The sequence below is a fragment of the Euleptes europaea genome, chromosome 5 (assembly GCF_029931775.1).
Source record: "Euleptes europaea isolate rEulEur1 chromosome 5, rEulEur1.hap1, whole genome shotgun sequence".
NCBI classification, from domain to species: domain Eukaryota; kingdom Metazoa; phylum Chordata; class Lepidosauria; order Squamata; family Sphaerodactylidae; genus Euleptes; species Euleptes europaea.
The window spans coordinates 92,439,856-92,581,529 of record NC_079316.1 but is presented as its reverse complement, the minus strand read 5'-3'; the positions used below and the strand labels follow the sequence as shown (position 1 = coordinate 92,581,529).

The 141,674-nt window shown below is 42.8% G+C and overlaps 3 protein-coding genes and 2 non-coding genes across 5 annotated transcripts; 2 read left to right on the top strand and 3 right to left on the bottom strand.

Moving 5' to 3' along the window:
- Positions 1-17,884: 17,884 nt before the first annotated feature.
- Positions 17,885-65,814, top strand: LOC130477382 (hexokinase-1). The gene is made up of 18 exons (XM_056849318.1): positions 17,885-17,996; positions 32,015-32,177; positions 34,185-34,333; positions 37,375-37,494; positions 38,085-38,180; positions 40,351-40,450; positions 40,545-40,728; positions 42,267-42,422; positions 49,017-49,250; positions 50,066-50,370; positions 53,557-53,705; positions 53,828-53,947; positions 54,680-54,775; positions 57,128-57,227; positions 59,633-59,816; positions 60,623-60,778; positions 64,136-64,369; positions 65,371-65,814. Exons 1-18 carry the CDS (start codon positions 17,934-17,936, stop codon positions 65,513-65,515), a joined length of 2,754 nt encoding a protein of 917 aa, XP_056705296.1. The 5' UTR covers positions 17,885-17,933; the 3' UTR covers positions 65,516-65,814.
- Positions 65,815-72,161: 6,347 nt separating this feature from the next.
- On the bottom strand, positions 72,162-93,829 carry TACR2 (tachykinin receptor 2). Its single transcript, XM_056850514.1, has 6 exons — positions 93,435-93,829; positions 82,071-82,256; positions 76,786-76,942; positions 74,013-74,209; positions 72,269-72,407; positions 72,162-72,167 (listed from the first exon to the last, which is right to left on the bottom strand). Exons 1-6 carry the CDS (start codon positions 93,827-93,829, stop codon positions 72,162-72,164), a joined length of 1,080 nt encoding a protein of 359 aa, XP_056706492.1.
- An 8,209-nt stretch (positions 93,830-102,038) lies between these two features.
- On the bottom strand, positions 102,039-102,110 carry TRNAN-GUU (transfer RNA asparagine (anticodon GUU)). Its single transcript has one exon. It is a non-coding gene; the product is annotated as a tRNA-Asn (tRNA).
- Positions 102,111-102,168: 58 nt separating this feature from the next.
- TRNAN-GUU (transfer RNA asparagine (anticodon GUU)) lies at positions 102,169-102,240 on the bottom strand. The gene has a single exon. It is a non-coding gene; the product is annotated as a tRNA-Asn (tRNA).
- A 1,178-nt stretch (positions 102,241-103,418) lies between these two features.
- TSPAN15 (tetraspanin 15) lies at positions 103,419-138,082 on the top strand. Its single transcript, XM_056850079.1, has 8 exons — positions 103,419-103,516; positions 118,312-118,497; positions 120,393-120,467; positions 123,192-123,287; positions 129,221-129,337; positions 134,985-135,032; positions 136,968-137,084; positions 137,823-138,082. The coding sequence occupies exons 1-8, from the start codon at positions 103,421-103,423 to the stop codon at positions 137,973-137,975; spliced, it is 888 nt and encodes a 295-aa protein (XP_056706057.1). The 5' UTR covers positions 103,419-103,420; the 3' UTR covers positions 137,976-138,082.
- The last annotated feature ends 3,592 nt before the right edge of the window (positions 138,083-141,674 follow it).

Here is a 141,674-nt window from a genome sequence, read left to right as displayed (position 1 = left end):
TAACACTGAAGGACAGTGTCTCTCAGTGTCAAAGTGTGTTGGAAGAGTAATATATATAGTCAGAAGGGGGTTGGGTTTGAGCTGAGTCAATATCAAAACCTTTATTGGCATAAAATAAATATATACATATTTAGGTAAAAAGAAGGTTTTAAGACTAAAGTGGGACTCTTACTTAAAATCATAAACATGGATTAGAGTAATTTAAAATAAGTCCCAGGAAGCTGGCAACCCCTGCAGTAACCTGAGAATGACTATCGCTTAAGAGAAATCTGACTAGCTCCTTGTCAGAGCCGCCGGGGCTGTCTTTCAAGAGGGGTTCGATGGTCTGTTCGCGAAAGGGTGAGCCATGATCACAGTGTAGCAAAACATGGGCCACTGTTTCGGCTTGGCCATGAGCACAAGAACATAGCCTTTTCGCTTGGGGGATCTTAGCATATCTGCCCCTGGTCCAGGCCGTGGGAAGGATATTTAAGCGGGCCTGCATAAAAAGGCATCTGAGGGAGGGGGTAATGTGAGAATCAAAGGTAATGTGCTAATCTTTGCAGGACAAAGACTCAGCTCAAACCCAACCCCCTTCTGACTATATATATTACTCTTCCAACACACTTTGACACTGAGAGACACTGTCCTTCAGTGTTACTCCTCTGAAGATGCCTGCCACAGCTGCTGGCGAAACGTCAGGAAAGAAAATACCAAGACCACGGTCACACAGCCTGGATAACCTACAAGAATCTATGGATAGAGTTCCATTTCTGCTGAATCCTAAAACGTCAGGAAAGAAAATACCAAGACCACAGTCACACAGCCCAGATAACCTGCAAGAACTGATGAACTCTGACCGTGAAAGCCTTCGACAATATCTATCCATAGAATTTCTGCTGAATCCTATCGCTTCCAAGTAACGAGTTAGCTCAGGAAGTGATGTCATACCATAGGTAAGATGCCCCCCCCCCAGTCTCCCGCTGGCTGCCAGCTGGCAACTCTAGACATAGATCAAAAGACCAGCAACTACTTACAAACAACCAGGCCTATTGCACACTGCTAACTCCAGCCAACAAGGTGGAACGTCTAGGGCAGAGTAAGGAAACAAAGTATGCCTTAAGGGTACATTGATACTATCAGAACTGTACCATACACAACAGCAGCCAAAGGTTGCACACATTACACACATAATCCAGTGATAGTCACTTGTGGCTTAGGAGCCATATGTTGCTCTTTGACATGCTGCTTATGGTTCTGAGCACTGTTCTGCAATGTGGCACCAGCCCCCTCTTCCAGCAAGGCTTCTGGCTGGTAGGTGGTTCCAACCTTGAAACACTGGAGGACTGATAAATTGCAAGCCTCTCATACCTGTGAGCCTCATGCCAGGGTGGGAGTAAATGGACTATCCTCTCCAATACTCCCCCACATCCTCCTTACACTCATTGCAGCACCCAAGCAGCTCTCCGGAGGAGGACAGGCTGACCTCGCCAGGGAGAGAATCAAACCACAATCGTGGCAGCCACCCAGATGGCTTAAAGTCCCATAGGACTTAAAGCTGGCCCCAGTGGGGTGGTGGTGACTGGGCTCCTCTTTCTCCACAGCCAGCTTGCTCTCCTCTGGGCACCTTGGCCGTCTCATTCTCTTGCCTGAGATGCTGTGTTTCACGCTGAGAGGAAAAATCTTCCCCTCACACCAAACACACATGGGTTGGCTAAGGCTCCACAATGGTGAGGAAAGGTCATCATATGTGCTTAGAGGTACTCTGGTAATTTGAAAGGTTATAGTTATATATTTAACATTAATAGTGTATCTTGCATTATTATGTGTGTGTTTGGGCTGGCGCACACAATAGTTATGTGACTCTTTTGCTAATGGTATATGTGAATGTGGCTCTCTGCAAGAGTGAGTAACACTCATACAGACAAATAGTTTTCTGTAGTCATAAATATATAGTGCAGATGGCAGCAAAGAAAACAGACATATGCCACCCCCATGCCAAGAGAATTTGAGGAACAAGTACTATCCATTCTTTATTTCAGGTAAGAGAAGCAGTATGATTGGTAACTTTATACACACAAAGTTGACCAAACTGTTTATATAGGCTTGGCTCCAGAAGTATTTTCCACTGTCAGAAGGAAACTTTCTTTTTCCTGCTGTGTGTGTGTGTGTTAAGTGCCGTCAAGTCGCTTCCGACTCATGGCGACCCTATGAATAAAAGTCCTCCAGAATGTCCTATCTTTGACAGCCTTGCTCAGATCTTGCAAACTGAAGGCTGTGGCTTCCTTTAGTGAGTCAATCCATCTCTTGTTGGGTCTTCCTCTTTTTCTGCTGCCCTCAACTTTTCCTAGCATGACTGTCTTTTCCAGTGACTCTTGTCGTCTCATGACGTGACCAAAATACGATAGCCGCAGTTTAGTCATTTTAGCTTCTAGGGTCAGTTCAGGCTTGTTTTGATCTATAACCCATTTATTTGTTTTTTTGGCAGTCCAGGGTATCCGTAACACTCTCCTCCAACACCACATTTCAAAGGAATCTATTTTCTTCCTATCAGCTTTCTTCACTGTCCAGCTTTCACACCCATACATAGTAATAGGGAATACGATGGCATGAATTAATCTAGTCTTGGTGGCCAGTGACACATCCTTACACTTCAAAATATTTTCTGGCTCCTTCATGGCTGCCCTTCCCAGTCTCAATCTCCTTCTGATTTCTTGGCTGCAGTCTCCCTTTTGGTTGATGGTGGAGCCAAGGAATAGAAAGTCTTGAACAATTTCAATTTCCTCATTGTCAACCTTAAAGTTGTGTTTTGTTTTCTTCCCCGTAATGCTACTCCTGGGGGACAGGGGATCACCAGAAACAGGATGAGAGGGGAAGGAAGTCAGTGAAAATTGCCCCTCTTCCATTTAAGGAAATCTTTGGAAATCCAAGCTAATATAATAATGTTTAACGTGAATAGATAGGTGTTTGTTAGAGTACCACAAATCTGTATTCTTTGCTCCTTCTTATTTGCAGACTTTTGGAATGATAATGTAATGTGGCAAGAGAGTCCGGATATGGCCAGAGAAGAGGAACCTGGCGGTTCTTACTATGAGTCTTCTACATCTGAAGTAGGTGACTAGTCCAGATAAACAAAAGCCAGAAACAAACAAAAAACACTAACATATGGTGCAGATGGAATCTCAAATGATGCCATTTGAAGCTGGAGGCCATTGCATGTTAGAATAACAGGAAGTTGGCTCAGTTTGCCTTAGGTCCTTTCTGCCGCAAGCATGATTTAAATATTGTGTGAGAATCCAAAAGGTGCCTTTTAAATATATTCTTCATCCACATCTAACTGTGGATGAGGAAGGCAGATAATGGGATAGATCTGTGGCTGTTTAACACTTAAAAAAAAGTTAGCTGTGCACTCCTGTGCAAAATATTACTGTGATGGCTGAGGGAAGGCATACCTGCAGAGCCATGTGGCTCTCCATTTTTTTAGTCTGGGAGCATTTTTAAAAATGGAAACAATGTTTGAAAGTACAAAAGAAGACATTTTGTGCATTCCACACATCAGCCACAATGTCTGTGTTAAGTGCCGTCAACTCATGGCGACCCTATGAATGAAAGTCCTCCAAAATGTCCTATCTTTGACAGCCTCGCTCAGATCTTGCAAAGTGAAGGCTGTGGCTTCCTTTATAGAGTCAATCCATCTCTTGTTGCATCTTCCTCTTTTCCTGCTGCCCTCAACTTTTCCTAGCATGATTGTCTTTTCCAGGGACTCTTGTCTTCTCATAATGTGACCAAAATATGATAGCCTCAGTTTAGTCATTTTAGCTTCTAGGGACAGTTCAGGCTTGATTTGATCTATAACCCACTGATTTGTTTTTTTGGGCAGTCCACGGTATCTGTAACACTCTCCTCCAACACCACATTTCAGAGGAATCTACTTTCTTTCTATCAGCTTTCTTCAATGTCCAGCTTTCACACCCATACATAGTAATAGGGAATACTAGCACTGCATAAGTTATCTGGAAGTATTGCACTTTCCTAGGTTGAAATATCCTTAAAACAAAAGTACTACCCTGCAGGGAATGTGCGTGGTTACCCTTCTCTCTGAAATGGTGGTTTTCTAAAAGCAGGGTATAAGTCTCCTACTCATGTGCTTTAATGCAGGCAGATATTGGCCTGTAAATGTTCTGAAGCAGAAGAACAATTTAGTGAAATCAAAGGAACTCGTTTCCAAGTTGGTGTGTTTAGCCATCGCTACAAGCAGCCTGAATTTAGAAGCCACTAGGATGGGACCACACAGGTAGGGGGAGTATCGATACATGAACACATGAAGCTGCCTCCATCAGAGTCAGTATTGTCTACTCAGACCGGCAGTGGCTCTCCAGGGTCTCAGGCAGGGGTCTTTCACATCACCTACTTGCCTAGTCCCTTTAACTGGAGATGCTAGAGATTGAACCTGGGACCTGCTGCATGCCGAGCAGATTCTCTACCACTGAGCCATGCCCCCTCCCCATGTTTTCAGAGCAAGAACTCTGACAATTTGGGAATATTCACTGTCAATGCCAACTTAATTTGGAGAACTTACTTAAATTTAAGTATTATTTTAACTCCATTAATGCATCCTAATGCAGTGATCTTCTGAACACTAGAGGGTACTATTGCATAATCACATGTGTTGAACTCTTCATATCTGTTGGTCTAAAAACTACCAGACTCTCACAAATGATTTGTTTAAATCTCCTTGCATTTATTTATTTAATGCATCCTTAATTGACATTTATGGAGGACCCCTCCATACACATACAGGCTCAAATATGATTTGCTTCTGCTTTCTGTACCACATTAATAACACGCAGAAGTTACTCATTCCAGGCAGGGCAGAATCATATGTGAAAATGTCTTTACTGGTTGTAAAGAACAGTCTGGTCTCCTGTATGCAGCTAGATGAGGTGACAAATTTTTGAGATTGTAGGATGGTACAAACCACTTCAAATGACAGATGGGGAGAGTCACTTTTTACATGCTCCCCTCTGTAAAAACAACAACAACAATAAAAAACAATTCCCTGCAAGTAAATAAATCAGCACATCAGGGAGAAGGGTTCTAGCCTAACCCTCAGCATATTGACAGGGAATTATTAATGTAGGACAACTATGAAAAATGTAATTCCTTACCTGTAGTCAGAAGTAGTACAGCCCATTCCACCATCTCAGCTGTCTGCCACCTCATTTCTACCTCATTTTACTGCATTCATCAATCAGTCAGGCTAATAAAGGTCAGGCCAAAAACTTTCATTAGTATCAGTTTTGTTGGTGAAGGAGTATTTATGCATAAAGTTATATAATACAAACTCTTTAGGCAGAATTCTTCTCTCAGAACAAGATTAATCTCAGTGCAATACGTTCTGGCCAGAATAGTAAGGCAACAAATTCAAAATGCTGACCACATTGTGCGCCATACCAGATTCAAATGCTTGTAAAGAACAATGACACTTTGATATGCCAACTATTTTTAGGTTTGGAACTTTTTATAAACCCCAAATCACTAAATTTATACAGATATCTCTTACATAGCCTTGTTCTCTATATATCCTGACAGTCAGCTAACTTTTCATTTTGACTGACAGAAGGCTGGTATTATATACATCACAAAAGGGCCTGAAGTGATGTGCGGTCCCCCTCCCATCCATGAACATGTTTTCATTCAGAACAGACACAACACTAATCCAGGTCCTATTAAAGAGTCAAATGTGGCACCAACTCAGGTCAGGTCAGGAAAACAACCTGAGACCTGACAGGGAAGGCTTAACCTTCCCACCCCCCATGTCATAGTTCCAATCCCACCTGAGGAAACAACCTAGGTCAATGTCCATGAATTCTGGGAGCTTTTAGGGGGTGGAGCCTAGGAGGGGGAAGCATCCTGATGCTGTGACATCACTTCTAGGTGATTACCTAGAAATGATGTCAACCCCCTATAGAGGAACCCAGGAGCCAAAGTGCCTGTGTTGCTCCTTTGGGGCAGGTAGTGAGGACACTCTTTAAGAGAAACCCTCCCAGTAGAACGCGTCCAGAGGAGGGCAACAAAGATGGTGAGAGGTCTGGAGAACAAGTCCTATGAGGAAAGGTTGAAGGAGCTGGGTATGTTTAGCCTGAAGAGGAGAAGACTGAGAGGGGATATGAGAACCATCTTCAAGTACTTGAAGGGCTGTCATATAGAGGATGGTGCCGAGTTGTTTTCTGTTGCCCCAGAAGGTCGGACCAGAACCAGTGTCATGGCCCCCCCGGCGACGGAATTGGAGCCTTCAGATGAAGAGTTGGAGCAGCTGGTCGCTCCTCCGGAGAATGCAGCAGACAAGCCTTCTGAACCGGCTGCTGGATTAAAGGGGCCGTCAGATGCTTCGACGCCTAGTCAGGTCGAGGAATTCCAGTTCCCCTCGGAGGCCTGAGTGTCAGAGACAGATGGAGATTTAGAACAAGAAACCTCCCCCGTGGGTCTCTGGAGGCAGAAACAACGAACTCTGCTAAGCGAGAGAAGACGTTCAGCACGGTTGCAGAGATGAAGACAGATTGTAGCTGCTGAAGACGACAGTGAGTGATGTCAGGACCAACCTCACTCTAATAGCTGGCCAGATTTAAGATGCGGCAAAGAGCAGTTTCAATGTGGAAGCAATTTACTGAATTCCGGCGTCAGCCAAGCTCCACTCCGGTTCCTATCTTGCCTAACTATGACCTTGGACTGATTAACGATGACGACGACCACCTTGCCTGTGACCCCAACCTCGGGCTGATTACTGACTCTTGCTGCCTATCCTGTGATAAGTAAAGACCCTGGCCTGATTTCTGGACTGTTTCCTGGACTTTGCATTACTCCTGCTGACCCTACTGTTTCAGTGCAGCCACCTGGCTGCAGAAGCCTTGGCATCTGTTCCCTCCTTTGCTTCCTGCCACGCCCATTCTCAACTCCCTCTGCACCGTGCTGCAGTAGCAGCCCTGCCAGCCTGCCCAGCCAGTACAACCAACAGGTTAAAATTAAATCAGAAGAGTTTCCATCTAGACATTAGGAAGAATTTTCTAACAGTTAGAGCAGTTCCTCAGTGGAACAGGCTTCGTCGGGAAGTGAGAAGTGCTCCTTCCCTGGAGGTTTTTAAGCAGAGGCTAGATGGCCATCTGTTAGCAATGTTGATTCTATGAACTTAGGCAGTTCATGAAAGGGAGGGCATCTTGGCCATGGTGTAGGGGTCACTGGGGGTGTATTCCCACCGATGTATTAAGAGTTTGAAAACGTTATAAAAAATACTGTTCGCACTTTCTTTGGCCCCTTTAGCTGTGAAGATGTCTTCCAGCCATTTATAAGCCATGGTATCCAAAACCCCTTTTAAAGCGACGCTTTTTACAACATTTTCAAACTCTTAATACATCGCTGGGAATACAAAGTGCGGTAACCCCCTTCCTCTCAAGGCATTTTGGGAACTGTAGTATTCTAAAGTCTTCAGCTCCCTCAAAAAGCTACACTTTCCATGGTTTCTTGGGAGAAGCCCCTGCTTGAAAAAAGCAAAAACAAAACCCAGTTCATTTCTGTACAGACACGTCCTTATAACTCCCCAAAGGCAAGTTTCTGAGGTCAATAGTAATAAAGTGGTTAGAGCCGAAAACCTACCGCTACCTTTCAGATATCATGATAAATTGGTGAACTCTTGTTTTGGGAGATTGTTGAATATATAGAGCCAAAACGCATGGTCGCTTTATCCTCCTTTAATCGCTGTTTCATCCAGGATTCAGCCAGGATCGAACGCATGCGTTTTGCCTAATGTGCGTTCGATCCTGGCTAAAACGGATTAAAGGAGGATAAAGTGTCCGCGCGTTTTCTCCCATATAGACACCTGCTTTAATGACAAGAATGGAAGACTGGAACCATTTGGGTGGAGATCCCCCCCCCCACTGGTCTTGTTCCTTTGAGTTGTGAATGAAATGTTGCTTCAGACTCAGGCAGCAGAGAGAGTTCTGGCATTGTGATATCTCAGGTCTCCAATTTTCCGGCGGCGTTAAGGCCTGAGAGTTTAATTTCTCTCTTAGCTTAACAGTGCATAACACGTCCTAGCTGGAAAACTGCAAAGCTTCTGTGTTTTTAAAAGCCTTCCTTGTTTCTTTTTAGACCATCTCAAGGTTACATAGGACGTTTCCATTGGTTTCCCATTAATGATCTATTTCACGTCCCTCTTACTGTAAAAGCCCCAGGAACACCAGCTGACAGGACTCCCTCCGTCTCCACTGGTTTCATGTTTCTCACGAGAACTGCTTGTCCTTCACAAACATACACTCTTGGAGTGTTATACCACAAAAATAGTTTTGCCACTGAGTGCTGTTTCAAGCTGGGTGGTGTGTGACCTTTCCGTGCTGTTGAGAGAATTCCCTCAGGGAATTCATTGCTGATAAAATTGCTACCCAAGGAACAGCCACCCAGGACTGCCACATATGTTTTCCCCATTTTTGTAAGTTCTTCATTTACAGACATACACTAACAACTGGGAAAAAAAATTGCTACGGTGATTCATAACAGAAAATGGAGTAGTCATATATATATATATATATATATATATATATATATATATATATATATATATATATATATATATATATATATATATATATATATATATATATATATATATATAAATAAATCCCACCATTCATCAAAGTACCTGAGGGTGGTATATATGCATCCTCATTTTATCTTCACAACAGCTCTGTGAAGTAGATCAGGCTGAGAGACAGTAATGGGGCCCATGATCACCCAATCAGCTTTCGATTGGCCATGCTCCTATGGCTTTTATCAGAAACTACAAAATAAGAAGTTGATACACATCAACTGGCCCTGACCTGGATGGCCCAGGCTAGCCTGATCTCGTCAGATTTCAGAAGCTAAGCAGGGTCAGCCCTGGTTAGTATTTGGATGGGAGACCACCAAGGAATACCAGGGTTGCTGTGCAGAGGAAGGCACTCGCAAACCACCTCTGTTAGTCTCTTGCCATGAAAACCCCAAAAGGGGTCGCCATAAGTCGGCTGCGACTAGACGGCACTTGACACACACACACACACATCAACTGAAATACTGGATACAAGGATTGAAATAATCTTACAAATTACAAATATTAGAAGACTCTATTTCAGATGCACTGAATTGGACATCATTTAGTTTTGTCTTTAATATAATTTTGAACTTCCAGATTTTATGATGTGTGGAAAGAATGAAGCTGGAATGGACATGTTCTGATTTTTGTACCACAAGGTCAAGCTGGCTGTTTGAAATTAAACAGTGTTTCTTATTGTTGAGACTTAAGAATCAAAGAACACAGTCAAGGTTTGGTGTCAGACAGCGAGTCTCTGGTTAAAATGGAAGATTATGTTTATTTATTACAGCACTTATACTCTGCTTTTGCTTGTGGTTGAATGATATAGCTGCCACATCTTAAAGGGAACTGTATGGTATGGTTTTACAATGAACGGCATTTCTAATTATTTGTATTTGTAATTGTATTATGTTAATCCTGTTGGGTATTAGATAGCGAGCTTTGTTACATGTCAGACAGTTAAGGGTTAATATTGTAACTGACCAAGTCGTCAGTATGGTGGCCATTGCAGCCGTGCGTATACAAAAATTTGCATGTTTAACTGCTTTCGATATCCTTTGTTAGAAGCGAAAGCAGTTCCCCACTTCTTCTCTGAACGCCAGCCTGGAAGGATGAGAGGCTTTCTTGCTCTCAAGAATGCCTACTCATGAGAAAGCTTAGCGCCTGCCAGAGGATTCTGGCAAGTCTAGGAAACCTAGAATGTAGACAGAATTTCTTATTTTGCTCCCAGTGAATTTACCCTCTACCCTGAGTTAGAGTAAAGATTGTTTATTACAAAGACAAACGTCTTGTGTCTTTTGTGCGTGTGTGTGATCAAGCTTTATTCTCAATAGACCAAGAGGAACGATCCAATCCCTCTGAATGATAGCAGTAAGTTAAGTTCTCAAGTTCCTTCACTGGAACCCTTAACAAATCCACTTTGGAAACTTTAGTTCAGCTAGCTGATTTGCACTGCTCCGTCATCTCACAGTCAAATGCTGCAAACAAGGACTGCAGCAGGTATTAACCAAGGACATTAAAAAGGAGATTTTTGTTTCAAGATAGAACTTTTTCTCCCTTACCCATAGCACTAAAACACAGGGGCACCCGATGAAGCCAATGGGCAATAAATTCAGGACAGACTCAACGAGTACTTAAATTGTGGAATTCACTATTGGTGGATATAGCGACGGCTGTGAGCATCGATGGCTTTGAGAGGGAATTAGATTCATGTAGGTTTGGTCCATGAATGGCTAAAGCCACAGTGACAAAATGGACCTCCACATTCAGAGGCAGGTAACCTCTGAATGCCACTGATGGGAAGCAATATCAGGAACCGGCTTTGCAGCCTCCTACTGAGGCGAAGGATTGCCCACTGCTTCTGCTGTGGTTGGCAGAAGATCCCCCCTGTGCCTAACATGCTTAAAAAATATAATAGTGCAATCCTAAACAGAGTTACACCCTGCTAAGCCCATTGATTTAGGTCTGAATGGTAAATTGTGTATAAAGTGTCTGTACTAGAGGGCTAATTGTAGGGATCCCCCTTCTGCCTGTCTCAGCATTCAGCTAGTTTTTTGGCTGTCTCTAAATACAGCCTGTCATTGTTCTGTACTCAGTTTCAAGAGGAGTCAGGCATGCATGACTCAAGGCAGTTTTATCCTTGGACAAAGGAAATGACTCTCTCAATCTGCCTGGTCATCCTTTCCCAGAGAGGGCTTTTTCATTTACCACTATACTTAAATTGTAGATTTTCCTATAGCGTTTCCCCTCTCTCATTCTTGATAGTATTTTTTAAACAGATGCTATAGGACTGATGAGATCCTGTTATTTAACCTTTCATTTAACTGTGGCTGGAAGCCTTACCTTTTGATAGAATTTCTGCAGCAGCACCTCTTCTTGCTTCTCTTTACATTTTGTTTGAATTTTCTTCTGGTTGTCCAACAGTTTCCTTCTTCTTTTGTGTAGTACAAATTTCTGACTTCTGAGACTGCAAACTATTATTGAGTCATTATTGGTACACTATGCCTTGAGTGTGTTAATAAATTTGCTGATGTGCAAAAAAAAGAAGAAGAGTTTTTTCCTTGCTATGGAATACACTGAAAAGATAGACCCTGCTGCGTCTCTTCCCCCCTGCCCCAATTACCCTCTGCAACCTGGACATCTTTTGTGTCTTGGGTATAGCAATTTATTTTCCCCAAGATGGAGTAAGAATGAATTATGTTAAAACATACCAACAGATTATCATTCTTTCCTGTGCAATTATATGACATTAACCTATTCTCATTATAGAAAATGGATTTCCCTTGCCATGGGATTGAAAGGGCTAAAAACTTTAGGTCTCATCCTAGTTCAGTAGTAGAAAAGAAGTGAGTGGTTAACTGGGAAGAATCTGGTAAACTCCAGAGACTTCCATGAAGGAGAACTGAATAGGAATGCCTACCTCCAGGTAGAGTCTGGAATTACAACTGATCTCTGGACTACAGAGATCCATTCCTCTGGAGAAAATGACCTTTGGATGGTGAACTCTAAGGCATTATATCTGACTGAGATTCCTGCCCTCCACAAATTTCCCAGTGTGGAGCTGGCAACCCTAGCAACAGGAGGAGTTCAGTATTTCCCATAGAACAGCTCCAGACACCACCAGAACTAATCGAACCAACTTCTCAAAGTAGCTGGTCGGTCATTTACATATGGGTACTTGGACTCATGTTCACCCCCTGCCTGACTCGGTTGTTCCTTGGAGTTCTCCATGAGTTTTCCATCCATTCGAAATAACTTCACTGCCACCCCTTGCAATGTCCAAGTCTTCCCATTCTTCTGTTAACCTGACTCTTCCCTCTCCCCTGAGCTCTTCCCTCTCCCCTGAGCTCAGCTGAAATCACTATGCAGAAGGCAAAGTGCGGGCCACAGGAAGATTGCTTTCTTTCACAGCCAATTACAAAGCAGCGTGTAAAGAGGCAGGGATTCAAATACTTCCTACTTCCTGGGAGCTCTTTCTAAGTAGAAGAAAGACTTTTTAAAATGAGGCTTGGATTGCTTTCAGATTGCTTCGTTTTTCTTAAAATGCCTTTTTATGTGGCAATTGGGAATCTTCTCTCACAGTGAGCACTGCGAAGTAATGCAATTACAATGCAGCATTTAAAGGGCTGGGACTTGATTTGAGTTTGGAGACTGCTGGTGCATAGATTCCCAATTGGAAAGTGTGTGTCCAGCTAGCAACGAACCTTAGGTAAAACTCCTATGCATAAATGACCGGTAAAGAACAGCTCTTACCCCTGAAAAGTGTGTTCCTTGTCTGAGATGTAGGGTCAGGTGGCTCTGCCGACAGCATTTATTTCATGGTGCTTATCAGTCTGCTCAGCAAGGCCCAACTCCATACTACCTACCTATCTGTACCATGCGGAACACTATGCTAGTCAAAGTTGCTTTTCTCCTGCAAGGCTGTACCTGTCCAGCACTTAAACTGACCATCTGCAGCAGTTTGCATGTGGGAAAGACTCTGGGATCTTAATGAGTCACAATAGTCCATTCAACTCACTTTGCCTTGTAATGCCAGCTTGGTTATCAGTGTGACTAAGAGGAAGTTGGCTTGCAGCAAGAGAGAACAAGAATGTAGGTAGGATGTGTAATTTTCCATTCCTTCCTTAGTGATACCAGAATATGTTGCAAATGTTTAATGCATGGGTAATTCAACTAATGCAAAGGGAAGCCCTGGTGTTGATCCCAGAATTTGCATTATGCTCAGCAAGATACTGAAAGCAAGATATCACTGTCACTCTCCAAGCTATATTTAAGCCTGCAATGTATTACCATATTTAGTAAGACCTCTGAGCTCAAAATTGGGAGTCCTTTGTCAGCCACTTAACTGCTTGTGTGTCACTGTGCACATGGCATGGAGACCTGGTAGTCTAAGTAGTGTTCTCAAACAGTTTGATCTTGGGTCTCCTTTCTAAACATATTCTGCTTGGGGGAGAGGCGAGAGGACACTGCTTCTCTCACCTTTAGAATTACAGTGACTTTTCATTAATAAAAATGAAAATGTAAGGCACGTTAGCTCACCATTTCTTTGGATAAACTAAAATCCCATTCTGATAATCCTAGTTTGTTTTTTAATTTGCAAATGTATCCTAGGGCATCTTTCTGCTTCATCAGGGCCAAATTTCAGCTCGTGGAGGAGGCCATAGTCACAACATACCAAGCCCCTTCATTACTGTGCCTGCTACACACAGGGGCACAGTGTAAACTGGTCCAAAACAATTAAAAATGCAAATGTTCAATGTTTACAGTTTGCAACTTTGCAGGCAGCTTTGTTCAAAAACAGGGAAAACCCCACTCAGCCACCTAGGTCTTATCCTGTACTGCACTATCATTATTAATTCTTATTTATTATTGTGGAGGGGTTGCTTTGGCTGTGTTTATACACAGTGCTTTTTTTTTCTTTCAAAGATTTTGAGGCCCTTGAAAATGTGCAGCCCTAACTGCAAGCCTAGACTGTCTATTGTATTCAGTCCTGAATTTAAGCTGCTGGAGGACCTGAATTTTCTCCCTGAAGCAGCTCCTTGTCCAGTGATGGCAGAGGCACGCAGGCTTGCTAGCTCTGAGTTTATCTCTGAACGGGGTCTTCAGTGTTGCTCTGGGGTTTAGGCTCAAAGGACAGGAAAATACATTGCAACAGAAATAGAAGCAGGCAACAGTTTGGGATCAGCAGGACCTCTTGTTCTTACCCTGTTGCTGCCTAGCTGGCAGGGCTGCGATGCTTCTTAACAAGCAGTGGAGAGAAATTGCTGCTGTTCAACTATTTAGAAGAAGAAGAGTTAGTTTTTATATGCCGACTTTCTCTACCACTTAAGGGAGAATCAAACTGGCTTACAATCACCCCTTCCCCTCCCCACAACAGACACCCTGTGTGGTAGGTGGACTGAGAGAGTCTGACCAGCCCAAGGTCACCCAGCTGGATTCATGTGTAGGAGAGGGGAAACCAACCCGGTTCACCAGATTAGCCTCTGCTGCTCATGTGGAGGAGTGGGGAATCAAACCTAGTTCTCCAGATCAGAGTCCACCGCTCCAAACCACCGCTCTTAACCACTACACCATGCTGGCTATTTAGGGTGGATGCGGGCAGGCACATGTAAATATATTCTGATGCCTCAGTGTCATTTCTGGAGTGACCCTGGAAGTGATGTTATCACACTGGGGTTAGGAGTTTTGGGAGAGTCCTAGAGCATCACACTAGCACAATGACGTCACTTCCAGGACTGCACCAGAAGTGAAATTGTGGCATCAGAATGCAACATATCCCCCGTTTTTCTCAAACATGGGCCATCTTATGAACTCATTATTACAGAGCTTCCAACATCCCAATGATCTATTTCACAGATGTGGAGATTCTCATGTGCAGTTGTATGCAACCTATATGCAAGGAGTGGCAGAATGGAGAACTAATCCAACCCCATTGTCATTAGTTGAGAATAAAGCTGCTTTAGTCAAATAAAGAAGAAACACAGCAGCTGGTCTTCTGGAGTCTCCCACTATGGGTGGAAGTGGGAGATATTCCAGCAAATCAGAGCTGCCAGCCCCCCTGGTGGGAACAGGGGACTTCCTGCCCCCAGCTGCCATTGCCCACAGTCAGTGGGAGAAACATCACTTCCACAGAAAACCCGGAAGAGACATCAGTCAGCTCTAGGTTTCACCATAGAGCTTCTGGCAATTCCTAAAAAGTTGTGACATCACTTCCAGGGAAGTGATGCCACACAATTGCCTGACACTGCTTCCTATGTTTCCACCCCCACCCCAGGACTATCTCCAGTTGCTGGCTGGCAACCCTATTACCAGGGTCTGTTTTAGATTGTCAGCACTGGAGGAGGGGGGCTCTGAAGCCTTCCTGCCTGCCTGCCATGGTCCTGATCCAAATTGGGCCCTCATGTACCTAGAAACTGAGTTCCCAGCTAAGAACATCTCTGATTGCATGGGCCTGGGGAAAACGTAACATGTAGTTGGGCATCTTTTGGGGGGAGGTATTTTCCCATAAAGTATGCTGGAGTACTTAAATCTGTTAACCTTTTCCTAGTATAGGAGAGCCTGTATAATGGCCTGATTGAATGCTCTGCCGTCACCTGAGTTGAAGGGCAGATTTAGAAAAGCTCCATTTTCCAGTAGGATCTGCCCTTGTGTGTCTGGCAGCATAGGTACAATAAGTCATGTTTTTTCATTGTCTGTTATTTGAGGTTGATAGAGAAACTGGCTGAGTCATTTGATAATGGAAAGACGGCACTCACCCTTCCTGAATTTTTTAAAAATAACAAACAATATAGCGCCTACTTTAAAGGATAAGGGTAATATATTAAATATTTTGGCTCTTGTGCTTTAGTGTAGACCTGATTCGAGCAGAAGCATTAAAATAAAGGAATGTAAAGAAATCCCCTAAAGAACTGAAAAAAGGATAATCTTGATTGTATTATGTGGAGTTAACATTATTTATTTAGAACATTTTAATGCCACCTTTCCACACACATTTGTTTACCTACTCAGAGTGTTTCGTGTTCCTGTCCTGGTGTCACATACCAAAGCAGTGGCTACCAAAGGTGTACTTTGAAGCATAAATTATATTTTAAGTAAAGCCAGAGGGAGAGCTGCGCTCCTCAATTGCAGCAAAAATAAACAGGAGCCTTGTGGCACTTTAATGAAAACAATTGGTTCCATTTTATGCAGAAATAAAATTTTGTTGGGCTTCTCTTAGCACTCTAAAAGCTCTTTCAAAATCATAATGTAATTAACAATAAAATAAAAACAAATGTATAACATTTGTCTTGGCTGTCTACTTGAAATTGTAAATGGGAGCCCCATGAAAAAAGACACCTAAGCAAGTTACACATCAGAGAAGGTCTTATTGGAGCCTTCTCCTTGATGTCTAGTTTTATGTGCATAAGAACTGGGGCGGGGGATTGCATAACGTGAGCCCTCCGAAATGGGGTCTTTGTGTATTGTCCTGTAGAATGGCCCGTATCCTGTTCCCTGATTGTACTGTAAGACCATCAAGGGCTAACACACCCTTAATATATGATGAAACGAAGGAATGTGGTCCAGCAGCTATTTGGCATGAACTAGCAAAGCCTGCTGCCAACCTGCCAAAACTTGCTGCTCCTGGAAAAAAAAAAAAGGCAATTTGTGTTGGATTTATTTCCATGCAAAGCTAGTGTGTAATACTGAGAGAGTATGGAAGTTAGTTAATACATCAACACGCAGATCGTTCTTTTCTATTCTGTTTATGCAGAAGTAAACCCCACTGAGCTCGATACCCAGTTCGGGTGTGCATAGGGACTGCATCCTGCATCACGTCCTTCTGCTGTAGTAAATGCACAGCTGTCCGTTCTTGCAGAGAAGACCCATCTACCGCACGCCCCCAGCATCGTATCACCAGCGGTCAGCTGCTGGGAACACGCCAAGTCCCCCACTTATCTAGCAAGGGCACCAGGCGGCGGGAGCGCGCGCAACGCAGCCGAGGAGGGCCCGTCAGCGGGTCATGTGACGCCGGCCGGGGCCACGCCCACATTGCTCAGCACCCACTCTGCGGAATAGCTGCGGGCCAGTTGATCATATCATGTACATGACGTTAATGGAGGACAAAGCCTTTAGATAAATAAATTGTAATAAATGAAATCGTTTTAATAAATTATATCAATAAATTATTTTAATGAATTATTTATTAAAATAATAAATTATTTTAATGAATTATTCCTTAAAATAATTTATTAATATAATTTTATCAAAATTTATTTGTTATACTAAATTAATAAATTTATTATAATAAAACAATAAATTATTTTAATGAATAAAATTGTTTCCAGCACAGCGCGCGATAGTTTGCCAAGAGGCAAGGCGCAGTTGCAAAACGAGCCTGCTCGCTGGGAGGTTTTTTTTTTTTTATTAACCAATCTTTCCATGCTGCGCCGGGCGCTAAACCAGGACCGCTTTTTAAATACTAGGATCGCCGCTTGCCTGCGGTCCCATAGATCAGCGGGCTACTGATAAAAAAAAGAAGGTAGTCCCCTGTGCATTGACTCAATAAAGGAAGCCACGGCCTTCAGTTTGCAGGATCTGAGCAGGGCTGTCAAAGATAGCACATTTTGGAGGACATTCATAGGGTCGCCATGAGTCGGAAGCGACTTGACGGCACGTAACACACACAGACAGTCCCCTGTGCAGGCACCGGGTCATTACTGATCCACGGGGTGAGGTCACATCACGTGTAGTAAGCAGACTGGTGTTTACAGGATGGTTTGCCATTGCTTTCCCCCGTCGGCTACGCTTGTAGCCCTAGCAAGCTGGGGACTCCTTTTGAGCGGCCCGGGAAGGATGCAAGGCTGAGTTGACCTTGAGCCGGCCGCCTGAAGCCGCCTGCCTCTTAAAAGCTGTAGGGATGCCCTCGCGGATACGTGCACGGATGCCCGTCCGGGGTGGCCGGACCCACGGCCGCCCCTCCCACCCTTCCCGTCCAGACAAGGCAGCGGCGGCGGCTGTCCGTCAAGCCGGTGCCTGGAGCTCGCGCGCCTCCAACAGCCAATCGCGGCGCAGGAAGGGGGCAGGTTCCATCCTCTGTCACCATCGCGTGGAGGGAAAGGCAGGCGAGGGGAGGCAGCATCTTTTTTGGGGGGCTTTACCTTGTTGGGGGGTGGGTAGCGGGGGGGGGGCGAGGAAAGGCTCTTGAGAATCCGGTGCTTGCAAGAGGTCGAGAAAGGGAGGGGACGGGGGAAAAAAAAGGAACAAAGGGGTCGCTGGGCGTTTAGTTTGCAGGCCGTCCTCCCTTTGTGTGCTGGCCCGCGGAACCACGGGGAGAGATCCTCTTTAACCAGCCAAGATGATCGCCGCCCAGCTGCTGGCCTATTACTTCACAGAACTGAAGGATGATCAGGTCAAAAAGGTAAGACCCATCAGATGCCGGAGGCTCTGCAACGTAGGGTTTGCTGCTCAGCAGCTTGGTGGGTGGGGGGGGGGAGTTTATAAAAAAATGCAATAAATAAATAAATTATTTATTATTTATTGGGTTCGCCGGGGGTTTTAAATCGGTGTGATTGATTTCCTGGTTCCTCGATCGCAGAGTTTATATATGTGCGTATAACAGAAACTGGGCGGTATTAACTCTTTGCAAGAGGTGGTGCACGCGCTGCAGTGTCCTTGAAAGAGGATGTGGATGTTCTCGCGGGCCGTGAGAAAACCCAGTCACGGTTTCATCCCTCCCCCTCCCCTCCCCTCCCCTCTCCCTTCTTCCCCCCTTCCCCCCCCCCCCCCAAGGCCCATGGTGGAATTGCCTGTCCAACGTTATCCCTGCCTGCTATCTTCTTGGAAGGGGCGGTGGGAAATGTCAGTGTCTATTTATGGACTTGGGGAATCAAGGCCTACTTCTTTGCATACGCACATTAAACTGTTGGTGCTGTGCTTAGTCCTTTTTTTGGGGGGAGTGGGCACAAAATATCAATTATAAATATAAATAAATATAAAATATCAATTTCTTGTACTCGGTAATGATAACGTTGAGGCTGCAAGAGGGTGAAGGCCGCGTGAAATAAACTGATAAGGCTGAGCCTCTTAATTGACTTCGAAAAGAGGTGAGGCGTTTGACTACTGTTAAAAGGAAATTGGAGAAATGTTTTATATACTCTACCACTCACATCTGACGGTGACTGCATATTGCCCAAGAGGTCTTTTAAGGACACAAAACCTTGCATCCACGGCTGTTGAAAGGTATGGGGCTAGGCCTCCCCTGGGACACTGGGCAAAGATACTAACATACTGATTTTCCATGCACCATAGATAGAGCTCATGATCAGGTTTTGCAGAAATAATACAATGTCAAGAATAGTAAGGTAGATACGTATCTTTCTGTGCTGTTAAAGGCTTATGGGGCTAGGCCTCCCCTGGGTCACTGGGCAAAGGTACTAACATACTGATTTTCCATGCACCATAGATAGAGCTAATGATCAGGTTTTGCAGAAATAATACAGTGTCAAGAATAGTAAGGTAGATACGTATCTTTCTGTGCTGTTAAAGGCTTATGGGGCTAGGCCTCCCCTGGGACACTGGGCAAAGATACTAACATACTGATTTTCCATGCACCATAGATAGAGCTAATTGATCAGGTTTTGCAGAAATAATACAATGTCAAGAATAGTAAGGTAGATACGTATCTTTCTGTGCTGTTAAAGGCTTTTATAGTTAAAGAATATGTCTCTGATAGTTTGTATGGGTGGGGAGAGCTGATGATCACAGACAGGTGAATTGCTTTGGTGCAATCCAACTATGGACAGTTTAGATTTACTTAAGCAATATTGTGTAATTTACTTTTCTGTGGTAGATGTTTGTCCTAAGGATAATTATAGCTTTGCTTGCAAAGAAAAATGCTCCATAAAACTATGACATCAAAACAAATTCCACGAGTTGCAATCATCTTTGTATATGATTGAAGTTTCACATATGCCATGGTGTGTGGAATCCTTCTTGGAATCTGGTGATCTGCAGAGTTTGAAATTCTGAGATTTTTTAAATGAAAGCATTTACTTGAGAGTGAAGGCGCTCTTGAAAATGTGCAGTCAGTATTTGTAAAACCGTGTAGTATCCACAGATTGGTGCCGCTGCTCCCTATGGGAGCCTGTCCTCTCCCTTTGTAGTTTCTTGTTATGCTCAGGGGACATCACTCCATCATCTGAATTTTGCTTCTGCTCTTTTGCCACCTGTTTTTTTTTTTAAATATATAAAATTCTACAGTATTGCAAATATCGGTTTAAAAGAAAGCATGCAAAGTGAGATGTACTATGCACAAACAAATGTTCATAATTTTATTGCATAATTTTATTTTAAGAGCAAACTGTGAGCTACTTCAGATTTTTGTGTTGCAGCCTAAGAATACTCGCTAGTACTGAGCGCGTGAGAAGAAAAAAGGACCTTAGGTCTGATTAAAACAAGTTTTATTATTGCAGAGGCTGCTACATGCATTGTGCTTTTTGTGTGTGTATGTGAAGACAATATATTCTGGGTGTGGTGTTCAGATGTAAACAGCATGGCAAAACCACTGATTTGCCCTTCCTATAAGGTATGATAAATTGCATGAAGGAGCAGTTGTTGTTCAAACATCGCTTCAGTCTTTAAAAGTATGAGGTGTGGCTTTCTTGAGTTGTTAGGGAGCATGTTTGTATGAGTTGGTTGCATTGATCTTTTGACACCCCATTGGATGGGAAAGAACCACATGACTGCCCCCCCCCTCTCTGGCTTACCACTCTGCGCCACGGGGCTCCTTGAATATTCTGTAGGATGGCTAAAAATGACTTTCTCTTTATGAAGAACAGTACAGGTTTTTGGGGATAAATGATTTCTTACCAATGGATTGTGTCTATCAGTTTTCTTGTTAGATTTATTTTGAATGTAGTAATGATGTTTTCGGAGGGCTTTCCCCTTTATCCTCACACCAACCTTTAGAGTTAGGTTTAGCTAAGAGAGATTGCTGGCTGAGGGATACCCAGTAACTTTTCTGGTTGAGCAGGCCTTCAGGCCAATGTCTCTATGATCCAGGTTTGGCAGCATGGTGAAGCACTGATTAATGTGTCTTCCTTGTCTATCGTTAAAGCTATTGTGAGATATCTTGCCACAATACCAAGTCATGTCTCAGATTTTTTTTTAAATTGAGATGTTAACAAATCACCTGTATGAAGTTCAGATCAGATGCAGAAAGTGCCGGGTGAGTCACAAGGCCTTTGTAGATGGAGCACATTGAAATTTACGCTACCTCTATGTCAACATGATATTAGCTGCTACAAGAATTTAGGAAAGTGTGAAGGCAGATCTTGAGAATGTGTGGTGTTTCTTGAAATCCTGCGATGTGTAGATTTGCATATCACTGGCTGTATTCGTTTGGTTTGTACTATGTCAGACATTTGATTTTGGTAGTAGGTGTAAGAATGGCTAAACGTAGGGAATGTTGATATTTGGAAAGTCTTATGTGACAGATGTTTTGTGACAGTTGAAACTTGAGCTTGTAAATGGCAGGTTACTTTGTTGAGAGCATTTACATTGGTGGGGGGCGGGGGAGTTCATGCTGGACCCCTTCCCCCACCAAAAGAGAACTGTTTCCTGGGGTGCTTCCCCATAGTTTTCCCCATGGTGATCATGTTGCCAGAGCGATTGCTTGACAATTTGCATTTGAAATTAAGATTCCAGACTCCACAGGGCAGAAGTCCCCAAACCGTTTGAGCCTGTGGGCACCTTTGGAATTTCGACACAGGGTGGTGGGCACAATGGACAAAACGGCTGCCACAGGAGGGGGAGCCAACCGCGCTGGGGACCCCTGCCACAGGGTAATATAATTTCCCACCGTTTGCTATTGTGCTCCTTTCGTACCTCATGTGTATTGGTCTGCCCCCTCCCCTGAGTCAGGCCACCGGTATGATTCTCTGCCCACCTTAAAAATATTTTTTGGGGGATGCATACGTAGTGCTGGTTAGCAATAACACAAAGCTGAACTTCTTTTTTTAAACCTCTACATTTGAACAGTGCAATTAAGGAATAACCCAGTCACTGGATCCTTCTATCACCTGTGGAAGTATCTCCACAACTGCCTCCCTTTAATGAATTAACTCTCTGCATTTGTACAACATTTCTGCTCTGGAAAAGACAATGGGGATGATCCCCTCCCCTTCCTGATTAATGAATTAGGTCCTTGCTAGATTGGACAGAGCAGTGGGGCCAATTCTACCCCCCCCCCAATCAATTAGTCCTTACTAGGTTACAGCTGCATTTCAGGGCAAGCAAATTCCTTTCTCCCTTTGTGTCCCTCTGTGCAGTTCAGGCTGGGTAGTTAGTTCAAGCACTGTGGTAAGGGTGGGCATTTGCTTTGATGATGCTAATGAAAGTAAGCCATGAGCCCCCTGATCCACCTGGTCCTCCTATCTCAGTGACACACAAGCCTCATTTACTGCTTACAAACCTCTGTGATATTAATCCCTCCCAGAGATAGCAGAATATATATGAGGTTCACGGTGGATCACTTAATCATGGTTTTTTATTGTCATAGTTGACCAATGGCACTGTGATATTGCTGTGTGCCCCAAAGCAGAACAAAACGTTTATGTGACAATATGTGAAGGGGGGGGATTCCTTTTCATGAAAACTAAACCTTCCTTTCTGGACATATTTAAAAGATTTCCCTAATAGTGACACGGTGGGAAAGAACCCCTCTTTTTTCTAAAGCATTTCTTTTAGCAAAGGAAACAGGCAGCTCAACATCAAGTGACCCCCCCCCCCAAACCCCACACAACATCAGAGTTGCTGAAATGGAGAAAAATGGTCTGTGTGGATCCAACTCTGGAATCGTTCCATTTCACCCATTCCTCGCTGTGCTGCTCTCCCCAAATGGCTTTCCTATTACATTCAGTGTCACGTTATTTCAGTTATTATTCTGTGTTTGCAAGACAGGTGAATGAATATTTGTACCCACCCACATAAATGAATAACTGCAGTGATTTTATATATGAATATGGGGGAAAGGGGGGGGCAATCCTGGAGAATGGTCCGAGACATTTTGTAGTAGAAGTGATAAAAATACACTGTGTCAGCTTTAGCCTGTTCCAGTTTACTTACAAGCAACCCCCACTGAGTTCCTTGAGGCTTAAGGCCTGGTCTAGACATGCAGTAGAATGGACTATACTACTTCAGGCAGCAGGGGAGGAACCACATTATTCGCAGTTCCCCTGCTCTGGTGATTCCCTGCAAATAGAAAACTAGTTTAGCATGTGAAGAGCTAGGCTGGGAACTTTTTACTTTTGATGTGCTGATTTTTAATTTGCAGGAAGTTTTTACAAAGGGTACCTTAAAAGATGTGGCGCTCCCTTTCTGCAGCAGCTGCAGCTCCTTCTGTGCTCTCAGATTTCCTCCAACCTCATTCGATGGCACATGTAGAAAAGAAGCCTTAAAGCTGAATATTCAGGAAGAGGATCTGGACTGTCCTTAAAAGAAGCAGCCCCCCCATATTTTTTCTGGGAAGAGCTTTTGCTACATCTGAACAGGCTGTGAGAAATCTTTAGGCAGCCCTCGGACGAGTGGCCTTTTCTGCCACTGTCCGTGGTGTAAGCTGCTCCTGGGTGTATGGGGTTGCTGTGGAGAGCAGCCATGGGGCTGGCTGGCTGGTCGGTCTCCAGATGGTGCATTGGGAGATCATCTGGTGTTGCAGAGGGGGGATTGCCTTTCTGGGAGTGGATATGAATATTCTTGCTTGATCTTCTCTGTCCACTTACGACTCCCCTCTCCTGTCACTGAATGAAATTAGTAGGGGGCAGGGGCAGGCCCCATACCAGGTCACATAAATTTTTCCCTTCCTTGTTGGTGTTTGTCAAATATTGTCATAAAAATAACCTATATCTGTCCTTGGGTTGTTCTGAACAAGCCTTACTGCTCCATGTGAATCGTGTCCTGACCTACAGTTACCTGAACCTGTGTAATGCTTCTGCATTTATAGATCTATGCACATGGTGACAAAACAGAACAGTGTGCTCATATAAAATGGATGCTGGTTCCATAGACTAGCTATATTTATACATTAGTGATAAAACCACGCAGGGAGGCCCTGGCAGTTATGAGCTCAGGTGCACAGAACGCTCTGCAGAGTCCTATCAGGGAGGGAGGCCGTGGGCTGGGGCTTCGCTAGGCCACGTTTTAAAACCAAGAAGGCTTATTCCGTTTTGAAATGATTTGACTGTACCAAAATGGGTATTCAGCTACCTCAGAAGTCGGTTTGACTCAGGATGTGGAATATCCATGCTTTAATAAATGGCATAATTTCCCAGTCATTTTCCAGTGGAAGGCTGGGTAAGAAGGCTGTAGGCCATGGTTTAAGGAATGCATGCAGATGAGTTAAACATAAAATGTCAGAACTCAAAGATTCCCAAAGGCCACCTAGTTATACCACCCCACCCTCATGGGCCAACAGGTACAATCCAGATCAAAGCAGAAGCCATATGCGCTATGGGAAGGGAGCCTGTGGGCAAGGAAGTTCCCAGATGTCTTCAGTGAGGAAGCCGAGGCCAGGTGTTGATTTAAAATCTCTTTTATGCTAAAGCAACTTACTCATCTGGGGTTTCATAAATCATAATATATGAAGAAGAGTTGGTTTTCATATGTCGACTTTCTCTACCACTTAAAGGAGAATCAAACCGGCTTACAATCACCTTCCCTTCCCCGCAACAGACATCCTGTGAGGTAGGTGGGGCTAAGAGAGCCCTAAGAGAGCTGTGACTAGCCCAAGGTCACTCAGCTGGCTTCATGTATAAGAGCGGGGGAACCAACCCAGTTCACCAGATCAGCCTCCGCCACTCATGTGGAGGAATCAAACCCGGTTCTCCAGATCAGAGTCCACCACTCCAAACCACTGCTCTTAACCACTACACCACGCTGGCTAATATACAGCATTTGTGTACTATACTTCAGGGGCTTTACAACAATTGTTACAACAACCCTGTAAGATACTGTAGTACTGTTATCCCCATGTTGTATGTGAGAAGTTGAGAGTGACCGGCGGTGAGCTGAGGTGAGACTGGTTTGGGCTCATGCAGTCCAGTCCTCTGCATGCTTATTCAGGAAGTCCCATTGTGTGTTAGGGAGCTCTCAAGCAAGGTTGGTTCCACACAGTGAGGATTCTCCATGCTCGTTTCTTTGCTGCTATGACAATGCAATTTCCGTATGTGGGGGTTTTATGCATTCATTCTCCATCTCTCCCCTTGACTCTTCCTTTCTGTATGCGCTCCGCGACACCTCTGTGTTGACCCTTGGGGGGGGCATTGTGGCTGTTGTGGCAATTTGTTACCCTTTTTTTGTTTGTTGTTCATATGTGTGCTGTAGTGGCTCTATAAGTGCCAGTGGGCTGTTATAGCTCTATAGCAATTTTTAAAAACTCTCCTGGTTGTATAGCAAGTAAAAATGGTGGGAAAATGGTGTGCTTGAAGGACTGATGGCAGGATTTCTGCCAGACTGGAAAATGAGTACCATTCTTTCCAGATGGTGCACTAATACACTTGGGCTATATTCTTTAAAAAAAAAAAACTGGAGTAAAGCATGTTTGGGAAAAATTGCACTGAAGATGGTGAAACCCTAGAAGGAGGATAACTAGAAAACGGTGTCATGTGGAAGCCCAATAAAAAAGTGATCCAGTAGAGGAGCCAAGGGGGAGAAAGACATCCATGTAAAAGCAGCCCGGGTATGCTTAGATTTGTGGCTTTATTGTAGTTTCCGCAGCTGCAAGCGCAGACTCCTCTTTTTCTCTCTTTTCCCCAGACCCCTCCTGCAAGTTCTGTCCCTTGGCCAAACTCTTAACAACAACTTCAAAGTGAGGGCGAATACAATTGCCTCCCCCAAATTCCATGTGGCTCTGCTATGCCAAAGGTTGGTTAGTCAGGTGTCTTGGATGTAAGCCAGCGTCCTCGGCTGTGTCCAACCCAGATGCATCCCATGTAGTATTGGATTTCTATATATGCCATTAAAGGTTTATGAATGAATTGGATTTCTCCCTGCATTTGCATTGCACAATATCATTCAATAAAACACAGTAGGTAAGGTGATACTTTCCATCTTCACCAACAAAATTGCCTTATCTGGTTTGTGTAGCTGATTCTCAGGGGCAAGCCCAACAGTGTCATTAGGACAAAGGAATATTTCTAAAAAAAATGAGAGAAACCGTTTTCTGTAATGTCCGCTACATAATACCTAGTCGTGCTCTAATTCTGTACAGACTTCAAATTCTGAAAGCTATGTTTGTATTTATTTTTAGTAGGATGACATGCATGCGTAAGATTGCAGGTTCAATCCTTGGCACCCCCAGTTAGAGAGATGGTGTTAGAGATATGAATCCCTGCATTGGATCCTGGAGAGCCAAAGTTAACAATGCTAAGTTAGGTAGACTATTTTTTTTTTTGCCGTATAAAACAGCTTCATGTGTTAGTTTGTCTTCAGAGCTGATACTCAGTGGTTTGGGAGCCACACGTGGCTCTGACATGCCACATGGGTCTTCTGAGCACTGTTTCCCAATGTGGCACCTGCCCCATGTTCCAGGAAAGTGGGCTAAGTTAATAAAGTGGACCCTTGCGGGTGGGGCTTGTGATTGGCAGGTGGTTTCTACCTAGAGACAGCTGCTGCTGAAGTATTGGGTGAGCTGTGAGCCTCCCTGTGGTGCAGGCCTCATACCAGGGAAGAATATACACATGGCTACTTTGATTGATGGTAATTGCGAATGTGGTGCTCCATGAGCTGCCGAGTGAGTATCGCGTACAGTCATGTCTGCTCCCTGGGCCACCTCTGTCTTACAAAGATCAACCAAGGCACCAACAAATATGTCAACCACGTTAGCGGGAAACTCCTCCAGAGCTGTGAGGAAACCATTCCCAGCCAACCTTTTTAGTGGTGATGGCAAATAAAACTACTTGTACCACGCAGGGTGTTGTTTTATTTGAGAACTGGGGCACAGACGTCTGTTAAATCATCTGGTATCATTCGACTTCAGAGTTGCATTTCAGCAGCCACATACTTTCCCAAGTAAGCGAACAGTATTTATAGGATGTTATGAGGCTGTAATCTGTGTAGCATAAATGGTCTTTAGAGAACTAAGGTATGAAGTCACTGCTTGCAGTGGCCAATAACTTACCAGTTTTTTTCTGTTGGGGTTTATAACACTGTAATTTAGATGATAAAAATGATAATATAAAATCAGGTTGGATGGGTAACACTGTAACTACGCCAGCCCTTTTGAAATAAAATTCACGCACTTCTAAAGGGTGTTTTAGCGCACACTGAACAATGCACTTTCAATCCAGTTTTCAGCTGGATTTTGCTGTGTGAAATGGCAAACTTCATTGGCAAACCGTCTTGAGTCCAGGTGAGAAAGGCAGACTATAGATTTTGTAAATAAACAAATGGTCACTAAAGTGCATTTAAAAATGGATTAAAGTGCATTCTTCAGCATGTGTGAAAGTGGCTAATTCAGTGCTTATTTGTGTAGGAGTGTTATTTTTGTGTTGGATTTTACTCATACAACACAGAAAGCAATGTACCAAGGCAAAAATGAAAGACATCTTACTGGGTTTGTTGTGATGTATTATTTTATTATATTAGTTTAAATTATTTTATTAGCCTAATCGGCTTTGTGATTATATGATGCTACAAAGGATCTGAAACTGATGGGCATGTACACTAGAGGATGTGGCGGGATGCTGCAAGTAGATTATTGATATCAAGATTAATGGAGATACTGTGTTGGACCTACCATGCGGTAACAGAAAAGAAGTTTTACTTAATGCAATTCTGTTAGTGCAAGAGCACTAACTGTTCAGATCCAGCTGTGGTTTTTCATTTCTGATTAGTATCAGTATGATTTGATTGAAGGAAATCATGATGGGGGGTGCAGACATGTACCTTCCACAATGCCTTCCTCAGGAACACAAGGTAGGGCATGTGTGCCTTGACCCTCTTGTATTTCTGCTTGCCCAAGAAGCCTTGCATGAGTAGAAAAATTCCATTGGGATCCAACCTGATGTGTTGTGGATAGTTCAGGAAAAGTTTTTTTCAGGCAATACTGTATTGTGGTTTGTTAAAGTTTTTGAGTAATACCAGACATGGGGAGACTAGAAGCTGCTTGCTAAAGTATTGATGGTGTTGTTAATGGTAGTAGTAGAGCAACAGCTTCTGCCCATTGAAAGGATATCATAATTTGGAATGGTAGTAATATTTTCCCTGTAAACATGTCTAGAAAGTTTTTTTAAGGGGGCATTTTGGTTTTCAGAAATGTATTGCTTATGAATATATATGTGTATTATTTGCATACCTCAAGACCCTGTTTATTTATTTAGAAAAAATATATTCTGCCTCTCAATGACCTGCTTGACATTCTGGCTAAATCTCTGGTTGGCCTAAGCGGCCAATTAGGTTTTAGAAGTAGAAATTTAGTTTTAGATGCATTTAATGATCAATTGTGCAAAGCTGGTTTTTTGCCACAAAACTGTAGGACTGCTAGGCAGCTGAAAGTGCTCTACGACAGCCTTTTGTATCAAAATGCAATTTCCCTCCATTAGGAAGCCTCCAACAGATTAATCTCTATTAAATTATGCCAGATTATAGCATGATACGAACAGAGATTATATTATCCAGGGTGTTACAAAGCTGTCTGTAGGACATGGATTTAAAAGAAGTCTGATTCAGCGAAACTAGACAGTATTTGAAAGCATATAATGCTCTTCATGCTTTACAATACATTGGATTGTGTAGCCGTTCCTTCCGTTGTCTGTCGCAATGCTACCGGTGTGGCCAGTGAAAGGAAATTTCACAATGTTTGCGTTGTCAAAGTCTTGCGGTGTCTCTCTCAGCAGAGTCTTTGGGGTGTTCATTTGGCGGTGGGTGGCATATATTTGAGACCGAGTAGCTAAAGCTTGCTGGGAATAAAGGAATAAAGATGACTGGGTAAGGCACTGGCAAACCACCCCATAAACAAAGTCTGCCTAGGAAACGTAAGGATGTGACGTCACCCCATGGGTCAGGAATGACCCGGTGCTTGCACAGGGGACCTTTACCTTTAGCTAAAGCAGATATATTTCAGGGCTGCTGCCTTCATGGGAGATACCCTTCAGTTCATTGTGTCTGTAGCTCATTTTTATCCAGAGAAGAGCCGAGTTTGCTGTAAGAAAAAATAGCATTAGGATTTATCATGAAAGAGATGTCTTTCAACGCTATGTACTTCCTCGAGTAAGACCTGTTGATGCTATTGTGTGTGGAAAAATGCTTTTAAAGATAACTCTTATAATAAACAAGGATGCTTGCTTCTGCCTGTTGGGTTTAGTAAGCACTTTGCAAAGAAAGGAAATCTGGTGTCTCTTCTTGATCATCATTACATTGCCAACAACAAAGCTCAGAATGGGCTTATGTAGATTCTCCGTGGCTGGGATCTGTAGGGGCTCAGAACCAGTAAACTTATGTCCCGCTGCTAAATGTTCTCTTCTGCATTCTCCCATATGAACGGCAGCTATTAGTTTATAAGGAAAAGTAAAGCACTGGATTTGGAGATAATGTTGTGTAGAGTTGTGTCAACTCTTGATGCTGTGTGGCCAGGCTCTTGCTGGGTCCCATGGGAGTGCAATGTGCACCTTTGCACAGAGCATCCAGAGAAGCACTGTAAGCCCATAAGATGCACCCCCCCAAAAAAGAAACACTGACCTGCCACTATGATTGGCATTTTGCTATTACTTTATAAAGCAGCGCTCAAGGCTGTGCAATTTGTCAAAAAGAAATTCTGAACCACTTGCAAAATATAAAAAGTGCAAAGCAGAAACATAACACAGAATGTGATGGGACTCTGAAGGATTCTGCACTGTTCATATTGCTTTAGGATCACCTCTGTTTCTCTGGATCATGGCCATGGTCAGTTTGCTGGGAAAGTAAGTGAAGTATGCAGAAAAGGCTGGGCAGACACAAGGGATATAAAGGGTCTCTAATGGGAGTGCAAGAGAAACGAGCTGGCTGTGTTCCACGACGGAGGACGTTTTTCCCCCAGAACCTGAAACAGAACCCCCTACTCCTTCATTTTCAGCATGCTCGGCTGCTAGTAGCAAACTACACTGATTCTCACTTGGGAAATGTGTCTCATCTTCTCTGGTGGCAGATGCACTCAGAATGTCACTATGGTGGTGGCCGGTTAGTGCATATCCTCGAGTAAGACTCTGCTATTCTAGCTCAGCTCGTGATTCACAGCAGCTTTCCACGTGACCACAAGAAACACCAGCATTACGTCCTGATTGGGGCCAAGGATATGTTCACAGGTGTTTAGAGAGACATGTACACACAGGCCTAGAGGAAATTTTGCTGCAAGAAATACCTCTGTAATGTTGCTGTTTCCTGCAGCAGTTGTCATGTGCGGTTATAGAACTGTCAATATTAAAATTTCTATTATTCTCTCCTCACCCTTTCCCAACCCCTCAGAGGGAGTTTTCTGATTTTTTTTTTTTAACTTGGCAAAACCTCTGTAATTCTCTTTTCCCCACTGAGAACAATGAGCTGGTCTTCTTCTACAGCGAAGCATAGTGTGTGCTGAAACTGGTGTAAGGGAACCCCGCCCTTGCTGCAAACCTTCCCCTTGCTTCATTAGATTTTGGCTTTTCTGTTTAACAACAAAACATGGTTTGGAGAGAGTGGACAGGGAGAAGTTTTTCTCCCTCCCCCATAATACTAAAATGCGGGGTCATCTGCTGAAGCTGGAGGCTGAGAGATTCAAAACAGATAAAGGAAGTATTTTTTCACACAACACATAATTAAATTGTGGAACTCCCTGCCTCAAAATGTGGTGATGGCTGCCAACTTGGAAGGCTTTAAGAGGGGAGTGGACATGTTCATGGAGGAAAGGGATATTCATGGCTACTAGTTAAAATGGATACTAGTCATGATGCATGCCTATTCTCTCCAGGATCAGAGGAGCATGCCTATTATCTTAGGTGCTGTGGAACACAGGCAGCATGGTGCTGCTGCAGTCGTCTTGTTTGTGGGCTTCCTAGAGGCACCTGGTTGGCCACTGTGTGAACAGACTTGATGGGCCTTGGTCTGATCCAGCAGGGCTTTTCTTATGTTCTTATGGGAGGGTTTTGGTTCTGAAGTTTTCCAGTGGAGATGAGGATGCAGACTCTAATTTTGTGAGTGGAGTTGACCGGATCCTCCAGAAAAAATAGAGTTAAAAATAAGAACAATCAAGAAATGGTGAATAAAAAAGGACATGTCTCAGAACTATTATGATGCTATGTCATATGCAGGATTATTCTATTTCATTTCCATTGTACTTCTTATAAAGCCTAGTTCATAATTCTGAGGCTAGGTTATTGGAATGCCCTTGATGGTGGTTGGGAACCTTGGGGAGATGCTGCAGCTCAGCAGTAGAAGATACACTTTATATTTTATTGGTAAGTATTTCTGTCCCAATTCCCCCTGAAAAGGAGCCATGGAGAAGATGCCTGTGTTAATTCCTGGCATCTGCAGATAAAGGATTTTAGGTAGGAGGAGTTATAAAAAATCCTTCTCTGCTTGAAACGCTGTAGAGCTGCTGCCAGTCAGAGCAGACAATATTGAATTAGCTGGGCCAATGGTCTGATTCAGTATAAGGTAGCTTCAGAAGATCATATACGTTTCAGTTGCTACAAAACATTGTGAGGCATATTGCACACCAGAGCTCCATTTTGTGCACATGCTATTTGTTGCTTTCCAGGCCCAGTTTGAAGTTCTGGTGGTCATCTATAAAATAAATGGCTTGTGACCAGCACATTTTAGAGACCAATTCAATTTAGTGTGACAGACAATGTTGCATAGTGGTTAGAATGTCAGACCAGGATCTGAGAATCAGGTTCAAACCCCCATTCAGCCATGGAAGCTCACTGGATGATCTTGGAACAGTTACTCTGTCTTAGCCTAATCTACCTCACAGGGTGATAGTTGTGGCGATAAAGTGAAGGAAGGTAAAGCAGTGTTGTAAACCAGTTGGAGTCCCCATTAGAGAGAAAATGTAGGGTATAAATAAACTCTTTGGTTCCATTGTAGAGTTTGACTAGGAGCACCATGTGACACTCACAATACACTACTTCGGGAGACCCACATTTTTGGTTGCTCCGTAACTCAGGAATTTCCTTCCTTAAAGGTTTGGCAGAGGCCAAGTGTAAATGTCTTCTGGAAGTGCTGTAGTACTTTTCCATTCATATTGGCTTTTGGTGATCTGAATGGATTAGATGTTGCTCAGTGGATGTATTCAGAACTGTAACTGATGCAAATGTTATTACCTGCTTCAAATTTTCCTATAGACCCTCAGAATGATTGTTGTTCATGTGATTGTTGTTCATGTAACTTCATGCAGGATCTGACCTGTGTTTGTTTGTGTCTCCTCCTCAGATTGATAAATACCTGTATGCCATGCGACTCTCTGATGAGACCCTGTTGGATATCATGGCCCGCTTCAGGAGGGAGATGCAGAATGGGCTTTCCAGGGACTTTAATCCAACGGCCACAGTCAAGATGCTGCCTACATTTGTGAGGTCTATTCCTGATGGCTCAGGTAAGGATTGTGTCTCCTATGATGCACGGTTGCCATTTGTAAACATACCTGATGCCCTGAAACACAAAAACAGTTTCTTGGTTATTACAATGAATGCCATGTGAGCAATGGACTTGTGTTCCTAGAGAGAGATGGTGTGGTGTAGTGGGGAAGAGTGTTACACTAGGTACTAGGATCTGAGAGACCTGAGTTCAAATCCCCCCTCTTCCATGAATGTTTGCTGGTGACCATGGGCCAGTCGCATTCTCCCACAGGCTACCCCACCTCATAGGCTTGTTGTGAGCATAGGATGAGGAAGAGAGAACCATGTATGTTCTCTGATGTTGGAGGAAGGGTGGGGTAAAATGTACTAGACAGAGTGGTATGTGTATGTGTAAAGTGCCGTCAGTCAAGTCGCAGCCGACTTATGGCGACCTCTTTTGGGGTTTTCATGGCAAGAGACTAACAGAGGTGGTTTGCCAGTGCCTTCCTCTGCATAGCAGCCCTTGTATTCCTTGGTGGTCTCCCATCCAAATACTAACCAGGGCTGACCCTGCTTAGCTTCCGAGATCTGACGAGATCGGGCTGTACCATGCTGCCTTCCCTAGACAGAGTGGTAGAGAGTATTAATTCTCCTTGCACTCATCTTTACCTGTTGTCGAGTGTGTTCCTCACATGCAAGGCACTTTTCAGCCGTTTGAAAAATATTGGTCTGGCATGAGCATCCAGGGCTAATTTTAAAATAGGTTGGCCTTAAATGTTAACTTTGTGGCTACCCAGCTAAAATACTGTTTGACAAATATTCCAGGATGCTAATTAAGCAGGAAGAACTTCTATTTGAGATGCAAACTCTTTAACCTGAAGAGAAGCATGCCTGTCTTGTTGACATGGATGCCAATTTTCAGTTTGCAGACGGCATTAATTTGCTGCATATTATCAGAGAGGACATTTCCTAAAGTGCAGCATTTGTTTGAAATGTGTTCCAGGGTTCATTTACTCTTGAAGAAGGCCATCTGCTCTAGTGTGTATTTTCCAGTTTTTTAAAGGTAATGGCTCAGTTCAAACAGATGATGGGCTATAATGATGAAGATTATTTGTACGTTTCGCTTGGTATCAGATGCTTGTAACTGAAGAGTGAAGTTTAATTGTTTTCATTCAGAGTACATTATAAAGCTTACCAGGCTTGAAATGAATGTTAGCCTATATATTTGATACACCAAACCGTTGCAGTGTGTGACCAGAAATAAGCAATCTATGTTGTAGTGTTGCTGAAGGTTCTGAAGGCATAATTCTTGCTATGCATATGAGCATAGTAGGAGAGTCGTGGCATAAGGGATTTTGGGGTGCTACTTCATCTGAAAGAACTGCTGCACTCCTTAAAAAACATTTGGGTTGTTTGTGTAGTCAAGTGAGCACCAAAGCGTTGTTCTTTTGACTATGTGGCGTTTAAACAGTGTAGATTCCCAAATGACGGGGTTCATGTCTATGCAGCAAATAAACAACTCGCTTTGATAATTTGCTGTGGTGATACAGAGTCAGAAAAATACTCTGAGGTGCTGAACAGCCTATTAAAAAACAGTGGAAAGATTGGATTGGATTCAGCCATATTTTTTAACTCAATCTCACCTAATTCCCCTCCTTATGACAGCATTTTTCCCACATGGTTTTCACTAAAGGAAAAGATGGTTGGATCCAATCCTGTGTGTATATACTTGTTTCCCATGTACTTGATCTTCAGTATTTATCTATGCTGGGTATACAATCAGTGGTTTTTATCGTGTTCCAAAGTCTGTTAGTTGGTTATCTGTTCGCTAAACCAATAAGGATTGCTGCCTCTGTTTGGTTGATCTGATAGACAGGGCAAATGTCATCCCTTGGGCTGATCAAATGTATTTGCAATGTCAAAAGGTAATTGCTGATAGTAAAAATTTCAGTGCTAAGTGCATTATTTTATTTAGTTAAGGGTGAAAAGCCATTTTAGACCAGGGTAATTTGATGTTCAACTGTGATCTGTCTCTTCCAAAACAGAGAAAGGGGATTTCATTGCATTGGATCTTGGTGGGTCTTACTTTCGCATTCTGCGAGTTAAAGTCTCTCATGAGAAAAAGCAAACAGTGCAAATGGAGACGGAGATTTATGACACTCCAGAAGACATCATGCACGGCAGTGGAACACGGGTAAGGATCCTTTTAAAGAGTGCTGTGTCGGGTTCCTTTTTACATTTTTCATGTCACATTTATGAAACCGAGATCTCTCCGGACAGAGAAACACAAAAGGACAATGGATGCCATAGAACCAGTCCCCCCCCCCACACACACACAGAAATGACCAAGGGCATCTACTCAATATTTTTTTACAGTTCCCAAATGGAATGGGGGCTGGAGGACCATTTTAGACCTGAAGTATCTCACCAACACTCTTTTCCTCCCGGAAGTCAAGACACAAACACTTGCCACCTTAGCGTGGACAACTGCAAAGTCATCAAAAGTCAAGATCATGACCATGGTGCGCTTACAAGGGCAGTTCCTTGGGTGCGCTTCCTCGCCAGACCCCTACAATGGCTGCTGCATCCCTACCAGTTGCACATCACACACAGAGTACCACTGTACTACAGGCCTGTTAGAGGGGCTGTTGGACATTGCTGTTGTAAAGCTGTCTACTCAGAGCAAGCAGATCTCAGGCCTGTCTGTTCTTTTCTAACTGCTTGGCTGTCTAAAACATCAGCCCAGCTGCTTCAGCTTGCAGATGCGGCATTGGAATATGCCCAAACTAGTTTTGTGGGTTTTGATTACTGTGAAAGGTCAGGTTTGATGGTGCCGTGGTCAAAGGCCTGACTTTGTCTCTTGTACCAATTTCTGTTTCGAATAGCTAATCAAACTGTGATTTCTGTGACTAACACCTATTCTTGCCTTTCATTTACTAATTATAATAAATGGATTATATGACTAAAGAGTTATTTTAAGGTTAGATTGAAAGTCTGTGTTGGATGGTTTGTGAAAAATGTGTCCCAATCCTACCTCTTGAAATAGTGGTTTTTAGGAGCCAGTGCCAAAATGTTCAGAACCCTGTTTCATGAAACTACATGCATTTTTCTTCACTACAAATTAGGTTTGATTAATAATCTTGGTTGGGCAGGATCGTTTAAAATGGACAGTCCCATTAGAAATCAAATTGATGACTTGTGGTAATGGTTTTCAAACTTTTAGCTCCAAAGAATGTAACCTTTGTCTTTTGCGGAAAACCCACTTGTCAGTTGCAATATCTTAGACCTTTCTGTGCAATCCTGTGGCACTGGCACTTGTAAGGTTAGGCACCAGGAACCTGACGCCAGAGCCCCTGTCAGTCCTACCAGTTGGCTTATATTGTGTCACCATCTGTGCAATCTCTAGTGAAATTTTGGCCAATAAAATCCAACAAAAGAAGATCGTAAGAAGAGCCATACTGGATCACATCACAAGTCCACATTGGCCAAAGGCCCTTTGATAGCCCTCTAGCAACTGGCATTCAGGTAAACGTGGCCTCTGAACATGGAGGTTCTATTTTGCTCTTATGGCATGCACTTAGGACAGTCCACCACCCTGATCGTAAAGAAGGGGCAGAGCTGACCAGCTGTGTCCCTTTCACCAGTCATACGATGGGAAGTTTTAGATGGCACAGTGGTGTAGAAAGTGCCGTCAAGCCACAGCTGACTTACGGCGACCCCGTAGGGTTTTCAAGGCAAGAGACCTTCAGAGGTGGTTTGACATTGCCTGCCTCTGCGTCACGACCCTGGTATTCCATGGAGGTCTCCCATCCAAATACTAGCCAGGGCTGACCCTGCTTAGCTTCCGAGATCTGACAAGATCGGATTAGCCTGGGCTCTCCAGGTCAGGTTAGATGGCACAGAACATAAGTAAAATGTAAGGAGGGGCTTTTTGCCCCCAGTACTGCATTGGCAGCTTGGTGATCCAGATCTTAACTTTTTGGGAAGTAATGGTCGGCCCAAACGTTACTACATTTTTATCTGACCCCTTTAAAGGGTCTGAAAATAATTTCGTAGAAAATGAGCAGAGCATGATGTAAAAAGAAAGGATTTTTTTTCTTTTCAATATAAAAGGTTTGCAGTGTTCTGATTTTGCTTGACGAGAAGATAGGAGGAGAATGTATCAGGGGAGCATTTCTGATCTTGCTTGTCCTGACCATACTATTGTGCTTGCGCTGCCCTTTCTCACATTAGCTCCATTGCACTCATCATACCTGTTTCATAACATGGAAGGAGCTGCAGTATTAGTTATACAAAGAGTAGTGCATAGTTTGCCTGCATTTGGGGGAAAACAACCAAACATATGCATTAACTATTAAACACCATTCAGGTGTGTGCTTTTAAAGAATGAGAGAAGACATTTTGTTGTTCATGGGGGTCAGTATCCTGATTTGGGTTATAATTCCAAAAGCATTTAGGAGCCGCAAAGCGAAGATGCGTGCTGAAAGGAGAGGAACTGCTCAGAAGATTCAAGAAAACTGAAAGCTACATTCCATGTTACTAAAATTAGTTCAGAAGAGTTGAATCTCTGCTAAGTGTAGATGAACTCTGTGATATCTAAAAACATTTATTAAACAAGGAGAATGAGTTTTCCAGTATTATAATATCTGCTGATTGCAACTGAAAAGTAACTCATTAGTGCTAGCTTTTCCCTTTGTGCAAAAATTGGCCAGGCTTGTAAATATAGCTACTTGTACATAACCTGTCGACAAGCATTTCCACCCTAAATTGTATGTACAGTGTAAAAATTTATCAAGATTTTCGTGTTTTGCATCTGGTACAGATGTAATGTTCCAATCTCCTAACCAAGGAGAATTGGAGTAAACATTGACTTCAGCAGGCTTCACTGCCATATTTATCATCCCAGTGATTTTGGTAGAGCTTACTTCCAATTAAATTTGGGTGCAATTGCAGCAGTCTTCCTTGTTATAACTCCCGTGAGAGTTGTTCACAGAGAAGTCTGCTGAGCATCATGGCTCAGGATATTTTTTCCTACGTGGGCATTTATTGAAATACATATCAATTGCCTTGATTCTCAAATGCTGTTTACAGTGCTGCTGCCAAAACAATGTAGCTAGTATGGATTCTGTAACTACTTTTCAGGGTTCTCCCCCCAATTATGCTTGTGAAGATGGAGGCATAATTAAATTTTCATCTGACCCTCCAATATAATTTTATTTCCTTGCTTTTGCTTAGCTTTTTGACCATGTTGCGGAATGTTTAGGAGATTTCATGGAGAAACGAGAAATCAAGGACAAGAAATTACCTGTTGGCTTCACATTTTCTTTCCCATGTCGACAATCCAAGCTAGATGAGGTAAGAGCATGTTAAAGGTTTAATACAGGATAGAAAATACATGTTAACATTTGAAGAAAAGTGTTTGACCTAGCTGTGCTGCTGAGCCTTGATAAATTGCTGTTGCTTATGATAATATAATATTGTATATAAAAAACTAGACAGTTGAATTTAAACTTCATCTCCCAGTGGAGATCTCCCATTTCCCAGCGTGTCACACCAGGAAATGTGTCAGTGAGTGCCATGGTGCTCATGGGCACCACATTGGGGACCCCTGGTTTAGACTCTGCTTAAGACAGAGTCTTAGACGTATGAGCTAAAATACGCACATACATATTAAGCATGATTTTTGTGATTCCATAATTGTGCTGGGTCCAAAAATGGTGTTATCACAGTTGCAATAAATGGGAGCAACTGGGTATTCATGTACATTTGATACTTTTTCCATGTGGACTTAGGAAGTCTGCAGGGCAAGATTCGACAGTGATGCTGCATGTGCGAAATGGTCCGTCATTTATTTTTTAACAGAAACTGAAAAAATGGGTCTACAATGAAAGAAAAGTAGCATATTGTTTATTAGGTACCATATTGTAACTGTTTGATTTTATTAGGGTTACCTGATAACCTGGACGAAACGCTTCAAAGCAAGTGGCGTGGAGGGAGCTGATGTGGTACAGTTACTCAACAAAGCAATCAAGAAACGTGGGGTAAAGTTGTCTTTTAAATGTGCATGCATTCCATATATACTTAGATATAAAATAGTTGGTTGGGGTACATGTTGTGCCCCTAAGATGAGAGCTGAGTTTTGTAGTTTCCTGCCTGTAACATTCCAGAATGGTGAGATTTGGGGTGGGCAAACATTTCAGTCTGCGGTCGCATTTGGATCCCTGCCTGCTTTTGAAGGCTCTGATACTGGTTCTTCTTGATACTGGTTCTTCTGGAAGCAGGAAGAAGCAGTGTAAAACTTGGAAGTCCTCAAAAGTAGACAGAGATCCAGATGTGGTCCTCTACCCCATTCTGCCATTCTTAAGGGCCCTTGAGCTGTGCTACTAGGGTTGCCAGCTCCAGGTTGGGAAATACTTGGAGATTTTGGGGGTGGAGCCTGAGGAGGGCGGGGTTTAGAGAAGGGAGGGACCTCAGCAGGTATAATGCCAGAGAGTCCACCTGCCAAAGCAGCCATTTTCTTCAGGTGAATTGAGCTCTGTCACCTGGATATCAGTTGTAATAGCGGGAGATCTCCAGCCACAACTTGGAGATTGGCAACCCTATGTACTGCAGGTTTTTGGGAGAACTGGCCTGCTAGCCAGTGCTGCAGTCTGGTCGGTTGACGCTGTAATAAATCATGAAACAGCTTGAGGGCTGGATGGAAATGTGGCCCTTAGCCATGGTTTGCCTGCCCCTTATTAAGGTGTCTGTTTATTTCATGGCATTTTCATTAAGAAAGAATCATGAAAAGTATTCAGAGTCCCCATCTGTCTGGGGCTCTACAGCCCTTCAGGGGAATATCATACGCCAAATGTAGGCGTGTAAAAAGAAACATTTAATATAGCAGAGCTTCCTCAGTTTCAGACAGTCCACTCTGGGGCCAAAAACGCATGGTCGCTTAGCCCACTTTATTCCCTGTTTCAGCCAGGAGTTATCTCGGCTCAGCCCTGGATTAAACCTTTTTGAACAAACGTTACCTCATCCCTTGTTGGCTCAACCCTGTTTCAAGGAAAAAGGAACCCAGCTTTTCCCATTCCTCTTCTGGCAGCCAACCAGGGGAAGCACAGAAGATTGGCATCTCTCACAGCCAATCACGAAGCAGTGTGTGAGGAGGCAGGATTCAAGCGCTTCTTGCTTCCTGCTACCTCGGAGCTCTTTCTGAGAAAAGGAAAGGCTTTTTTAAAACAAGGCTTGGATTCCCCCCCCCTTTCAGATTGCTCCGTTTTGTGTTTTTTGTTCTTAAAATGCTTTTTAAATTACAATGAAGAAAAGCCTTCATTGGTCAGTTCGAAAGGACCAATCACCAGGAGTGGGTGGGTGGGAACTCCACGGAACCCACATTTTCTGTTTACATGAATCCGTTTGCACACAGTTTCGTCCTTGCTCATTCCAGGTAATGCATACAGTTTCTCCTCCAGCCCGGATTACTTTGATCCTGGCTGAAACAGGGAATAAAGTGGGCTAAGCGACCATGTGTTTTTGGCCTGAGTTAGAGTGGAGTGTTGGAAGCATGCAGCCCAAAACAATATGTTTTCACTTGGGTGTAACTGACTTAGTGAGGTTTGTTACTAAGTACATGAGCCAGTGTGGTGTGGTGGTTAAGGTGTTGGGCTAGGATCTGGGAAACCCAGGTTTGAATCCCCACTCTGGGAACTTGCTGGGTGACCTTGGGCCAGTCACACACTCTCAGCCTCGACCCTGGCAAGTATTTGGATGGGAGACCTCCAAGGAATACCAGGGGTGTGACGCGGAGGCAGGCAATGGCAATCCACCTCTGAATGTCTAGCCTTGAAAACCCTACGGGGTCGCCAAAAGCCATCTGTGACTTGATGGCAAAGAACAAACAAACAAAAAAGCCCCAAAATATTAGCGCAGGATTGCAGTGTAAGCTAAATGATCTTGTTACACAACTATGTTAGGCATGTAATGGTTACTTCCAGAAGCAACCCAGACGTGTTATAGTCTGATTTTTGTCCGGGGGAGTTTGTAGAACGAGGAGGACACAAGACTATTAAGGATAAAGGGTCTGTAGTAGGAAGGGCAATATTGGAAAAAACAACCAGCTAGCAGACATAAAGTGGTATGTTCATTATATCTCCCAGCAATGTATGGAATATACACATACATAAATAACACTGCATAATATAAGCAACTTTCCATTCCCTTTTAAAGGATTATGATGCGGACATCATGGCAGTGGTCAACGACACCGTTGGAACAATGATGACCTGTGGGTTCGATGACCAGCGTTGTGAAGTTGGCATAATTATCGGTATTGACGGTCGATGCCTTTACTCAGTGCAGTGCCTATTGCGATTTTATTTTGTGTTTCAATCTGTTGGCTAATCCCACTCCTTTTCGCTCAGGTACTGGCACAAATGCCTGTTACATGGAAGAAATGAGACACATTGATCTGGTGGAAGGTGATGAAGGGCGGATGTGTATCAACACCGAATGGGGGGCCTTTGGAGATGACGGCACGTTAGAAGACATCCGGACTGAGTTTGACAGAGAGATTGACCGGGGTTCTCTTAATCCCGGGAAGCAACTGTAAGTAAGAATGTGTTACTGTGGTCACTGGCAACAAATAGTGAACGATTTCTTTGCTCCGTAATACTTCCACAATCTGTTACTTCAGTTTTCCTCTTTTCCCTGAATCTCTCAGTTCAGCTTATATTATTTTTAACCAGCCTTTCTGATTACAGCACAAAGTCTGGACATACAGCTGCTTTGGGCATTTGTTTTAAATGGAAATATGAGATATACATGTTTTAACTAAATAAAACATTAAGCAGGATCAAATTTCAGATCCTTTATTGACATAGTACAGTCTGCATAAGCAGGATCTTTATAGTGCCCAGAGATGACTGGGGTTGCTTCTGGAAGAAGGTTTTCCTCTGGCTTAGTATCCAAATTGGAACTTTGGGTGGGGGAGGCATCCACATGATGTCTTTTAATCATTCGCTTTCCACATTCTCCCCCCCCCCCATTTTGCTCAGCTCTTTCCTAAACTGGTTCTGATATGATCTTGTTGAAAGATCATGATCAGAGCATGTTTGCACCCCATGTGAACGGGAAGATGCATGTTTTTAAAGGTCCCGACCACGTTGGGGCCACCCTCCCCCAATACCGGAAGGCTTTTCCTAGGCATTTTAAAAAATTGGTAATTGCTAGATTGCTGTGGTGTTACAGCATTATCAGTGTCTGCTGCCACAATTGACTTAATTCCTTTGCATTCTCAGCTTTCAAAAATATAGGTCTCTAGCTCTTTTTGTTGTGGTGGGTATACCTTTCCACTTACATTTGCGCACGAAAGCTGGGAATTCAGAGCTACTGTTTCATCATTGCAACAGATCAATATCATGTTATAGTGATCTAGCAATTACTGATTTTTTAAGGCCCCCAAACGAATCCTCTGCTGACATGGTGGGATAATGGCAGCTGACAGAGAAAAGTGCCCACAAAACTCCACGTGGAGGCTCTGTTGCCAGTACAAATGCCACCGTACTTGTGAAAGTGATGAGAGGGAAAGGGAGAATCATTGCCATGTAGAAGCAGTCTTAGATGATACTTGGGTTGGCCTTTAATAATCAGCATCACAGAAAGAAGATTTCAAAGGCTTGGGTGAGATTACAGTATGAGCTGGAGCCAAAGCTTTGCAAACATATATTCCGCAGAGCAGCCTCCTGTATTCACCATAATGCAGATCCTAGTGTTAGAGAACCCTCCTGAGCAATATGGGGGACTGTAGTGGGAAGAGAGAATCAATGAAAATTTCCCCCTTTGCACAAATGGAACTTGGGATGCAGCCTTATATTCTCATGTCATTTTATCTTCTTAACAGAACTTAGAAGTAGGTTAGGCTATGGGATACTGACTTACCTAGTGCTACCCAGAAAATTAAACATGGTTGAACATGGATCTGGACCTTGAGGCTGCAATCAAATGCACACTTTAGTAGGAATTGTCCCATTGGAGTTGATGGGCCATGTGAGTAAATATGTGAAGGGTCAGGCTGCACATATGCAGGTTCATCACGAATATGTGTATGCTTGTTAATTTGCGGTATATTTCTTTTATCACTACAGATTTGAGAAGATGGTCAGTGGAATGTACATGGGTGAACTTGTCAGGCTTATCCTTGTGAAAATGGCAAAAGAAGGTCTAATCTTTGAGGGGCGAATCACTCCAGAGCTTTTAACCAAAGGAAAATTTGAAACCAAGCATGTTTCTGCCATAGAGAAGTAAGTGCTTTCTGAAGCTTTTGCGGGGCTTCCAAGGTGATGTCATTTTATCATGGTTAGAAGGACAAAATTCTGAGAATAACTCCTGGATAGGCTTTTCCAAAAAATAAATAAATTATTGTTATATTATTAGCCAGCTCTGACATTTTCCCGGCATCCAGATGTCATTGGAGACCTATCATGAGCTGAAGAGCCTCTGCTAATTGCAGTCATTAATTATGGAAAGCTTGACTTGGCCCTTGGAAAACTCTTGTTATACATAGTTGAAACACAGTAAAACCTTGTTTCTATGTTACTGGCTGTCCTGTTTTTGAATCTTTACTGTTGTCCCTGCCTTTATAAACACATCTCTGCAGTCATGAGGGCTAGAATCCTGTTTGTCTTTTTTTAAAAGCTGGAATTCTCAAGATTTCAACAAGGCCATGTTTCAAATGGCTTGAAGGGCACATGCGGTCTACTGATTGTACTTTTATAACTTTATAATAATTCCATATGTGTGTTAAGTGTCATCAAGTCACTTCCGACTCATGGCGACTCTATGAATCAAAGTCCTCCAAAATGTCCTATCTTTGACAGCCTGGCTCAGATCTTGCAAATTGAGGGCTGTGGCTTCCTTTATTGAGTCAATCCATCTCTTGTTGAGTCTTCCTCTTTTCCTGCTGCCCTCAACTTTTCCTAGCATGACTGTCTTTTTCCAGTGACTCTTGTCTTCTCATAATGTGACCAAAATACGATAGCCTCAGTTTAGTCATTTTAGCTTCTAGGGTCAGTTCAGGCTTGCTTTGATTTACAACCCACTGATTTATTTTTTTGGCAGTCCACGGAATCCGTAACACTCTCCTCCAGCACCACATTTCAAAGGAATCTACTTTCTTCCTATCAGCTTTCTTCATTGTCCAGCTTTCACACCCCTACATAGTAATAGGGAATACGATGGCATGAATTAACTTAATCTTGGTGGCCAGTGACCCATCCTTACACTTAAGAATCTTTTCTAGCTCTTTCATTGGCTGCCCTTCCCAGTCTCAATCTCCTTCTGATTTCTTGGCTGCAGTCTCCCTTTTGGTTGATGGTGGAGTCAAGGAATAGAAAGTCTTGAACAATTTCAATTTCCTCATTGTCAACCTTAAAGTTGTGTAATTCTCCTGTAGTCATTACTTTTGTTTTCTTGATGTTCAGCTGTAGTCCTGCTTTGGCACTTTCTCTTTTAACTTTCAGCAGTAGTCGTTTCAAATCTTCACTATTTTCTGCCAATAATGTAGTGTAATCAGCATATCTCAAGTTATTAATGTTCCTCCCTCCAATTTTCACTCCACCTTCATCTAAATCTAATCCAGCTTTCCTAATTATATGTTCTGCATATAGATTGAAGAGATAGGGAGATAAAATACATCCTTGTCTGACACCTTTGCCAATTGGAAACCATTCCGTTTCTCCATATTCTGTTCTAACTGTGGCCTCTTGTCCAGAGTACAGGTGCGCATCAAAATGATCAGATGTAGTGGCACACCCATTTCCTTTAAAACCAGCCATAGCTTTTCGTGATCCACACAGTCAAAAGCTTTGCTGTAATCTATGAAACACAAGCTGTTTTTCTTCTGAAATTCTCTCGTATGCTCCAGTAATCAGCGTATATTTGCAAAATGATCTCTAGTGCCTCTTCCTTTTCTGAATCCAGCTTGAACATCAGGCATTTCTCGTTCCATATATGGTAACAGCCTTTGCTTTAAGATTTTGAGCATCACTTTACTTGTGTGAGAAATTAATGCGATGGTGCAATAGTTGCTGCAATCTTTGATGTCTCCTTTCTTGGGAATTGGAATGTAAATGGATTGTTTCCAGTCTGTGGGCCATTGTTTTGTTTTCCATATTTGTTGGCATATTCTTGTCAAGATTTTGATGGACCGCTTCTGTGACTTGGAATAGCTCTATTGATATCCCATCTGCTCTCAGTGCAGCTTTCACTTCACTTTCTAAAACTGTAGGTGGTTCTTCAAAAGATTCTTCTTGGAAGGAATCTGTCATCCTTTCATCTCTTCTGTACAGTTCTTCAGTGTATTGTTCCCACCTTTTCTTTATTTTGTCCTGTTCAGTTAATGTATTTCCATGCTGATCATTCAGCATGCCTAACTGTGCTTTAAATTCCCAGATCATGTGGAACAGATCTCTTGTTCTTCCTTTTTGTTGTTCTCATCTATTTCTTTACACTGGTTATTATAATAGTTCTCTTTGTCTCTATGTACGAGTCGCTGGAACGTTGCACTTAGACTTTTGATTCTGTTTGTTACCTTCTACTTTTGTTCTAGTCTATCTTTGGTTTTTCATTTCTTTTGGCTACAGGAATAGTCTTTGCACATTCTTCCTTGATAATATCTTTAGTTTCCACCCATAGTTCTTCTGGTTTACATTCACTTGAACTCAGTAATGCAAATCTGTTTTTCACATGGTCTTTAAACTCTTCAGGAATATTGCTTAGATTGTATTTTGGTGCTATGAATGTTCTGGTGTTTTTCTTAAGCTTTATCTTGATTTTCGATATTAACAATTCATGATCTGTACCACAGTCAGCTCCTGGTCTTGTTTTTGCCGAGAGAATAGAGCTTCTCCATCTTCTGCTTCCAATTGTGCAATCTCTTTGATTTCTATACTGGCCGTGTGGTGATGTCCGTGGTTACATAAGAACATAAGAAAGGCCCTGCTGGATCAGACCAAGGCCCATCAAGTCCAGCAGTCTGTTCACACAGTGGCCAACCAGGTGCCTCTAGGAAGCCCACAAACAAGACGACTGCAGCAGCACCATGCTGCCTGTGTTCCACAGCACTTAAGATAATAGGCATGCTCCTCTGATCCTGGAGAGAATAGGCATGCATCATGACTAGTATCCATTTTAACTAGTAGCCATGAATACCCCTTTCCTCCATGAACATGTCCACTCCCCTCTTAAAGCCTTCCAAGTTGGCAGCCATCACCACATTTTGAGGCAGGGAGTTCCACAATTTAACTATGTGTTGTGTGAAAAAATACTTCCTTTATCTGTTTTGAATCTCTCAGCCTCCAGCTTCAGCAGATGACCCCGCATTTTAGTATTATGGGGAAGGGAGAAAAACTTCTCCCTGTCCACTCTCTCCAAACCAGTTGCTCTAGTCCCTTAATCATTTTGGTTGCTCTTTTCTGCACCTTCTCAAGCTCTGTGATATCCTTTTTTAGGTGTGGTGACCAGAACTGTACATAGTATTCCAAGTGTGGTCTCACCATAGATTTGTACAAGGGCAGTATGATATCAGCAGTTTTATTCTCTATTCCTCGTCTAATTATGGCCAGCATGGAATTTGCCTTTTTTACAGCAGCCGCACACTGGGTTGACATCTTCATTGAGCTTTCCACCACCACCCCATGATCTTGGTCTGTCGCTGCCAGCATAGATCCCTGAAACATGTGTTTGCAATGAACAAATTGTTGTCTTCACAAAATCTATGAATTGTTCTCCTGCTTCATTCTGTGCTCCTAGCCCAAATCTGCCAACAACATTTGATTCTGCTTTGTTTCCTACTTTTGTGTTCCAGTCATTTATGATTACCAGCATATCTTGTTTAGGTGTGTGATCAATTTCTTCCTGAACATTTGCATAAAAACTTTCAGTTTCTTCCTCATCAGCATCTGTGGTTGGGGCATAAACTTGAATGATGCTTATGTTGACAGGCTTTCCCTGAAGTCTGATTGATATTATTCAGTCATACTTTGCATTATACAGCCCCTGACTGCCTTTGCTACAGCTTGCCTCACTATTAAAGCAACTCCATTTCTTCTGTTTTTGTCATTCCCTGAGTAAACACTTTTGTGATTGAAAATGTCCTAATCCAGTCCACTTTAGTTCACTTATTCCCAGGATTGAAATGTTCAAACGTTCCATTTCTTGTTTTACAATTTCAAGCTTACCTTGATTCATATTTTTGACATTCCATGTTCCTATTATATGCATTGAACAGCTTTGGACTTTCCTTTTGCATCCATTCACGTCAACCACTGAACGTCCTTTTGGCTTTAGTCCAATCGCATCAGTAAGAACAGCGCTACTTGTACTTGTCCTCTGCTCTTCCCCAGTAGCTGATTGAGTGCCATCCCACCTGGGGGTCCCAATTTTCGGCACTATGTCTTTTTCTATTTTGGATTGACTCATCATAGGGTTTTCAAGGTAAAGGTTGGTCAGAAGTGGTTTACCAGTGCCGCCTTCTGCACAGTGCTAACCCGGGTTAGCTGTAGTGGCACTGCCGTTGTCTATGAAAGATCCTCCGCCAGTGTCACCTTCCACTACTGCTGCTGCCCAATAGCTAACCTTCAAGGATTCCTCTGCCCCCATCAGCTTTGGAACTGCCTGTTCATCTTCGTGGCCTCCGTGCAGGCACACATGGGTACTGCGCGTGCGCAGGCCAGCCGTGGATCTTTCTGACAAACTTCTGGAAAGGTCTGATATAGGAGCGCGAAGCCACCCCCCCACGGGTCCAATTGGGCGGGAAGAGCCGTTGGCTTGGACCATGACAGGGGGGTGGGGGGGTGGCTTCGTGCTCCTATATCAGACCTTTCCAGAAGCTTTTCACTGCCCACCCAGAGCTGATTTGGGGGAGAAGGAACCATATGCAAGGTGTAACACCACCAATATCATATATGTCCCTGTGTGCATTCCTGCTAAAGAGTAGTTGCAGACTGGTGTGGGGATAGCACAGCCTCTAAAGAATGAAGAAACTTGCTTAAAACATACCTTTGTAAGCTGGCAGAGAGAAAGAGCCGTCATCCCAAACTGCATCCCAAACAGTATCCAACAGGTCCTTCTGATTCTTGATTGTTGATGATCTTGTACTTGCACTCCATTATTTGTATAATAACCACATTATTATGATAGAACAGATTTAGAGAAAGAGAAAGATGGATTTTTTCCATAAATATGCACTCCTATGACAAGCAAATCAGATTTTTCTGAATGGCAGCTGGGTAAAATAACTTGGGTTTTTTGATAATCCCTAAAGGCAGTGAGACAAAAGCTGTTACTTTTAATATGATTTTAATATGATTAAGCAATGCTAGGAACTTTGATAGTTTTAGCATTTCGCAGTAATTGTAGGGTACATTTTTCATGCCTGTATTTTTTTTCTGCCTTTTCCAATAAAAACAATATTTTTGTATCTCCATAAAAGTTTCTACAGGTATTCTGTCTGGTTTGCAGGTTAATAGTTCAAAGAACTGAACTCAAGCCCCTTACTCTTCGTTTTATCAGAATTAAAGGTTGTTAATCACATTTAATGCCCTGACCTGGATGGCCCAGGCTAGTCTGATCTCGTCAGATCTCAGAAGCTAAGCAGGGTTGGCCCTGGTTAGTATTTGGATGGGGGACCACCGAGGAAGTCCAGGGTTGCTGTGCAGAGGAAGGCACTGGCAAACCACCTCTGTTAGTCTCTTGCCATGAAAACCCCCAAAAGGGGTTGCCATAAATGGGCTGTGACTTGACGGCACTTTACGCACGCGCACACACACACACACACACACACACACACAGTCACCTTTAATAGCTAAATCCTGGAGAACTTTGCTGCTAGACAGCTTTGCACAGGCAAAGCCTTTAAAATTGCTTAGTGCAGGTTGTCTGATAGGATGTGGGAGTGAATCTCTTGTTACAGGTGAACTGTTGCATTTCCCCCCTGGATATTTACCTTCTTGCTATGCTTTGAGTGCGTGGGTGGAAAACGTCATTTCTAAAAACAAAAGTGTTACGGGGTGGCGGGAGGGAGAGATGTTTTGAGTTGTGTGGAAAAATGGGAAACAAATGTGCATTTGCTGCACGAATATTGGATTGGGCAGAAAAGTCTTAACCAAGAGTAATTACATCCCTGAATCATATCTACATTGACGACTTTTACCTCCTTTGCGTCCTTGCTACAGTCACAGTCTCACTTTGAGACAGCGTAATCAGGTCATAAAGTTGATAAGAGTAATTGATGTAGGTATGATTCAGGGAGGTAAGTACTCCTGGGTGAAGACCTTTCTACACAGTCAATACTATATGCATGCTTGGTAGGCCAGTGAAACACTTTTCTTGTGTCAGTTAGCACTGTAATGTTTCTGACGAAGTTGCTTGTGATTTTATTCATGGAACTCCCTACGGGTGATATGTTTCCTCTTGGGTTTACTGAAGATTGTATGGATGTTATCAGCTGCTATATCTGTGACTTGACTGTGCGGTCCACATAAAAGGCTGACTTCCAAAACTTTGCCCTTAATTGGTCACATTGGTCCCAAGTAGGATCTAACAGCAGTATGCTGCCTTCCTTTGAAAGGAGGGCCCACCTGCTAATTCCACTAGTTGATCTAGACGTGAAAGCCTCTTTAGGTCATTGTGCTCTGTTTCTTCCAACGTCCCTATTTGTGCCAATATAGTTCCTGTGACCCGGATGACTCCCTGCTTGGAGGCTCTCTTGCCATGCGTTCTTGGACTCTTATAACACCATCTGCTTGATAAGGAACAAGCTCATTGGATCGTGTTACTTAACCATGTCTTTTAGAAATCCATAACTGATTTCAGTCTTGTAATTTCTGTGTTTTTAGGAGCAAGGAAGGTTTGCATAAAGCCAAAGAGATATTGACATGTCTTGGGGTTGAGCCTTCCCATGAAGACTGCATTGCTGTCCAGCACGTGTGCACAATCGTTTCTTTCCGCTCCGCAAACCTGGTGGCTGCTACTTTGGGGGCCATCCTGAACCAGCTCCGGGACAACAAGGGAGTCGGCCGTCTCCGCACTACCGTGGGGGTTGATGGCTCTCTTTACAAGATGCACCCGCAGTGAGTTCTTGTGCGCTTTCCATAATTATCCTTTGGCACCTGTTAGGGATCGTCTCTTGCAAAGGTCAGACGTGTAGCACATCAAGCTGGCATTTGGGCATGTGCTCAGGACTTGACTTTAAGTAAACAGAACATTTGATACAGATACAAGAGGGCAAGCTGCCTTTAACATCACAGTATAGAATGTCCAAAAGCAGCTAAGGAACCAGTTACAGAGCAGACTTGTTACAGACCACTCTCCTGGGAGTGGCAATGTTGGCTTGAGAACTTGACCCACATGATTACTTTGTGCAGGTAGCTCTTTTCACATTGCATGCCAGGAGAGCATGCTACGCACTATCCTCTCAGTATATATGATTGCCATTATGTGTGAAAATGGGCAATGTGCACATTGTGCAGTGTTGGTATGTGCAAATGCAGACACACTCTTGAAATGTTGGACAACGTGGTGCCTACGGTGGATTATATGGAAAATGAGTGTTGCCTGTTCCATACAAAATGGTGATTGCGCATACCAACAGGATCACGCATAGCATGCTCTCCCCGTATACAACATCAGAACACTAGATATGTTGTGCCTGAAAAGGGTTGATGTGATCCATGTGTTGTAGGGCTAGACTTTAGTGAATTGCCCCCCACACTCCTCCAGTCACTCATGTATAGGGCTAGACAGCTCTGTGCCTATGTATGCTGCTCATGTATCATGAAGTGCTGACTATTCAGACAGGCTACTGCTGTAGAGCTGGCCTGATCCAATAAATGTTTCCCTAAAATCCCAGGGAGCTGACTTTTGTGCTATGGGTTTCTTTCTGCAGATACTCCAGGCGCCTGCACAAAACGGTGCGGCGCTTAGTGCCCGACTCGGACGTACGGTTTCTGCTGTCCGAGAGCGGCAGCGGGAAGGGTGCTGCCATGGTGACGGCGGTCGCCTACAGGTTGTCCGAGCAGCATCGGCTCATCGGCGTCACCCTGGCTGAGTTCAAGCTCACAAACGAGCAGTTGCTGCAGGTGAAGAAGAGGATGCGGATGGAGATAGAGGCCGGCCTGCGGAAGAAATCTCACGACCACGCCAAAGTCAAGATGCTGCCCACTTTTGTCCGCAGCACGCCAGATGGGACAGGTGAATGCTCTCCTGGTTAAAGTGGCATTTCAAGGGTGATTTTTACAAGTAAGGAAACCCAAAATCCAGAGATGGGGCTGCACTCTTTCGGTGCATGTTCCTATCCCCTCACCTGAGCGACCCTTTCAGAAGGCACCTTTTCATATTGCCCCCTTCTAAGAAACTCCTCTTAAAACTCCCAAGTTAAAAAAAAAAACAGTTCGTGATTTAAGTGTGAGCATTTTTCAGAGGAGAAGTTTGAAAGGAAATACTTTATGCACACGAATACATGCTGGTGCTTTTTCTTCCTTTGGAAAGTTCTTGACACAAATCATACAGCTGAATAGATTTTGAACGCATCAGATCTATTGACGGTGTTCAGTTACTGATCTTGAATGAGCCTTTGCTGTAGCATAAACCATCAACGCCAGAAAATAACAATAATACTGTGATGCCCCACCATCACCCCCTGGTCCCCTGGAGTGCCTGCGTTGGTGCCCAGCACCGTGCTGTCCCTGAAGGCCTCCGATTAGGAGGCAAAGGGGGTTGCGCTGCCTTGTACCTTTGCTCTCTGTGCTTCCTCAGACTTTGCAGCCCCCTGTCTGGTAGCAGAAATTCCCATTGGCCTAACTGGGATCTCTTCTGTTCCCTCCCCCTGTCCCGTCTCCCTTTCCAGCCATCTTCCCCATAGGCTTTCCCATCCTTCACTCACCCTCCTGCCAAGCCTGAGCTGGGCTGCCTCCGGCTGGCCCTGATCAGTGAGCTCTGGCTTTGCAGGTCTCCTCCCCCCCATACACGCCCATTCCCCCGGCTGTGCTGCATCCGTTATTCTTTGCCAGCTCCGGTGAGGCCTGGCCTGATCTGCCTCTTGCTGTTCTGCTGGCTGCCCCGCCCGACCTCTAAGAAGGTCAGTTCTGCTGAGAGCTGCCTGCTGCTGAGAGCTGGCTGACTCCCGAGTAGTTCCTGCCAAGGCCAGGCACCGTCCCCCGCTATGGGACTTGCTGGCACAAAATGCCTTTGGTGGGGTATGCAGTCTCAGACACATACTCAGCATTTAGCATAGCGCTTTCAGTCATTCGAAGCACTTCACATAATTTTGTCCCCTTACGGCATACGGGTTTGCCTAAAGTTACCTAGTGAGTTGGTAACAGAGATGAAATACCACAAACTGAATATGAGTCAACAGTGTGATATGGTGGCTAGGAAGGCCAATGCAATTCTGGGCAGCATCAATAGGAGTATTGTGTCTAGATCAAGGGAAGTAATACTTCCACTGTATTCTGCATTGGTCAGACCTCACTTGGAATACTGTGTCCAGTTTTGGTCTGCACAATTTAAGAAGGATGCTGATAAGTTGGAGCGTGTCCAGAGGAGAGCGCCAAAATGGTCAAAGGTCTGGAATCTATGCCCTATGAGGAGAGACTTAAGGAATTGGGTTGGTTTAGTCTGGAGAAGAGAAGGTTAAGGGGTGACATGATAGCCATGTTTAAATATTTGAAGGGATGCCATGTTAATGAGGGAACTAGCTTGTTTTCTGTTGCTTCAGAGACTAGGACACGGAGTAATGGATTTAAACTAAGAGGAAAGCGATTCCACCTAAACATTAGGAAGAACTTTCTGACTGTGAGGGCGGTTCGACAGTGGAATGTGCTGCCTCGGAGGGTGGTGGAGTCCCCGTCTTCAGAGGTCTTTAAGCAGAGGCTGGATGGCCATCTGTCGGGAGTGCTTTGATTGTGGGATCCTGCATGGCAGGGGGTTGGACTGGATGGCCCTTGTGGTCTCTTCCAACCTTGTGTGATTTTGTGATACGAGCCCTGGACTTCCTGAACCGTAGCTCAGCCTCTTAGCCACTCTGCTGTCCCAGTTTGTCCATAGAAGAACCAAGTCACAGCTTGAGTCTCTGCCTTCTTTTGCATTGTCTTTGACTGAGAATGGCGAATATCTAAGTGCTGCTTCCTGCTCCATCTGAAGCTGATATCCTAGACAGAGTTACACCATTGTAAACTCATTGACTTCGATGGATGAGGAAGCCCATTGACTTCAAAGGGTGTAAGTCGGCTTAGGACAGCACTGTTAAACTGGCAATGTACATGAGCCATTTCATGTTTGCTAAAATCTGCCCGATCAATTTTCATTTGTGTCACTGGTCCTGTAAATGCTCAAGTGTTGCTAACTGCATCTTACATGCCAGAATCCAGAGAACTGCAGCTTGAATGTGTTGCAGCATCAGTATTGCTGAAGCTACTGAGGGTGGGTGGGTAGGGGGGACCTAGTCATGTTAACTTCACCTCTTGAAAAATACAGCTGTGGGTGGCGAATTTTAGAGTCTGGTTCATAGTTTGCACAGTAATGGAGTGGTTCTGTTACTCTCAGGCAACACTTTCCAAGCTGGCATTACACTTTGGTCTCACCGCTCTTAGCCACTACACCACACTGGTTCACAATAAATTCTTTGGCAGTACCAGCAGCAGTACCAGGTCCAGTACCAAAGGTAATATGCCTCTTTAAATCACTTGCTGGGGAGCACAGGTGGGAGAATGCTGTTGCAGTCATCCTGCTTGTGGGCTTCCTAGAGGTAGCTGATCGGCTGTTGTGTGAACAGAACGCTGGACTTGACGGGCCTTTGGTCTGATCCGGTAGTTGTGAAGTTCCTGTATTGTGCCGGGGGTTGGACTAGATGACCCTGGTGGTCCCTTCCAACTCTATGATTCTTGCATATTAACAGTGCAATTCTGTGTAGAGTTACTCTAGTCTAACCCCATTGAAATGAATGGGGTTAGACTGGAGTAACTGCTTAGGGTTGCTCTGTTCTCATTCTTCATTCTCTTGTATGTGATGGGCAGAAAATATGCCAATTTCTCCTGTTTTGTTCAGTGTGACTTTTAAAAACTGTGCTGATGTTGTGTTGGAAGAGTGTATACTTTCTGTGGAGGTGGAGCACCATCTGCTGGCCGGTTTTCCACTTTTAGTGTGTACAAATCACTAAATGTAATATTTCCAGATTCCCTGTTGTCGTGCATTAATAAGCCTTTGTTCCCCCCACTTCCAATTCCATTCTTTTCAGTAAATCTCTTAAATGGAATACACAGTCTCTATAAAGAGACCCCAATCTTAATGCAAATTTATATGAAATAAGAGTGGCCGAAGGACTGAAAGAGTGACCTACTTTATTCCTAATGTCTTACCTGTTGAATGCTTTCTCGGCAGAGAATGGAGACTTTCTGGCTCTGGATCTTGGAGGAACAAACTTTAGAGTTTTGCTTGTGAAGATCCGAAGCGGTAAAAGGAGAATGGTGGAGATGCACAATAAAATATATGCAATTCCCATAGAGGTTATGCAGGGGACTGGAGAAGAGGTAAATTTCTAAGTGTTTGGTTGTTGTTTTTACATGATTGCTAATGTTCAAAGACTGCTAAGCATATACCTTTAAAAAATGTGTATCTACTTCTGATCTATGCTTCTTTCTTTTTTAAAAAGCTCTTTGATCACATTGTTTCCTGCATCTCGGATTTCCTGGATTACATGGGAATAAAAGGTGCACGATTGCCTCTGGGCTTTACGTTTTCTTTTCCTTGCAAACAGACAAGTTTAGATGCTGTAAGTTGTTGTTCTTGTTACTGTTATTATATAATTCAGTTTTTTGATATATGTTTTGAGGGCAGATTTTGAGCTGTGGTTTATCGGCTGAGAAGATGCATGCAAAAATAATTGTAGCACATCTAAAGGTAAAACATTTTACTTGCTCAAACATAATGTTGATAGGACCAGGAAAATCTCCAGTTCCAGGCTTTTTAACTTCTGGGTCAAACTACTTGGCTTCTATGTGTAGCCAATCTTTGTGCCCCCTCAGATTGTTGACAGAAGCATGACACAAACCAGGCCGTCCTTCATTTGACATGGATTTGTAATAGCTGATAGTATGCAGCAAATAGCCCTGACCTGGATCGCCCCAGGCTAGCCTGATCTCATCCGATCTCAGAAGCTAAGAAGGGTTGGCCCTGGTTAGTATTGGATGGGCAACCTCCAAGGAACACCAGGGTCATGACGCAGAGGCAGGCAATGGCAAACCACCTCCGAATGTCTCTTGCCTTGAAAACACTACAGGATCCCCATAAGTCAGCTGTGACTTGATAGCACCCAAAAAAAAAAACAAAAGCAGCAAATCACTTTGCAGGCTGTCCCTATACACTGGCAGAGGAGATCGTGAAAAAGTAATTTGTGAATGTGTGCGTGCTCAAAATGATAACCAAGTTAAGGGCCAAACAAAATGTTACCATGTTCTAGATGCCCTGGTGGCAGATGGAAATAAAATGTCTTTTTACTTTTCAGGGCATTCTTCTAAATTGGACCAAGGGCTTTAAGGCTACTGACTGTGAAGGAGAAGATGTTGTTAATTTGCTAAGGGAAGGAATTAAAAGAAGAGAGGTGAGGTTTTTATGTGTTTACTTAGAGTAACGTTAGCAGGTAATGTTCATTGTTTAGTACTATTGGTCCTGAGTAAGTGGTACATTTTCACATGTACGTCTTTTGCATTGTTAAAAATGGAATACATTTTTGAAAGTTAACATACACATAAGGAAAATGGTAGAGAAATGTAGATCCTCAAAGATAGATTATTATTTTCTTATGCTTGCAGCTGATTCAAGAAAAATATGAGTCTGCAAATATAGAGGCAGACGTCAGATTCTGTTACTTTTGCTAATATAGTATATTTTTATAATATGAAATACATACTACTATGTAAGTTATACAATGGGTCTAAAGGTGTTTTAGGCCAGATTTACAATATAACTATTAATAAATCATTGTACAGACTCACCTTTAGTTTTTTTAAAAAAGGAACAAGACATTGGTTTAATTCCAGATTGTAAATGGGAATGTATTATACAGCAGAAATTATTCAATTTTTAGTTTCCGTTAAAACATCTTTATATTATTTTATACCGTATTTTTTGCTCCATAAGACGCACTTTTTTCCTCCTCAAAAGTGAGGGGAAATGTCTGTGCGTCTTATGGAGTGAATGTGTGTGTGTGTGTGTGTGTTACCGTAACTGGAGCCGAATCGCCGAGAGCAGTGGTTGGCAAACCGCAGCTCCTGTGTGCGGCTCTGCCACAAATCCCCCCCCGCTGCCCGACAAACAGCTGATGGGCGGTGGGGGGGTTCAAACTGGACGCGCCGCCAGGGAGCCCCTGCCCTGCCCTCCCCCCCATTCCCCAGCCTCCGCGCTGGATGCTCCGCCGGAGAGCCCCTGGCCTTTCCTCCCCCCCTCAATCCCCCAGCCTCCGCGCTGGATGCGCCGCCAGAGGTTTCCTGCCCTGCCCTACCCTCCCCCCCCATGGATCACCCGGCCTGCTCGCTGGACGTGATTATTATTACCGCCTACAGGAAAGCATTACTTAATTCGATTTTCGCATTGAGCATCGCGGAAGCGCCTCTAGTGGCTATCAGGGAGACAGCCACTAGAGGCTGGATTAACCCTGCAATGTAAACATAGCCATTTGCTATGTTTACATCTGCAGGGTTAAAACTTGGGGGACCTGGCACCCAGACCACTAGGTGCGTCTTATGGTCAGGTGCGTCTTATGGAGCGAAAAATACAGTATATCCAGTCAACAGAAACGTGATGCTGATTACTACACTGTTGGAAAAGAAAATAGCACAGTTTAGCACAAGATTATTTGCCCCACTTTTGGAGCTGCACGTGCAGCATTCTGTTCATGTGCAGCTCTAAAATGGGGCAAATCTTCCCTTGGGTCCATTTCAGCTCATAAAAATGGTGCGAGGGAGGAGGTAGGAACCACTTTTCCCAATCCACCGTGGTCATGGGCTGAATTAGGTTCCCACAGTCTGACATTCCCCATAGCTGCTGTATGGCTGCAAGCTGTGTTGGGAGGAACCTGAACCCGTAAAAAAAAAAAAATATATATATATATATCTTGTGTTGTTTTGCCCTGAGATGGGACATCCTGTAGGTTCTAACAAAGCAGGGATTATATAGTAGCCACATGGCAGAACTGATGAAACAGACAAATCTAATTAGAAAAGGAGGGGGGGCAGTTTAGGGTGTTAGATTTTACCTGGTCCCCTCCACTTGTTAATTTTTTGAGATAGATGAAGATGTCTTCAGGAATTTATATCTTTCGTATGTGTGTATGGTTTGATTATACTCTTGGCTTTTCCAAGTTGTAAAGTAAGACTGACTTCCCGTGGCACCTAAGAGACTAACAGAATTGATTCCAGCATTTATGAGTTAGAGCTCTTGGTGTTTAGTCTTGGCGCTGTTGGACGCTTGATTTATTTTGCTGCTAACATGGCTACCTAGAATTCTCCTGAGTTGTTATTTGACACATCTCTTGCAATATTGAGTGTGCAAAGGAAGAATGGGTAACTCTCTTCTAAAAAGAAATTTTAAATAAAAAGCCCCCCCAAATTTCCCATTTTTTGGCTGCTCTGTAAAAGGAGACCTCAAAAGCTGTTGCTGCAATGTGGTTACACAAAACAAAAATAAGTGTATTCTATCCCCATTGAAAATAGTTGGAAATGAGAAGTAGAAGCATTTTTTAAAAAACATAGCACTGGTGCATTTCCTGAAACGTGCTGCTGAGGTGGAACACCAGCATACATCACATTGCTCCTATTTAAAACAAACTGTTGGGTTCAGGTATTAGTAAATGGCAGACTTAGGTTAATTCCCCTGCCCTGTAAAAGACTGTGAATGTTGCTTTGACACACTGCAGGAAAAGCCATTGTGGTAACATACTGTTGTTTTCCCAAAGGAATTTGACTTAGATGTTGTGGCCGTGGTGAATGATACAGTTGGGACGATGATGACTTGTGCCTATGAAGATCCAAATTGTGAAATTGGACTTATTGTGGGTATGTGCTTATTTTTTTGTAATTTTTAAAAATACAGAGTGATTTAAAAGTTCAGGGTGATTTTACCAGTTCCATATTTCTCTGGGGAATATTTCGTGGTTAGCTACACTGGCCGTGACGTTGCAAAATTTAGCAGTGCACTCCTGTGCAGACTTACTCCCATCTAAACTAATTGAAATCAGTGGGCTTAGACTGGAGTGGCTTTGCATAGGATTATACTATAAGAATCCTAATTTTGACTAGCTCTCTTACTAATACCATAGCAAGAGGTCTAAGGCAAGTCTGGTGCCAAGCAAGTGACATCCTGTTGGGAAATGCAAGAAAAATGACTCTGTCATACTGTTCAGTGGTGGAGCACATGTTTTGAATGGAAAAGGTTCAGTTCTTGTGTCTGGTTAATAGAGCTGGGAAAGACCCCTGTCTGAGAGCTTGGAGTGCCACTGCCCATGAGAGTGGGTAATACTGGGCTAGACGGACCATGGTCTACACTGCTATAAGGCAGCTTCATTGGTCACATGGTTAGCTGGAGCCATGCAATATGAGGGAAATGTTTGCTCTGCAGTACTCTGCTGTGTTTGAACACCAGATGATAAGGGGAAAGGGTGATTACTGATCTAACCAGAGCCTTTGTTCCATTTTGTAGTTCTGCCAAATCCATTCTGAGTAGTCTTTGCTACTTCAGGAGTTATATTTCTCAAGGCTATTTCTTTAAAAAGGTGTGTGGTAGCAAGTGAAAGTTAAAAGAGAGTGCCAAAGCAGGACTATAGCTGAACATCAAGAAGACAGAAGTAATGACTACAGGAGAAATACTCAACTTTAAGGTGGACAATGAGTAAATTGAAATTGTTGAAGACTTTCTATTCCTTGGCTCCATCATCAACCAAAAGGGAGACTGCAGCGAAGAAATCAGAAGGAGATTGAGACTGGGAAGTGCAGACATGAAGGAGCTAGAAAAGATTCTTAAGTGTAAGGCAACCAAGATCAAGATAATTCATGCCACTATGTATAAGTGTGAAAGCTGGACAATGAAGAAAGCTGATAGGAAGAAAGTAGATTCCTTTGAAATGTGGTGTTGGAGGAGTGTGTTATGGATACCCTGGACCGCCAAAAAAACAAAGCAGTGGGTTGTAGATCAAATCAAGCCTGAACTGACCCAAGACTCTAAAATGACTAAACTGAGGCTATTGTACTTTGGTCACATGAGAAGACAAGAGTCACTGGAAAAGACAATCATGCCAGGAAAAGTTGAAGGCAGCAGGAAAAGAGGAAGACCCAACAAGTGATGGATTGACTCAATCAAGGAAGCCACTGCCCTCAATTTGCAAGACCTGAGCAAGGCTGTTAAAGATAGGATGTTTTTAAGGACATTGATTCATAGGGTCGCCATGAGTCGGAAGCGACTTGACGGCATTTAACACATACACACACACGCGCACACACACACATACACAGCAAGTGCATCCCTCTTACAATCTGTAACTAGGTTGAATCTGATAGTTGTATGCTTCTGATTGAATTGACCATTTGCACTGTTGATGACGACAGCCTGAATAACCTGACTAGCTTGAGCTCATCAAAACTTGGAAGCTAAGCAAAGTTGGCCATGGGTTAGCCCTCGGATGAGAGACCACCATGGCAATGTCAAGTGCAGAGGAAGGCAACGGCAAACCACTTCTGCTCTTATCTTGCCTTGAAAACCCCATGAGAGGTCACCATAAGTCAGCTGCAACTTGAAGGCACATGGTTATTGCTATTAATACTGTTGATGATACTGCTACATGTTTAGAAAACCTAAGGAGAGATACGGTTTGACAGCCATCAACTGAAGTTTGTGAACCAAAAATGTGGGTGCATATTCGACTGTTTGATTGTGATTTTTGGAAGGTCACCCAGTGACCATAAATGCTCAGCCTAATCTCAGAGTTTTTCTGAGGGGAGAAAATAGGGCTGAGCTGAAGGTTTTTTTTTAATTCCCCTTTAATTCCTTTTTGAAAAGACACATGCTGTCAGCTCTGCTGAAAATATTCAAGACTAAATGGTTCCCTTTGTCAGCATTTTGAGCTGAAAGTGTTTGCCTATTCAGGAAGCATTGCTTTCTATCTTTAATAATTTTCCCCAAGTGATGGCAGCACAAATCCAAACCAAGCTGATAGGTAGGTGAACTAGATATCCCTGAATGTTGTTATCATGCTCGGTAAAGAAAAGCTTTTTTCCCCTTCAGTAATCTGGCATGACAACTTGCCATTTCTCTTATTCACCATGAAGTTTCCAGTTGACTTCCATTGCCCATGTTGCTGATCCAGGAAGTGCTCTTTTACTCTCAGTTGCCATCATTTGCCCTCTGTGACCTTGTAATGGGCAAATATATGGATCTGCCCTTGAATCAAAATATTTTCTTGTTCTAGGAACTGGCAGCAATGCATGCTATATGGAGGAAATGAGAAACATAGAGATGGTAGAGGGAGACCAAGGAAGGATGTGTGTGAACATGGAGTGGGGTGCCTTTGGGGACAACGGATGCCTAGATGACATAAGGACCATCTATGACAAAGCTGTTGATGAATACTCATTGAACTGTGGCAAACAAAGGTAATTTATTGCTTAAATATGGGGTAGTGTGGTAAGCAAGATCCTGTGCTTTGTCAGGGATGGTTGTTACTGATCATATTTGCCTGTATAGCAGCTCACTGGATTGGGTCATAAGGCAATGGAGGGAGAGGCCATGGCTCTGTGGTAGTGCATATGCTCTGCACGCAGAAGGTCCCAGGTTCAATCCCTGGCTTCTCCAGTTAAAAAAGTTTCAGGTAGCAGATGTTACAAAAGACCTGTTACCTGAAGTCCTGGACAGCCACTACCAGTCAGAGTAGATAATACTAACCTTGATCAGATAAGTCAGCTTCATGGGCCAAGACAAAGAATATAGTCTCTGGCAATGCTCACTCATGTGTCCTCTATGTATGGAGGCAGCAAGGCCAAGCCCCCAAACACAGGGAAGTAAACCCCCAATCATAATTTAGCCTGTTTCTCCCCAAAACAAGTGACATGGATACAGAGCTTAAATGGAGGTTCATCAGACGCTGACTGAGAGCTAACAAACATGTCAGTACCCCCTTCTGGTATGAGAAGGGAAGGAGATGCTTGATCGGCCTCTTCCCTGGCTAGTCTCCTCTGCCATTGTGGGGGAAGTCCACTGTGCATAATGGTGGACCTAATTTTAGTTTCACTGTTTCGGTCTTCCTGATCATGTTTCCTGTTCTTCCCCAAGGAAAACTTCCTTTGCCATTTGAGAAAAGCTTTCCTTGATAAAGAACTAGATGCCAGCCAAGGGGCTTCAGGCTGTGGGCGTTGTGGCTCCCTCCTTTCTGAACAGTTCTTCCTTCCGTCTGTGGTTGCAGGTATGAGAAGATGATCAGTGGAATGTACTTGGGGGAAATTGTCCGCAACATTTTGATCGACTTCACAAAAAGAGGATTCCTCTTCAGAGGTCAGATTTCAGAAGCGCTGAAAACTAGGGGCATTTTTGAAACCAAGTTCCTTTCCCAAATTGAGAGGTAAGTGAGCTAGATATCCATGAACTCTAGGGCTTGTTGTTTACAAGCTATATTAATAATAGCTTCCCCCCCGCATTCTTATTTGATAGCATTATAGTAATGGTGCATGTTAGATATCATTGTTTATGTGTCCTTTGTGGTTTCTAGCATTTGGGAGTGTTAATCTTAGGGTTTGCTTTTAAAATGAGTTTCCCCCCTGGATTGGGAGCGCATGGTTAATATTTGTCCCTTGATGGGGCTGTAATACCACTGCTCTGCCACTAGGTGTTGCTATAGTATTGTTTGGTTCAGCATAAAGGGACTCACAGAATCACAGAGTTGGAAGGAGCCATCTAGTCCAACCCCCTGTTCAATGCAGGATCAGCTTGAAGCATCCCTGACAAGTGTCTGTTCAGCCTCTGCTTGAAGACTGCCAGTGAGGGGGAGCTCACCACCTCCCTATCAGCCAATTCCACTGCTGAACAACTCTTATTGTAAATTCCCCCCTTAATATCCAGTCAGTACCTTTCCTCCTATAATTTTTTGCAGTTGCATCACACTGACTGCTTAAAATTAGCTTACAGTACACGCATACCCCAAGATCTTATTCACACAAGCTTCTACCCAGAAATGTATTCCCCATCCAGTATGCATGCTTTTCATGTTTGGTACCCAAAGGCAGAACTCTGCACCTGTCCTTGTTGAATTGCATCTTGTTCACATCTGCCCACTTTTCCAGAGTGTTCAGATCTCATTGACGTCTGTCTTTATCTTCTGGGATGTTCACTACTCCTCCCAATTTGGTGTCATCTACACATTTAATGAGTAGTCCCTCCATCCCCTCATCCAGATCATTTATAAAGATATTGAAAAGTACGAGGCCCAGAGCTGAGATCTGTTGGCACCCTACTGAAATGCCATTGGCAACTACTCTTCGGGTGCAGTTCTCCAACCAGTTCCCTGTCCACTTAACTGTCCTAGAGTCCAGTCCACAGTCCTCCAGTTTATCTATCAGAACTTCATGGGGGACCCAATCAAAAGGGAGAGAGAAAACAGGAGCATAGCAGCATAAGCACTGCAAACAGCGAAGTGATTTCTTGACCAAAAATGGCCTCCAGCACAGTTGCTCCTTTGTTAATTATTTCTGGTGGAATAAACCTCTCCAGTTCCATCAATCCAAAACGCACACGCAAGTAACCAGGCAAGATAGGTTAAGTTTGATAACCCTGTGATAGGTTAAGTTCAGGAGAAAAGGATCCCTCGAAGTGCAGGAGGAGGTGTTTTTAATCTTAGGGGTTTTCCTACAGCTAATAATACAAATGGAATAATGCAAACATATGGATAAACAGAGGAGGATTTGATTCTTTCTTTGTTAAAGCAGTAGATTTTTGGCCGTGATGCCTCTTTCTCCACAACGTTACATTTGAATTATAGAAGTGTTTAATTGGGGATCACTGAATACACTGAGGCAGGATTGGGGATGCTTGAACACCTGCCAATTCAGCTCACTTTCGGTAATCCAGTGGTGATCTGGCAGCCCAGTTAATAGATGGCTGTTCAGGTGTTCACAAACTGTTTGCATGTATTTACAGCAACCGGCTACTGGTAGCCAGCAGAGACCAGTTAGAGTCTGTTTCTGATCACCTGCTGGGGAAAGTTTGCTCTGTGGCCAGCAAATTTCATTTTGGGGTGGGTTGGACTCAGAAGCTGACTTTCAGCTTAACAGCTAGAAGTTAGGTTCTTCTGATCTACCGTCCTGGAAACTTTCCTGCCTCCCAGACTTTTGCAGCACTTTTAGTGGGGACTTCTCCCCACTTGAAGCTGTTGGCTTGGGCTGCAGAGAAAAGGAGAGAAATGAGCTCTTTCTCCTCTCCCTTATTATAACACGACAAAATATCTGACGAAGGGAGCTTTGACTCTCGAAAGCTTACACCCCCCAAAATCTTGTTGTTCTCTAAGGTGCCACTGTAACACAGAGAACAAAGCATAGATTCTGTCCCCACCCAGCCTGGAGGGGAAGGAAGAGAAATGAGCTCTTTCTCCACTCCTTTGTCAACTTCACTTGTATAGCTATTTTGCTTTAAGGTGGTGGTGGTGAATCATAGAGTTGGAAGGGACCACCAGGGTCATCAAGTCCAACCCCCTGCACAATGCAGGAAATTCACAACTACCTCCCCCCCCCCCAGTGACCAGAAGATGGCCAAGATGCCTTCCCTCTCCTCATCTTCCTAAGGTCACAGAATCAGCATTGCTGACAGATGGCCATCTAACCTCTTTTTAAAAACCTCCATGGAAGGAGAGCTTACCACCTCCTGAGGAAGCCTGTTCCACTGAGGAACCACTGTAACTGTTAGAAAATTCTTCCTAATGTCTAGATGGAAACTCTTTTGATTTAATGTCAACCTGTTGGTTCTGGTCCGACCTTCTTGGGCAACAGAAAACAGCTCGGCACCATCCTCTAAATGACAGCCCTTCAAGTACTTGAAGATGGTTATCATATCCCCTCTCAGTCTTCTCCTCTTCAGGCTAAACATACCCAGCTCCTTCAACCTTTCCTCATAGGACTTGGTCTCCAGACCCCTCACCATTATTGCCCTCCTCTGGACATGTTCCAGCTTGTCTACATCTTTCTTAAATTGTGGTGCCCAAAACTGAACACAGTACTCTAGGTGAGGTCTAACCAGAGTAGAGTAAAGTGATACCATCACTTCGCGTGATCTGGACACTATACTTTTGTTTTAGCTACCGCATCACACTGCTGACTCATGTTCAGTGTTTGGAATCAGAGCCCTGCTCCCCTTTGAGCCCCATATCAACTGTGAGTTGGCTTCTGACCAGCAGGCAACTGCAAACCTAGTGTTTGGGCACTGTTTGAGTTGCTTGATGCAATTTGAACATATCCTTGGTCAGCTCACAGTCTGATTGTGACTGTCAAAGGGTAAGTTGAACTACCAACTGGTTTGCTGAGAAATTTGTAGCTTCCCTAGGCAGGAACCCGTGTGTCTAACCATGCTTAAAACTTTTTTTTGATAGAGTAGAAATGTTGATTACATCGCATGAGAAATAGCAAAACCTAAAGTGATACAAATATTGTTATGGCCAGATATTTAAAAAATCTGTTCGTAAATCGGTTTTTGAAAATTCCAGTATGTTTCAGAACTTCTTGAGAAGTACTGTGGAATTAACATTTTATGTAAGATTTTTTTACTGTATTTGTAATAAATCGTGTCAGCATCAGGCTAGGGAAGAATGTGAGCTGTATGTCTGAATTTTGCAGATGCCTTAATTGTGAAAGTATATCGGCTTGGGGGCAGACAAAAGCCCCCAATGCAAAAGCTTCATTTGGAAACAAGCTTGAAGTTCTGTTTTTCTCCCCAGTGACAGGTTAGCACTGCTTCAGGTTCGCACAATTCTCCAACAACTTGGTCTGAACAGCACCTGCGACGACAGCATCATTGTCAAGGCGGTGTGTGGGGCAGTGTCGCGAAGGGCCGCCCAGGTGTGCGGAGCTGGAATGGCAGCCGTGGTAGACAAAATAAGAGAGAACCGAGGATTAGAGCATCTGGACATAACTGTGGGGGTAGATGGTACACTATATAAACTTCATCCACAGTAAGTATTGGAATATTTGCCTTTACTGCTTTTCTGTGGCTGTCTGTGTTGGAGCAAATACAACCTGAAGTTTAGAGGTTTATAAGCTCCCCCCTCCCCCAATCCATGGTTAGTAGGTGTTAGGAATGCAGTGGGCAAAAGAGTATAGTTGGGAGCCTTGGTCGGTCATCCTTCATGGTGATGCAGTTCTTGCATAGTAGGTCAGTGTAGCTTCGGGAGGGGCATCAAGGTATTGTGGACAGGGCTGTTGTGTGGAGCTGGTTTTATGCCAGAGATCCTTCAGGTAAAGGGGACCGGCCCATGACTCAGTGGAAGAGCGTCTTCTTTGCATGCAGAAGGTCCCAGGATCAATCCCCAGCATCTTCAGTTAAAAAAATTTGGTAGCAGGCAATGTGAGAAACGTTGACCGGGAGACTTGGGAGAGCTGCGTCCAGTCCAAGAAGACAATACAGTCCTTTATAGACCCATGGCTTGACTCAATAAGCAGCTTCATGTGTTCAGATGAACAGTGTTTCTCTAGAATGTGTCTCTTTTGTTGTGTTTCTCTAGAAAGTAACTGGTAGTGCACGTTCTATATAGATAAGTGTGCACGTTCTAGGAACACTGAATAAGTGACAGGTCACATTTTCAGTGAGGAATTTAGCATCTCAACCGGAAAAGTTAAAAATGTGTTACCTGTAGTGCAGGAGCACTAAGAGCCACAGTCCTTTATGTGAGGTATCATACTTGGTAACTAGGAGGTGATTGGATGGAAGTTATTAGGAGGAATTCTCTGTGACTACAGAGGCTTCTGACTTTCCTCTGCCACCCTTTGGCAGCTGCATCCTTAGTTCTGTTCACTTACCTGGGCCTTGGGCTGACTTCTGTGTTCTCTTACACAGCAAAGCAGACTGCTGTCAGCACAAACCCTTTCTGCTAATTTGAGAAATGCGCAGTAATGTTGCTGTCTGTGAACCAGGAGAGAAACGACCGCTAAAAACCTTCCGCCTTGTCTTTCGTAGCTTTTCAAAGGTCATGCACCAAACTGTCAAGGATCTGGCTCCCAAATGCGACGTGACATTCCTTCTTTCTGAAGATGGCAGCGGCAAAGGGGCTGCCCTCATCACCGCGGTGGGATGTAGGCTCCGTGACGCTGAGCATAACTGAACTCTGCAGCACGGGCCAATTCTGCCTTCCTGAGCACTTTCTTGTAAAGCAGTGGTTCTGTAGTCTGAACTGGCGGGGCGATGGGGGGGGACCCAGAATCCCCTGCTTTATGAAGAGTTGAAAATAAAATAGGATACTGAATAGAGTGTGCTGTTGTTGATAATATCTCCCTCGTCTGCATGTTTCTTTTTTTTTTCCTTCCCTTTTTGGTACATTCCCCATGTGTAGGTCATTAAAAAATGATCTGTAATTAAAACAGAGGTCAAAAGAAAGTTTATAAATTTAGGTCTAAAATTACTGCCAAAAATATACACAAGAGAAGGGGTGTCCAGTGTATTTTTTCCAGCTGCTACTACATCCATGGTAAATACCTAGGCCCACTTCTCTGCCTGAACACGAGACAAATGCTTATGTAGAGGGGACTTCGATGTTCCCCTCCGAAATTTCACATGATGTTATTTCACTTTTCAAACAACCTGAGAGCTTTCACATCTGTTGGCAAGTACTGTATGTTTGTGTAAAGTCTCCACAATTGGATTTCTCTTAACAACCTGAATTGTCTTCTGTTCATATTCAGTCATGGGGTGTGTGTGTGTGGGGAAAGACTCTTCCTATACTTCTGATCACACTGGCGATTACCACAGCTTTGGTGACGGATGCCGTTATTTCCAAGTAAGACATGTATTGTTTCAAAGACAAGTCTTTACTAACAAAATAAAGTGAATGATTGGCCCTAGGGTAATCCAAATCTCTAGCCATGAAAAGCTCGTGTATTTATATGTTCTGATCTAGGGCCTATTCCATAGAATTTGGTTTTTTTATTGTGTGTGTGTGTGGGGGGGGGGGGCGGTTGTCCCAACTTCTGACTTCATCGTACTGAAAGCCACTTCCATTGTAATATTGTTAGCTCAGGGAGAGACTTCATCAAATAACCCCGTGAGCCCCTGGGGATGGAAATGGCATGTGGTGACGGCGACATCTCACTGATGTATCTGATTTCTGTTGGGTCCAATTCATGGATGTGTTTTCTAGGGGAAAAATGGTTTCAATGGCTAAACCTCAAGTAAGGCATCCAAACGGCGATGGTCACATGACAAGGCTTTTTAAATACACTCTGTGTATGTAGAACTTGTTAACACTCTGAGTCTGTGGCCAGTCTGACTGAGGGGAACAAAGTAAGATCTCCTTCCATTAACATAAGTGGATTCCATTGGATTCAAACCCACAGTGATTTTAATGGCACCAGATTATACCCATGATATTCTGGAAATGAACATTCATCTAAAGGGGCATCAACTTCAGAATCAGACTTTCTAATACACAATCAGTGCTGTACAATAATTTCTAACTTTTAAAGGAACAGTTTTGGGTTCAATCCTGATCAGGGTGGAGTAGAGGAGAGGAAGGTGCCTGGAGAAGCAGTCTAAGGGCCCATTCCTGAAAGGGGGGGGGGAAACGAACCTCCTTAGGAGCCAGCGTGACCCTGCTCTGGCGTAGAAGCTACCTTATCACAGATTAAGGTGGCACCTATGCTGGTGCGGGGGCAAACGGCGGTGTCCGAGCGCTGCCAGCCCCCGCTGCCAGTGCATCCACACTGGCAGGGCTTTCTTGGAAGGGAAAGCTCACGCCAGCATGGGGAGGGGTGTTCCTGGGGGAGAAGCTGCTGTTAGGCAGCTGCTTCACCCCAGGAACGCCTCCTTGCACTGCGGCGGTGCTGCACCACCTTTTTTGGTGGCACAGCCCTGTTGGAGGCAATGGGGGATTTTCCCCATTTCCTCTATTTTTTTTTTAAAAAACCCTCTTTTTTGCCTCTGCGGCAGCTGGGAAACCTCTTAGGAGGTGGTGCGGCTGTGCTGCTCCCGGCCACCGCAGATCCACCCCCTCTTTAGGAATGGGCTGCCCCGACAGTAATACCAAACAGACCAGGTACAAAAGATTTCCAGGGGTATAAGCCTGTGAAAGTAGCAATGTGGTAATCGCTTTCTCATGGGAGAAGCAGTTTGGCCAGTGCTAAGTAGTAGATGTGAGTCCCAAACAAGAACAACCATTACCTGCTGCAATCGTGGTTTCTTTTTCTGTTCTCTGAGGTATGAATTGATGCTGCTTGCAAGACCCCGACCCCCATTATTGGCAAAAGGGGGATTTGCATCCGGTTCCTTTGTTTCTGTTCCTCAAGATTTGGGTTGCACTAGCTACTGGTAAACATTTCAATATGCATTATGGTGCACTGTGGTCGGATGTTGTATGGTAATGTGAGTCACAAGCAGTAATCTCAGCTTTAAGTGTGTGTGTCTTTCTGAAGAACTGCATGATTACTAAATTTTTTTGCAATGCTAGGAAGTCTTTTTACATTGCCCACTAGTAGCAATGATGCTAGTGCAAAATGGATATTTGTGACACTATTAAACTTTTTTTTGATGTGTGTTTATTGGTGTCTGGTGATATTTTCTGGAAAAGGGATATTGGTACTTTTTTGGGGGGGAAGCATTGATGCTCTGTAAAAAGCCACAGAAGCAAAGTAGGAAAATTTAAAATGTAAATTCCTGGGCTATTTCATACTGCAAAGCAGCGCAGAGGTCTAGCAAAACTGTACATATATAAAACTGTGTTATGTCTCACCAGGGGTCAGATAATGGCTCGGATCCATTGGAGCATTTCTGGGGACAGAAAATTTCTTGCCACTCAAAGGGATCCCTTGATATCCTGGGGGGCAGTTTGGGCTATACTGGGGGAGGGGAGAAAGTTGTGCTCCGTGGACAGAAATCCTTTTCTCCCCCACCCCCCAATGCTGTGGTGGATCCAAATCATTGATATGAATCTGCAAAAAGATGAGGTCGCCATCTGAGACAACAAACCGGTCGTTGTCTACATGAGTTGCTGTGTGAAGGTTTCCCTTTTACACATGTTGATTGGGGAGAGGCCCTGGCTCGGAAGGGGCTGTGGCTCAGCGACAGAGCATCTGCTTGGCATGTAGAAGGTCCTAGGTTCAATCTCTGGTGCCTCCAGTTAAAAAGGATCAGGTAGGAGGTAATGTGAAAGGCCTCCACCTGAGACCCTGGAGCGCCGCTGACACTCTGAGTAGATAATACTGACCTTGATTCAGTACAAGGCAGCTGCATGTGCGATTCCAGGATTTACTCACAAATTTGGGGCTCTTGCAAATTCAGCGGCTACAGCATAATTCACAATTTCTTTGCAGCTGTCTACCTACCACTACTTCTGCCACTTGTGATGTCAATGGTGAGGTGGCAAATAGTCAAGAGGAGCCTTTAAAAAAAATAAGGTATAAATTATATACTTTATCATTCTAATCTTGAGAGGGCCTGAGCTGAAAAAAAAAATGCTTACGCTCTTTTGTAAAATGTGTAATAAATAGAATGGGATGTGAAATTCATGCCTAAAGCGTTTTGGAATTGTGATTTGGGTTCCAAATTGTATGGAGGTGAACCTGGAGGCGAGTTTGTACTCGTAAATGGAGCAGAGGACTTGTTAGGTCCAAGAAGGGCTGTCAGGTCTGCCACTTACTTTCCTCATTAGACATGTTTTGGGGTAAAACACAAAGTGACTGTTTTTAAAATGTCTGAAGTTCCATGTTGAAGCGCATGCGACTGATACATCTGGGGGGAGGGTGTTGAACTGATTTATAGCATACGGTAGAGGTCCCTGAATCAGGCAAAGTTTATATTTTCTTTGGAAAGGTGCCATGAATGTATACCCATTATGGTATCACCTGCGTGTGCTGCTGTCTTTGAAGGTCTCCTGAAGATTTCTTCTAGCAGGCTATTGTAATGTTCCGAAACCTTTTTTTTTTAAGCAGAAAGGGGGGAAAAATAAAATTTAAAAAATTTCCTAACCACTGAAGCTATTTTGTGCTCTTCCTATTTTCATTTTGCTGGAAGAATGAGAGTATCTGAAAATTATTTCCAGAAGGCGAAGATGGTTCGTTTGAATTTATATTTAAAGAGATCGGTAACTGGTTATTTTTAAAATGCAAATTGATATTCCATAATTTTATTTTAGCAATATTATATTTTCTTAAGTGAAATATTCTTGTTACCTCAATAAATATTTGAAACATCTGTATTAAAAGTACAACGTTTTATTGCTAGGTCTACTGAAAGTTTTCGTTCTGATAATTTGGGATTCCGTTTTTTAGAGATCCGTAGCTGTAATCCAACAAGGCTGCTCGTCTCCCGTTGTCACGACTGGGCCTTCGTTGTGCCAGTCAGTGAATTAGTGTTGGCAATTCACGCATCACAAAGTTCTCGTTCCTCGTGTCTTCCACGGGGCCGGCCATCCAGATGCACGGTGGGAGTTCTGTGCTCATAACTAAATTATGAGGCACATAAGGGCCTGATTCAGCTTGGTACAGCCTAGGGTTGCCAACCTCCAGGTACGAGCTGGAGATCTCGTGCTATTACAACCGATCTCAAGCCGATAGAGATCAGTTCACCTGGAGAAAATGGCTGCTTTGGCAATTGGGCTCTATGGCATTGAAGATCCTCCCCTCCCCAAACCCCACCCTCCTCAGGCTCTGCCCCCGAAACCTCCCACTGGTGGCAAAGAGAGACCTAGCAACCCTAGTACAGTTATATGTGAGGGCAAGCTTCCCCCCATGTGCCATTTCCCCAACACTATTTACATTTAGATTTTTAAAACATAAATGCAGAATAAGTTTGCATGATGAATTTTGGGATTTAGCTTTGATAGAGATCCGTGGCTTGGCATAAGGAACAGGAGGAGTAAGCGGAAGGAATGACTGTGGCAACGGAAGGGTTAAATGAGCATAGAAAGCAAAGGGGGTCTCCATGTTTCTTATGTGAAACCCAAAAGAAAGCCTGAAAGGGCCCTGTGGAACTGGGAAGCCGGGGAGCGGCGGTGTAACAGGAGTTGAGAAAAGGAACTGGGAGGTCTTGCCATGAGATGACCAGGCTTGTTTGGCTAAGGGTACGTGAAGCAAAGGACCAAGGCAAGGCCATGCTCCCCCGCCCCCAAATGTTCACATTTCATTTCTAACAAGGCTTTTGCATATATAGTGTACAATGTAAAACCGTATGCATTGATTTTATTTAATAAATTAATTACATCAGCTACAAAAAGCACCATCCCCTTCTCCTGCAAGCACAGCTCTGGGCAGGAATGCTGGTGAGAGGGATAGAGGAATGATTATATGGGGGAAGGGTGTGGGCCTCCCACTTAAAAAGTAACTGGCTTGCAACAATTGGTATGCTTGAGGAGGGACGGAAGAGGGTTGGGATGTGGCTCAGTGGCAGAGCATCTGCTTGGCATGTAGAAGTTCCCAGGTTCTGTTACTGGCATCCCCAGCCAAAAGGCTCTGGTGGTAGGTAGAATTACCAACCTCCAGGTAGGGCCAGGAGATCTGGAATTTCAGCTGATCTCCAGAGTAGAGTTCAGTTCCCCTGGAGAAAATGGCTGCTTTGACGGATGGAGTCTATGGCATTATACCCCATTGAGGTTGCTCTGCTCCCCCAAAACCTACCTCCAAATCTCCAACAGAGTTGGCAACCCTAGCAGCAGGTGATGTGTGAAATCTCTGCCTGAGACCCTGGACAGCCTCTGCCGGTCAGATTAAGATATACCACTGACCTGGCTAGAGGCTAGACCCAAGGCCCAACCCAACTGAAGGCAGTTTCTTGTACTGAGCTGTATGCTAAATCCTTCCAAAGAGTAGAGCTGTGCTGAAAGTGGAAAAGGGATCACACATCCGCTATATCTTTAGTGGTTTTCAGCTAACTGTATTTATTTTTCCCAGTTTTGCATCAACTGACTCTGTACCTTTAGGCCTACCCGACACACAAATCTGGAGACAGGCTGGAGCCTGTAGTTCTGCTACTGATTCAGGACGTCCGCGCTGCCCTCTGGGTACCCTGAGATTAGAATGCTGGTTTTTCATCCCCCCCTTCTTTTTTGTGGTTCTCTTTTAATTAAAGTATTTATACAATTAACAAAAAAAGAAATTTAAAAATAATATAAGATCATTATAAAAACTAAAGCCATAAAAATGTCATATTTAATTTTTTAGTTACAAATTGGCCCATAGGTATTTGACAAATAGATAAGGTGAAAGTGAAATGGAAACCATTGTCAGAAGCAGAGCGCTGGTGCAACCATGTCTGTGCTGAAGAATGGAAAAGGAAGAAAGTATTTATGGGGGTCAAAGGTTTTAATTCATATTTATTGTTAACCATCACTTAGAGTCCCAATAGTAGTAACCTTTGCCTCCTTTCAGTTCAGAGCTGAATCACTCAGTCTTAAATGTACTTTGAACTGTTTAGATTTAAAACAATTGTATTATACAATGCAGCGCAAGAAATAACTGACAGAGAATGGGTTTTGTATGATGGGGCAAAACTAATACATATTTCCTGTGTTGTATGGGTGATTTGGCCATAGAAATGTTTTGAGAGATTTGTGCTTTTGGAACAAATTTGAGATCTGTAAAGATTCAGAATCTGGAGAGATGGAGATGACAGGGAAATACATGAAGTAGTTGATGAAATCAAGGCACTGTCATCTGTCGTGAAAAGTGAGCTGGGAAATGATCATTTGAATTGTCCCTTAGTGTTGCTAACATCAAGCATAGCAAAGGACCATCACAAATCTGTTACAAGCTTCAGCAATAATTTTAAACCTACGACAAAGGAATGTCCTTAGAAGCAATTAAAACTATTAGCATAAAAATCAAAATAGCAAATTCATCAATATATATGATACATTGTCATTATTAGTTACATTTGTTCCAGTGCTTGTCCGAAAGTTGGAGAGCTGTTCCTTGTGTAAGGGTAAGGGGTAGGTCAGGTTAAGTCTGTCTCTGGGAGTTGCTTTGATGCACGGGCACCACTGAAAAGCTATCCGGAAACCGGAGCGGAACCTGTACATGGGTACAAACACGAACCATGTGTTACATGACAAGACATGGAGAGAAGTGGGCTGTATTTCCCAAGGAATTTAAAAGGAAAACATCAAGGGGTTCCAAAGGACCAGAGCAAAGCAGGTTTGGGAAGGATCAGAGAAAATCTGGGGAAACCCTGGGAGGTGCATGAAGGCACCATGATGCAGTGGGGAAATGGGAACATAAGAAAAGCCACGCTGGATCAGACCAAGGCCCATCAAGTCCAGCAATTTGTTCACACAGTGGCCAACTGTAAAAAAAAAACCACTTTCCAATTTGGGGTGTATAACCCATGTGGAAATACTACCCAGCATTTCCCCAAGAAAACATAATCCCATTGCTCACAGCAGTGTTATGTACTCCCCACTTCCTTAGGGTTCCCAGCTCTGGGTTGGAAAATACCTGGAGATTTTGGGGGTGGAGCCTGAGGAGGGCGGGGTTCAATGCCATAGAGTCCAATTGCCAAAGCGGCCATTTTCTCCAGGGGAACTGATCTCCAGCCACCACCTGGAGGTTGGCAACCCTACACTTTCTTGCTCTGAAAGGTTCCAGGGGCTGCACCAGTGTGTTTGGTTTTCTTTAGATGAGAGATCCCTGGCAACTAGGGATGCCAGCCTTCAGGTGGGACCTGGGGATCTCTCAGAATTACGGCTCATCTCCAGACTGCAGAGATCAATTCCCCTGGGGAAAAAAATGGATGCTTTGGAAGGCGGGCTCTATGGCATTGTACCCCACTGAGGTCTCTGTCATCTCCAGGTAGGGTTGCCAGGTCCCTCTTCGCCACCAGCGGAAGTTTTTTGGTGCGGAGCCTAAGGAGGGCAGGGTTTGGGGAGGGGAGAGACTTCAGTGCCATAGAGTCCAATTGCCAAAGCAGCCATTTTCTCCAGGTGAACTGATCTCTATTGGTTGGGGATCAGTTCTAATAGCAGGCGATCTCCAGCTAGTACCTGGAGGTTGGCAACCCTATCTCCAGGCTCAAATCTCCAGGACTTTCCCAACCTGAAGCTGGCAATCACCACCGCTGCCGGTGGCCAGCTTATGTTCTGAGCCGTTTAGCCATGCCCAAGTCTCTTTCTGTGGCATATGGGTTTGCTCTGCTCTGACCCTCCCTGAAGCTTATCTTTTCTCACTCTCCCTAGGCCTGTTTACTTTCCCCCAGCCTGTTTGCCTTTAGCTTTTTCTTGATCCAGTTACACCACCTACTTCTGGGCTTGTCCCTGACCGCTTTGGTTTTCTGAAACATGATGTTGGAAACATGTAATATAATTCCAGAGGGGTTATTCTGTTAGGGTTGCCATCTCCAGCCAATAGAGATCAGTTCACCTGGAGAAAATGGCCGCTTTGGCAATTGGACTCTATGGCATTGAAGTCCCTCCCCTCTACAAACCCCGCCCTCTTCAGGCTCCACCCCAAAAACCTCCCACAGGTGGCAAAGAGGAACCTGGCAACCCTATATTCTATTGCGGCACAAATTGAGGATTAGCATAGCGAATGTGCAAGTCTGGGGAAAGAATGGGGAAAGTCTTTGTGTAAATGGCTGCACTCCCAATTAATGTGCACCTCCTTCATGCATTTACTACTAACCTTTGATTTAGACAGCAATAAATAATTGGGTTGTACATTGTGGAGCTCATGGCAAGCAAAAATACTGCCAGATACACTTGTTGAATGTACTTCTTCTCGTAGATGTCCGCCCAGAAACAATTCAAGATGAAGAAGATGTGATAAGGAAACCAAGAGATGGCAAACGTTATCACAACAGCAATCATCGTCCTGACAAACTGGAAAAGGAAAGGAGTATTTTATTTCTGTGTCGTGCTTGGAGTGTGATTTTTTTTGCATGCACCATGGAGATAATCTCCTATGAAGCCATCAGTCTTTGCTGGTATACCACTACCGCTGTTTTGGGAATATTTTGGATGGACTAACATGGCAACTTACAGTCTTTGACTGGATATACACAATGCTGGATATTTCACTATCATTGTGCTACAGGAGCCATTTGCAACTGAGGCTCCCCCTGTGGACAAACCAATCCAGAAGATGATTAATCAAATACAACATAACAAAATATTCGGTGATGTGTAGAAGCAACCTTCGTCTATTTGGGAAATGAGAGGTAGACTCATGATGGCTCCTGGGGAGGGGGAGTCCCAATTTCCTCATTTTCTCCTCATTACTGACTCCAGCTTCCCTCCTCCTGGTACTAGGCTGGATTTCCCCTCCCATAACGGTGGGCTCTCCTTCTCCTGCCCCTCCACATTGGCTCTCCCCCCTCCCCCCAGGCTCCGGCTCTTCCCTTCTCCGCTTTGCACTGCCTGGTCATTGCTATGGTTTTGCACCGTTTGGGATTGCTACGGCAACCCAAAGTGTTCCTGATCTGTGGCCCTTTGTTGTTGCTGTTGTGATGCAGAGGTCGCTACCTTTTTTAAACCTCCATGTTGTGTTGTTTTTTTAGACCAAATTTTTCCCGCAGGCCTGAGGGAGTCCCCCAGGTTTGCAGAACACTAAATCAGGGGTGTCAAACATGCGGCCCGCGGGCCAGATGCGGCCCGCAGAGGGCTTTCTTTGGCCCGCAGAGCCAAGGCAGCCAGTCCCCACTCCCCCTCCCTTTCTGGGCTTCCTGCGGACACTCTGGCCCCGCGAGCGCAGCTAGGCGCCTTGCCCCGGCCCTTCCCCGTCTTCCTTTCTCTCCCTCTCCCTTACTCTTGCTCCCCCTCTCTCTGGGCTTCCCCGGGCCAGAGCATGCTTCGGGAGCCCAGCAAGATCCTCTCACTCTCTGCCTCGCACCCTCGCTCTCTTTCTGTGCTTCCCTGGGCCAGGATCCTCCCCCCTTTTTCCCTTCTCTTGCTCTCCACCTTGCTTCCTCTCTCTCTCTCTCTCTCTCTCTCTCTCTCTCTCTCTCTCTCTCTCTCTCTCTCTGGGCTTCCCCAGGCCAGAGCAGCCTGGGAGCCCAGCAGGATCCTTCCCCCTCCCTTTCTGGGCTTCCAGGGGCACTCCAGCCCCATGAGCCCAGTCAGCTGCCTTCCCCATCGTCTTTCTCCCTCTCTTCTTTCTCCCTCTCTTTCTTTCTTTCTTTCTTTCTTTCTTTCTTTCTTTCTTTCTTTCTTTCTTTCTTTCTTTCTTTCTTTCTTTCTTTCTTTCTTTCTTTCTTTCTTTCTTTCTTCCTTCCTTTCTTCCTTTCTTCCTTTCTTCCTTTCTCTCTTTCTCTCTTTCTCTCTTTCTCTTTCTCTCTTTCTCTCTTTCTTTCTCTCTCTCCTGTTTCACTCTTTTTGTCTCTCTCTTTCTCCCTCTTTATTTCTCTTTCTCTTCTCTCTCTCTTTCTCCCTGTCTTGGATAGTCTTGGCTGGTGGGAGGGCGAGCCCGCTTCAGGCTTGCCGGCCAAGCCAGCCACCCCCCCCTCCCCGGTTTACAATTTTGAAAAAAATTAATGCCAGGGACTAGATACAAACTTTGCAGAAGACACTTGCAAAGTCAATTAATGATATTATTTTGTACTTAAAATACAAGCATACTTAAAACAATAACAATAAGACTTAAATAAAAGAAAAAAACTGTAAGAATGTTATTGTTGTAAGCTTGTTTTTTTTTTTAAAGTAAAAAAACAATATCATTAATTGACTTTGCCTGTGTCTTTTATAAAGCTTGTATCTCCAGTATCTGGCATTACATTTTATGGCATTTATTTATTTATTTACACATGGCCCGGCTTAACCAAGTGACATTTATGTCATATCCGGCCCTCCTAACAAATGAGTTCGACACCCCTGCCCTAAATTTTAGCTGCAGCAACCATTTTATCTGAATTTGGAATGACTACTCAGGAAGCCCTTCGCAGGTTTGCCTATAGGAACACCAAACTTAGCCATTAAAACGACCAATTCTGCCCAAAATGTTCAGCACTCCTCAGGACAGATCATTATGCCGGAGTAGAAATGAATTTGTCGACACTTGACCTCTGCAAAAGCATGTAAATCTCTCTTGTCTGTAATGCCTTTGTTGCCATTAATGCAAGCAGATGTGTGACCTACAGTGTGTGGAACCAACAGTCACAATCCCACAAGAATCAAGGTCTGATATTTGCCTTTCACTTCCCTGCAGAAAGAGCACAGGGGCATGTTCCCTCACCACAGATGCTAACTTGGTTAAAAGGGATATTCCTGTGGTGCCCATCTGATGCGGCAGAGGGCAGTGATTGAAGAATGAATGAAAAAAAGAAGAATGCTTCTGACACACCACTATTGTGTCATCCTTCCTAGGAATGGAAGTGAAACTACACAGCACTACAATCCTCCGCCCCTAATCATGTCACCATGTCACTAGGTGCAGCTCTGATTAGTTCATAGCGACGACTAACCTTTTTTTTGGCCAGAATCTGATGTTGGTAGTAGACTTTGTTCGCGTGGTCTCCAGGAACAGAATTGTTCCACAGAGTTGTTCCTATTATACTGTAGGTGACAAACATCACCAGGAGAGGAATCAGGTAAGCCAAGACAATCACTGTAATGTGATACCTGAAAAGAAAGGGATGAGTGGATGATCACGGAGCTTAAAGCACCCCACAAATAATTGAATCAGCTTTCTGGGCTAGGAAACAGATGTCTTGAACAAGGCGAAGCGGCTGATGTTTTCTGCAGCCGTCCTCAGCCGCCTAGACTCATGATCCCCAACATGGTGCCTCTGGGAGCCTTGCTGCTCACTGATGTGTTTTATTGCACCCACTTGCTTCTTCCCCCCAAGTAGAGCCAGTCCTGGCTTTCCTCCCCCTCATTGGAACAAGAGGCTTCAGAGTTCGGGAGGTATTACTTTTTGAGTTCATAGAGAGCACCCATTCAGAAATACCTGCCTGTGTCATAGATGGGCAGATATTTCTGAAGGGCTGCCACTCAGAGGAGGGCAGGGAGCTGTTCCAGTCGGCAGCAGAGGATAGGACTCGCAATAATGGGTTGACGTGGCAGGCAGAAAAGTACCGGCTGGATAATAATATACATATTTTTTTTTTACAGGAAGAGTTGTTCAGCAGTGGAATCAGCTACCTTGGAAGGTGGTGAGCTCCCCTTATTGGCAGTCTTTAAGCAGAGGCTGGACAAACACTTGTTTGTTTCCGCCAGAGGGCTGGAAAAGTGGCCCCTGCGGTGGAAGCAGCAGCTAGTGGGGTGGGAGCGGGTGGGGGTGGTCTTTGCACTCCCTGTTGCCATACCACTTGCTGCTGTCCCTGCTTTCCCCCCAGCCCATTCCATTGTCATGTTGGTGCCTTTGCAGGATGTCAGCCGGATCATGTTGGAAGTGACATTGTTATTTGGAGCAATTCGCCTTCTTCCCCATTCCCTGCTGGTTGCCAGGTAGGGTTGCCAGGTCCCTCTTTACCACCGGCGAGAGGCTTTTGGGGTGGAGCCTGAGGAGGGCAGGGTTTGGGGAGGGGATGGACTTCAATGCCATAGAGTCCAATTGCCAAAGTGGCAATTTTCTCCAGGGGAACTGATCTCTATCGGCTGGAGATCAGTTGTAATAGCAGGAGATCTCCAGCAAGTACCTGGAGGTTGGCAACCCTATTGCCAGGCCATGCTTGGCAATCCTGGGGGGGAGGTCAGGCAGAGCTGAGTTCTAACATCTCGAAGGTGGAGTTCAGCTTCACCCCCCTCCCCAGATTGGCTGTGAGTGGACCCTCCACACAGACCCTCCATCTGCATGCACACACTCCTGCTTCCTTCTTTGAGTCGGAGCAAAGGAGTTTTTTCTTTGGCTTAAAGGCAAAAGCCCTCGGAGCCCCACCAATTGTGCCTGGAAGGAGCATGACATCATGTGGAAGTCCCCTCACCCCGAATATGTGGGCATGCCCTGTTTGGGAGCAGCCTCCGTCTGCCAATTGTTACATGCTTCAGATGCAGCCTGTTGTACAACCTATTAAATTAAGCTACTCTTTGTGGGATAAAAATGAAATGGCTGCTTCCACTTTGAAAACAGAAGAAGAAGAAGAGTTGGTTTTTATATGCTGACTTTCTCTACCACTTAAGGGCGAATCAAACTGGCTTACAATCACCTTCCCCTCCCCACAACAGACACCCTGTGAAGTAGGTAAGGCTGAGAGAGTGTGACTAGCCCAAGGTCCCCCAGCTGGCTTCATGTGTAGGAAGTTCTCCAGATCTGAGTCCACTGCTCCAAACCACTGCTCTTAACCGCTACACCAAGCTGGCGATCATTGCCCAGAATAACAACATCAAAGCCAGCTGTAGTTCAGTGGTATAACATGAGCTTGATGTTGGGCTATTGAAGGTGCAAGCATTGAGACTTGAACCATACCAGACCCAGGGGACCCATGTTTGGATCCCCAGACATTTAATAGAGTCTTGGAGCTATGGTGCTGTGAAAAGGGGTTTTAAGGTTTCCCTCTGCATCAGTTTCCCAATCAGAAATACCCCCCACCCAAATCCGCTTTGAGTCCTACCTTTCTTCTCTCCTGGGGCTTAAGGGGGGGGGGATTTCCAATCAGGGAATCATGTGGAGGAAACGTTAACCTCCTCGTACCTGCCCCTTATCCATGTTATTCCCCTGCTTTTTGCAGTTCACTCATACATCTGGGGGTCTGAACATGGCTTCCTAGTGTTGCCTATCGTTTGCCCCTGAGTCATTAGAGGGGTGTTTCATTGGTCTAAAATGGGCTGCAAGTTTTCAACAAACCTGATCACTATTTATAGATTTAAGCACCTTTGGAGGCAGATAAATGCAGCTAATAAATAACTGCATCCCATTCCTCTGAGATTTATCTCCGAATTCTGCCTCTTGACTGTGCAAGGCAGTCCCAGCTTCCTAAACAGGACTGCGTTGTTAGCTCAGGCTTTGGCTGCCCTTGAACTAGAAGGGGAAATGGGTGTGATAGACTCAGGAAGAGATAAGCATGCTTGCAGCAGCCAGGGAGATTCCCAAGGCTTCCTTTTGCCACAAATAGCGAAGTGACCAATCACAAGGTCTTGAGACATCTCTGTATTTCCCCCTTCTTAGCAAATGGGCAAGGAGCAAGAGTTATTATGGGAAATAAGTCTTGCTTTGTCATTTTGCATAATCCCCCTCCTTTTGATTTCACACATTCCCAACTGCCATATTTTCTCTAGTTTTTCATCACCACTTTTTAAAAAATCATGGCATTAGAGGTGGCGATATGAGCCGCATACTCTGCCTTTTATGTTCTTTGTTGTTGTTGCTTTGGGGTTTTTTTCTTTTTTCTTTCCTGGTATCTTTTTGTCAGCCCCAGACTTTTGCCCCCTTCTCTGTCCTTTTTACATTTTCTTTGCCTGCTTTTATACCTAAAATGAGCCTGGAACCAGACACAGTATCAGATAAGGCCTGCTGCATAAACAACAGACCTGTGCCTCCTTTTCATCATTCCCTTGTAATGTCTAGGGATACTCCTCCAGATGTCATCTTCCAGGTGGGACCTGGGGATCCCTCGGAATTACAGCTCATTTTCAGGCTACAGAGATCAGTTCCCCTGAAGAAAATGGATGTTTTGGAAGGTGGACTCTACGGCACTGTACCCCTCTGAGATCCCTGTCCTCCCCAGGCTCCATCCCCAAATCTCCAGGAGTTTCCCTACCTGGATCTGACAACACTACCCCCATTCCCCAGCAGTGGCCAAGGGGGACCTGGGAACCCCACTGTGTAATGCTCTTCACTACAATGGCCAGGAACTATGAGTACACTGACTCCTTGGATGTTTGCTGAATGTATGTTTGGGAACTATGGCATTCTTTTGACAATTTGAAGTGATAGATGTGTTCTCTTCCAGATGTTTTCTGATATGTGCATCCATGCTGGGACAAGTAAAATGAGAAGATACTCTTGATTACACTTGGAGAAGCTTAAGGGTCTTTTAATTGGTTTTCAGAAGGATGGCTGACCAAAGTATAAGGATCTTGGTCCTTTCTGGATGCCTCCTTGGCCATTAACGCATGGCTGTTTTGTTCCGCAGGTCTCCTGGGAATGTAGCGAATTGTGGTAGTCCATCCACATGGCAGCCTCCCACCTGCAGGATCATCCTACCTTCCTCCGCAACTTACCTGAGTCTTCCTATCCCTGGCTTGTTGCAATTTTACAGGAAAAATCGCCTCAATTGTGAGGGTCACCTGGTGCATTTCAGCATGCTGGTTGACACTCCTTTCCCCTCCCACCCCTCCTTTGCAGCATGACTCCTCCAATCAAGACTGCTGCCTTGCCGCCGCCACGCAATTCCAACCTGCAAGCCTCTACGCCCCAGCTGCTGCCACCAAAGCAGCTGCTGTGGTTGGAGGGGGAGACAAGGCCGAGGGGCTGAGCGAGGCGGCGGCAGCAGACATCTGGGGGCAACGGCCCGTCTGGCAGCTGCCAGATGGCCTTCCCGGCAGCAAGGCCCTCTACCGTCCGTCAGATGCCTTTTCGTCCCTCTCATGCATTTGGTTTTTTGCTCTTGGTTTTGAAAAACATGAAACATGAGAGGGACAAACCAACCACTCTCTCTCTCTCTCTGTGTGTAAAGTGCCTTCAAGTCGCAGCCGACTTATGGCGACCCCTTTTTGGGGTTTTCATGGCAAGAGACGAACAGAGGTGGTTTGCAAGTGCCTTCCTCTGCACAGCAACCCTGGTATTCCTTGGTGGTCTCCCATCCAAATACTAACCAGGGCTGACCCTGCTTAGCTTCTGAGATCTGATGAGATCAGGCTACTACCACTCTCTAGCCATGCGTTAATGGCCCTTTTTTAAAGGTTGCTTCCATATTGCAGATTACAGGTCATTTATGCATGGGAGTTTTACCTGAGGTTCGTTGCTGGCTGGACCCATACTTTCCAGTTGGGAATCTCTGCACCACCAGTCTCCAAACTCAAATCAAGTCCCACCCCTTTAAATGCTGCTTTGTAATTGGCTTACTTCCCAGTGCTCACTGTGAGAGAAGATCCCCTCAAAAAACCCAATTGCCACATAAAAAAGCATTTTAAGAACAAAAAGAAAAAAGGGAGCAATCTGAAAAAAAGGGGGGGGGGAGAAATCCAAACCTCGGTTTTAAAAAGCCTTTCTTTGGCTCAGAAAGAGTTCTGAGAAAGCAGGAAGCATTTGAATCCCCACCTCTACACGCTGCTTTGTGATTGGCTGTGAGAGAAAGCTAACTTCTGTTTTCCCTGCTTTGCCTTCTGCATGGAGTTTTGAGCCGGGCTGAGCTCGGGAGAGAGAAGAGTCGGGTTAACAGAGGAATGGGAAGGCCAGGGCTGGCAGCGAGGTCATTTCTAATGGATGGAAAACTCGTGCAGAGCTCCAAGGAACAACTGAGTCAGACAGGGGGCAAGTGTGAGTCCAAGTACCCATGCATAAATGACCACAGTCTCAGGAAAAAAGCATGGATCTTTCTCATTTCAGAAAACCGCAGAGGCAATAAACCCTACAAAACAAACAATGAATCATCAGCAGTGTCCCTTATTATTGAACGTGGTGACCCATTCTGTTCCATAACGTAAAAAAAGAAGTGCAGCCTATTACCAGTGGTTCTCTTTTTTCTAAAAAGTACTGACACTAGACATTTTCAGTGACACCACTCTGGTGATCTCTCTTTCCCTGAAATAAGGAATACCAATTAGCAAGATATATTTCTGGTTAAAATTTTTTGGGGAAAGTACTTACGTCATCTTACCAACATCATCTGGCCAGCCAACTATACATTTAGTCGTTCCGTTATCAATTATAATTTTTGAATAAAAGAATGGTGGGAAGGCAAGCCCGAAAGCAACCAGCCATATTGCTCCTATGATCACTTTGGTATTCCTAGCTGAAAGCTTTCGCTTGAAGGGATGAATTATTGCCATGTACCTAAAAGTTTTTTTAAAAAGGAATTATTCAGTCAAACCATTGAAAACACCGATTCACATTATAATGAGAACAAATTCAATCCATGCCCATTCTTTTTGCATTCACTTCTTTAACATTAGTGAAGTTTTACACTTAACTTACATAAAAATAAGTGATGGAGTTCATATTGCTGTGTGGCCAAACCCTTTCAAACTATTTTTGAAACATTGAGAAGCGATTGTTTGCTGTTTGTGTTTAATAATTCCCAGAAATGGCTGCTTGAGGCAGAGACCTCACTACCTTTCTCAGGAAGACAATTCCTGCTCAAAATGTGCAGGCTTCTCTACATGTGTTCAGGACGTACCAAGTTAGATGCACAGTTGAATGTAGACTTGTTGCCTGTTTGAGATTAGGCACAGGTGGCTTTGATTTAGAGTTGCCAGCTCTGGATTGGGAAATACCTGGAGATTTGGGGGGGGGTGGAGCCTGAGGAAGGCAGGGTTTGGGGAGGGGAGGGAATTCAATCAGATCAAATGCCACAGAGACCTCCTTCCAAAGTGGCTATTTTCTTCTGGTGATCTGATCTCTGTCACCTAGAGATCACTTGTAATAGCAGGAGATCTAGGGTTGCCAACCTCCAGGTAGTAAGCAAATCATAAACAAAGGGCACCTCCGTGCCTGTACCGAACAGGTTGGGAAATTAGCACGGGAATTTGGCACAAAAATGCACATAAACAGGTTGCAAAATAGCAAGTGTATAATAAGTGATGAAGCTAGAAAGGACAAGACAAGTGTCCACCATGAAAACTTAACAACTAAGTAGCTAAATATATACAAATTTACAGGCAAGTATGGAAAAGTCTTGTAGTATACATCTGGAGGTAAAAGTCCTCTTCTGAATTTCAAAGGTAATCAGTTCCACAGGATATCCAATATAGGTATAAATCCAAGAAAATGGGGGACGGCCGCAGGAGATTTTTGGGGCGGAGCCTGAGGAGGGCGGGGTTTGGGGAGGGGAGGGACTTCAATGCCATAAAGTCCAGACCTGGCAACCCTAGGGAGATCTCCAACCCCCAGCTGGGAGTTGGCAACCCTACTGTGATTACCTCCATCTTAATGACCTGCTGCATATACCACATAGCTGCTTCTAAGGGGTATAGGGTTGTCAGGTCCCTCTTCACCACTGGCAGGAGATTTTTGGGGCGGAGCCTGAGGAGGGCGGGGTTTGGGGAGGGGAGGGACTTCAATGCCATAAAGTCCAGTTGCCCAAGCCGCCATTTTTCTCCAGGTGATCTGATCTCTATCGGCTGGAGATCAGTTGAATTAGCAGGAGATCTCCTGCTACTACCTGGCAGTTGGCAACCCTAAAGGGGTGCCTTCAGACAAGGTGGCTGACACAAGGATGCTGAGGCTGATAGAAACTGGCCTTGTCTTTAACATGTGGACTTGTCTTTTCTCCTTGGTCTGTCTCTACTGCTACCAAACATTCCAGAGAGAAACATGGAGACAGATGAGGGATGTGTGTGTGTGTGTGTGCGCGTGCGTGCGGGGGGTATCTTCCTGTAGGCAGCCTGCAATGGCTTGTGACACTGAGCAGCTATCCCAGGGAGGCCGTTTGCAATAGCCCTCGCACATCACCAGTCATGTGGAGTAAACCAACGGTCAATGAAAATGGACAGAGTATACTGAAATTGGATCAGGCTCTTCTTGGCCACTCAAATCGCTTTGACATTTTCCAGACTCTTTTGAATTATGCCTCTTACCATTTATAGCTTAATGCTATCTTTGCAGGGTCAGGAGAGTGGACTAAATGGCAATTGGGATGACCTCTGAAGCCCTGTTTTCTTCTCTATTCCTAACAGGCCTGGCTTATTTATTTAGCATGGAACTGTTATGACTCACTTTCCCCTTTCCGGGAGGAGAGGCTCTCTAGCCCTTATGCCCTCGGCAGTCACCGTGACACATTTTTATGTTTTTTCTCCCACACCTGTTCTGAGCAGTCATGCTAGACTGCTGACTGGCACATTACTCGGAGGCCAACATGCCCTTGTATAAGTGTGCTCTGCAATAGTAGGAGCGCCTTCTGTTGTGCAATGCACAGGGAGCAAGCCTAAGCAGGTTTACTCAGTAATAAGTCTTATTTTAGTCAATGGGCTTTACTCCCAGGAAAGTGGTCTTAGACTACAGCCACAGGGGATTTTAAAAAAAATTGCAAATGCAGTTAAATTTCACTAGAACTGATAACGTTTGCTTTGTTGCCACTACAAATGTTTTTGTACTTGGAGAACAGTACCTGTGCAATGGGAAAAGTGTATTCTGCACATACTGGGGAAAAGAAATTGGCTACTATAATCAAAACAAAAAGAGGTTATTGTGCATTTTTGTAAACAAGGAACCATAACAAGGAACCACAGGCTTCCTAACTATTTTCTTCACAGTGGTTTGACAGCAGAAAGTCAACTGGTGCAGCTTCCCAGGTATTAAAAGGTGGCAGTCTTACTCATCTAATGGGTCTGGAAGGTTTTGATGTTCACAGGTTAATTCTTTAGTTACTGCTGTATTCTGTATTATACAGCTGTGCCTATACACATAGGCGTAGGACGGCTGCAGTAGTCAGGCTTCTTCTACTTATACACACAAACACGCACCCCCTGCAGGGTGACAGCAAATTTTAGTGCGACCCCACACTGCAATGGGATGTGTGAGAATAATGAACAGGGGCAGTCTTTCCCACCTGATCAGCATCTGTTTTATCAGTAGGAGGAGAAAGGCCTGCCTGATTTGTCCCACCCACATAGTCGTGTTGTTTGCATATGTGCTCCTTTGCAGCATGGGACTGCACCATGCAAATGCAGCTCTTATAATGCGGCGAGTGCATGTGAAAGAGACTTCAGAGTGTGCTTTGTCAGCAAGCACCGTATTGTACAATACCATTAGAAAACCTTTTGTCTGACAATTATTCACATACAGTTTAAAGGTAAAGGTCCCCTGTGCAAGCACTGGGTCATTCCTGACCCATGGGGTGACATCACATCCCGACGTTTACTAGGCAAACTTTGTTTTACGGGGTGGTTTGCCAGTGCCTTCCCCAGTCATCTTCCCTTTACCCCCAGCAAGCTGGGTACTCATTTGACCGACCTCGGAAGGATGGAAGGCTGAGTCAACCCTCAGCCGGCTACCTGAAACCAACTTCCGTTGGGATCGAACTCAGGTCGTGAGCAGAGCTTGGACTGCAGTACTGCAGCTTACCACTCTACGCCACGGGGCTTTACATACAGTTTAGTGCTACAGTATTACAAAAGTGAAGGGGAGAAAATGCTTTTGTATGGCAATTATTAACCAAAAGAACTGTAAATTATAGTATTCAGTGTTTTAGGATTACAGCTCAAACTAGATATTAACATATTAAAATGCAGGAATAATAGTACCCCCCCTTGTGGAGGTTGTGACTGAGCGGAAGAGTGGCATGGGGGTGGGCTGCTTAACCATGACTGTTCGTGTACCTTCCTACTTTAACTGCTCCCCCTCCAGCAGCTTTCCCATCCACAGCAGAGCTCCTTCCTTTTTTTCCTGTGGGAAGAACAGCAACTGGGGACGACTGGTTTTGAGAGGACACCAGTGAGGGTGGGAGGATGAAGCAGCTCCTCCCCACTGCCGTTCCTCTGGTCCAATTGAAAACATCAGTATATTCATGCATCTCCTACAAAAAAAGCCGGAATCTGAAGAACACTTTCTGCTTCTGAGTAAGCCTGCTGAGTGTGTGTGTGTAAAGTGCCATCAAGTCACAGCCAACTCATGGTTATCCCGTTGGGTTTTCAAGGCTAGATACTAACAGAAGTGGTTTGCCATTGCCTTCCTCTGCATAGTGATCCTGGTATTCCTTGGTGGTCTCCCATCCAAGTACTAATCAGGGCCAACCCTACTTAGCTTCTGCTTAGGAGCACTCCCAAAGCATAGTTTGGCCACAGGGTAGATTGGCTTTAATAGTAGTAATCATCAGAAAAGAGCAAGAGTCCAGTGGCAACTTAAAGACTAACAAAATTCCTGGCAGGGTCTGAGTTTTCGTGAGCTCACTTCTTCAGATACTTTTAGTCGTCGTCGTCATCATCAATAAATAAACCTGTTTCTGGGCAACAATGTCAGAATTTGAGGTAAATAGTATTATGGCACAGACCTTATGCTTTATAAATCTGGAAGTTCAATCTTGCTTTACGATTTTTTAAACATTAATATTATAGGTACTTTCCTGAGAATCATGGAAGAAAAAAAGGAGGGGAATTATAAAGACTGCTTTACTAGGTTGATACCTGCACACATACTATTTGAGAGACTTATACTAACCAGTATTACAACAAGAACCTATTATCCCAGATTTTTTGTAATTAGGAATAAAATTTACAACATATACACATGCCTGGTTGGGTTTGAACTGTTTGTATTTGTATTCATTAATGTATTTCTGTAAATGTGTGGAGGTTTAACAAAGGGTTTTAATTAACCACTGATGAAGGCCCCATTGGCCGAAATGCGTTTGGTATGTGGTTATAGTTATCAACCTTAGGAAATGCCATTGTGCTATTTTAATGCTTTTAAATAATTTTAACTTTTATATAGCGCTTCTAATAAATTACACTTTCAGTATTTATACATAGACTTATATATATTTTCTTTTCATCCAACCTTGGGTACCCAACTTCCCTGAGAATCACCAAATGGTAAATGTCAAGAGATGAAAATAAACAGATGCATAGGGGTGTTAGATATTTTTTTTTGGCAAGCTGTAAGGATATACACAATATATCTGTTACAAACAGTCCTTGGTTTCAAGCCAGGAAAAGCAATTTCTAAATGAAAGTCACTGTTCTTTCTCAAACTAGATTTATTACTGTTTGAACTACCAGCTATTACTATATTCAGCACAGATCAGTAGCTTTATCTGTACAATGGTAAATATAGCTTGCATTTTGCTATAGTTTAAACCACATTTTAACCCCAGTTTAAAATCCTGATCTGTGTGGCGGAAACAAACTCTAATTTACCTGCATTAGGAGTCACAGCAGACTGGAGATTGGCCTGGGAAACCTTCGGTTGAGCTGTGTGCCCAAGGAGAGAAGGGAGTCTGTGCATGAGCACAGCCAATCAGTTGCTTTATCGCCTGTCATGAGCAACCAGTCTGAATTCATCCACAGCTACAGTTGCCACTGCAAACTAATGTCAAACCAAGCCTGGCTCAACTGAAGGCACAATGATAGATTAAAAAAATCTCCTGTTTTTCAGATTGTTTTAACACTCAGATTGTACAAAATCCCAGTTTATTTTGTTATGAAAGCAATTCTTGTGGAGTAGTAATATGTTGGATAGTTTCCAAAGTGGATTGTTAGGTGCAGGATGTTTGAGAAGAAATTGGCAGGATATTTCTAGATGGTCCTTTCCTGATGAAGGACAAAAGAACATAAGCATTGTTCTGTCGTCAACAAAAGGTTAACATTTGGATAATTCCTGCAATGTGGGTTATGACTTACTGCTGTGAAATCTGGTATCTGATGAGAGCGCTGACTCTCGAAAACACATACCCAGGAAATCCTGTTAGTTTTTAAGATGCAACTCAACTTAAATCTTACTGTTAAATGATTTGCATGTGATCAAAGACTCAAAGAAAAATGCTAAAAGTGGAGAACTCAAAGATATTTTTAATACCTGGTGAATTTTCTGGGAAAAATATTAAAATATTGATATGCTAGAGCTATATCTAGCAGTCCAGTCAAACCTTTGTTAGTGCCACCTTTTTAATTATTTATTTGGGAGAAACCATTTGCATTGAAGTTACATTAAATAAATAAATTTATGTTGAAGAAGAAGAGTTGGTTTTTATATGCTGACTTTCTCTACCACTTAAGGGAGAATCAAACTGGCTTACAATCACCTTCCTTTCCCCTCCCCACAACAGACACCCACGTAGGTGGGGCTGAGAGAGTGTGACTAGCCCAAGGTCCCCCAGCTGACTTCATGTGTAGGAGCAGGGAAACAAATCCAGATTAGCCTCCACCGCTCATGTGAAGGAGTGGGGAATCAAACCCAGTTCTCCAGATTAGAGTCCACCGCTCCAAACCACCTCTCTTAACCACTACACCATGCTGGCTCTCAATTGATCATAATTTTGCTTTACAGATTATACCCCCCCCCCAAAAAAAAACCCTGGGAATTCAAACACAGGGGGTCCTCCAAGCCCGAACAAAAGTCTGACTGAAACTTTACCCCCCCTCTGTTGTTAACAGAATCCAAACCAAAGTCATAAGTCAGATCCTAAATATGTTTACTTACAAATGAGTCTCTCATGCGTGTTCATTCAAATGTATGTTTCAGGGTGCTCAATGGGAGTACACGTATCTAAGCATAATAGGTTTTGTCAACTGAGTTCCCTGCCAACATTCATGTTACTTGTTTGGAATAAGGATTTAATTGAAAAAAAATGTGATGGTGGAAGTTGACCACAAACAGAATAATACCTATAACCCATATTTGGGAGGTATGTTGTGCATTTTGAGGTTGTCAAGTTTATTTACTTGACCCTCCTGAAGAACTGGGAAGAGTAGTCTTGAAGAAGTTCTGCTTCTTTACGGAGTGGATCTCTTCAATTTTATTGGCAGCAACAGTACAAAGATCTCTGACAGATTGGTCAGAATATTCAGGTTTTTGGTATGTAGTTCCAAGAGACTAGAGAGAGGGAATTGGGCAGCTTGGAATGGTGGATAGGTAAGTAATAAAGTGATGGATTGTAAAAGACTACATTTTTCCTGGGAGTGTTGTTGATTGTTAGTCCTTAGATTTTCTTTCTTTTGCTTTGTGTGTTAGGGTTGGTATGGTTGGTTTTGTGTCTTTTGCTACCTTTTGCATTATTAGTTTAGCCTTTCATTTGTATATGGGGGTAATGCTATTTATATTTTGTCAATATTGTACTCTTTGAATCCTTTAGCTTTGTTGTGAGTGGTAGGCTGTTGTAGCCTTGTCTGTTCCTAGTTTTTGCTGCCTCTCAACCAGGAGGAGGAGGAGGAGGAGGAGGAGGAGAGTTGATTTTTATATGCCGACATTTTCTACCACTGAAGGAAGAATAAAACCAGCTTACAATCACCTTCCCCTCTCCTCCCCACAACAGACACATTCGTGATCTTGCTGACGCTCTAAGCCTAAAAGTGCTGCAGCTGAATGTCAGATAAGTTCATCATAAAGCTGCACTTATCCAAGATTTAATTAATATGAGGATGACCTGATAACTGGCATGCATTATGGAAGTGCTTTGTCCTCATTTTGTGCGTATGTATGAGATGCGGAGATTGGGACAGAATATGGATTCTGTTGGTGTGCTTGCTGCTCAACAGTCTCCTTAGGTGAGCTGATGGAGCTGGTATTGTTTGGTGTTGAGCACCCAAGGCTTGTTTTCCTTGAGAACTTCAGTGTTCATGCTGGGGTTGCCCCTCAAAGGGATGGCTCAGGACTTTATGGCTACCATGAGAACCATGGAGGCGGTTCTCCAGAAATTCTGGTTCCTATGCATGTATGTACCTTTGATTCTGTTTTCTCTGGGGATAAAATGGATGGCTCGGTAATGGAGGAATTGTCCATTCTTCTCTTGTTATGGCCCAACAATTACCTGGTGAGAACCTCTACTCAGAACTTCTACAAGGGTGGAAGAACAGTTAGGATGGTCGACCCCAGGGGGCTGATGGATCTTTACAGTTTCCTGACATCTCCCTTGCTCTGCTGCTCGGCTATCTTTCTGGATTGTTAGATTTGTATCCCAAGCTGCAGTTAATGTGGGTAAGTCCTGTCATTTGCTGCTATGGTTAGTTCAGTTCAAAAGTGAAGATTATTAGAGCACAGCTTGGTCCTAGTTGTATGGATGACTTTCAGTTGGTAAGGCCTGATCAAGCGGCCAAACTGCTTAGAAGTATGCATCACCTTATCTAGGCTTGGCCATTGACCCTTATGGTAGGATCAAGCCTGGAAAACTTGGTCAAGTAGGTCTGGGAGGTTCATGAGATGGCTCTTGAAAAAGGCTTCCCTGGACCTGAAAGAAGTGAAATAATTTCCTCCCAGTAGCCAACATTCTATTCTATTCTTGTGCAGGATGCATTAATGGGTAGCGGCCATACAGATTCAGGTAATCTTGATGAAGACCCATTTCAGTCTAGACATAGGCCCGCGTTGGGGGTAGAAATGGGCATAGTTACTCTGATAGTCTGAACAGAGAGAATAAGGGGAGTGCATTCCTGTTTATGCTCCTGGACTTCTCAGTGGCTTGACATTATCAGCCATGATACCCTTAGGAAGAAGATGGCTCGTTGGAAATTGGGGGCACCATGCTTCAATGGTTCCATTCCTACCTGGCTGCCCATTTTCAAAAGGGTAATGCAATTACTCATTTTCAAAAGGGTATGTGGGGCTGTTTGATCCTGCAAGGTACATCTTCTGTGGGAAAGATCTTGCCACTGTGTTGCATGCCCTGGTAATATTTAGTTTAGATTACTGCAAAGCACTCTGTATGGGGCTGACTCTGAAGACTGTCTGGAAGCTACCGCTGGTACAGTACACTGTGGCCAGAATGTTGACTGGAGTGGGTTGTAGGGTCCATATCACTCCAGTCTTGCTCCATCTTCACTGGCTCCCAGTTTGTTTCTGAGCCCAATTCAAGGTGTTGGCATTGATCTTTAAAGCCCTGTATGGCTTGGAGCCAGCGTATATTAAGGATTACCTTTTCTCATATGAACCTATTTGTCCACTCCAATCATCTTTGGGTGCCCCTGCCATTTGAGGCTAGATGGGTGGCAACCTGAGAAAGGACTTTCTCAATCATGATGCCAAAACTGTGGAACTCCCGCCCTAGGGAGATTCATCTGTCTCCTTCTATTGTTGTCTTCCTCCTTCCTTCCTTCCTTCCTTCCTTCCTTCCTTCCTTCCTTCCTTCCTTCCTTCCTTCCTTCCTTCCTTCCTTCCTTCCTTCCTTCCTTCCTTCCTTCCCCCAATAACTGTTATTGGCCCTCCTACCTCATTTTTTTGTGTTAGATGTGTTTAGATTGAATTATTGTATATAAACTTTATTTTAAATATTTTAATGCTGAAATATTTTAATGTTTGATGTTCTCCACCTTGGGGACCCTATTTGGGTGGAAAGGGGGCACAGAAATGCTTTAAATGGATATATAAATAGTATATCTTGTCCCCCATGCTATTGAACATCTACATGAAACTGCTGGGCTTGAGGTAAGGTGCTATCAATATAATAACAAAACCTAGCTCTATTTCTCTCTAACACCTGAGTCAAGTGAGTCTGTGGAAGTCCTGAACAAATGCTTGGAGATGAGGACCAGTACTGAAACTCAGGCTGTTACCGCACTAGGTATTCCCAGCAATGTATTAAGAGTTTGAAAATGTTATAAAAAATACTGTTCACACTTTCTATGTATTCCCACCGATGTATTAAGAGTTTGAAACTGTTATAAAAAATACTGTTCGCACTTTGCTTGGCCCCTTTAGCTGTGAAGACGTCTTCCAACCATTTTTTAGCTGTGGCATCCAAAAACCCTTTCAAAGCGATGTTTTTTATAACATTTCCAAACTCTTGATACATCGCTGGGAATACCTCGTGCGGTAACAGCCTCAGTCTAGACAAGACTGAAGTAGTGTTGGTCAATGATAAAGAAGCTCATTCCCCCCAAAGCGACAGATTTGGGGTGTTCCTGAATCCCGGCCTACAACGGAGCATGTCACCTTTTATCAGTTCCAGTTGATATATCAGCTATGACAGTTCTTTGAAAATTGTGATTGGGTCATGATCCATGCGCTGACTACCTCTAGCTTAGAGTACTATAACGCACCTTATGTGGGGCTGTCTCTGAAAACTGTTCAGAAACTTCAGTTGGTCCAAAACACAATATAAAATACTCTTTGGGGGCTAGATACGGGGATCTTGCCATCCCCGTGCTGAAAGATCTGGAATGGCCACCCATTTGTTTCTGGATCACATCCCAAATGCTGGTCTTTACTTTTAAGGTCATAAACACTTTGGGCCCAGGAGACACGAAAGACTGACTCCTCCCATGTTGTCTGGCCCACCAGTTAAGATCCTCCTCACCAACCCTGCTTTCTGTGCTCTTGCCCACAGAAGTAAGGCAGGCTGTGATTTGAGACAGGCTTTTCTCAGGGACAGCACCTCACATTCAGAATATTGAGGGTTGCCAAGTGCCTATCCTATTTCTTTTTATGCACCCGTCTAAAATATTTCACTGTACCTGGGCTTTAGCGGCATTTTTTTTATTTCATGTGCACAATACTCATAGGTCCCTTGATCGAAAAGCATAAGCAGTTCACAGTGACGTAACCTGACTTAGAAATAGACAACTTTGATCGCAGCTGGGGTTTACTCCTAAGCTTATACCTGTTCAGGATTGCTCCCTTGGAGTACCCATTTGAGGGATGGTACCGGTAGGTCAGCATCTCATTCTCCAAAAAGAGCTTGCCAGCCAGCCCACCATTTCTTCCACTTCTGCAGTAGCCACTGAGGGGTACGGGCAGGCTGAACTACTCTAGAGGGGACTCCTTGCAGCTGAGGCTCCTTGGGTGTGTTCTTGTACAAGAACAGAAGTTTGTTCTGGGCTAAAAAATCCGCAGCTAAAAAATCAGCAAGTGCACTCACTTGCTTTTAAAAACAACTAGGTTCTTGCCACCGCAGCTGCCCATACAGGCTGGGAACAAATCTCAGAAGGCAGAAGAATCATGAAATAAACTATGCAAAAGAAGAAGATATGCATAATAATAATAATAATAATAATAATATGTACTAGGAACAATTATGCTGGAACAGAATTTTTTTTTTTTTTAAAGATTAGCACAGCGTATACACAACTCTGGATAGGAAAGGTTTCATAGGACTCAAAACGTTAGGATAAAGTCATATAATGTTTGCTTTAGTCTGCACATTCTAAAAAGAAAGTCTCTGTCGCAAACAGTTTGCATACGTAGACACCTGTACTGCTAGAAGAAAGGGAAGATTTATCTTTACAAGAAAAAATATTGGTTAAAATTATCCAGTCCCTTCAGCCCAGTCTTTTAAGTATAAAGGAACCCTGAGAGAGAAAGAGAGAAATAATGATGATGATGATGATGATGATGATGTGGCTCAAATACAAAACTTGCATTCCTTACCTCTCAGCAGCAACAGCAGTCATAGAATAAATGCTCACAAACATCGCTGTTATAGGAACCAAGTTAAGAAACCGACAGAATCCCTCGCCAAAATACCAAACGTTGTGGCAGGCGTAAATGAAATTGAACACGGTGTTCAAAACAGCCATGAGCAGGTCGGAAAGAGCCAGATTCACAATAAAGTAGTTGGTGACCGTCCTCATCCGTCGGTGAGAGAGGATAATCCAGATGACGATGCCGTTGCCCACAACAGAGGCAACGACGGTGAAGAAATAGGTGATAGCCCAAAGTGCTATTTGCCAGCCGGGCTGGAAAAAGGCTGTCTGGTTGCCATCGTCCGCAAGAGGACCACGCAAGGAAACGTTGGTAATGTCTGAGGAGGAAGCCGTCTTCATATCTTTCTTCGGCCCGGTGTCAAAAAGCTGCTCCGAAGTTGTATACGTTTCTTAGCACAGTCATAACACTGCAGCTTATGAACTCCTGGATCAAGTTAATAAATCACACGCTGATTTCCAAATATGAAATGAAGTTCCAGAGAGGAGCGATTATAGCTCTTTTCTACCCAGTTGCACCACAGAGCCACTGGTATAAATCATGACATGCATTTGGTGTTAATAATCAATAGAAACAATGTATCTCTGATGGGAAAAGCCTTCTTACAAATGCAGTATCAAATTACTGCAGCTCTAAAAAAAAAAACTATTAATGTTCTTTTTTTAGTTTTTGAAGAAACCAAGGACAGATACTGCAGCTTTGAATCGGAGCTTGCCTCTCTCGCCTGTAAATGCTGAAACCTGAAATAAGCAGCCAAACAGAATAAATTTCCCAGAGGCTTAATGCGATTCTGCAAGAAGGTGGGACACTTGTCTATGCAAAAGCGAACCACATGCCATACAATTTCATGGAGTCAGTATTTCATCCCTCCTCCCAGCGTCTTACAGTAATCTTCACAATTCAACTGCTCTCAGGTTTTAAGTGAAGAGGGTAGCAGGTATGACCCGACTGAGACCAAAATCTTGATTCCTTGTATTCACATGTCACATTTGAGTTCAGTGGGAGTTTCAGTAAGCAGAGAATTCAGAACTTGGCCAGCAGAATGCCATAAATATTATGAAGGATTGAGAAGGCACCACTAAAGCAACTATAAAGATGACAGTATGATGATTTAGTAGCAAATGAGGAGCAGTATTTAATTTAAAAAAATGTCTGTGCTCTGTGTTCTACACAGAAAGATAGTGCATATGTCAAAGGTTTTTATGCTGCACTGGGAACAATGGCTGGGATCTCAACCATGGTACACAATGTTCCACTCACATACTCTGACTTTATAGTTCCCCTTTCAGCAATGGCCCTGTGTCCCTAAAAGCTTTCCTGTTAAAGCACTATTCTCGAGAATAGCGCTACAAGAAACCCTCCAGCTTCAGGTGATGACCCCGCGTTCTAGTATTATGGGAGAGGGAGAAAAGCTTCTCCCTGTCCACTCTCTTCAAATATCAAATCAGCATCCTATATAGTTTGCTCTAGAGTCATCATCAAAAGGTTTGATGCTGTAGTCACTATATAATTTCTATAGACTCCACTTACAGAAAATCCAGATTTCAGTCCAGTAGCACCTTAGATACCAACAGGTTTTTCGGGATATAAGCTTTTGAGAGTCAAAGCTCCATCAGAATCTCAAAAGTGTATATCCCCCCAAATCTTGTTGGTTTCTAATGTGCAACGGGACTTGAATCTACCCTCTGAAACCACTTAGAGAAAAAAAGACTGTAGATGACAGGTAACCTCCTACCCCAGCAAGAATTTTGATCTGTTAAATGTGCAAGTACTAGGGAATTATTTACTGATCTAACAACCGAGGTAAAAAAAGAAGAAGAGAGACTTCCATTATTGGACTACTTGAGAACTTCCTCCCTCACTTTAGATTTGTTTGAAACCTTGGATGGATTTCAAAGCGTAGTTGAGACTGAAGAGATTTAAAGGGCTGTCATCTCAGAAGCAATTCATGTAAATACATTTTTAATAGATAAGCAACTCTAAGAATACAATACATATTTAAATTCCTGGAATATTAATGTGGATCATAATACTATAAACAACCTTTGAACTCCTTCATACATAGTCAAGCCTTCCTGTGTAACTGCACATGAAAAGTTCAACATAGGAAAAACAGAAGAAACTGAGACCATATTATATTCTTTATGTGACCAAAGATAGGTAACATTATTTAATGATGATTTTAATTTTTCTACATTCATGAAAAAAAAATCCTTTCCTCTAATAAGGTGAATTTGTGCAGCTGCATTCTTAGTGATTTAAGTTTCACAACTAGAGTTCTTGAGGCTTTGTAAGCTGAACAAATGTTTATTCAAAGGAGTATTTATGAAAGAGATTTTTTATGTATATGATTTAGATCCTTATAAGGGTCTGTGCTTGTCTTTGGCTAGCAGGAAGGTTCTGTTCTATTCCTAGAAACAACCACAAAAAGTCATTTGTAGGAAGACCAACAGAATTCCAGGCAGGTCACTACAACTTCACACAATGGAACAATTTATAAAAATACAGGATAATTTAGCTAGTGGTTCTGTGGTGTTAGGAAACTATTATCTACTGGCTATACATAAGTAAAAGCAAAATAATTGCATTGGTAAACATAGGCTACTTTCCCCAAAGTGCAGAATTGCACAAACAGTTGATGTACAAAGCCTGATGGAGAAAGGAAGCAAAGACAAAAACACCATTAGAACTTCTTAATATCAGATGCTGAAACATTTTACAGCTTGTGCAGTGTGAGTCATTTATTCTCAGTTCTTTCATTTATTTGCTGTTGGCAAATGGGCAAGAACAAATCTGGCACTTGCTGGCAGTGTCAATGAGCTATTCTCCCTCAAGATAATAGCTTTCTTGTGTAGCATTTGGAGCAATGCATTCACTCAGCTAGGCTAATGTCAACTGCCCAGGGATTGCAGACACGACAGACAAGATATTTTGGCCTCTATTGCCAGCCATAGTTCTAGGGGCAACTGGGCGTTTGCACCCTCCCCTCCCAAAGCACAATGAAGGAAAGGGGAATACCCACCTGCTCCCTGCATCAGTCAGGGAGCGCTGTGACCTGCTACATTCAGTGAGTTTGCTTCTCTTTGCCCTGCCAGAAAGAGCTGTGCTTTAACCGTCAGCTGTGCAGGAACTGCTAGATGTAAGAGGAAGGACATTGTATGGTTTAAATGTACTTTAACCTGGTTTGACAAATGTTTGATCAAAAGGCAAGAAGACTTAAAAATAAATAAAATCAATATTCTCCCCGCTTGCTAACTAATAATTCACATTTTCTTTAGAGTCTTAAGAAACGTTCTTTCAACGATGACAGGTTCCATGATATCACTTTAGGATCCTTATGGTAGCTCTTTTGACCATAGTCTAATGAACCCATCTATAGACTACAATTTGTTGACTTGCAGTTTTCAGCTTGATTTCAGACAGTTGCTGTGTTTCTAGGTGCAACCGTACTACATGTAGTACCATCATGATTAGACAGTACAAAATTGTCCTCACAGTACTGTCCTGGTTATTTACTTGAAGGATCACATATCATTGGCATTATCCAACAGGTGGCTGTGACGTGTGTGACAATATTCCCCCACAGAGAAAGACATGCCATAGTCACTGATCATGGGAGTCAGTCAATGTAGGATGAAGACAGATGTAACATTTTGATGGCATTCAGACTTCACAGTAAACCAGCATTAAGACATGATGTGCATGGACTTATGGGAAAAACTTTGTTCCTCCGAACTGAAATATACAGTTTCCCAAGAAGTGAAAGAAAATTGGTACAAGACTTTCTACAGATGGTACTTGACTCCCAATATGCTTTCCCAAATGACAACCCCAGGGAAAAAAGGTGCATGCTGGAAATGTCAAGAATCAGACGGTTCTTACTTCCATGTCTGGTGGACGTGTCCAAAACTACAACTATACTGGAAAAGAGTTCATTCAGAACTACAACTGATGCTGGATATGAAGTTTACATTTGATCCTAAATTTTATTTACTCAGTATAGTACCGTCAAATTTACCTACAAAAAGGTATGACGTTTTTAAGTATGCCACAACAGCCGCAAGAACAACTCTAGCAAGAACATGGAAGCAAACCCATATGCCTGAAATTGATGATTGGAAAGAAAAACTTTTGGAATATGCTGTAATGGCTAAAATGACTGATGAATTAAATCCCAAATTTAGTGACTCCATTGAGCAATTTCAAGAAAAATGGGCACTCTTTTATACATATATGAAACGTAAATAACATAAATTATCCTAAGATATTATGATCTTTTGTTTACTTTTTGTGTTAAATAATTGTCAGACAAGAATAAGAATTTTTAGAATATAAAAGATATAACGATGTAGAAACAACAAATCAAAGACATTTTGTAATTTTATTCTACCTGAAAACCATATTACAATACTGTATTGTTTTTATAATGTTGACATTTACCCCTCTCCTTTTTTTCCTTTCCTGTATCCCTTAAAGATAAAAATAATATATATATATATATATAAAAAAAAGACATGATGTGCAAATGCAAATGCAAATACCCGAAATAGAAGATTGGAAAGAAAAACTATTGGACTATGCCAGTATGGCCAAAATGATTTTTTTGCTAAATCCAAACTCTAACAAACTTACAGAACAGTTTGATGAAAACTGGGAATCATTTTATACTTATATGACTTCAAGTTAATCAGACGAACGTCGTATATTGACTAGTGCGAATATGAATAACTGGCAATGCTTTATTTAATATGTTTCAATTAATTGATAAGCAAATTCCGAGCTTTTATATGTTATATTTTTAACGTGTAACACTTAGATAATTTGAATGATTTCCATATTTTTATAATTACTTTTTTTAAAGATATATTATACTGCATTTGATTTGTACTAGCTGGTAATGTGATATTGTACTTGATTGATTTAGTTTATTTTCTAAATGAAATTGTTATATTGTTTTTGTACATCAAACGGTTTATCCTTCCCTTTTTTCCTTTTTGTACCCCCCTATTATAAAAAAGAAAGAAAGACATGATGTGCACAAATCCAGCACATTGCCAGGCTCGGATGCGTGCCTCTTTCCTTTGAGAGAGAATCCCTGTTGGAAACTTAACTGATTACCCAAAATGTACAAAAGCAGGAGCACAGGTTATGATTAAACTTTAGTTTAGAATCCCAGTTTGTGGGGAGAAAATGAACTCCATTGAACTCACACACCCATACATTATGGGTAATCAGAGTTTGCTCCCAACCAGGATTCTCTACATGAGAAGGAAGGCACCCTCACTAGCTGGGTTAGTGCCCATCCTGGCTTAATGTCACCTTGTTGTGGAGTCTGAATGCATCCTTTGAGTATGATGGAGGTGCTGTCCTGAAAGAAAATGCCTTGAAATGTGAATATGTATTCAAATCATTTCCCATCTCATGCAACATGTCAGCAGGCAGCCACTCTGCATCTTGAGTTGAAAGCTGGTATATTGCATTTTCTCTTTCAATGGGAATGCTTCCTGGTCCGTTGGCTGTTTCAGCCTCAACCTTGTAGGTACCCTGTTGAAACAACTGCATCTGAGAGAGCCTTCATTTACTTCATAGAGCTACTTTGAAAATAACAGTGATGAAAATGCTGTCTCCGGGAAATTTTGGAAGAACTCAATTGTCTGGGTGTTTTTGTTTTCTGGGGGAAGCTGTCATCAGCTGTAAGAAGAAGAACTGGTCATATTTCCCAGTAGATGTGAAGCATTACTTTGATTCATTTTTTAAAAACGAGGGCAGGAAAATGAAGTGTCAGAAATAGTTAATTTACCTAAGAATATTTCCACAAGGGATGTTGTGAATACCTTGTGAATCATTATGGGATGTTATCATTTTTAACTTACCTGCCCTAAGCCTGAGCTATACACAAAATATTTCAATTGTGGTTTTAAATGAGATATAGAAAGGACCTGTTCTTAGCAATAAATATGCATTCTGTTCCATGTACTTTTTAAAATTCAGGTGTACAGACAGGTGCAGGAAGTAATAAAACAAAGTCCAGTAGCACCTTAAAGACTAACAACAATTTACTCAATTCATCTGATGCAAGGCATGAAACACCAATTTAAAGCATCGTTTGTATTCAAGACTCCTCCCCCTCAGTGCCATAAGATTTTTCCCCCCAAAACAGTTTTGAATCCTGAGCCACAGATTGTTACCCAGAAGTTCCCATTCCCAGACAACTGTGCAATCCATTGAATGCTCCCGAGCAAATGTGCATAGGCGACTGGGCTGCTGACTGCCTTAAAGGCCATTTATGCATGGGAGGTTTTGCCTTGTATTTGCCGCTCTCTAGATGCCCATCTTCCCCATCCATAAGAACATAAGAAAGGCCCTGCTGGATCAGACCAAGGCCCATCAGGTCCAGCAGTCTGTTCACACAGTGGCCAACCAGGTGCCTCTAGGAAGCCACTAACAAGACGACTGCAGCAGCACCATCCCGCCTGTGTTTCACCGCACCCAAGATAATAGGCCTGCTCCTCTGATCCTGGAGAGAATAGGTACGCATCATGACCAGTATTCCTTTTAACTAGTAGCCACGAATACCCCTTTCCTCCATGAACATGTCCACTCCCCTCTTAAAGCCCTCCAAGCTGGCAGCCATCACCACATCCTGGGGCAGGGAGTTCCACCATTTAACTATGCGTTGTGTGCAGAAATACTTCCTTTTATCTGTTTTGAACCTCTCACCCTCCAGCTTCAGCAGATGACCCCACGTTCTAGTATTATGGGAGAGGGAGAAAAACCTCCAAACTCTGCACGGGGGAATATTGTCGAAGGCTTTCACGGCCAGAGTTCATCGGTTCTTGCAGGCTATCCGGGCTGTGTGACCGTGGTCTTGGTATTTTCTTTCCTGACGTTTCGCCCGCAGCTGTGGCAGGCATCTTCAGAGGAGTAACACTGAAGGACAGTGTCTCTCAGTGTCAAGTGTGTAGGAAGAGTAATATATAGTCAGAAGGGGGTTGGGTTTGAGCTGAGTCATTGTCCTGCAAAGTATCAAAGGTAATGTGGTAATCATTGTCCTGTAAGAATCAAGATAATGTGCTAATGAGGGTGTGGTATGTTAATGTGGAACCATTGTATGCTGAAGTGATCTGTTAATATGTGGAATCCAAGCCTAATCCGCATGGCTATCGTGGACTGTAGTCTTTGTTAGTCTGGAGGTTTTCAGGACAGGATGTCAAGAGCCATGTCAATCAGTTCAAGTGTATCCTTTGTTTGTTGTTCTTGTGTGCCTAAGCTGTGGTCCTCTGAGATGTTCAAGCCGTCAGGAGTCTGGCTGCCCAGGCAGGCACTTGACATAAGTTAGACCCATCTCTGTTCCAGTTTTATCCTTTGGTTTCGTTTCAATGAATTGTTTATGCTGTCCCCGCTCCTTCCCTCCCCCGCTGCTCTGACCTTGAGTCTCTAGCAGGCAACTTCTGTATTATGGCTTGCTCACTTCCTCCTTCCTACCAGGCACCGTTTATCTCCTAATTCCCAGGCCGCTTGGTTTTGCACCTGGGATGACTTTATGCTTAAAACTATGCTTTGTAGTTTGGTTCGCCATTAGCAGCTTTGAACTTGTGGATTGCTCATGCTGTATCTGCGGCTCCTAAACAAACGTTTACCTGCTTTAGACCTGCCTGTCTGAGCGAGTGACTTTTTGGGATTGCCGAGGTTGGCTGAAGAACCTCACACAGGAAGCACGGGGGGGGGGGGCTTATTTGTTGCGTTTTGACCATTCCGGTGAGCAAAAGGTGCATCTAGACTGCGGCAACTCCGAGGCGAAACCTCCCGTGCATAAACGGCCAGCGTTTCAGTGGAAGCGGACTGGTGGGGTGGGAGACCCGTTCTGCGCGCGCCACGGCCCGGCCGGAGAGCCCCGCGAGGCCCGCGCGCCTCCCTCTCACATGAACCCATGAAGCTGCCTTCTACTGAATCAGCCCCTTGGTCCATCAAAGTCAGTATTGTCTACTCAGACCGGCAGCGGCTCTCCAGGGTCTCAGGCAGAGGTTTTTTCACATCACCTACTTGCCTAGTCCCTTTAACTGGAGATGCCGGGGATCGAACCTGGGACCTTCTGCATGCCAAGCAGATGCTCGATCACTGAGCCACGGCCCCTCCCCAAAACAATTGGTACCCGCTAAGGAAACCAGACAACCATTCTGAGCCATTAAGCCAACAAAGGGAAGGACAGCTAGTAGCTGCAGCAACAGGAACACTCAAACATGCAATCCCTCACCTGCATTCAAAACAGTAAAGTCCTGGGGAGCTTGTACCATCTGCTTGTCCGTAATATGTGTGGCTGTGGTTGGAAACTGGATGTCGACAAGCCCCTTGAGAATGAATGCAGTTAAGGCTGATGAGCAGCAGCTTTTGTGACTAAGGAGAAAGCTAATGTGGTACCCATGGAGCTGCCTTCTACTGAATGAGACTCTTGGTCCATCAAAGTCAGCATTGTCTACTCAGACCGGCAGCAGCTCTCCAGGGTCTCAGGTAGAGGTCTTTTACATCACCTACTCGCCTAGCCCCTTGAACTGGAAATGCCGGGGATCGAACCCGGGACCTTCTGCATAACAAGCAGAGGCTCTGCCACTGAGCCACAGCCCCTCTCCATGGCTCTCAGGCGGAGGTCTTTTACATCACCTACTCTTCTAGCCCCTTGAACTGGAAATGCCGGAGATCGAACCCGGGACCTTCTGCATAACAAGCAGAGGCTCTGCCACTGAGCCACAGCCCCTCTCCATGGCTCTCAGGCGGAGGTCTTTCACATCACCTACTCGCCTAGTCCTTTAACTCAGTGGTTCCCAACCTTTTTTTGACCAGGGACCACTAGGACTTTTTTGTTCGGTGCAGGGACCCCAAGGTCCAAAATAAAAATCCCGAGAATTTGAAAATAAACTTTAATCATAATTGTTAGTTAAACATTAAACTTAGAATAATATTTGAATATATTTTTATAATAGAGAACTTTTAATTGAAAATATTAATTTATTATGGGTTTATAACTTTGTTTCACGGACCTTAATTTAGTTCTCGCGGATCCCAGTCCGCGGACCCCCAGTTGGGAACCAGTGCTTTAACTGGACATGCCGGGGATTGAACCTGGGGCCTTCTGCATGCCAAGCAGAGGCTCTGCCGCTGAGCCACAGCCCCTCTCCTTGGCTCTTCAAGGTCTCAGGTGGAGGTCTTTCACATCGCCTACTCCCTTTAACTGGAGATGCTGGGGATCGAACCTGGGACCTTCTGCATGCCAAGCAGATGCAACCCGGGACCTTCTGCATGCCAAGCAGAGGCTCTGCCACTGAGCCGCGGCCCCTCTCCATGGCCTCAGGTGGAGGTCTTTTCACATCACCTACTCGCCTAGCCCCTTGAACTGGAGATGCCGGGGCCCGAACCCGAGGCCCTCTGCATGCCAAGCAGAGGCTCTGCCACTGAGCCACGGCCCCTCTCCATGGCCTCAGGCGGAGGTCTTTCACATCACCTACTCCCCTTTAACTGGAGATGCTGGGGATCGAACCTGGGACCTTCTGCATGCCAAGCAGATGCAACTTGGGACCTTCTGCATTCCAAGCAGAGGCTCTGCCACTGAGCCGCGGCCGCGGCCCCTCTCCATGGCCTCAGGCGGAGATCTTTTCACATCACCTACTCGCCTAGCCCCTTGAACTGGAGATGCCAGGGACCGAACCCGGGGCCCTCTGCGTGCCAAGCAGAGGCTCTGCCGCTGAGCCACGGCCCCTGCCCACTGCGCCACAGCCCCTCTCTGGCCCCGCCTGCCTACTGTGGCGCAGGCAAGGCGTTCTTCCCAGAGAAGCCGCCGCCGCCGCCGCCTGTGGGCCGGCGCGGGTGACTGCAGGTGGCCAGAGGCGCAGCGACGGCGGCTGCGAGGAGGCGCCAACTGGCGCCGGCCGAGGAGCGGGATGGCGGCGGGGGACTCGGAGCAGGTCCGCTACTGCGCGCGCTTCTCCTACTTGTGCCTCAAGTTCACCCTCGTCACCTACTCCACCGTGTTTTGGGTGAGCGGGAAGGAGGAAGGCCGGGCGGGGTGGGCGGGGCTGGGGAGGGGGGGAGGGAAGGGGGGCAGCCCCCCCCCTGAGAGGCTGTGGAGACGCTTTGGCCGTCGGGGTTGTGCTGCCGCCTGTCCCGGGACGACCTGTTAGTAGGCGGGGGGTGGGGGAAGGGGGAAGGGGGCTTTTGGGACGGCGTCGCGGTGGAAAGTTGTGGCAAGGAGCCCCCCCGGGGTCGCCGGCACGCAGCCTGCGGGTCCTAAGGGTCATGCCGACGATCTGTGATCCTTCCAGTCAACAACCAGGAGGACGATTTTGTCCTGCCTCATCACTACGTGTAGTACGGTTGCGCCTAGGAACACAGCAATTGTCCGCAATCCAGCTGAAAACGGCCAAGTCAACAAATTGTAGTCTATGGATGGGTTCGTTAGTGTGTGGTCGAAAGAGCTGCTGTAAGAATCCTAAAGGGATATTATGGGACCTGTCATCGAAGGACAGGTGTTCCAGGTTTCAGCCACCGGCTTGCTCATACGCGAGCTCGTCACTGCAAACTTCAAGGAAATGAAAAAAAAAGAAAAGAAAATACACCCCAAAGCAAACAGGCAACTTTTTTTAAAATGTATATATGGACATTTTTTTAATGTATTCGTTTCCCCCCCCCAAAACTGCTTTTATTGTTTTCAACATTACAAACAGGCATTTCTACAATACCTACGATTTATCAGTGAGACAAAGAACAGAAAAGGAATTTGCGTTATGGTTGAAAATACATCTTTGTTATTAAGTAATTATAAAAATATAAAAAAAACTTCCCCTTCATCTTCCTCCATCTTGTTATAAACCTATGTGCTCTTTTGTATTGTTTTAATGTATACATTTTTAATGTATATAGGGACATTTTTTAATTTATTCATTTTTTTAAACAGTTTTTTATTATTTTCAACATCATAAACAGACATTTCTACAATATATACGATTTATCAGTGAGAAAAAGAAAAGAAAATGAATTTGCATTATTGTTGAAAATACATCTTTGTTATTAAGTAATTATAAAAATATAAAAAAAACTTCCCCTTCATCTTCCTCCATCTTGTTATAAACCTATGTGCTCTTTTGTATTGTTTTAATGTATACATTTTTATATATATGGACATTTTTTAATATATACATTTTTTATGTATATATGGAGGACATTGATTCATAGGGTTGCACTTCACACGCACACAGATTTATTTTTTTGCAAAGGGTTGCAGGCACTTCCACATTCCTCTGACAAAAACAACAAAACTGTAGTATATTTTGACTTCGGGTGTAACTTCTGTCTTCTAGCTTGTTCAGTTGGAGGAAATTACTTTATTGATCCAGGAAATGTAGGCAGAGACACAGGTGAACACAGAGGGTTTCTGATAGACATTGCATCCGGTATGGGGAGAAAAAGCTAAAGACTCCATGGACAAACGGAAAACTTGATGTGGGAAATTGGAAAAACAACAACACGATATCTGTAATGCTTTGCTGAAAACCAGATTAGTTTGAGTTACAGAAATGGTAGAACAGCCGCCCTGGCTGTTGTGGGCTCAACAGCCCTGATAGTGCCTGCCTTGACTGTGTCTGTCTGACCCCTGGCAGAAGCAGGATAGAAGCAAATTTTAATAGGCAGCTAAAGCCGTAATTTGGGGTTATGTCTCAACTGAGGAACAAAATCCTCAAAATCATGGCTTGTACAAGCGCTCCAACTTTGTTTTGGACCATGGTTTGAAGGGAAGGTGCTAACCATATATTGCTAATTTGGATGTTCTGACTATGGTTAGCCAAAAACAAGAAGTAGAGGAAGAAATCCATTGGTGAGAAGGGAGCCTGTGAGAGGGCTCTTGATTGGCCAGTTGGACTACAGCCTCTGTGTTGTGTGTAAAGTGCCCTCGAGTCATAGCTGACTTATGGCAACCCGGTAGGGTTTTCAAGGCAAGAGAGCTTCGGAGGTGTTTTTCCTGCCTCCGTGTGGGCTGAGAGTTCTGAGAGAACTGTGACTGGCCCAAGTTCACCCAGTAGGCTTTATGTGGAGAAGTGGGGAATCAAACCCTGTTCTCCAGATTAGAGTCCGCTGCTCTTAACCTCTACACCACACTGGCTAACCTTCTATTCCTGTTTAAGAAAGTGCTTTCTCTTGTAAACTCAATTCTGCTGGTAATTAGGATTCTTGCAAATAATACTGGCCAAGGTAGATTTTGGTCTGATCCAGCAAGTGACTTCTGGTGTTCATGGGAAGAATGTTGTTTTAAACTAAGGAAAGAAATGTTTTCCTTTATCCTTTAGAAGCTCCTTGATCCATTGATCTTGAGCAGTGTAAATCTAATGTTTGAGGGATGTAAGGACTGAAATAAATCTTGCCACTGACAATGTAGCCTTGGGATCCCTGTCCTTAATAAAAAAGGCATTATGTCAGACACAGAGGCATTAGATTTATATATTAAAAGGGGAGAGATAGAACACGATCGAAGTAAAAGCGGCATTCCAAGAGGGCATGAGCTATAGAGCCACAAGAGGAAGGACAGGTCCTGTCTGGGTATGGTATGTTCAAAATCCTGCCCTGCATAACCATAGAGGGGTTAGCATTCAGTCTAGCTAAACAGAAGGCTCTAGAAAGACGAGGAGTTGTCAAATAATAAGTATAAGCGGGCAAACCGCGTGGTGGTGGTATTCCGAAAAACTGAGATGAACAAACGCGGCGAGCACGAAAAGTAGTGCTGTTATAATCAAGCTCTTTAATGCGCTTTTTAATTTTGGTGAAAGCTTCAGTTTTCCCAAGATCTAATAATATATCCTGCGAGAAGCCCAACAATGACAATTTCTGATCTAAGATTTTTTGCCATGAGGATTTAAAAGGTTAAAAACTGAAGCAATTAATGATCTATAACTTCGTAAAAACTGAAGCAATGAATGATGTATAGATTCATTGACAACAGTTATCCAAATGGCAACACCAAAAATAACAATTGGAATGATTTTAAAATTTAAAACCTGAATAGATCCTGGGATATATTTGCCGCCTTTGGTATCGAAAAAATTGACAATAGCTCCAGCCACAGGTTTAATTTTGTTGGACACTGCTTTTGATGGTCATTCCAATTTAGATTATGGTCATTCCAATTTAGATTATGCCAAGATAAACTCCTTTACTTGGTCAGCCTCAAAGCCATCTAATACCCAGCGAAAAGAAGGCACTTTTCTCCTCTTAGAGAAGATCATTATCTTAGATTTGTGATGGTTTATTTTAAAATCTTCTCTAGAGCAGTACTCAGAAAAGGTTTGTAAGGATCTTTTCAAACGAATTTTTGTGCGGGACAGGAGAACTGCATTGTTGACATAGAGTAGAATTGGGGTGGGACGACTTGTAAGCTTTGGGGGATGACAAGACTCTGAGAAATTGGTTGCCGTATCAAGAGAGGAGCAAGGAGGCAACCTTGTCTAACTCCCTTGGCCAGTTCAAAGGGCTCAGTTCTCCTTGGTCGCCACAGCGAACCTGAGCTCTAAGGTCAGTGTGAACTTGTTGAATGAGCCATAATAACCTCCTATCCATGCTAGAATTTGATAGTTTCAACCATAGCCTCTCCCTTGGGATGGCATCAAAGGCTCCCTTAAGATCATAAAACCCACATAAAGGGTGCCCTTTTTAGGGAGAGGAATATTTCTCTGCTTAGTGAGAGAGCACTAAACAATGGTCCGTAACAGACCAACCCCTTCTGAAGCCAATCTGTTCCCAGCCAAGAATGTCATTACTGTCAACCCAATCCAACAGCCTCTTTAATAAGTAGGAGCAAGACAAAAGGCTGATTGGGCGATAACTTAGTTTCTTTCCAGTAAGAATAATCAGATTTTTAAAAAAATCATGTTCCAAGGAGCTCCAACTGACATATTTTTAATCTGTATTTTATTTCTCAATGTATTATTCCACCTCTCTTCACAGGAGTTTAGGGGAATATATATAGTTGTTCATACCTCACCAGCAACTCTAGTAGGGGGAGAGGGTGGCTGGTCCAAGACCATGTAGCAAGCATTATGGCTGAGTGTGGATTTGAACTTGGTTCTCCTCCGTTCCAGTCCAACAAATACACTCCATTGGTTCTCAATATACACTCCCTCCTCTTCTTATCCTTACAACAATCCCATAAAGTAGGCTAGGCTGAGAGATGAGGACTGGCCCGAGTTCTGAGTGAACTTCATGGCAGAATGAGGAATCACCAGAAGGGTGTAGTTTGTGGTTTTCACTGAGCAATAATGAACTGGTTTGGCCGTGAGTAAGCTGTACAGACTAACAGGTTAGGTATCAATTATGCTGTAATTTTTTTGCCATGTTTCATAGATATTAGTTGAAGAGGTCATTACAGTTGTGGAAACCATCTTTTCTTGAGTCATCAGGTAACCCAAATAATTCCTGGATTTACACAGTGAAGTTATTTTGCAAGAATAGCTAATTTCTATTTCAAATGTAATGCTTTTCTGTTGGTTCATATGAGCAGTACATAAGACTTCAGAACACATTTAGAACCCACCCTGCATATGTTTCTTTTCTTTTAATTAAGGATTTTTAGGATACAGAAATAAAAAGAAATTGGGAAAGGGGGAAAGAGAAAAATACTCAGTTCAGAACATATATATATTCCATTTTACAAAAATCCATTTGATTCATAAATTCATAGTTCATCTAATCCAATATTTTCTCATGTAATAAACATTATTTAAGCCTACATTAATATTTACACTGGTGATGCAGTGATGATTTACAATGGCATATGTTTCTCAGCTGCTGTGGATATACATTCATCTGTCCTTTCATGTCACCGGGTGAGACCCTGCTTACAGCAATCTCAGCAATCTTTAGTGTAAGGATGTGTCACTGACAATCAAATCAAGTCTGAACTGTCCCTAGAACCTAAAATGATTAAACTTTTTAAGCTCTGGCAGCTTCTGAAGAAGTGAGCTGTGGCTCACGAAAGCTCATACCCTGCCAGAAATATTTTTGTTAGTCTTTAAGGTTCTACTGGACTCTTGCTCTTTTCTACTACTACTTTTCTACTACTGCAGACAGACTAACACGGCTACCCACTGTGAATTATTTTTAAGCTCAGTAATCAAAAACAGATTGGATAAGGTTAATGATTGATGGTGTCCAATATTTCTTATTTCCCTGTAGCTGTTCATCATTTGTATGGATCATTTATTGTATTGTATGCCAATAAAGGTCTTGCATTGAATTGAAGTGACTAAACTGAGGCTGTTGTATTTTGGTCATATGAGAAGACAGGAGTCACTGGAAAAGACAATAACGCTAGGCAAAGTTTAGGCAGCAGGAAAAGAGGAAGATCCAACATGAGATGGATTGACTCAATCAAGGAAGCCTTTGCACTCAGTTTGCAAGATCCAAGCAAGGCTGTTAAGGATAGGATGTTTTGAAAGTCATTAGTGCATAAGGTTGCCTTAAGTTGGAAGCAACTTAATGGCACTTAACACACACTGGAGTGGGTTACTTTGCTTAAATTATATGAAAAAGATTATGTTAAATCAGGTGAAGCTACCCTGTGGAAAGAAAGGCTTATATAATATTTGGTGCTGTGAATTTATGTTTTGGTTTGGCAAAACAGAGCCATGACCTGTATTATACAAGTACTGTCATCTTATTACACAGGCATTTTCTTGTTCTTGATCTCTTGGCAACCCAAATTTTTATCAGCTAAGATGCAACTATAGGTCTCTTATCATACCTTTGAAGTACTTGCTCATTCAGTTGCATGCTAAATCCTTTGAGCCTTGTTTTTTTTCTAGCGCTATACTAGGGTTATCTGAGGCAATGTGGCAGAAGGTCTTTATACTGACTGGAGGATTCAGAACAGAACAGAAACATTTATTGCGGCATTACGGCAATAAAAATTTAGAACATAACAACATTGTTACCGCGGGTACATTGATATTGTTTAAAAGTTGTGTCATGTTAATTTAAAAGGATACCGGTATATATAGTTAAAATGTTTTACAGATTAGACAAGAAATAAACATTTTGCCACCAATTCAGAAAAAAAATTAACTTTGTTTTTCATTGTTTCTTTGAACTTTATTTAACTAAACTTTGACGAAGTTTATAAATTGCTGCGCAGAATTTGGCGATCTCACTAATTTGTTGGGGAATTTCATCCGAGAGGAGCTTCCTAATCTGAGTTTTTTCAGAATAGCCCGAGATTTTCTCAAACAAGGACCGGGTCAACTTAGAGTGGGCAGCCTTGTAGAATGAGCATCTGAGAAATATGTGTTCCAGTGTTTCTATTTCCCCAGAATTGCATGGACAGAGTCTCTCTGCTCTTGGGATCTTGTTATACCTCCCCTGTAAAACCGCGGAGGGGAGAGCGGAACACCTAGCTAAAGTGAAAGCCCTTCTGTGGGTGTGGATTTTGAGGATGGAAAGGTAGGCAGCTGGGGCTGGGATCTATCTGGTCGTAGGGGCAGACATAAATGCAGGTACCCCCATCAAGTCAGACTGCCGTTGAATATCATTAACTCTCTGGATTATAATTTTCTTTGCTTGATCTCTTCCAACCTTCAGCAAAGCCTGAGGGGAGAGACCCAAACTCTCCAACTTACTTTTCACGGCCTTCTGCCATTTGGATTCAAAGTTGTCAATTAAAGTCAGGGGAAGAAGACCATGGGGATTGGGTTTTGTTTTTAGCCATAGAGGGAAGGATGATATGCTCACTCTTGCTTCTACTCTTAACATACCTGTTTCTAGACGTGCCAAGGGGTTTGATACACATCTGGGGATCTGGAGGGCCAGTCTAAGGAACTGGAGGGCCAGTCTAAGGTCTAAGGAACTTAGACTGGACTTGTTCCAGTGGTGCAAAGCAGGAAGAAGAGGTCCAAGATGTGTTCTGTAAAGCATTTGTGCCAATGTTTTGGCCTGATATAGTTTAAGAGCTGCTGGGATGAAGTGCGCCCCCTTTGTGCGGAGGATTTTGGTTATACTAGGCTGATCTAACCCCCAGGCTGTCCACGTATTTACTATGGGCCAGCTTAGAGCCTGAGGCCAGTAGGACTACACCCAAATACTTAAAGCTGTTTAACTGCTCCAGTCTGTGCCCTTTTAGGTTCCAGACTCTGAGTTTTGGGCGTTTGCCAAAGGCCATTATCTTTGTTTTCTGAAAATTGATGGTTAGTTTTTTATTATCGCAATATAAGGCAAATCTAGCAAGAGCTCTTTTAACTCCTATAGCGGTTCTGGATAATATAACGGTGTCATCTGCATACAATAGGACCGAAATATGCCGATGTGCCAGTTTTGGGGGATGCAGATCAGCTCCGTTTAGGCAATTGGGGATGCTATTAATGTAATAGATAAATAATGCAGGGGCTAAAAGGCAATCCTGCCTGACTCCCTTATAGGCGTTGACTGGGTCTGTGAGGTGTCTTTCTCTACTGCATCTTACTCTTAGAGTGGTCTGATTATGTAAGGCACGTATGAGGAAGAGAAGCCTCCTGTCGATGGAGGAAGATTCCATTTTAGCCCATAGAAGGGGTCTGGAAATAGAATCGAAAGCCGTCTTGAGATCTATAAAGGCGGCATACAGTGAGGATTTCCCCTTCGAAGAGTACTTTTCTATAAGATGTTGAAGGGTGAGACAGTGATCTATTGTGAATCTACCTTCCCTAAAACCAGCCTGTTCCTGTTCTATAATGTCATCTTGGTCAAGCCAGCTGACAAATATTTCTAACAGGTGTCTTGCGTATATTTTGCTAATGATGTTCAGAAGGCTGATGGGCCTATAATTTAGGGGTCATCTCTCCTCCCTTTCTTAAAGAATGGGACCACTACTGCCAGCCCCCAATCCTATGGCCTGTTTCGTCAATGTAGGTAAAGAGTGATGATAAAAAGGGGGCCCACCATTCGATGTTTTGTTTAAAAAATTCTGGGGGAATACCATCTGATCCTGGTGCTTTTCCACTCTTTAACTGGCCAATCAATGATTTTATCTCTTTCTGCAAGAGTGGGGGCCATAGTGGATAGTTTATTATTTCTGTTGGAGAGAGAGACAGTGGATTAACGTCTATATACATGTTTTTGAAGAAGCAGACCCATCTATCGGGGGGGTATAAGGGAATCTAGAGGTGAGGAGTCTTTTGGAACTTGGCCTGACGTCAAATGCCAGAGACTGGAGAATTCAGGATTGCTTCCTGTTGCTGCAGAATTACTGGGATCTCTGCAGATTTGAGTCTTCGTAAAGAAAACGGAGATCTCCAGAGGGGATTTTGTGCTGTAGCTCAGCGTCTGTACCTAGATGCTGAATCTTTATTTAAATCTGGGAATAACAAAGAATGTATGACAGCATCTATATATTTTTCTTCCTGTTGTATCTGTCCAGTGCCTTCACAGTAACATGAAATATTCCATCATGTTGACTTCCAGTTCTCCAGACAGCCTTTTACTAGTGAATTTGGTTAAAAGAGCTCATAAATGACTGATAATTGATCTGCAATGAGATCAAACATTTCATTGTCCTGCGTACTAACTTCAGGAACACTGCAGGGTATTTCTAGTTTTTGTTAGTATAGTCCTTCCTGAATTGGGGGAGAAATGTTACCAGTCTGCTGTATTTGAACTGCCAGAATTTTTCTGAGATCCCTTGGGCTCTTTGACTTCTGAAGGCAAATGAATTTTTTTAAAAGGTTTTACAGAATTTAAAAATAAAGAGTGTCCTGCTTTAATCTCCAATTTGAAACTTTAATCTGCATTTTCTACAACATGTTTTGATTTATTTTGTTGTTGTTTGTTGTTGTTTCTGCAATTTATCCCTTAGATGTGTGGAACCTTTAAACATTTTTATTTTTCAGATGCCATAATGGTTTAAAGGGCTCATATGAAAGGGACCTATGAAAGATTTCGGCTAATCTGGGGTGTCTTGGGTCTTCAGAAAGTGTCATAGAAGATTCTTCACTAATATCATCTAAATATGCATTTCCTTCACCCTTTTCCTTCACCATTTTTACTCTTCACCCTCTAAACTCTGAGACAGAATATCATTATCCTTCTTCTCATTCCATATTATACTGATTGATTTAATGTGTGCTAATGCTGATTGTGTTATACCCACTCACATGCTGGGTCTGCTAGTGTAGGAAGACAATTGTTTTCTTTGTATGAGACACATCTGTGTGTGGCTGAGGGCCTCAATCTAAAGTCATAGCTAAATAAATAAATGATCTTAAAAATCCAAAGGAAAATGCCCCTCCCAGATAATAGCTTTTGTCTTGCTTAGGCAATAGATCCTGGAAGGTTGGGTTCTCCTTCCTCAGTTGAAAATAAACCGTGTACTTTGGAAGTCTGACTTTTCTTTGTCAGAGGAATTTTTATTGACTTGAAGGTGACCTTTTAAATCTGTTTATTTAAAATGTTTATTGCCTCAAAGTGTGTGTGTGTTAAGTGCTATCAAGTCGCTTCTGACTCATGGCAACTCTATGAATCAATATCTTCCAAAATGTCCTATTGTCAACAGCCTTGCTCAGGTCTTGCAAATTGAGGCTTCCTTTATAGAGTCAATCCATCTCATGTTGGCTCTTCCTCTTTTTCTATTGCCTTCAACCTTTTCTGCCATTATTGTCTTTTCCAGTGACTCTTGTATTCTCCTAATGTGACCAAAATATGATAGCCTCAGTTTAGTCATTTTAGCTTATTTTGGTGGTATTGGTTGGTGGTATTAGGCCTGAGGAAAGTCCGGCTGGCCTCGACCAGGGCCAGGGCTTTTTCGGCCCTGGCCCCTGCCTGGTGGAATAGCCTCTCGAGTGAGATTAGGGCCCTGTGGGACCTTAAGAAGTTCCGCAGGACCTGTAAAACAGAGCTATTCCGCCAGGCTTATGGTTGAGGCCAGCTACGGTTTCATATATGTGATTGCTGGCCTCCCCAACCCCCTCACCGTCACAGTATTTTAATTCCATCTGCTCGCCTAGTTAAACCTTTTTACAATTAGAGGTGCCAAAGTAGTTTTAGGATTGGTTTTAGACTTTTAGGGCTATTTTAAATGCTGTTTTAAAAGGTTTTATCGATTAAATGGGTTTCATTCCCCTGTAAGCCGCTCTGAGCCCGGTCTCGGGCAGGGAGAGTGGGGAATTAAATTGAAACAATAAATAAATAAAAAGATGGGCTACACAGCTGACTACAGAAGGGGTGGAGAAATATGCAACGTTTTAAAGGTATATGCTCCTCAGGGGAAAACAACCCTGAAACAGAGGAAAGGGAAACATCATGCTATAAGCATATGTTGAAAGCACGGACATTTGGTGCTTTCAAATCATTTCCAGGACCATAGGGTGCGATCAGACAGTTTGTTTAAACGTTTATTCTTAGTGCGTTAACCCCCTTTGTTGTAAGATTTCGAGCATCACTTTACTTGCGTGAGAAATTGATGTGATGGTCCTGCAATTGATGGTCCAGCAATTGATAGTTGCTGCAGTCTTTGAAGTCTCCTTTTTTGATTATTGGAATGTAAATTTACTGTTTCCATTCTTCTGGCCATTGTTTTGTTTGCTAAGATTTTGATGGACTCCATTTCTGTGGCTTGAAATAGCTCTATTGATATCCCAGCCGGATGATTTGTTTCTCCCAATTGCTTTGAGCGCAGCTTTCACCTCTCTTTCTAAAATAGCGGGTTCTTCTTCAAAATATTCTTCTTGGAAGGAATCTGTCATTCTTTCATCTCTTCTGTATAGTTGTTAAGTGTATTGTTCTCACCTTTTCTTTATTTTGTCCTGTTCAGTTAATCAAGGACTCAAAGTAGCATGTTGATCAAGGACTCAAAGTAGCACGAAGAATAATTTCCCCCATATTTTTTTGGATTTTTTTTTTTAAAAGGGGGATTTTCTGTTATCCCCCTCCCCGCTGCTTATTTACAAGAGAGTTTCTGAAGCGGCTTTGTTTTGAAAGAAGCAGGAGCTGTAACAGTTTGTCTGGAGGACTGGCTGTTCCATCACATGAGGACATATCCATGTGTTCCAAGAATGCTGATATAAATTGCCTCGCCTCCCCTTTTTACCTGATTCTGGAATAGGCCTTTTAAAACTTCCCTTTGGAGGAATTACTCTGTGATTGTTCCTTATTATCGGAGTCCAAGTATGTATTGTTACAGAAAAAGGGAGCATCAGGAATTTGTGGTAGGGTATCCTAGGTTGTTTGGAAGGCCCTGGTCTCTTTGGAGGCAAGATTAGGGCACACTCTTCTATCTCACCTCCTCTCAGGACAAACAGCAGTTTACTGTTAAAAAAAGCAGGTGTGATGAACCCTTCTCAGACTTCCCCATATGGGAGGATTGATTTATATTAGGAAAATAACATAAGTGGGGAAAATGGGTAGCCCTGTTTGCCATCCTAGTAACAAGGGGGGGGGGGCTCCCTGCTTTTAAACATTTGAGTAGATACCACAAGGCCAGGTATATAATGTGTAGTTTGACCCAACATATGTGAATATCTTTCATTGGGCCTCAGTAGATGATGCTAGTACAGGGGGCATCTTTGTAGACTGAACTTCAGCAACTTGTTCATCCTCAGTTCTGACACTCAGTATCTTTTTCTTAACAAGGTTAAGGGCTTCCTTCAGAATGTGGATAAAGATGTTAGAATTTCTCTGTCTCTCGCTCTCTCTTTGTGCAGTGGAAACGTACTAGTTCTGTTCAGGACCGGTAATTTTTAATTTTATTTTTAATGTGATATTTTCTGCAACTGGCGGTTATTCTTTCAGTGCTGCTTAGTTCAGTGAAAGCATAGCTAGGACACTGTTTCAAAAGCTTCTCCACTTTCCTGAAACTCAGATTTTCATTCTCTCTCTTGAGTAAATACTTGAGTCAACTTCTCTTTTTCTTGTACTAAGCCTTACATTTTATTAGATGTCAGACTAATCTCTGGCAAGTTAATTAGTGATGCAAAGTACTTCTTGTGATTGAGCTAATATACCATGAAGTGGTTGAAAAGGAACTGAAGTGGTAATTGCTGGCCCCCTCCTTTTAAGTGCATGTAATGAAGCAGCTGAAAAGGATGGAAGAGGGATAATTCCAGTGAGCTTTTGCTTGCTGAGGTCTCTGTTAGAATGTAGGAGCATTCCTGGTTTTTGATATAGTCTATACTCTTCAAGTTTATTCTATCAAATGTATACACATGTTCTCTCAAACACCCATATCAGTTCCCCTTGGGTGTGTGTGTATGTAAATGTTAGATCAGGCTCATGTCCTGGTATCATCTCTTTTGTTGTTTAAATGGCACATTAAAATCATTTCATTAACCTGGATAATTATGCCTTTCTTGTACAGTGCTAGAAAAGTATAAATGAAGTAAATAAATGTAAGGCAGTTTGGAGAAACTTTGCAGGTATGTCTCCTAACATCTTTTCCTTTGTGTATATCTGCTGCTCTAGTAATTTTAGCTAGGTAAATATACTAAACTTTTGTCCTTATCATGTATCAAAGTACAGTGAGACCTGAGTCTAGAATCATAGCAGGTTTTGAATAAAAAGGAAGCCAGATAAAACATAGACAATTGCTTTGCATAAGTTCTCCATATACTGGTATAAATACAAATTATTAATGGAGTTTATAAATGCAACACAATTGACAAGATGCAGATTTGTGTTATGTTTAAGAATTAAATATATGCTGAATTTTTAAGTATAGTATAGTTTTCTACCCCAGTATCATCACATTCATAACATTTGCCTAGAATACGAGAACAAAAAAAAAAAAGATAAATTGCTCAAGACATCTGTGTTTTAAAATATTAAGTAGTTTATACTGGTTATTGTAGACTGAAATGATCGCATAGCAACAATAAAAATATCTTTCAAAAGCTTTCAGCAAATAGAAAATAAAATTTACGCAAAATAAAAATGTTTAAAACAATGTGTGTCTCAATATGAATGCTCATTTTTCTTTACAACCTGAGAAACACCATATTGTATTTAGCTCAGCAGTGTGCTTTGTATTTGTCTATTTGTAAACTGGGCAATATTAATATCTAGAGGTAAAAAATAACCTCCCAGTGAGTAGGAGGTTGCAGGAACACATGTGAGAGTGGAGGTTCAGTTGCCCAACAAACACACACTGAGGTAGTTGTTCATTACTACCCTCCGTCATCTTCATAGCAAAAATAAGTAGCTGCATTCTGAACTAATTGAAATTACTGCCAAGTCCCTCAGTACATTCACCGATTTCACTGTTATCATTGAAGCTACAGAACAGTTCAACAGTATGGTGTTGCCCTAATTGCATAGAACAGTAGTTCTCAGCTGGTGGTGTAGGTTACCATTGGTTGGTACCACTGGTGGAACTTAAGTTTTCATAACAGTTACTGAGAATGCAGCGTCCCTCAATCCCCACGTCTAACTGCAAGCGTGACATAACATCTCCTGCTGACCCTGTCTACCACATATTGTCCATCTTGCTTTGGGCATGCTGCTAGTAACCTTGGCCACTATCTCCTGTTTCCTTGCCAACCAGCAAGTGTTTTGGAAAGGCCGTTTCCTGCTGATGAGCTGCCAGGGGTTATCCATAGTGCTTTTGCAATTTTTACGTTCTTAAAACTTACCATAAATTATAAATATAATGATATAATGCCTGTAACCATATGAATGGGCCTTCTTGGAAAAAGTCGGCTTTCTCATTCTATCATGGGGGGCGGGGGGCAGGTTCTTTGATAGCGATTAGTGGGAAGTAAGATATGAAAGGTTGAGAACCACTGGCATAGAACGCAGTTCAAATAAGAGAAGGAGCAGAGCATGTGAAAAGTTCTCATGCCCCTCAACCCCATCCTCTACTTTGACAGTAGGCCCATTGGAAGTGATTCATGTCAATGCAACAGGACTGATCTCATACTGAAACTGGTCTTGTGTTGGAAACTGCATGACTTCAAACTGCACCAGATGCATGCAATGTTATCAGTAAAGAGGGCTGCAGATGCATTATGGCAGGCATTAAATTTCTCTGGATAGCAAATGATTCACCAAGTCACTTGTCAGAAGAAATAGCTCTGCTGGATGACACTTTGCAGGTACTAAGGAGGGATATAACTTTTTTGCAGCTCATTGGGTCCCAGGTTTGAAAAACATTTCTAGTCCATGATATCCTGTGTGGGAAAGCAACTTGATAGCTAATTAGTTCAGAAGAGCCAATCAAAGGAATTCATAATTGGGATTCCCTCATTCCTTAGGTGGACTAAGGTTATTGACTAGAAAATATTTTAGGTAAATTGCTTTGGGAAGGATAGATTACTTCCCCTGGTATGGTGTGATTATTATGTCTTGGACCAATTCTTGTCCTCTAGTCAGTTAGCATTAAAAGTATAAACTCCATCAAGAGACAACATTGCCTATACCTTGATGGGACATATTGGCCTCTGGCCCTAGAGAGGTAAAGTGAGCCAGTGATAGGCATGAAGCTCTTCTTTGGGGGAAGGAATGCTGTTTGTGTCTCAGTTGCTGCTCACATTCGCCATTGGTTTCTCAGTTTTGCATGTGACCAGATGCAGATATGGTGCTGATTTCTGATCAGCCGGGGTGGGTGGGAAGCAAATGCTGCCTGGGACTTGTTGGATGCCTACACCTGTTGCAGGTAGGATTGCCAACTGCCTGGAAGAAAAAAAGCTGTCTTCTCCATTTAATAAAAGCTTAATGAGATGTTATTTAGCGGGCTGCTATGTGAATAACTTTGAGGGCTGAAAGTGTTTTACAAATGCTGTGTTCTAATGTATTGTTAGAAAAAGCAGTAACAAACTCTTTTTTTGTATTATAGTTGCTCGGAGGATTTGTCCTAGCTGTTGGTATTTATGCAGAAATTGAAAGACAGAAGTACAAGACCCTTGAAAGTGCCTTTTTAGCTCCAGCACTTATTCTAATACTCCTGGGCATTATAATGTTCCTCGTTTCCTTTGTGGGTGTATTAGCTTCTTTAAGGGACAACTTATGCCTTCTTCAAGCTGTAAGTATGTTTAATTCTGTCTGTAACTTGAACTATACTTATAAGACTATTTTAAGTTCTCTATTATGTAAACTGTTTAAAGGTAGCTCAGCTCATACATTCCTTCTTCAGTAAATAGCAGTGGGAACATTATTTAATAGTTCGAATGGGGTTGTTAATGCTCTTAATTTCACGGGGAGCACAACTGGGCAATTGCTGAATAATGTCACATTCTCTGCATTAGGGTGCTTTGAGGGACCCACATTTATTACTCTGAGAACTGCAAGAATATACCAGTGAGATTTGACAGTGGTACAAATCTTAGGTAATGCCTAACTCTTTACTTCAGTTTATAGGTGGATCTAGAAACTGAAGTAAAAATGGCTTAAGTATAGGACACTTTTCTTAATTACCTCAAGTGGCTTTCTAATCTACTGTTCAAACCTTCTCTGTAGTATAAAAGGAGTGTTGTGCTTCAAGTGTTTAATAAGGCTTCTGGTTTGGCAAGAGCTTTGAACAGCTCTGGGACAAATAAAGGAAATGGTTGAACAAAAATAAGGTTTGTGTTAGGAAAAACTGTAATGTAGATTCAGACACAAAAAAAGGCAATGCATTTAATATTTAACTTGCATGTCAGAGTCAGGACATAATAATTGCTGTCACAATTGTTCATTGATTTATTACGCCCAAGTTAGGAAACAAAGCCTGGACAGAGGAGAGCAAGATTCTCTCAGAGCATGTATGCCAGAACCTTGTGTGTCTACTTGGCACACGATAATACTTTGATTAATACTTTGATTAAAAACCTTGCTTCCTTATTAATGAAAGGAGCCCTTTGATTCTAGAGTGATGCTACACTCCAATTTGGAGAAGAACCAATCAGCATTCTGTTTGACATTTTCAAGTTAACAGTAAAGCAAGTCAGTAGGCAGAGCCAGAAGTGGAAGGAGCAAGGTATGAGAAATAAAGAGGGATGTATGAACATAGCCCATTTTCTAAGGATATTGGCACTGTGTTTGAAAGGGAGACTAGATTTAGAATCAGAAGGGAAGCTGTGGAATGGTGTGAATTGCCCCAATGTACATTTTGGCCTGATAGAGGTGTGGCCAGCTGAAACATCTGCTTATACAATTGAAGTGACTCAAATGTTTATTACAGATGTTTCCCTGCCATCAGTTTATGCATGCACACAACACTGTTTTGCCTTGTAGTTATATTTAAACTTGTACTGATTAATTCCTGTGTATCTTCCTTGTTAGAAAATCAACCCAAGTATTGACACCTTTTATGTTTTTTGAAGTAATTTTGCGTATATCTAACTGTGTAATCCTAAATAGTCATACCCTTCTAAGTCCCTTGAAGTCGATGAGCTTATAGAGGGCTGTAACTCTGCTTAGGAGTGCACTGCAAAATATTTTACCATTGTTGTATTAAATGTTCTACCACCAGGCAAATATCCTAGCATGTGCATTTCCTGAATATAATGTAAGATTGTTCTTAGCGCTCTCAGTCTCTCTTTCCAAATGTTCCATTCTCCGAATTTGGCTTACTTTGAATGAGTGGTGTTTATGTGGCAGGAAAAGTCTGCTGCTTTTAGATTCTTTAAAAGAAATAATTTCATTGCCAAGGAATCAAAATCCAACAAGTGAGTTGTATGACTTCAGGAAATATAAAACAGAATGTTAGGTGAGTATTTTGTAGATGTTCATTAATGTACTGTTCCAAGAGCTATGCTGCTAAGGGAGAGGGGGAGTGAGAGAGAATGAGAAAGCACAAGCGAAATTATAAATGCAATATATATCATGCATATTAAAAGTCGCATCCATTTCTTTATCATTCAAAAATTAAGAATTTTATAAGTTTTTACTAGAATAATGGTAAGTTTTTAAAGAGTTGTTTTTGAACACCTTTTGCAGTTCATGTACATCTTGGGCATTTGTTTGCTGATTGAATTAATTGGTGGAGTTATGGCCTTGCTCTTTAGAAACAAGGTAAGAAAATTAAAATGTTAAAAAGAACATTTAAATTAAAAGCTACCTCATTTTGTATGAAAAACAAGGGCTCATGACCTATTTGAAAATCATTTGTGAATCTCAAGTAAGGCGATTGATTATGGCAAAAGTTACAGATCGTGCCAGTGGTAAGAATTAAATGTAATTAAAGCTACATTAACTCTGCTCTCAAGAAACAAAAAAACAGTGTGAAGGAAATCTGTATTCTGTGCAAGAATGGTGGATTTAGCAAACTTTCTACTTGAAGCAAGTTTGCATAATTTGTCATTTTGCCTTATTTATTTTGCAGATTTTACAGTTTTGCAGAGAGCTATGTTGAGCAGTGAAGCCCAGGAAAAGCTACAAAAATCTTGTTCAGCTGTTGGCTTGTGGGTTTTCAGCAGATGTTGCCAACATACTTTCAAGCATGTGACTGTAGCCATTAAGGGTAGAAACATTAATTAAATAAATGAAAGTTAGGATTCTACACAAGTTAGATTCTACATCAGGTGTGTCCAATCTTTTGGCTCCCCTGGGCCACCTACACTGGCTCCCAATTTGTTTCTGGGCATAATTCAAGGTGCTAGTCTTGTCCTTCAGAGTCCTAGATGGCTTGTGACTGGCATACCTGAAGGACCACCTAATCCCTTTGAACCCACCCACCCATTATGGTTATCTTCAGAGGCCCTTCTTTGGGTGTCCCCGCCTTCTGAGACTAGGCAGGTGGCAATCCGGGAGAGGACCTTCTCAGTCATGACCCCCAAGCTCTGGAACTCTCTCCCCAGAGAGATTCATCTGTCCCTTTCTGTTGCTATCTTCCGCCAGTGGGTGCAAACATTTTTGTTTCATTTGGCATTCCCTCAGTGATTCCTCTTTCCTAATTTGTGTATTTATTTTAACTCTGTTTTTAAACTTTTTTATGAGTTGTTTTAATGAGGTATGTTTGGTAGGGGAACATTTAAATAAATTTCTAATACAATTTTATCGTGTATGTTTTAAGTTGCCGCCTTGGTGGCCCTTGTAAGGGCAGAAAGGTGGGATATAAACTTTGTAAATAAAAATAAATAAATAAGGTTCCAATAGGGCAAGTGCCGCCCCCTAGGCTGTTTCCTGTCAGGAAAATGATGCAGCGGGTGGGACATCGAAACCCCTTCTGTCCTGTGTGGTGGTCTTGAGCCTAGTTGGGGCTCCACACACTTGGGAACTGAGTTCCCAGCTGCATGATGTGTGGCCGATGGTATGAGAATTGGGTTCGGGGGACCCAGACCCGACTCTCCAAAAAATCAGATCTCAGTCTGTGTAGCCCGGTGTTGTCCTATTTACATTGGTCTGTGCGTGTTTATATCCCGTACCTCCTCCAAGGAACTCTTAATGTCTAGCATAGCTGTCCAGTCCCTGTTTTATCCCCACAATAACCCACTGAGGTAGGCCAGGCTGGAAAAAAGTGACTGGCCTAAGGTCACCCACTGAGTCTGTGAGCATTTTGAACTTGTCCCTGTGCCACATCAGAGTAAAGAACTGGGAGCCTGTACAAGAAGAGAAATGATATTTGCATCTCTGTACGTGGTTGGGTTATAGCAGTTGAACTGTTAACCTATGTAGGGTGGAGGAATCTCATGTTACTGCTGGTCATTCTGTCTAGAGATTCTGGGATTGGAAACATTATTTTGAAAGAAATAGAAAAGCAAAATGTTCATGAAAGTATTAAAGGGTAGAGGGAAGGTATTTCTTTGCCTCTGCCACTTAATTAAAGAGGCAGATCAGTGTGGAATGGTAAAGTGTGTGTGTGGGGGTCATGCTCCTTGTCTAAATCAGTACAAATAAAGAAGTAAGTAGCATTTCTCGAAAGGTTGCAAAGTGGGCATGGGGTGGAGAGCAGTTGCAGTATTTGTCGCAAGAGGGAATATAGGCACTTATGCAACCATATTCCCAATCTGCTCTAACAACTCCCACTTCTCTTTGTACTCATGCAGAGGGCTATACCATGTGACACCTTTGTCTAGGAGTTGTCTCTGGATTAACCACTTTGATCAGAGTTGCATGTCAGCTCCGAGAATATCACTTTGTGAACCTCAGAAGCTGATTTTGCTGATGATGGGCGGCGTGGGTGGAGGAGGGGGCTTCTGTCCCCCCCCCCCCCGCCTTTTCCCTAAGCCTAAAGAGCTCCAAATAGGAAGTTACTTGCACAACTTTGGATCTTTGAGCATTTGGACTACTCCACCTGCAGCTACAAAGCTATGCAAACAATTTCCCAGTGGTTTTTTTTTAGGCTCAGGGAAAATGTTGGGGGGAAGCAGCGGCTCCCTCCTCTACCCATGCTACTTAGTAAAATCAGTTTCCAAGGCTTGTAAAAGCTACATCTTGTAGCTGAGGTGCTGGTCAAAGTGGTGAACCTGGAGACAATTTGTAAACCAACATATTGTATAGTTTAGTCCTCGGAGAAACAGCAACGTGGTGACCTGAGCTCGCTTGCTGGAGAAGATTTCTTTTTAGTGAAGACAAAGACAACTGTGATGTCGCATCAGTCAGAGACTTGCAGTTCACTGGGTTCCATATGCTGCCTGGAGGTTAAATTTGGGTTCCCAGACTGGAAAGTCTTCAACCACTAAATTAAAGGATTATTCTTAGTTACTACGTTAATCCATAGTGTAGTTATAGTTATTATAAGAATGTTTGCTAATTTGCTTTTCTATTATACATATGTTTGACTTTTCTCTTTTAAAGACAATTGACTTTTTAAATGAAAACATTGGAAAAGGAATTGAGAATTACTACGATGACTTGGACTTCAAAAACATAATGGATTTTGTTCAAAAGCAGGTTTGTTTTTTGCATGTCAAATAAAAAAATAGCTAGATATGTATTAATTGTCCCCTAATTGTTCTTTATTCCCAGTAGTGCATATGTGTGTAGGCTCTCCAGTTTGAATTGGTGCACTGGATTCTGTTATCAGAATAATAGAATTATAGGGTTGGAAGATATCTTCAGGTAATTAATGTAATGCATTAAGACAAGATTAATCACACCTAAACAACCCAATAATTTAGCACAGTTATGTGTAATCAAAGTGTATTCATATACAAATTTTAACCCTTGTTTCTTCTTTGCACTAGCAGTTTCAAGTATAGCCCTCTAAAGATAAAACTGGAAATGTCTGGTTTTATTTTTCCTAAGAAGAATGAAGTTCTTATGATTGTAAGAACTTTGAAAATTTAAGATGCTTGTTAATGCTGGTGGGTAGGACCATAATAACTAGGAATTTTTAGCCTCCTACTTCCCATATAGGCTTTTGCAGCTTAATTACATGATGCTAAGTGTTTAGGCTAAAGAAAGTCTGCAGCCAAAGGTACACTTATTTGTGCGTAAGCCTGAATGAACACAGTGGGTTTTTCATCTGAGTAAACACGTGTGGAATAAGGGTTTGTGCTGTTCCATACTGCCATGCCTTTGTCTGCAGTTTTTCTTGCCCTGGTAGATATGGTTGGTTTTGACACCAAGGCCAATGGAAGATTTCAAATGACGTATGATACATTATCTTCCCCGGGTGATTATGTGGTTAGAATATGAGATGTGGGTTCTAGTCCTCCTCCTTCCTTCTATTTTTCTGCTGATCAGCTTGTCACTGGGCAGTAGGCGAGAGCTCTGCCTTATTCCCACCCTTTCCTTGGATGGGTCACAGGTGCCTCACTGCTGTTTCTCACATGGTGGCTTTCTCCCAGTGAGCTGTTGGGGAATATGACAGAAATGCCTTCTCTGAATATGCTGCTTTGTGTTCTCTTGCTGTTGCTGTAGTGTCTGAATTGTCCTAACCTTACAAGAATCTGCTTCTCAACGCATTATTCTGCCCCAGCTCCTGATCTCTTTTTCAGAGAGGCCAGAGCCTTTCAGTGGAGGTCTCCTCTGCCAAGGAGTCTGGGTGATAGGGTAGGGTTGGCCATTCTGCCTTCCCTGCGTATCCACCTCTCAAAAGGGAATGTGTTTGGAAGAGGGGATTCAAATCCCCACCTGCAGAGTTCCCAGGAGTTCAAGTCAAGTCAAGTAGCCTTTATTGGCATAAGATAAAGTGTATAAAAGCAAATACATAAAATCCGTACAGTACAAGAAACTCCATAGTTTTTACAGTAAAATCAATTAAGGTGCATTAGACAATTTAACAGTACTAGGCCAGCATTATTTGTGCACAAGTGCTTACGTTCTTGAATTGCGAACTGTAAGAATCTTGCCACCAATTCAATTTTTATGGGGTCCTGGGTGGTCATGAAGAGAGACACCTTAATTTTGGCGGGTAACCATCCCCTGTCCACAAATAACGGGTCAATAAATTGAGAACGGCCCCTAGAATAAAATGAACAGTTAAGGATGACATGGGAAACTGATTCTATTTTGCCCTCCCCACAAGGACAGGCCCTATCCGTATATGAGACCTTATTGAATCTTCCGTAGAGCAAGGCAGAAGGAAGGGCATTAAATCTAGCGAGCATGTAAGCCCTTCTCTGTTGGGGATCAGTTAAGCATGAGAGGTAGTATGCTAAGGACTGATTGTATGTCCCGGGCTTCCAGTATATAGGGGAGCATCTACTGCAGGCCGCTCCTCTAAGCTCCTGCAGATCTATATCCTAAAGCCTGTTCTTAATCAGCTCAAAAGCTGATTTCTCTGTGAGGCAGAGCAAAGAGTCCAAGGGGATTCCAATTGATCTAATTTTGCTTTTGATATAATTTGTCCAACTAGCACGTTCAAATTCTGATAGCATATGATGGGCAAAGCTGTTGAACTCTGGTTTGAAATGCCAGTGTAACCAGAATTCGGTTGTCATGAGCCAGGCTCTGGTTTCCAAACGCATTTGGTTTGTTTTTAGATCCCAGGAGTTCAGTAGGCCCAGGGCTCCTGCTGGGCACCTTCGTAGAGGGTGTGGCATTTCTTTTGTTCCTGATCTGTGGGTGGATGAGAGCACAGTGAAGTAGGCATGGGGGAATTGCCATACATTGGTCTTTCCTTTGCTAAGAGAGTGTATAGGATACCAACTAGCTGTTTCTGGTGTTGTGCGGGCATCCAGGGCTTAAAACTGAGCTGCCCCCTTGCTAGTTGGTACACTGCTGGTGGGCTTTTCCAGAACCTCAAACTTCCTTCCTGCTGTGGAATTTCCTGTTTCAATTTCTTCTGTGGATGAGAGGGTTTAGTTTGCAACAGTGACCTTATGCTGTTTACTATGTCCTAAAACCCTGATCCATTGCATATTACAGATGTTTAAAATGTATTTGTTTCATAGATCTCAAAGGACGGTAAAATTATGTCATGGCTCACTTATACAAATTCAGTCAGTAAGGAATTTGTTGAAACTTGAAATCTGTGCTGAAGGAAATATGTCATAATAACATGAACATTGGTTTGATCCACAGCTGAATTTTACTTAATTGGCTTGTGTTGAACTATTTGCTGGGTTTTGGGGATTTTTTGCCTTCAGATGTGTTAGATGAAATGGAAAAGTTGCATATTTGTTAATTAGAGAGAGAGTGCACTTACACAGGTGTGAATGAAAACTCCAAGCGTTCTAAAATAAAAATTGACTGATAGTAAATATTTTATTCATCAAAATAAAAGACACGTATGTTTGGTTGAACACAAGGAGAAAACTTTGTATTCCAGGGTTCAGTAAACATTATCCAGAAGGACAGAAGTATTTGATTGAGATTTTTCTATTTCCTTTTTGTAAGAATTCACCTTAGTCAATATCCCGTTTAGAGATAGACTGTGCAAATTCTGTCTTCTCGAATCTGATTCCATAACTCATATTTTACTGCTCTGCCCCCTTTTTTTTCTAGTCTAAGAAATGGTTCATAGACCCAATTATTATGAATTTTCCTGGCCCAGCGAAGAGGACTACCCAACTCTTATTAGCTGATAAGTGCCCCAACTCGACTGAAGCAGTCGCCGAATATTTGGCAAAATTTTTAACTATGGATCTTTGTATTGACAAGTAATAGCTTTTCCAATTGTATGTGTTACTTTGGTGTTTACAATGAATTTAACTACTGTATTATACTGAACTCGATAAGTACTGTATTACCCTAATCTGCTTCTTTTATGCCATTAAAGGTTTTGATATTGATATTGATTGGTATTCCAGAGTTCAGTAAACATTATCCAGAAGGACAGAAGTATTTGATTGAGATTTCTCTATTTCCTTTTTATAAGAATTCACCTTAGTCAGTAGTGCCACTTCAAAACCCTTTTATACCAGTCCACTGGTGGTGGAGGATGCTTTGACTTCCATCGCTCAGGAGATTGAGTTGAGCAAGCTCCTGAGCAAGCTCCATTGAAATGAATGGAAGATGAAGTCCATACGAATGTGACTACGTTTCAGTGTGGTTTGCCCAGCAGAATTTTCTGGTGGATTCTGCCATTTATAAGGTACCTTAAAAATGGCAGTCCCCTTTAAAAAAAGAAACAAAAGAAACATGCAATAGCAGGGGCGGGGGTGCTTTAAACTTTTACAAGTTCATAACTTTTTCAATTTTCCACTCATTGTGCACCTACACAAAGATTCAGAGCTCTTCTTGTAAGTTTTGGTTTATCTCTTGTTTGAATTTATGTCAAGTAGATGTTTAGTTACTTGGATTAATGCTTGATTAGCCCTGTTTAGTTTCCCGGATCAAGTCCTTTTTTCCTGACGATTAAATTAATGTTAACTTACATTAAGTGCAGTCCATTGCTTGTTTATTCTAGAGTGGTTTTGATTAAAATCTCTGAGACAACTGTGTAGTGAGTAGCCACAGCTGAGCAAATTTAAATGAAGTGAATAGACATAATACATGTACGTTTTATTGCTGTTTTAAATTTCTTATTTAAATCCTGGCATGCTTTGAGGTTGATCTTCTAGAATGTGGTTCTTGGCTAGTTTCAAGTTTCGACTTTAATTCTTTCCCCTGCAGAAAATGACATTCACAAAACATATTGGGATTTTAATAAGATGTTTCTGCAGGAGTCTTCATGAGATTTTAACGAAATTATACTTGAGTGATTTTTGGGGGTCTTTAGATTGATCGGTGGTGTTCTTTCTGTCACAAATCAACTAGCTCTTCAGTTTAGCTTATTCTTGGCAATTACACTTGACAACCTCTTGCCTATAGCTTAATGTAATGAAAACAACGTTCTCAGATAATATTCCAGGGAGTTGATGAAGACTGGGATGGCTTTGGCAGTCAGGCCAGGAAGTAGGATCAGTTCAGCCCCTTTCCTCCCTTTTAGAGATCTGTACAAGTCTTACTACCTCTGCAAGCCATTTACATTTTAGGGTTTTTAATGGCTGGGTTCTTTTACAGCTTGGTTTTAAAAGTTTATTAATTTTAACTATTTTAACCTGTTTTACTTGGTGGGAGGCCTTGACCCAGTCTGGAGAGGTTGCTTGCCAATTTTCAAAATAATTAGAATCAAAACATGCTGGTTCAGTTTCAGAATTACAAACAACATATTTCAGATTTTCTTTTGCTTATGTTTATCAGCCCATAGGATTTGCATGCTCCTTGTCTTAAGGCATAAACTGCTTACATGGTTCATCCAATGGCATGCTTTTGCTTGTGGACTCATCATCATTTTGGCTGAATTTCTTCATAGCCACCATCCATGTAAGAGGATAAAATCTGCTGGCACCATTGCCAATTTTAAATTATTCAGCCGGCCATGTTCAAGAACGTTCACATGCTTCTACAAGTTTGTAGAAGTGGGTGGACACTCCTACATACTTGTACACTGTTTTTTGTTTGTTCAGACATAGACAACAACTTGCATACATGCATACTTCCACACCGTTAACTTTCTCCTCCATGGTTGGTTCCTTTGTTTGACGTGGTATCCAGCATTAGTATGGTGGGATTCCCCTCCTGTGATGTACATCAGTATACAGAAGTAACAGTCTGTAAAGTAACAGTCTGTAAAGTTGAAATTCATAAACATCAGCACAACTTTAACAGAAAAGAGGAGAGTTTAAGAATGAATAAGGCTTGGCTTCCTGTTCTAAAAAACCTCCAGATTAACAAAGACAACATTCAGCAATAGCCAGGCAGATTAGTTTTGGATTACACACATTAACAGATCACTTCAGGATACAATGGTTCCATATTAACATACCATACCTTCATTAGCACATTATCTTGATACTTACAGGACAATGATTAGCACATTACTTTTGCAGGACAATACTCAGCTCAAACCCAACCCCTTTCTGACTATATATTACTCTTCCTACACCCTTGACACTGAGAGACACTGTCCTTCAATGTTACTACTCTGAAGATGCCTGCCACAGTTGCTGGCGAAACGTCAGGAAAGAAAATTCCAAGACCACGGTTACACAGCCCGGATAACCTACAAGAACCAGTCTTTCTTTTGCTGTTCTACAAGGTGCATGTATGCACATACAGTCTCCAGTTCTGGAATTTCCTCTGTTGACAGATTCATGAGGCATCCACATTTTAATTTAGTTTATTTTCTAAGTGAAGACCTTCTTATTTTGTGGAGAATTTTATGGATTGATTGGTTTTTCTTTATTGGCATTTTTTATTAGGTGCTGTCTGCTCCTATGGCTGATTGTTTTTATCTATTATTTGTTTAAGTCTGATTTTTAAATTGTAACCTACTTTAATAATTGGTACTTTTATTTTCTTTCTGATATTAAGACTTTAAAATGAATAATTCTGACATTCCTTACTAAGGATCAGAATGCTTTCTTATTGTATAACTTTTTTGCCCCTTAAAGTTCAAATGCTGTGGTGGAAAAGATTACACAGATTGGGCCCAGAATCAGTACCACAACTGTGCTGCACCAGGACCGCTAGCCTGTGGAGTTCCTTATACCTGTTGTGTCACAAATAAGGTAAAGATACTCAGTTATAAAGTTGTGCAAAAAAAAATAATTGGTAAATTTTGGGTTCAGGTTTATTGGGCCCGATTTTTTTTTTTTTTAGTAAACCTGGAATAAGCCTAATACCCATACTGGCAAATTTGTATTTCAGCTTTATTTCTGGGTTTACCAAAAAATTCGGGCGCCTTATAGTCTATGGGGATGTTTTCGAAGCTCCTGGTGGGGGCATGTTTGTGGGTAGAGCCCCCATATTTGCAGCGTGGCTACAAGGGACTCTCCTTAGACGGACACCGAAGTTTGGTGAACCTTGGGACAAGGGGTTCAATTTTATGGGCCCGCAAAGGGGCTGCCCCATCCAGGCATTTGCGAGCCGAGCTGTCCATCGGTTTTCAGGTTCAGAAGTTCAGTGTTGCCAAGGACTGGCGGAAAGAGCCGATTGGCAGGCTGGTGCCTCAAAGTTTGGGGGCTCTGTTCGCATCTGGGGCGCATAGCATCATGTCCATGCAAATTAGCTTCCAAACTGAGGGAAAACCTTAAATGCAAGAAAAATAAGACACGGAAAACCTTAATTTTGGTGGCAAATTTACATTTTGTGAACAGTCCTTTATTGTTGTCATCAAACATCTGATTTCAAGAGATGGTCAATTTACGGGGAAACGAAGCGTCTGCTCTGGGTGACTTTCAGTTTCAGAGCAGGTTTTCAGGGGTGTGTGTTATATTGGAGCCAGCCCAAGTCAGGACCAAGGAGATTGCTCATCTGCGCAGGTTAGCTGTCTTCTTCAAAAGCCCAATGAGCAGCTGAAGAAGCTGTTGTTTTTTAGTTGGTGGGTATATCCCTCCGGACGGCACTGGGTGAGCCCCGTCTTTTAAAGTGCAGATCAGCCCACTGCCTGGTTGGTCAGACCAAGTTGGCTCCGATTACATGACCCCTACCTCAAAAGGACCCCAACTATGAGGCCCTAACAAAACCAGTAAAAAAAGATAGAAAAATGGGAGAAAGCACAGAGCCGTGCACCTGAGCAAAGACGAATAGCCAAACCCCAAAAAGTAGAATATTTGACTTTGGGCAGATCCCCAGGTTTTGGCGTTCAGTAAACCCAAAATCTGAAAATTACCAAAACGACTAATTTCGGGTTTATTTTCAGTTCAGGTATATTGATATGCACAACCCTACTCAGTTATTTTGGTGGCCTCTCATTTGTTCTTCACATTTCATGAAATGTATAACGAATGTTGGTATGGCAAACTAACAGCTCACTCCTGGCTTCTGAGGATGAAAGTATATGCTTTATATGCTTTATTCCCAACTGAATATTTTTGTTGAATTTGAATGTACTTGAAATTTCTTCCAACCCATTTATGAAATTAACAGTGACGTTTCCAAAAGCACACATCTACTAGTAAATTCCTATTGAATAAAACATCCACCAGCATGTCAGATTAATGAAAAATAATACAAATTCCATTGAGATTTTGAAAGAAGAGAAAATAATACCTTTTTGATTAAAGTTATTTTTATTTCTCTGTCATGATTATAAACGCTGAGGAAAATTTGCAACCTTTTAATTATCAAAGAGAACCAGTAAAGTTCTAAAAAATCACTTTGGCTTTTTTAAGTTATAAAAGAGCCCAGCTTTTATACACACGCTCTTTAAACCACAGTCCATGAAATCTCGCCGTGCTGTCGCATTGTAATAATTTGTCTGGAAGATGCCTACACTTGCAGTCTTTGAAACTGAATCGAGCTGAATAAATCAGTTCTGTTTTGACAAATGTTTCCAAAAGCAGCTTGGAAAAGTAGAGATATGAGCTGTGATTAATCATTTACTCTGTGGTCATGGAAAAAATAGGTAATGTATGATGGCCGTTTCTTTACCTTTGAGCAAGTTTCATAAAATACATCAGAACCAGATACTGGGCTCTGCTCTTTCAGACTAAATCTGCTGGGACTTTGTCAATTGTTTCTTAACCTGTTCAATCCTAGGGTAGTTGAAAACATTTTAGTTGTCCAGCATGCTTTTCCAGCCCAAGCAAGTTCACTTTTTACAATCCCTGGTTGTTGTGTTTGTCTGTTAGGAGTCAAGAGGGGACGCCTGAACACAGTCTGGTCAAATCCTCCTGGAATAGATGAACATAGTTTTGATGGTGCTGCTCCTCTACTGTTTTTTTTTTTTTTGGGGGGGGGGAGGGAGGACCTAACAGGACACCCATTTTGCTTCTATGTGGTATTTGACCAGCTCCAGGTTATCCAGTATTTTAATTAGCCTCTCCTCAATTGGTGGAGATTGTCAACAATTTCCAGTGCTTTGTGTATACTGCCTTAGCTAAAGTGAATACATTCCCTTTGAGCAGTTTAATCAACATAGAAAAGGTCTGTTTAATAGTGCCGCTTAACAAACTTGAGATCCCAACATTTCTGAACCAGTTTTATTGACCAATAGGACAACACATAACTTCATTACCACTAAAAGGACACTGTTTTTTAAAGTAAAAGTTAGTAACCTGTCCTAAAAATCTGCCACACCCCATGATTTTTCAGAATATTTTTGAAGCTAGGTTGACCTTGACTAGGAACAAAGTAGACAAGACACAGGAAGTTTATAATTGGATCTACCATATGTTTTCTTAAAGCAGGGCTAGTGGTGAGAAAATGATATGGGGGTGTTAAAATGTCCCAATCCAGTTTGCCAGTCTTAATTTTCCTTCCTGCAGCTCCCCATTGAGAAAAACATTCAGGCACCTGAAAAATGTCACTGGTGGGCAAATAGCATCCTCACCATGTGAAAGTGAGTGTAAATTTAAATTAGTGTGGGTTAACTTCATCTCCCCTAGTGCTCCTTCCCAATCCAAATCGTAATCTCCAGTGGCTGCTTTTTAATAAAGAATCGAAACACTAGGAGTTCTGATCACAGTAAATTCAGTGGCAGACTTATATGGGGGGTAAGATTGGTGGCTGATCCAGCATTTGACAACCAGCTGTGTATGTGGCATTTATGATTTGTGACGCCAGGTAGGAGCAGGGCTAAGTCTACAAGTGGAGAACTTGCTGACTGTCCCTGCTCATTAAATAGTGTGCTTGTCTCCACCCCAGGGCCCACATTCATGAGGCGCTCCTGCTGGATTCTTTAGGGCAGTTGGTTGATGTCAGCACTGCCTTACAGAAGGTGATATCATCCAAGGGCAGCTGTTGAAGGAAGTCTGCAGGCTGTGCCCCTTCCAGTGCCAGCAGGGAAAGTGCCTCCCATGATTCCAGTGCCACATGGCCACACGTTTTGTAGTGGCAGGTTCAAGGGGGTTATGCTTAAATCCTCCTGGGAGAGGAGGAGGGAATTCTTTCAAAATGGTGTTGGGTATGACTTGTTCTTAAGATTTGCCATCTCCAAAGGGGCACCAGCCAGCAAGAGCTGCAAGGTACATGCTTTGTGCCATCTTGGAGAAACTTCACCTCCATTCCCCACCCCGCCCCAGTCCCCTCAATTAAAATGAGTGAGGCCAGGACCAGGACAGCCGCAAGAAATGTTGTTTTAGATTTGCCAGCTGGGCGGGTGCCTTCACGCTGGTTCGGCCTCCAAGGGCCAATGGACGTGTGATGCAGAGGATCTGTGATCAGAGCCCCAGATGGCTAGTTTACCAGTAACAATGCAGAAAATGTATTTGTGCAATTTATCTGCTACCTGAAGTCAGAGGGATGAAAGGATTGGGCTGTGGGGCCGGGGAAAGAGCTTATCTCTCTCACCCCATGCTTTCCCCGATTGAAAATTCTCCTCCTCTCTTAGTTGCGGTAAACCCTGGAGAGGGGGAAACGGTACCTGTATAGTGTTTCTCTGTGGGTGTGTCCCCAGGGCTGTCCAATCAGGGAAGTGACATGGAGGGAAGAGTCAACCCCTGCCTTTCCTTAGTGCTACGTTCCATATCTCCCCTCCCCCTGCCGCTTTTGGGCAAATAAATTACACGTTTAGGAATCTGTTTGCAGGACCCCAGCATTACGGTAATATGCAGTTTGGTCCTTGATTGCAAAGTTTAAAAAGGAAGAGCCTTGCAGGGCCTTTATGATGTCATGCATCTTTGTGAGCCTGAGCTCACTTTGCCAGCTGTGTATGAATTTCGCATTTATTCATATATTTGCATATATGTCCCGCTTTTTTCCCCAGTTGGGACTCAAAGCAGCTTTTAGAGCATTGCTTTCCGTCCTCCATTCTCTCACAACAACAGCCCTATGAGGTAGGCCAGGCTGAGAATTTGTGATGGACCCAAGGTCACCCAGCGAGCTTCCATGGTAGAAGCGGGGATTCGAACTTGGTCCTAGTCCTCCACTCTATCCACTACACCATACTGGCTCTCACACTGTTAGTTCAGTCCATCTGTAGCTACAGTATTGTTCAATACTTGCTCAAGCTTTTGGTTCATAGTAAGGGAGAGCCAGCATGGTGTAATGGTTAAGAATGGCAGACTCTAATCTAGAGAACTGGGTTTGATTTCCCACTCCTCCACATGCAGCCTGCTGGATGACTTTGGGTCAGTCACAGTTCTCTCAGAACTCTCTCAGCTCCACCTACCTCACAAGGTGCCAGTTTGGGGGAGGGAGGCAATTGCAAGCTGCTTTGAGACTCCTTATGGTAGAGAAAAGTGGGGTATTAAAAATTAACTCTTCATCTTCTTTATCTTCTTCATCATCTTCTTCCTCTTCTTCATCTTCATTATTGGCATTCATAGTAGGATTTATGGCTGAAACCTCTTATAGTCAGCCCTGTTGTTTCAACATGGTAATGATGACCCATCTGCCACAGACACCCTTAAGGTTGTCAGCTTGGCATCTGTGAGAGCCCAGTCATTTTCAGCAGGTGCCATCTGTAGAAGTTTTTGGGAGCCTTTAAGGCTGTTTCATTTGCTAATGTTTTTAATGGGATTTGAGCAGCAGGGGTATTTTTTGGGCAGGGAGGAGTTACTAGAGTTGTATTAGTTATGATATTATTTTAGAATCATAATCTGCTTTGAGCCACAAAGGAAAGGCAGGGCACAAACATTGTAATAAATAAATTCATAAGAGAAACTGATCAGGTGAAGGGGAAAACAATGTTATATGCCACTTTGAGTTTCCATGGGGAAGAAAATTAGGGTACAAATATCTAAACCAATCAATAAAGGAATGAACACTGCTTTACTAACAGGATCGTAATGTTTGAAGAACCACTGCTATTGAGTGTGGAATCTGTCATTGGGAGATTCTAATTGTGGTTGGTGGTTTACTTTTTGCGTCAGCAAACCTCAAATAGAGATTTTGTTTAGCTTGATGGTGGCAGTCAATTAGCATTGATTTGTGCCCTTTCTGGTATTCTGTATGTACACATGAACGTTTATGTTAATAAGAACACAAAGTGTCTTCTATGTATAAGTTGAAAATTTTGATTTTAATGAGAACAATAACAATTGGCATTTTTAATGCTTACAGTGGCTTTATTTCTCTGACTTCATTTACTATTTTGAGGTCAGATTTTTAAAAAGATAGATAGACATTTGAATGATCATCTGTAAGCTGAAGCATAGTTTAACAGGCTCATTTAATTGTTTTCAGTAGTCAGTTCTCTTAAACAATATAAATTATGCATTTTATACTATACTTGAATTTTGAAACATCTATCAATCTTTTTTCCCCCTCCAGACAGCAGTCGTCAATACCATGTGTGGATATAAAACAATCAATGAAGAGGTGGGGATTTATGTGTTTGTATGTATTTTGTCTGTCTGCGATTGAGATGTTCTCTGCTTCAGCTTCCAAACTGGAATGTGATTTCCCCCCCCCCAGCATCCATACAAAACCTACTCCAACTGTCCTTTCCTCGTCCTCAGGAGACTCTTTACCAAACCTGCTGTTCTCCTGTTTTTCTGGGAAGAGTTCAGTCCAAGTGCGTTGTTGAGCCCTCTGGATGGGAGAGTGCACATTTTCAAAGGTCTTCCCCACATGGGTGCCGTGTTCTTCCCATCAGCTCCTCACAGCCACCATTTCCCTTGCTGTACCACCAGAGGGCGTTTTGACAGTTTGGACGGTGGTTTTGTGTTTTTTTTTTATAATTGGTAATTGCGAAAGCACTATAAGAGTTAATTTTTTTTTAAAAAAAGCCCTCCACTGATGCTGGGTCTCCCCCGTCCCATAATTATGCATTTGATTTTTAGGTAAGAAAAAATCAAATGCATAATTATAGGATGAGGGAGACTTGTCTTAGTAGTAGTAGTGTGTGAAAAGGATCTTGGGGTCTTAGTAGACCAAACACTGAACATGAGTCAGCAGTGTGATGTGGTAGCTAAAAAGGCAAATGCAATCTTGGGCTGCATCAACAGAAGTATAGTGTCCAGATCACGCGAAGTGATGGTATCGCTTTACTCTGCTCTGGTTAGACCTCACCTAGAGTATTGTGTTCAGTTTTGGGCACCACAATTTAAGAAAGATGTAGACAAGCTGGAACGTGTCCAGAGGAGGGCAACAAAGACGGTGAGAGGTCTGGAGACCAAGTCCTATGAGGAAAGGTTGAAGGAGCTGGGTATGTTTATCCTGAAGGGGAGAAGACAGAGAGGGGATATGATAACCATGTTCAAGTACTTGAAGGGCTGTCATATAGAGGAGGGTTCCGAGTTGTTTTCTGTTGCCCCAGAAGGTCGGACCAGAACCAACGGGTTGAAATTAAATCAAAAGAGTTTCCATCTAGACATTAGGAAGAAATTTCTAACAGAGCTGTTCCTCAGTGGAACAGGCTTCCTCAGGAGGTGGTAAGCTCTCCTTCCCTGGAGGTTTTTAAGCAGAGACTAGATGGCCGTCTGTCAGCAATGCTGATTCTATCATGAGAGGGAGGGCATCTTGGCCATCTTCTGGGCATGGAGTAGGAGTCACTGTGTGTGTGTGTGGGGGGGAGGTAGTTGTGAAATTCCTGCATTGTGCAGGGGTTGGACTAGATGACCCAGGTGGTCCCTTCCAACTCTATGATTCTGTGATGCAGTGGGGAAAATTGCATCTGACAGGATAGTGCGCAGAAAACTCAAAACAATTTAGAACCGATATTGAATCCAGCCATTCATATAACCAATGGCAGCAGCAAAACATGATATAAAAATCTGTTGGTAGATTCAGAAAACATAGCCCTATGCCAGCTTGTGTAATCAACAAGGCCTCAGCTGTTGGACCAAGAAGGTTTCTGCTAGCCTTCTAAAAGTAGAAACTGAGCTGGCTTGATGGGGCCTCTTTGAGAAGGAAACTTCATAAGGGAGGGTGCTGCTACCAAAAAGACTTTGTCATTCACTTGCTCTCCATTCCAACTTTGCCAGAGCTCAAAGTCCCTCAGAATGGGAGAAGTCTTTCTTCCTTCCTTCCTTCCTTCCTTCCTTCCTTCCTTCCTTCCTTCCTTCCTTCCTTCCTTCCTTCCTTCCTTCCTTCCTTCCTTCCTTCCTTCCTTCCTTCCTTCCTTCCTTCCTTCCTTCCTTCCTTCCTTCCTTCCTTCCTTCCTTCGTTTTGCCAAATAAACCACTGGACATCTGGCAACAAGCTCCCTGTAAAGCTCAGCGCAGTTGTCAGCATTTAACATCTGGACACTAGTTGCTTCAGTGAATTACAACCGATCAGAGGTGTTACTTGTTTGTGTTTGTTACTTCACAGCGTCTGACTGTTCAGCATATTATATATGTCAGAGGATGCACCAATGCAGTACTCATTTGGTTCTTGGACAACTATGCTATCATGGCTGGTATTCTCCTTGGTATATTATTTCCACAGGTAAGGAATGTTCAAATGTAAACCTTGTTGAATTTGTATGCCTATTTAGATTTTTTTTAAAAGAGAATTTTCAGGGTATTCCTTCGTATTTTTTGTGGAATGGCACTGGGACAGTACTTGCCTGTTTCTGTTTTTTGCCCTGCCACAGAAGGGATGAGGGTTTGCAGAGGATCAACTTCGTGAGAAGGTTGTGTGCTTTTCTATTTTCTTTTCCCCAGGCAATCATCTGTGCACAAGAACTGTGTGTTGTGGTCTAGCCTTCCTCTTTTACGGACAGTCTGTTTCTGTAATAATCCCTGCAACTCACTTACTGGTGTGGAACGTACACATCTACCTCTTGGACTGTGTCGTACTTTATCACCACCAAATAGTACTGTTCATTTGTATCTCTGATGGTGGAACTTCAGCCCCAAGGGGGAAATTGGGCTGATGGTTGCATTGCATTTTGCACTTGGACACAGATACCAGAATTTTAAAACCCACACATCTTTCACAAAGTGTTGAAGAGGGTGCATGTGAATTGGGAGCGGCCCAATTCTTTCGTAGCTGGAGCATTTTAAAGGGACATCCGTCAGCTGTGATGTAGGTCCTCCATGCACACTGAACAGGCATCTGTACCCAAACAGAGAATGTAAAAGCGAGCATTGCCCCCTCAGACCCAAATGGTGTTATCCATAATCAGTGTTTAATGCACAAAATGTTCTTCCCTCTAGTGATTGCTTCCTCTTTATTTTTCAGTTCCTTGGAGTGCTGCTGACTTTGCTTTACATCACCCGAGTAGAAGATATAATTGCTGAGCACAAGCTTAATGAGTCACTGCTCGATGGAGGGCGGCCGAAGACTGACATTGAAATCACTGGCACAGGGTGCTGTATGTGTTACCCTGGGTAATGCTGGGCATCCCTCTGAGCCAGACGGATAGATGACTAACACTCCTTTGTTATTGTGCCTTGAATGCAGTTGGACTGTTAAGCATATTGTGAATTGAGTAGAGAATAGTTCTTAGGAATCAAGCTTCTGTAATTTATTAATATGCAGTGTTTCATCTCTGAAGCATTATTTTAGAGCATCTGGGATCTTACGTTGAAAGTGGGACAGATTCCTTTTTATTGTAAAGAGTACAACTAATCAAGGAGAAGAATCTACGATCAATAATAACTAGATAAAACTTACCTATGGACAAGGGCTTTCTAACTTACCTGTGCAATGGTACTGCTAACGTGGTAAACTCATCTTTGTTTCTGGCCATTTTCAGGGCATAGTAATTTACCATCTGCATTCACAAGACTATCACATTCGAATGCTTTCTGATAGTTCAGACTGGGCCCAACTTCACCAGTGTTAACAAAGAGTACTGACCGCTGTGCTTTATTGCTGGCTGAATTCGGATTTGTTTTCCCCTCTCCAGTTTATGCTTGCCCTGCATGGTCTATTATTTTTAACAACTGGCAAGGGCTTTGGCCCTACCATTAAGCACACAGGAACAGGCTTGTGTGGTTTTCCCATTGCTGCTGCAGCTACCAATATAGCATAGTGGCAACAGGGCTTCTACATGGAAGACTTTCCTATAGTTTCCCTGCCTCAGTCCCCAGGAAGCAGCCATTCCCCCTCCCCACCGCTACAAGGACTTTTTCCGTTTTTTTTAAAAATTGGCAGTTGAATATCGTTATATTATTGTTAAAACTTTGTTAAAACTGTTAAAACTTTGTTAAAACTGCATCAGGTTCCCTGAATTCCTAGCTTTCATTTTTTTAACAATAAGCCTCTAGCTCCTTTTGCAAAGATAAACCTTTCCCTTCATATCTCTGCAATGAAAGAGTCTAAAGTCGTAACTTTTAAAAAATTCTAATCTGGAAATTCAGAAAATCTGACACATATTGCTATAACAATATTCAATTGTTGATTAAAAGAAATAGCTACATGGACAGGATTATGGGAAATGGATGCTGTGTGAGTAGGTGTGAGAAAAATATGAATTTTTAAAGGCTGCAAAATATGAATATTTAAACCCATCCAGATTGCTGCAATCTTTCTCAAAATTTAGCAGCAAAAAATTTAGCAGCGAAAAATTGGAGAAAAGCTGGGGAAAGCTTGTGAATTGCACAAATGTAGCACAATGCTTTGTGGAAGTGTGTGTGTGTGGGGGGATTCTTCCCAAAAGCATCAAACCCAGGGCAAATAATCCGTGCGCAAAAGGTGTAGTAATAATTATTTTGCAGAAATGTTCAAATGTAAAGATTAATGCATTTGTGCACTGTATACTGTAATGTTTTTGAAATTGTGCCTTCATATGGATTCTTAACAATGAAGCATATGTTTAAGAAAGTGATTTCCTATATCTGTGCAATCATATTTTTATGCTGCTTCTAATGGTTTACTGAAAACACTTTTGGAGGCCTTGAATTGGAGGCCTTGGGCCTTTCTAACAAGCTGCTGTCTGACTCAAGACAGTTAATGAATCCTTGCTTTTAAAAATGCCTTTTAAATCTGCACAGACTTTTGTATATTTTATTTGGTATTCCTGATGAATTTGAATCTTGTATTTTTCCTTTCCCTGACAGACTGGAATTCTTGTGTCTCCCACTATGTTCAGTATGTACTTAATTTTTATATGAAAAATAATTTTTATGATTTTGTAAAAAAAAAAAGGAAAAGTAAATCTTTATACTACTAAAACGTGTTTATAGATGTATTTTAAAGGACCACATGTACAAAAAGCAAGATCCTCCCCTTCTGACGCACTTTCCTCTTCTCTTAATTATGGCAGATAAATGGCTGGGGTTGAAGGCTACGGCTTCTTTTTAATACTGTTGCAGTACTTTCAGCAGCTACGGATTCTCCAGTGGGGGCAAGCCCTCTTTTAGTAAACAGCAAAAAAGCTCCATTGTGGTGTTGTCTGTCCCAACATACTGCCTTGAGGGGTTGCTGCTTTATTTCTCTCCTTGCCCTGCTTCCCAAGAGTGCTCAAGCACAACAGTCTACTTAGTTTATACCCCACCTCTCCAGATACTTGTTCAAGACAGCTAACAGAAGAAGAAAATGGTAGTGCATTTGAAATGACAGAATGTGTAATTTCAAAATGAATTGGAACCAGAAAAGCCAAAAAAGTTTTTTAAATTATTTATTAAATAAAATAAACAACAGCAAAATAAAACAAAAAACCATACAGCAATTTTCATAATTTAAAATACTATATATATATATATATATATATATATATATATATAAACTTAAAAAAATATTTAACCAAATTTCTATATTACAGCTTATTTCAATATCCTCATTCATACTACCACACCAAATACATGGTTTAGTCCTCTATAAAATAGCTAGACTGTCATTGCAGCACATTGTCCTTTCTCACCCTTGATTATAAGATTTTCCATTTTATTTACAGTTCGTAACCATAGCTCATCTAGGCTCATTGTATCACAATTTTTCTGATGTGTTGTTAGCTTAATTAATACATATATTTCTTTAACTTTAACCAACCATTCCTCTATCTTTGGAGAAAAGCCAAAATATTGTTTTGAGAATGCCACATTACTTCTGTGTTGTACAGTGCAGTCTGATCCGATGCGTGCTTGCTGGGCCAGCTGCCTGGTAAGCGGGCATAGGATTTCAGCTTCCGTTTTCGTTTGCAAAGGAACTAATCTGTTGTGGTGACATTTTACCTGATACAGAACTCACTTCCTGTATACAGGCTATCCATTCACTCCAATGTTGATGTCAGTGGCATGTGTGTAGAGAAAAGTAAGCCATATGTTGAACCTCAAAGCTTTTTGCTAAAAGTCATATTCCCCAAAATATATAATGAATTCTTTAAATATATGGTGACAACAGCTAGAATAATATTTGCGCAGCAAAATGGAAAGCAAATAAATGTCCAAATCTAATAGAATGGAAGAACAAAATAGTGGAATATGCTGTCATGGCAAAACTAACATTCTATATACATAGAAGACCAATATCAGAATTTCACGAAAAATGAAATGCTTTTTAAACATATGTGGGTTAGATGAGAATTAAAGCAAAAAGAAAAAAGAATTAAGAGATAAATGTTTTATACAAAAATCTTTGTTAAGCAAAAGTTGAGGAAAACAAGGATAAGGTCTACTGTGAAAGTAAAGCAATCTAACTTAGTACAGAAGTGAATTTTTAGAAATGTAAGCAATACGCTCTACACATAGACATCAAACTTACTATTTGTATGTTGTAATACTAATTGGAGGACTTTCATTCATAGGGTCACAATGAGTCGGAAGTGACACACACACACAATGCTAATACATTTTTCTTCCATTAAAAAAAAAAAGTAAACCATAGAAGAGCTACAACTGAAAACTCTGTCTCACTGGGAATATAGTTCTGATTCTTTTTTTAATCTTTGGGAGCCATGTGGTGGTGATCCTCTGATTGGATACCAATACCATGTGTATTTGAGACCTGTGGTATTCTCCACATGGTCACAGAGACTGCAAATGTTCTATCCAAGCTAACTGGCTGGGATGCCAGGTGGTAGAGGAGCCTGTAGCCAGGTTGACAGGACAAGTGTGAAGAGTCCTCCACCTGACCAAGTGAAGAGAAGGG

What these genes read in the sequence shown, in the direction of transcription:
- LOC130477382 (XM_056849318.1), top strand. Translation starts at nt 17,934, where the DNA reads ATGATCGCCGCCCAGCTGCTGGCCTATTACTTCACAGAACTGAAGGAT. An exon ending in GACAATCCAAGCTAGATGAG is followed by an intron (nt 37,495 to 38,084) that starts GTAAGAGCATGT and finishes TGATTTTATTAG; the next exon opens with GGTTACCTGATAACCTGGAC. An exon ending in TGCAGGGGACTGGAGAAGAG is followed by an intron (nt 53,706 to 53,827) that starts GTAAATTTCTAA and finishes TTTTTTAAAAAG; the next exon opens with CTCTTTGATCACATTGTTTC.
- TACR2 (XM_056850514.1), bottom strand. Translation starts at nt 93,829, where the DNA reads ATGAAGACGGCTTCCTCCTCAGACATTACCAACGTTTCCTTGCGTGGT. An exon ending in ACTGCTGTTGCTGCTGAGAG is followed by an intron (nt 82,257 to 93,434) that starts GTAAGGAATGCA and finishes AAAAACTTTTAG; the next exon opens with GTACATGGCAATAATTCATC. An exon ending in TATTGCTGTCTAAATCAAAG is followed by an intron (nt 72,408 to 74,012) that starts GTTAGTAGTAAA and finishes ACCCATGTACAG; the next exon opens with GTTCCGCTCCGGTTTCCGGA.
- TSPAN15 (XM_056850079.1), top strand. Translation starts at nt 103,421, where the DNA reads ATGGCGGCGGGGGACTCGGAGCAGGTCCGCTACTGCGCGCGCTTCTCC. An exon ending in ACTTATGCCTTCTTCAAGCT is followed by an intron (nt 118,498 to 120,392) that starts GTAAGTATGTTT and finishes CACCTTTTGCAG; the next exon opens with TTCATGTACATCTTGGGCAT. An exon ending in ATAAAACAATCAATGAAGAG is followed by an intron (nt 135,033 to 136,967) that starts GTGGGGATTTAT and finishes GTTACTTCACAG; the next exon opens with CGTCTGACTGTTCAGCATAT.